This window comes from Lygodium microphyllum, chromosome 2, assembly GCF_053477565.2.
Source record: "Lygodium microphyllum isolate KBCC chromosome 2, Lygodium_microphyllum_v1.1.10, whole genome shotgun sequence".
In the NCBI taxonomy this organism is placed as follows: Eukaryota; Viridiplantae; Streptophyta; class Polypodiopsida; order Schizaeales; family Lygodiaceae; genus Lygodium; species Lygodium microphyllum.
Genome location: NC_141136.1, coordinates 125,368,434 through 125,492,195, shown reverse-complemented (window position 1 = coordinate 125,492,195; position 123,762 = coordinate 125,368,434). Strand labels below are relative to the sequence as shown.

General features: G+C 40.8%; 1 protein-coding gene and 1 pseudogene across 1 annotated transcript; both read left to right on the top strand.

Annotated features, from left to right (window-relative positions):
• The first annotated feature begins 6,222 nt into the window (after positions 1 to 6,222).
• Positions 6,223 to 94,386, top strand: LOC148040284 (uncharacterized; annotated as a pseudogene).
• Positions 94,387 to 110,923: 16,537 nt separating this feature from the next.
• Positions 110,924 to 112,549, top strand: LOC148040283 (uncharacterized). Its single transcript, XM_087666438.1, has 3 exons — positions 110,924 to 110,963; positions 111,235 to 111,300; positions 111,839 to 112,549. The coding sequence occupies exons 1-3, from the start codon at positions 110,961 to 110,963 to the stop codon at positions 112,367 to 112,369; spliced, it is 600 nt and encodes a 199-aa protein (XP_087522564.1). The 5' UTR covers positions 110,924 to 110,960; the 3' UTR covers positions 112,370 to 112,549.
• Positions 112,550 to 123,762: the final 11,213 nt, after the last annotated feature.

Sequence of the window (123,762 nt, the reverse complement as noted above, 5' to 3'; positions counted from 1 at the left end):
AGCTGAAACCCTCTGAACTGAAATATTCCACATATGATAAAGAATTATTAGTTGTTGTACAAGCATTAAGACAGTGGAAACACTACTTAATGGGTTCAGAATTTATGATTAAGACCGATCAGCAAAGTATTAGACATTTACTTAGCTAACCTCAAATATCTGACCGACATATCAAATGGGCATCCTTTATCCAGAGTTTTCATCCTATCATTCAATATCAACCTGGTAAAGAAAATGTAGTGGCTGATGCATTAAGTAGAAGACCTGCCATTCATAATATTTCTGTTATATCATTTGATTCTTTGATTGCTATGAAAGATACTTATCATCAGGATATTACTTTTCATGTTGATTGGAATAAATTAGTTCAAAATAACTTGATTTCTATTGATTCATTATCATATAATGATGGATTTATATTTTATGAAAAGAGATTGTGTGTTACAGTTCCATTCCGCTCTTTTGTTTTGAATGAGATTCATTGTCCTCCATATCAAGGTCATAGAGGTATCATATCTACTTTACGAACATTAACTGAAGATTTTTATTGGCCGCATATGGACACTGATGTATCTAACTTTATTTCTGAATGTTTGATTTGTCAAAGAGTTAAGAGACATCATGGTAAATAGTATGGATTACTTATGCCTTTGTCTATTCCATCTAGACCATGGGAACAAATTTCTATGGACTTTATTACTGGTTTACCTAATACTAAATCTAACCATGATATGATTTGGACAGTAGTAGATAGGTTTAGTAAACAAGCATATTTCATTCCATGTAAGAAAACTTTAACAGCATCACAGGCAGCACAATTGTTTTTGAGAACTGTTTTCACTAACCATGGATTGCCAAAAGTTATTATTTCTGATCATGATTCTAGATTTTGCAACAACTTTTGGACTACTCTATTTGCTAACCTAGGCACAAAGATTGATTTCTCATCTGTATTTCATCCTGAAAGTAATGGACAAACAGAAGCCACTAACAGTACTATATTAGATCTTTTACGTGCTTATACTATTTCAAAACCACAAACATGGGATACACATTTGCATTTATTACAGTTTGCATATAATAATACACCACACACATCTACAAAGAAAGCACCGTTTGAAGTGATTTATGGTTATAGATTATCTACACCTGTTGCATCTTTGTCATATAGAATTCAGAGTGCTGATGATATTGCTAGTATGCATAATACTATTTTTGATGAGGTTAAAGCCATGATTGCCAAAGCCCAGAATTATATACCAAACAAGCGAATAAGAAAAGACAAGCAATGAATTTCAAAGTTGATGACTATGTTTGGTTGAGAATAGAAAAACGTAGACTACAAAGTGTAGATAGACACCCAGTTGTTAAATTAGCCCCTAGATAGCTATCATAGATACTGACTTTCTGACCACTAGAACTGGCCGAAGATATTGGAGACTCTCCTGTATCTATAACCGAGACATAATGCATGGAGGGCTCAAATCTATAGGTGATTGGTGTCGGTCAACTGATGGAACTCTTGGCCATCATGCATAGGGGCATTGTGGGTAGGTTAGAAGTTGTGCCTTTGTTGGGTTTGCTAGTTGAGTCTATTGCTTATCTATATTCATCCTCATCATTTGAGAATGGTAGATCAATGGTTTCCAACACATGCATCCAGTCATGCTTATCCGGCCTCCTTGCCTACCCCGCCTTCAATGAGGATGAACCCTCTTGCCCATGCCAACCATATAGCATTACAATCTTTGAATGGTGTGTGGAGTACTTTATCATCGATAAAGACAATGTGGATAAATGCTTACTGATAGGTGGACAAGCCAATAACAAAGCAAGAAAAGATGTTGATGATGCCACTTGCAAAAATCCAATTACTCCCAATTTTCAACTTTTCAAAAATGGTGTAAGTTTCCATGTTGCTCTTGATAATCTTAACACACGTAAGATAGATTTGCCAATTGATCCTCAAGCAACCCCAAGTCTCATGATCAATCAAAAGTTCACTCCTTATTGAATACCCTTGGAGACTTCCAAAAGAAGAGGATCCTCGACATCGACCACCCTTCTCATACACATTCCTATCCTTTCTAAAGGGGGAAAAGAAGCATAGCATGCAAGTTCAAGAAATGTTCCCAAAACTAGATGAAGAAGAAGCCACAGATGAAGCAACAAGCTTGAATGATAAAGAAGTCAACACTTTGATGCACTACACCGAATTGAAGCATGTCATTGATCTGGGATAGATTCTCGACGACATCATGTAGCTATTTGTAATCTAGTCATGCACTGTTGCTCGCTATGGTAACAAGGAAAAGATTACACAAATAAGTATAGTTGCATATAGCACTCATATGTTTGCACTTGTATTGCACATATATCACTATAATAAAACTCCTTTTCTCCTTATATGTAGACATTCACATGGAAGGGGGATGTTGGAGGACAATGCACTTGCTCGTGTTTGTGGTTGGACACCGAGATCTCAAGGGGCACACATGGACACAACCCTTTGTGGCTTTATTAAACAAATGTGACTATCAACAAAAATCAATGGAAGTGCAGTTATGGCTTTCTCTCTCTCTTGTCATCTTCTTTGCGTATGCACTGATTCCATGTGTGTATGAGAGATAAGAGTTGCACACTAATTTCCATAGTCCACATCTCCAGGTTTTGAATGCAGAGGAGCTCAAATAGTTCAATGCTTGGTTGCACTACTCAGGAGTCGGACCCACCCCGTGCAGCCTTATAATTAAAGAAAGCGTGTGGTGCAAAGGCTGCAGAATGTGGCAGTCCTAAAAGTGGAGGGAGAGCGTTGTCGAAAGAAATTCTTGGAGCCCCCATCATAAGTGCAACTAATTAAATTGCTGCGTGTAAGGAAAATCAAGTGGTATGGATATATTAGTACGTTGATCAGCGATGTGCTTTGTCAAAGGGGAAGACAGTTTGTTGACATGCCACTAGAAAAAAAAAGGAAAAAATCACTAAAGAATGAAGGTACCCAACATCATACAACTTGCATTGCTCAAACATCATATATCCTACCTTCTTTAGCATCTTGCCAAATCTCAAAAACTCGATCCCATTCCACATCTTCTAGCTTTGGTCTTGTAAGTGCAACACACATGAGAGCATCCAATGTTTTGATTGACATTGATGTTCTTCTTGCATCCTTAATCATATTTTGTCATGAGAAACCTCTTTCACATGCCACAGTGCTTGCTGGAATAACAATAGTAGCTTGCCATAGCTTCATCATATTAGGAAAGCTTTCTTACCATTCTTTCATTAATGAAAATGCTCTCCATGCTTCTTTCATTCTCCATGCTTCTTTCATTGTAAACCCTCCACAATTGAAGCGAAGAGTCTCGATAAACATAAACAACTCTCATTCACAAGCTTTTCTATCAACCAAGGGATGTAATGGCTCATCTCCTTCCTCACATGGTTGAAGATGTTGTATCAACTTATTAAGCCATCTCTTAGCATTCTTCTCTCTAATTTCATCATCTTGAGATAGAAGCATGGGCTAAAAAGCTTTACAGCATTAAAGAGTGGAAGATCAGGAAAACGAGCATTTAGACTATCTATCAAACATTACACATAGTCCATTGCTAGTTGCATGCAAGATTTCAAAGTACCATCAATGTGTGGCCTTATCATTGGAGTGTCTTGCTTTGCAACATCATTTTTCTTCCCATTAGATGCATCATCTTTGTCTTTACCTTTAGAAAGTGGCCTATATATCAGGTCATGTCTATGTATATAGCCATCCTTATCAACCATTTCCAAGTATCCTTTTTTAGAACATTCCAAGAACTTAGATAAGTATGTGGTATCTTCTACAAAATCCATGGGTCAAAAAAAGCAATGCTTGAGCTTTGATATAACCACATCAATAGCACTTCCAATGGATGTTAGATCCACCATTTCTTCTTGAAATTTTAGACTCAGGAAATTTAGTTCTTTTAAGATATCGGCCATAATATGAATGCAAAACTGCACAACAAAATGCCTTGCTTTATTGTACCAATCCATCAACTTTTCATTTTTCCAAGCTGTTAAGATGGCAGGCATTAAGACAACAAGTCTTTCCATGACTTGTCCACGTGAAAGCCATCTGACTGCATGAATTTGTAACAGTTGATGTGCATCTAATTGCATAATCTCTAAAAGTGACATTAATTCATTATTTCTTTTAGATGAGTTATTGATCCATGAGTATACTTTGTTTGCTAGCTTCTCTATAAATAGAAGCTCTGGAAATATTTTGCAAGCATCTCCAGCAGCCAAAGCTTCTCGATGTGCAATATAGTGCACTGCTATTACATTTGGCAAGTCTTTTCTAAGCAGCCCAATAACCCCTGTCTCATGTTCTACCATACATGATGCCCCATCAGCTGCCAAGCTAATCATTCTTTGCTTGGATAGACCTCTTGTATCAAGAAACCACATCAAAGCATCATAGATGGTCTTTTCTTTTTCGTCTGTTAGTGTCATAATACCCATAAAACTTGATTGCTTACATCCCACACCTTTGCATGCAAGATAAGTACCATATACTATCAAATGCATCTCAGTTCCTCTATTTGTACTCTCATCCAACATCACTGCAAAATATGGAGATTCTAGCATTGATACAATCTGCATTTCCAACAAATTGACTTGAAATTGCCAAAAGGAACTCAATGCCTGTGTACTAACATGTATAAGAAGAGTATTCTGTAGTCCTTGGAACATTTAGAGACATAGCCAAGTCACAAAGATCTTCAAATGAGGCTATTGAGTTGTCCTTCTTGGCAACATAATACATTAGTTTCATGGTAGTGATGATCCTTGCCTTATTTGCATAATCTATTGATGCAATGTGCACTAGAATTGGCTTTGCCTTCTTTTCCACTACACAAGTGTACTTGGCCATTGCCATCTTATGGCCACTAGACAAAGCATGTATCTTGATCGCATCATGTTGCATAGTAATACATCCATCTCCCATACCCTATGGACCAGATACTTTGTACATTTTGCACCATTCATGTTTCATAACTCATTTTTCGTCATCCCGCAAAACATATTTGAGCCAATGAAACTTTTCTTTCCATTGGGCTTTGAATTTTCTTATTGAACCTTGTTTTTGCTCTCCTTCGGCATTTGAAGCATTACTTGTATTTCCCAAAGAAGGTTCGTCTTCCAAGCTATGCATATTACTTACATTTTGTGTGGAAGACGACCTTTCCAAGCCATGCATATCTAAATCCTCTTGCAAACCGTCATTAAGATCAAAATCAAGAGGACAAGCAGTAGCTTCCTCAAGAGCCAGAGAGGGAGCTACCCAACCAAACATTACTTTCAGAGTCTTTTGCCTCTTCATTGTTTTGGGTGCCATTGAGAATCTATAATAAAACATATACATTATAAAGCATTAATTTGCATGAATTATTATTATAATGCTTAAAAAAATAAGCGATGAAGATTAGATCTCGTACCTTGATCTCAAAAATAAAATATCGTATAGTCAAAGCCCTTTGAGATTATGGATCACCTACTTTCCACAAAGTCACTATTCGCAAAAGCTCACCCTCAATGTCCAATGGAAAGTCCTATAAGATGAAGACCAAATCAAATTTAGATACACTTGTGTTTACAACCTCTCGAGTCTCTATTCATTACAACTTACCACAATCGATATAATGAATAAATGTAATTTGTATTAGGCTCATTAAAAATTAAAACCATCATGGAAGGCTAGGAATGGCCTCTAATCTCTAGGGAGTTAGGAGTCGCTTGGGAAATATGCAGTTGTGGGTAGTGGGCACTGGGCACATCATGCTCTCTCTCTCTCTCTCTCTCTCTCATTCTCTCTCTCTCACACACACACACACACACACTCTCTCTCTCTCTCTCTATTTGGGCACATCACCATTTGGCACAAATAGAGAGAGAGAGAGAGTGGGCACTGGGAACATCATTCTCTCTCTCTCTCTCTCTCTCTCTCTCTCTCTTTGGGCACATCACCATTTGGCCCATAGCTATCCAGTCTCATAGTCTCTGTCTCACTCTGCAGTGGGCACATCGCACTCTCGAGATTAGCACCCGTCAAAGCATTCCACGCATCACTGGTAGGCCCGAATCCTGATTCCTCTACCTCATCGCCAAGTTCCAACACCAGGGAGTCGAGACGATTCTCACCATTGACTAGTTGGTAGTGACCATTTCTAGATCGCAATGTCTCGGCCCTCCAGGCTCCCTTATGCGGCGGCCAACCCCCCAGGCCCCAACCTCAGGCAGCAGGCTTCACGGCTTCGCCTCCTTGGCGTGCTACTGCAACCTGCCCTGCCTCACCCTGCCTCGGGCTCTAGGCTACCCCTTCTCCCCCTCCACAAACCCTGCGCCTGCAGACTGCCAAGCTACTGCAGTAGCGCCGCACTTCTGCAACCTCCCCCTTCTCCCCATCCTCAGATGATGGATCACCGTGGTCTATCACTTCCCCTTCTCCCCCATCCTGGTGAGTTAGGACTTAGAAGTTAGAACTGCTGGCTCCTCTAGCTCCTCTAGCAATGAAGTTCACCCTTCAGGTCCTAGCAACATGCAATACAACACGATGCATCGGTCATCGTGCAAGAGGGGCCATCGTGCCAGGTATCTAGTCAATTTAGGAGAGCAATGTAATAGGCTCATGACTCCATCACATCACATGGTATCAATTTGTCACCATTAATTGAGGTGCACCGTGCAAGAGGTAATCTAGTTTGAACTTGGCAATGTGGCATGATGCATCATGCATCCACTTGCATCGTGTAACAAAAGTGAACTTGGGAATCGGGACTTAGGACGTACCTTATATGAGGTAGACCATACTACATAGTTCCAGTGACCAGCCTCTACACTCCAGAGTCCACAGTCCAGGGGCCAATGGGCTCTCGAGTCTCGAGTCTCAAGTTTCAGTGCTCACTATTCACTGCTCCAAAATTTGAAGTTCGAAGGCTCAATCTGCTGCCTGCAGGTCACCAGGTGTATTGTGTGGCGTGTATCTCAATCGAAAATTTGGAACCCTAAGAATCAGAATGATAGTACTATGTAGGCTTTGGGAAATGGGCAATGGGCACTAGGGCTGAGGCAATGGTTCGAGCAGTGGACAATGGGCAGTGGGCACCCCAAGCTAATTAGTAACTTGTATCAAATTTTACTTGCAATTTTTAACTCTACCCGTCAAAATGATGCCCATATGAAATATATACACTTCAATGGTGACGGGCATATTAAAATAATGAAAGTAAAATACATGCTATGGACCTAAAAACGTGCATGACGCCCTTCAAAGAGTAGGCTTGCTCCCCCTTCCCCCGCACCCTTGATAACTGTAGAGTTTAAATCATCGCGATTGCTTAAGTGAATGACTTCTTTTGTTTTGTACTATTGTTTTGTGTAAAATGAAACTCTAACCACTTTAATATTAGTAGGTAAATAAAGTTCTCATTTTTGACATATATTGGAATGTTTTGCTCGATTTTTGGGTTTGCTTAAAAAATCTCCCTCAAGATTTGGGATTCCTCTCTTTTCTAGTTGTTGTGCCAATAGGTCCCATTTAATTTAGAATTTATTCTTGAATGTGTCATCCATCTTACTATTGTATCTCAAAACAAAATCACCTTCCTTGATACCTTTATTCTTTAATACCCTAGTAGCTTTGTCCTATTTGCCATGTTATGTCATCTCAAAATTCTCTAATGCCAACACTCAATCAAGTTGTAACGTTTGTACATCCAAGAGTCTCTATTGTAGCTTGTATACCCATACATCCAATAGATTTTTCATTATCCTTATGGAGATATCTCAATCTCAATTGACAAAACGACCCTATTTTCCAAACGCGAAATCAAGCACAGATGTCTTCACTACCACCTTATATGCCCATAGAGCATAAGATAGTTCTAGGTTCCACATCCTTCCATTCCTCTTTTTTCTTGAAAAAGATTCTTCTATTAGTTAAGAAAGAATACCCGAAGGCTACAAACCCTACTTGGGAGGGAAATATAAAAAATTAGGGGAAATATGTCCCCCAAAAGAAAGTCAACCAACCTCACTCAAAGCTAAATTAGATCATTTTCGGGGGGGTAAAAGCCATGTAGGTGGCGAGTAGTGTCAATGCACTGTTTCTTTGGCTTGAGAGAAGAAATGTACATTTGCCTTTACTAGCTCCAGTGAGACCTATGAGAATAATGTGTGGATATGCATTAGTTAGTCTTGATCGATGTGTGGTGACATCATGCTTCTAGCATCAAATGTTAGTGATTTGAAACAGTTTCTACATTACATTGAGATTTTCTTTTGTGAGTTTTGGGTCTATTATTTTATGCAATCTAATGTTTACTTTTCTTTGAGCAATTCAAGTGTTGAAGCATCTCCAACATGCCTCCTTTGTGTCAAATCCAAAGGATACATTTGATGACACTAACTATTCTCATTAAATGTAAAAGTAAAGTTGTGAATTGTGTGCAATAAATTTTGGAACCATTGTTTCAAGTGGAGAACCTAAGCTAGAGCACTACAAATAGATTATGAAGAGCCAAGAGGAGGAATTTTTAGAGTCTCTTGAAGGGTGGGAGGAGAGGAATATCAAGGCTTTTTCTATCATGTCCATGAGCCTTTCTTCAAAGGTAGCATCCATTATTCATGATCCTTACTTCAAAGGTAAAAATCCATTGTTCAATTTGGAAATATTGTATGAGGTTTGGGGATTGTTATAGTAGCTTTATGAACGGAGTTCTTCTTCTTCTAACAATTACTCTTCAAACTTAGCTTTACAACCTTTCTTGCACACATGGGGAATTGGCGAAAACCTATCTGATAAAGATGATGGGTCTCTAGCATTACTTGCTAGCTATTAGGGCAAGTGTGAGGATGAGTCAACTTATTACCTTGGTTTTGAGCAAGCTACTAAATGAGTTTAGTGCATTGGCAAAAGAAATTCACGAATCAACATTTCAAAGTGTTGGTGCTTTAATAATTGATGAAGAGTTGTCAATGCAAGTGCAAGGGATATCCACCAATACTTCCCTCATGGTGGAGGAATGCAAGAAGAAGAAGAAGAAGAACCATTGTTGGGTTTGTCATAAGAAGGGGATCTTACTTGAGATTATTCTCACAAAAAAACCCAATATGTCAGAGATTTAGTTGTAGCTATTAAGATAGAGCCTTTGATGCAAGGTAAGGTAGCCCCAAGATGGCTTCCCCCACTTAATAACTTCTTCTTTAGCCTCATGATGATGACATCCTAGTCTACTAGAGGGCAAAGGAGGGACTATGGAAAGTGGTGTTGGGGGGGGGGGGGGGGGGGCGCAAGGGGGAGGCAAATAATGCCTTCCTAGGAAACATTTGACATTCACCTTGAGGATTGATTGTGGTTGGTGCTTCTTGGGTGTACTTTTTTTTCACTTCCTTGCATGAAGACTGTTGCTAGTTTTTTGGAGGTGATTTGTGATTCTAACCCTATTTGTTGGTACCCCACACATTGTGTGCTACATTGACTGTTCACTTGCTCTTGGTTGGTGGTTCAGTCTTGACTCTCGTTTTTTATGAGTGTTCTCAATAGCTCGCTTTGGAGTAACTCTTGTATGATCCTCGTCATTAGTGAGTTACTTTTTAGTTTTTGTCATCAATCTTGTTTATGCTTTAGACTATCTTAATAATAGCTAACTACATATTGTGTGATGTTGTAAATACATATCTTGTGATGTTGTAAATACACACATTCTCTTTCTTTAAGAGAAAAGCTTGCTAATCATGGAAGATAGTGGACCAACTCCCTCTAATAAACCCAACCAATCATGATCAAATACCTTGCTTATATATGTTTGTTTCACCCATTGCGGAAGCTCCTGCTTAAAGGGTATTGTACCCATGGAAAACATGAATATTAATAGGCATATGGGAGAGAGGGAGTAGAGAGAGGAGAAAAAAAGTAGACAGAGAAAAGAGTAGGGCAAAAAGAGGAGGTAGTTGGAGGTATTAGAGAAAGGAGAGAGAAAGTAGACAGACAAGAGAGTAGAGAGAGAAAATAATAGAGGAAAGAGGAAAAATGTAGATGAGAGAGAGAGAGAGGAGTTGGTAAGCTAGAGTGAGTAGAGAAAGAGAGAGGAGAGTAGAGAGTAGGGAGAGAGAGAAACTAGAGAAAAGAGAGAGTAGAGAGAAAGTAGAAAAAGAATAGTATATATATATAGAGAGAGAGAGGTAGAAAAGAAGAGAAAGCGAAAAAAAAGTAGAGAGAACCTAGAGGAAGAGAGAAGAGAGAGAGGGAAGCAGAGAAGAGAGAAGGTGGAGGAATAGAAGATAGTAAAGAGGAGAGAAGATAGGATAGAGTAGAGAATGGGGAGACAAGAGAGAAGAGAGTATATAAGGGAGATAGTGGAGAGAGAGATAGAAGAGAAGAGGGAGAAAGTAGAGAGAGGAGAGAATGAAAGTAGAGTAGAGGAAGGGGAGAGTACATGGTAAAGGAGAGAGTAGATAGGATAATGAAGGGAAAGAGAGAGGGGTAGAGAGGGAGTAGAGTATGCTTCAGAATAGTAGATCAAGGATGATCCTCCTCGTTCCTCCAAGAGAGAGTAGAGAAAAATAAAATGGGCATATTTGCACTTGTCTATCTCACAATTGTACGGATGGGTGTATTGAAGAGGTTTCTTGTTTTGATGAGTTTTTTCAGGAGATGACTTTGTTTGATGTGAATGATGGGGTATTTGGATGTATTGTAGTGAGAGAAGATGTTTTTCAGGTTGGTTGGATGTATTAGTGGATAGAATTGAATTGGCAACATAGAAAGGGTTGAAACCTTATTCCAAAACCCTAGAATTGTCATGTTTTCTTTTTGGGAGGATGGGAAGGGTATGTGGAATGTTGTGGATGATGAGATGTTCTATATTGACAGTGTGGGTTTTTTTGAGAATTTTGGAATTGAAAATTTTGTAGAATTTGAGAATTTTCTAGATGATTTTTGTGTGTTCACTAAGGAGTTGTGTGAGAGTGATGTGCCATTGATTTTTCTGGAATTTGAGTTTGAAGAATTCACAGATGGAATTTTGGATTCGATTTTTGACTCACTCATAAATGTTGCATTGTTTTATGAAAGCAATTGTTGCATATGAATGTTTGTAGTCTAGGGGGAGGGTTAAATATGTCAAGTGTTTTTGGGAAACTAAAGACCCCTAATAAAACTGTAGATAGGTTTGATTTTTATTAGGTTAGTTGTTTGCGTGGTTGTTTCTAATTGTCTAGTTTAAAATTTGTCATTGTCATTTTGTTTGGATTTCTTGAGTGTGGAAACTTCATAGCCTTGAGATTGGAGTATTTTGGATAAGTTGGAGCTAAAGTTTGTTGGAAGCTATCAAACATCTTGGAACATGTATGATTTCTTGTTGATACTTGTGTACATCACGGGGATTATGGATTCACGTGCACTTCCTGTTGCACTTGTTTGATGCATTGCAGTCGGGGGTCATCTCGTGATCTTTTACAATTACCTCCATGCCATGTGTTGGGTTGATGCACGTTTTGCACCATTTCTGAGCACTAGCACAGCATGAGACCTGCTACAACTATATGCAGTAAATTTTAGTTGCACACGCACTTGAGAGAGCACCCTTCATTGCGCATGTATTGTTGCTTGCACACACAAAAATTGGGATTCTGATCGTTGAGTTAGGAACCTCCGATTGAGTGGGAAAGATTGTTGGGTGAGTTTGAGGGTCGTAAAGTATGCTGCTAGTTGTGAGATGGGTTGTTTTTATGTGATTAACATGTTGAGGACCATTATTTTTCTTGGGTGATTGTGAGATTTTGGGAGGATGGAGTGGAGTGTACAATGTTTTCTTTGCTGAGTGTTGAGAGGTGAAGATAAGGATTTATTTAATCAAGGAATTATATTTGCATTTTGCATGATGCATGGACACATGTAGATAGGCTAGGCACTATTTTTCCAATGCATTCATTTTTTTTCGTGTGAAGCATCTCTTGTTTGTTTGCATCGCATAGATACAAATTTGCATCTTTTCTCAAATCATGAATGGTTGAGCATGGCTTACATTTTCAAAGCATGTTTTCTAGGACACATTTCATGAGCAAAATCAAGTACATATGATGAAGATATCAGTCTTTGAAGACTCAAGAGGGGGAGTTAACATGAGCCAGAGTTATTGATCTTGGAGGAGACTTTTTCAATTAAGGTTGGTGCTAGTGACATTGGTTATCATATTCGAAGTTGAATTCATGCGATTTATGGAAAGCTCTTTTAGAAGTGGATGATGATTATAATGCCAAGGAAGAGAAAGAAGAATGTGATGAAGAAGATGCTATGGAAGGAGTAGAGGTTGTTCTTTATTTTTCTGCATTAGGAAACTGAAGTGGAAGATCATGAAGATAATGAAAATACTAAAGGGGAGGTTCAAGATGGAATGCGTTTCAATTTTTCCAGGTAGACTTCACTATTGTGTTGTAGCATTCAGAATTGTGCGAAACAACTTGGAACTATTGAACATTGATTTTCAAGAGTACTACAGCTTAATCTACAATTTTCTGCTTCGCCACAATCTGGTCAAAAATAAAGAAGATGAGGAAAATTTTTCAAGCCATTAGTGAGAATTATTACTCCTTTGACAAGTTTGGATTTGCTCTTTCTAAGGAACATGCATATCACCTCTATGAGTTGTTTATGATGAGAAAAATATTTCAAGACTAAGAAGGAAAGAGCTAGACTATCATATTATGAGCCTGGATTTGCGCATTGCGAGGGTGCTGACATTGAAGCTTTTGTACTTGGAAGAAAAATTGCAAATTATGCATTAAAAGATGAAAGTTATGTTGCGAGTCCTGCTGAAGTTGTGTTTACTTCTGTGGGGGGTGGAAGGTTTTCTCTTTCTTGTATGGAAGGCCATGAAAATGCCAAAGCTTGTACGTTTGGAAGCCACAAGCCAAGCCAATGGGCAATAACAACCACACCCTCGCTGGGGTCATATTTATCATGTGTGGTTCAGCGCAGGAAGTAGGAATGCCTGTGTCGTCGCCTTGTCGGCCTCGCTATCAGCAAGAAGGGTTTGGTTCGAGTAGGAGGCGGCTGGATGATGGCTCATCAACAAAAGCTGGTTTTAGTAATGCAAGCTACTCAACCTACCCGCAGAGGCGTCCCCACCCAGTTCACCATACGGCCGTATGGCTCTGCAAATCAATTGGCAGTGCTTATTAACGTTTAAAAAGCCTAACTCAATGTGAGTTAAGAGATCCAGTACAAGGAGGAGTAAGAGAAGCATTAAGGGCCCTTGCCCTTCCCTTGCAATCCACCAATTCGTATCTTGTGTGAGGAGAGTGGAGGGTCACACATAAGGAAGTGAAGACTTGTTGTGTAATTCCAAGTGTTCATGGATGCAAATAATTTCAAGTTTTGTAACTTCTTTGGAAACAATATTGGATTTTTCAGCGGTTTTTCTTTTGCTTGAATTTTGTGTTCGATGCTCTACCCAAAGTGTTTCTTAGATACTTTTAGAGCTACAAGAGGCATTGTTGGTCGTTTGGGTTCGTGTGTTGGTTGAATCCTATTCGCGAAACTTTGAAAATTTTCGTTGTGTTGAACATTGAAAAAGTCAATTCCCTAACCAGCACTCCTTATCATCTCCTTTTCGGGTTGTGAGACAGGCTTGTCTTCAATCACCGCTCGCTTAACAATGTGTCCTTTTTGAAGAGTTTATTAAATACATGTTTAATAAAATCTAAACATATGTTAAAAAAACTCTTCAAAAAATAACACTTTGAGACATCAAATGTAAGAAAGCAATCAACCATGGAATGAAATCTAACTGAAATTGAAAATTAACTAAGCTACAACAAAGAATTAACAAATCTATTGCACCAAGACATCCTCATCATGTATTAATGGTTGGGGATTCAAGAATACATGACGGCCATGGTTGAGTGCTTCATAGGCTAAGAAGAAGCTAATTCCAAGAAAAATGGTAAAGCCAAGATTATTGAATGATCAAAAGATGTCTTGCCTTTGGCCTCTAGTCCCTTTTTATTCTAACCCTCTTTCCAAACTTAAGGGATGTTCACACATGTACACATAGGCTAGGGCTGAATTTACAAAGGCTGAAATTAATCCAAGGTGCAAATATTAATGTTGTATTTTCCTTCATGACAAACCATCCCGTCCTGAAGATGGTTTTGTCCTCAAAACAAGAAGTAATGGACTAAATCCAAGTCAAGGATGATAGTAATCATGCCCATTCATCTTCCAAGTGATAAGAAAGCACTGTCCATGAAAAGAAGATCTTTTTGCATGCCAAACCGTGAGAAAACTGGCTGCTGTCCAAACAGGGCTGATTCACTAAAACTGCCATAACTTTTGATATATTGGTCCAAATGAGGCGTATGAGGTGTAGAAACGAAGTATACACTCCCAAGCATCACCCCATAACATCAAAATCAAATTTTGATGAAGTCAGGACAGTTTTATTGTCTGCAAAAATTTCATACAGCAAGTTGTCTCTGCACAGTCACTGCATACTGCATCATATATCATCCTGTAATAACCAAGGAAAGTTACTGACATAAGTGGATGGTTGCCAAGAAGACTCTTCAATGGGCAAATTCTTCCACTTAATGAGATATTCAATGAGAGTACGATTTCTGAGAACTTTCTCTCTCTTCCCAATAATACTTTCAGGTTCATATATGATCAGTCTTGTCTCATCCAATGGTGGTAACTCTTCCAATACTTGTACATCGGGCCCAACATACTTCTTCAGCTGTGAAACATGGAATACATCATGTATTCTAGTAGAAGATGGTAGCTGAAGTTTATAAGCAAGCTCTCCAATTTTGTCCAAGATCAAGTATGGCCCATAAAACCTATGAGCAAGCTTATTGTTCCCACCCTTTAATGAAGCATAATGCGTCTTGGGCACTTTGAGAAATACCCAATCTCCAACCTTGAAGTCTAAATGTCTTCTTTTCTCATCTGCATAGACCTTCATTACCTCTTGTGCTTTCCTTATGCTGTCCTTGCATTGCCTCATGAGCAACTCCATTCTTTCCAACTCTTCCTTTGCTTGTGGGTTGATGTCTTCATGGAATAAAACTGATGGAAGTTGGACTTTATACCCATAAAGAGCTTCAAACGGAGACATCCCAATGCTCATGTGGTGCGTGTTATTATAGCAAAATTCAGCAAGGTGGATCCAACGATCCCATGAAGCTTGTGTGTCATGATAATAATGCCTAAGGTACACTTCCACCCAATGATTGACTCTCTCCGTTTGCCCATCAGTCTGAGAGTGATAGGCCGTGCTAGGAGTGAGGAAAGTACCCATAGATGAGAATAGACTTTTCCAGAAGTTGCCCATAAACTTCGAATCACGGTCTGATACTATTCTCATAGGCATACCATGTAGTTTGAACACACCTTCCATAAATTGCTCGGCGACTTGCCTTGCTGAAAATTTGACTTTAGTTGAGATAAAGTGGGCTGATTTGGTCAATCTATCAACTACCACATAGATACTGTTCCATCCATGACTGGTAGTAGGCAATCCCGTTATGAAATCCATGGAAATATCTGTCCATTTGCCCGTAGGTATGGGTAAAGGTTGAAGTAAGCCGGCTGGTAATAGAGTGGAATCCTTATTTTACTGACACTCCAAGCACTGAGATACATACTCTTTAACATCTTTCCATAGACCTTTCCAATAGAAGCTTTGATGAACTCTATCAAACGTCTTGAAAAGGCCAAAGTGATCAGCCATTGGCGATGAATGCATCTCTTGAAGCACCTTTAGCTTGAATTTACTGCTGGGAATCAAGTACACTTTACCCTTAAACCATAAGAGGCCATTATGCACTTTAAAATTAGGAAATTCAGCATCACACTCTTGCTATAATTTCTGTAAAATATGGGTAGCATGCTCATCAAGCACATATTCCTCTTGAATGTCTTCAATCCTATCCTTATAGATGGTAGACACAGTAGATAGACTGCATGCCCACATTCTTGATAACGCATCAGCCACCACATTATCCTTGCTAGCCATGTATGATATTTCAAAATCATATGATTGCAAAGTGGCCAACCATCTCTTTTGCTTGAGAGAAAGATTGGGCTACGAGAGAAAATATCTCAAGACCCTATGATCGCTTTTGACTTTGAAGTGTGTCCCATAGAGGTAGTGGTGCCATTTCTTGATTGCATGTAAGATAGCAAGCATCTCCTGCTCATAAACATGCATCTCTCTCTCTTTGTCATCAAATTTTCTGCTCTCAAATGCAATGACACCATGCTCCTGTACCAAAACTGCCCCCAAACCTCTACCACTGGCATCTGCATAAATGGTAAAAGTCTTGGAGAAGTCAGGGTAAACTAGTATGGGTGTTGAAACAAGCAATTGCTTCAGCTCATTAAAGCTCTTGTCAGCGATCTCATCCCAGAAGAAGGCCTCCTTTTTCAGCCGATCGGTAAGAGGAGCTGCAACATGAGCATAGTTCTTCATAAACCGTCGGTAAAAGGATGACAAACCAAGGAATCCTCTTAATGAAGTGGCATTGGTTGGCGTAGGCCATTCTTTGACGCACTGAACCTTCTTAGGATCCACTTTGATTCCATCTTCTCCCACTATATGACCCAAGTACTCAACTTCCTTTGTCATAAAAGAGCATTTAGTGGCCTTGGCAAACAGTTTGTGTATCCTCAATATGTCAAAGACCTCTTTTACATGCTGCAAATGGTCTTCTTTATTCTTGCTATAGATCAAAATGTCATCAAAGAATACCAAAACTGTTTTAAAGAGCAATGGCTGAAGTATCTTATTCATGAGAGACTGGAATGTGGCTGGAGCATTTGATAACCCAAAAGGCATAACCATAAACTGGTAAAGATCCCTCTCCGTCCTGAAGGCTGTTTTAAATTCATCCCCTTCCTTCATGCGTATTTGATGATATCCCGATCTCAAGTCAATTTTGGAGAACACCTTGGCATCCTTCAATTCATCTAAGAGATCATCTATTCTAGGTATTGGATACCTATTCTTGATAGTGACCTTGTTGAGATCGCGGTAATCAATGCACATTCGAAAGGAGCCATCTTTCTTCTTCACAAGAAGGACTGGAGAAGCAAAAGGTGATTGGCTTGCCTTAATGAGACCCATTTCCAAAAGCTCTTTGACTTGGTGTTCTACCTCTTCTCTTTCCACTTTGGAGAGGCGATATGGTGGTTTGTTGATGGGCTTTGTATTGGGTAGCAAGTCAATGGGATGATCCACTTCTCTTTTGGGAGGAAGAGAGGTAGGTGGCTGAAAAATATAATCATATTCTTTTAGCAATTTACAAAGACATGGGTCCATATTGTTGGTAGGAGAAGAGGGCTGATCCTCTTCAATCTTGGAAAGAAGAATGGTGAACATACATGCCTTTGCATTTATCTCTTTCTTAACCTTCTTGGGGCTGATCATCTCCATTCTTTTCTTTTTAACTCCATGTAGTGTTACTTGTTGTCCACACCATTTAAACTCCATTTCCATGTTGTTGAGATCCATGGTAAATCTGCCCAAAGATTTCAGCCAATTGCAGCCAAGTATTATATCAATGGGATCCATTTCTAATGCAATTAGGCTCACCGATGTAGTGCACAATGGGGAAAGGGTGATAGGTACATTTGGACAGCATTGATTGCTCTTCTCAAAATTTCCATTTGCCACTTGGATTTTGAGTGATGTAGGCATTTCATGCGTATTCAATTTCAGCCCATTGAGTGACTTAGCATTAATGAAGCTATGTGTACTTCCCGTATCAATGAGTATATGAGCGGTCCTTCCCTTGATTTGACCTTTAAGGCGTAGGGTATTATCCCCTCTTGAACCACTCCATGCATCACTTGATATGGCACATAGCGATGGATGTAAATCAGTCCATGAATCATCCAAGTAGTGACCGCCCGGGTCGAAAGGAAACCCATCCATCGGATCATAGAACTCATCATGCGCCTCTTCTTGAGTTGTTGTGACATCAAGCTGAGCCAAGCTTCCTTCAATAGATTCAACATCGGAATCATCCTCGATGATCATGCTAATCTTCATATTTTTGGCCTTGCATTTGGACTTATGATCGAGTGACCATTTCTCTCCACATTTGAAGCATAGTCCTTTAGCATACATATCTTTGAGCTTGTCATTCGATACATGTTTGCCTTGAGTAGGGGCTGAAGTTTTGGCACTTATATCAGTTCTCTTTCCATCAAATCTATTTTCAGCATTAGGTCTGAAATTACTGCTTTGTTTTGACCCAAAAACAGTAGGAAAAGTGGGTATCTTGCTGTAGGTATTGCTGAAAGTATTTGATGGTTTCCCAATATGCTGAAAATTAGTTTTAGCATGCCCATAATGGCCTGATGTCCTTGGGAACTGCGTAGGCTGAAAAGAATGCCTGTTTTTGGCTGAAAACCCTTGTGTTTCTGCCCATAACGTTCAGCCAATTGAATGGCAGCTTGTAGGGATGTAGGATTCATGGCTCCAACTTCGGAAGAAAGAATAGGTTCCAAACCAAATATGTATTTATTCAACTTGGCACTATCGGAGACCCCATGAACATACATCAAAAGGTTCAAAAACTGATTTGAGTACTCTCTAACTGAGAGACCACGCTGCTCAAGTGCATACCAGTTCTTCTCTAACCGCTCTTTTTCAATAGGGGAAACAAAGACTTCAATCATAGCATTTTTCAATGCATCCCAAGACAAGAAGTCATGTCCCATCCTCGCCATATATCTCCACCAAGTGTGAGCATAGCCTTCTAGATGAAGGGCTGCAAATTTTACTTTGGGATTCTCGGGCCTTGGGTAAAGGGAAAAATACATCTCTAACTTGTCAAACCACTCCTCCAACTCCGTGGTTGAAGGATTCTCTCCCTTGAAGTTTGAGATAATTATTTTCTCCTTGTACTCTCTCTCGTATCGAGGAGGTTGTCCATTATGGTGCTGCTGCCCACTATGGTGTTGTGTCCCAAAAGAATTGCCAAAAGATCCTTGCCTAGGATATTCATTATTTCCATGCCCTTGTGCATAAGGAGCTTGCTGTCCATAATGCATACCATGACTTTGTGGCTGGAAATAATGTCCTTGAGGCTGAAAGTATGTGTTGCTCACTTTGGGAGGTTGTCCATGGTACCCTTGAGGTTGTCCATGCATAGGTGAGTTGAAAGGTGGTTGCTGCCCATTATTTTGCTAATTCCAACCATGATTTGACATGGGACTTGGCCTATTGGGCTGCACTTGAGTAGAGAAATTATGTTGTGGTTGTCCATAAGCATTTGGGGCTGAATTAACATGCCCTTGCTCATAGCCACCAACATTTGCTTGAGGGTAAAATTGCTTGTAGAAAGAGTTGCACCCATGGATGCCTTCATCATGCTTTGAGTTTGTTTGCACTCTCTCTTGAGGATCTTGCCCATGTGGCTGAAAGTGACCCTTTTGTTGATGGAATTGTGGCTGAAGTGAAGTGGGCTGAACAAAATCATTAGCTTTAGATGACTCTCCAACTTCAAATTGACCTACCACCTTAGGAGTAGGTGGTTTAGGTGGTTCTTCAGCCATATGAGGATGTGGGACATTAAGACCAGCTGTAGGCAACATTTTCTCACCAAGAAGTGCTACAAGCTTGTCAATACCCAACCTCATACCCTCGAAGCCTGATTTCATATCCTTTATGTCATTTAACAATTGTTGAAAACTGTTTGAATTCATTGAGATATGAGACATCTCTATGGGTTGATTGGTAGGGGAGTGGGTGGAACTTGCATCGACCTCTTCGTTCTCATAATGAATTCGGTAAATGGCATCTTGAGAAGTGTCATGTTCACCCCTTTCCTGTTGATATTCCTTCAATTCTTCATTGATAGTATCCAAAACAGGGTCTCTCTTCTTATTCCTAGCCATGGGTTGATTTCTGTCCTGAATTTCCTGTAGTAGAAAAACTTGATTATCTTCACTTCTAGAGCTCCAAATTACGAGGTCTTTGGCTCTGTTCGAAGCTTGAAGATTCCTCTATCCAACGAGCTATCAAGTGCAAAAAATGGATGAGTACAAAAATTTCTGTAAGGGATTTTCTGTTGCTGTCTGAAAATTCCTGCAGGCAATGAATACCCTGTTCTAGTCAATTAATGGCTTGTACCATCAATACCAAGCATGTACCAACTTCATAACCCTGTAGGAGAGTCTCATATATCTGCCCATATCTGTCCCAAACTTTAATGCTGAACCATAGTGTCTTTACCATAGGATGCATACATTTTACTGTAGCCATATGTCTTCATACATTTGCCATACATTCATGAGTACCATACATTTGCCAATATCTCAAGAACTCACTGTCCATAAACTCATGCTGTAGGCTGATTTCAAGTGCCTTTGAGATTTGTACCTGCACCTAAACTTGAAAATGCGTGGGATCCGAGGACCGAGGGGTTTGCAAAGTTCCCTCTCGAGCCGGGTTGCGCTCCCCTTCAGGGTCCTCGTCGGTAGGGGAGGGTCACCTCTCTTTTGTCCTACCAACTCGCCCGGCATCCACTTTTCCTCGTGGGCATGTACATGGCAAGTGAATTCTAGCTCTAAAAATCAGTATGATATGCATGGAATAGGAAGGAAATACAATTGCCTTTCATTTGCCCTTTCATGGTATGCAAGATTGGAATTGAAAAGGCTGAAATGTAAATGAGAAATGGAGAGGTATTTACCTCAGCAGTGACTCACTGCTTACAAAGCTTTTCTCACTTACCAATTGGGTAATGATTTTCTTATGATCAAGAGGCAAAATAGGCAATCAATTTCATGTCAGGGTTAGGCAATAAAGATTGAGTAATGAAGCTCAAGAAATTACTGATTTCAGTGAATGAAAGTAGATGGGTAATGCTCATTCATTATGGAAGAGTTTGAGACATTTAGAGATGGCCATTTCAGTAAATTGAAGAGGTTTAGTAAAGACAATGGCTGACATAACCTATAAGCTTCATGTAATGCATTAGGCTATGAATGAAAGCTTCATTAATCCTCTTATTTCTCTTCAACAATTGGAAATGAGATCAGCAATTGGATGTAAAGAGAAATTAAGAGTGATTAGAGTACCTCATTTGATTGATTGGAGAAGAGCATTGTTGATGGAATGACCTTCAATCCATGATGCTTGACATAGGTGAGTTGAGCTTGATAATCCTTCTAAAATCAGTCCAAGAGATATTCAATCTTCAAGAATAATCCCTTCCTTGATAAGCTTCAGCTTCATTAATCCCATGAAAGCTCCATGACTCCATGAATGCTCCAAATGAGGGTTGATGAAGACCGATTACCTTCTGTACTTGAAGTAGGTTGCAATAGGTAATAGAGAGGGCTTCAATGTGTCCAAGAGATCCCGAAATTTGAGAGGGAATGCCAAAATTTAATGGCATAAAAGCTTCATGCTGTCCATTGAATACCTAGACCTCCATTGGCTTCAATCTCCTTCAATGTCGGTCCAATGTTGATGGATTCTTGAGGGGAAATGGTTGAGGAAGCTTCAGAGATGCTTTGCCCACAAAAGCCCCATGATTTGCTTCAAAAATTTCAGGAATCTTTGATGCTGTCCCAAACTGTTATGCATAGGGTTTGCAATCTCCATATCCATGCTCCATCAAAGCTTCAAGCTTCAAGATCAATCAATGTTGGTACTAGGATGTATGTGGAAGCCTCAGGGAGTATAATAGAGCAAAAACCCTTTGATCTTGATGAAGAAATTTGAGAAATTTTAGTGCTGTCCAAAACTGTCATAAAGCTCCATACCTAGGGTTTGAGAAAGCTCCCATCTTCAAAAAGAGTGAAAGATCAAGTAGAAGATGATGTATACTCCATAGTTGCACTCCATTTGATCATCCTATGAAGAGTATAATCTCCAAATGCATCACGTTTTGCTGATCAAGAGGGGGGGGCTGTAAAAACAGCGCAAACTGCTGCAATATGTCCTCGTATAGCACGTGATGAAAACGAGATGGATATGAAGCATATTGGTATTCAATAGGTAGCTCGAGACCCATACAAAATTCTTACATAAGCCATTTGAGCACTAGAGGTCATGGGAAGAAGATCTGAGAAGAAATGTCCATGGCAGTTTGTAGGGAAGCTTGAAGGAAAGAGGAAAGAGAAGAAGAAACCCTTCCTTCTCAAAAGTAACCACAGTTAAAGTGTCCTCCAGCCATGTCTAACCCTCTTTTGGTCCATAAGCCTTCAAAATAGGGTAAAATTTGATGGCGACCTGTCAAATTAGCCCTGAACCTCCATTATCCAATGGATATTGCCAAGATCCTCCATCATGCATACCAAGAACCATCTTCTTGACCACTGTTTGTGACAGTTACTTCAGATCTAACCACGGTTCTATGTAATTCATCCCCAGATAACTAGACATAGACTTCCATGATGACAGATCAATCAAGTCTTGATGTAACCAACTCCTCCATGATTAAGACCTCCCCAACAAGATCATAACCATGAAAATTGATGTAACCAAGGATCAAAGACACAGGCTCTGATACCAATGTAAGAAAGCAATCAACCATGGAATGAAATCTAACTGAAATTGAAAATTAACTAAGCTACAACAAAGAATTAACAAATCTATTGCACCAAGACATCCTCACCATGTATTAACGGTTGGGGATTCAAGAATACATGACGGCCATGGCTGAGTGCTTCATAGGCTAAGAAGAAGCTAATTCCAAGAAAAATGGTAAAGCCAAGATTATTGAATGATCAAAAGATGTCTTGCCTTTGGCCTCTAGTCCCTTTTTATTCTAACTCTCTTTCCAAACTTAAGGGCTGTTCACACATGTACACATAGGCTAGGGCTGAATTTACAAAGGCTGGAATTAATCCAAGGTGCAAATATTAATGTTGTATTTTATCATGGGACAACCTCATCATGTATTAATGGTTGGGGATTCAAGAATACATGACGGCCATGGCTGAGTGCTTCATAGGCTAAGAAGAAGCTAATTCCAAGAAAAATGGTAAAGCCAAGATTATTGAATGATCAAAAGATGTCTTGCCTTTGGCCTCTAGTCCCTTTTTATTCTAACCCTCTTTCCAAACTTAAGGGCTGTTCATACATGTACACATAGGCTAGGGCTGAATTTACAAAGGCTGGAATTAATCCAAGGTGCAAATATTAATGTTGTATTTTCCTTCATGACATCAAATGGAATTACTTTGATGGAAGATCGCTACCTATTGTAGGCTCGATCAATCAAATAAAAGTTTAAGAAAAGCCTCTTTACTATGAGTCCTCTCTTAAACATGATAATGATATATGAGTACACTCAAGCCTTGCTTCAATGCTCTCCTCACTATATTCATAGGCGCTAATATTTCTTCAATACTCAACATGTACAATTGTGAGATAGACAAGTGCAAATATGCCCATTTTATTTTTCTCTACTCTCCCCTGGAGGAAGGAGGAGGATCATCCTTGATCTACTATTTTGAAGCATACTCTACTCCCTCTCTACCCCCTCTCTCTTTCCCTTCATTATCCTATCTACTCTCTCCTTTACCCTGTACTCTCCCCTTCCTCTACTCTACTTTCATTCTATCCTCTCTCTACTTTCTCCCTCTTCTCTTCTATCTCTCTCTCCACTATCTCCCTTATCTACTCTCTTCTCTCTTGTCTCCCCACTCTCTACTCTATCCTATCTTCTCTCCTCTTTACTATCTTCTATTCCTCCCCCTTCTCTCTTCTCTCCTTCCCTCTCTCTCTTCTCTCTTCCTCTAGGTTCTCTCTACTTTTTTTTTGCTCTCTTCTTTTCTACCTCTCTCTCTCTCTATATATATATACTATTCTTTTTCTACTTTCTCTCTACTCTCTCTTTTCTTTAGTTTCTCTCCTCCCTACTCTCTACTCTCCTCTCTCTACTACCTTTCTCTTTTTCTCTACTCGCTCTAGCTTACCAACTCCTCTCTCTCTGATCTATATTTTTCCTATTTTCTCTCTCTACTCTCTTGTCTGTCTACTTTCTCTCTCCTTTCTCTAATACCTCCAACTACCTCCTCTTTTTGCCCTACTCTTTTCTCTGTCTACTTTTTTCCTCCTCTCTCTACTCCCTCTCTCCCATATGCCTATTAATATTCATGTTTTCCATGGGTACGATACCCTTTAAGTAGGAGCTTCCGCAATGGGTGAAACAAAGATATATAAGCAAGGTATTTGATCATGATTGGTTGGGTTTATTAGAGGGAGTTGGTCCACTATCTTCGTGATTAGCAAGCTTTTCTCTTAAAGAAAGAGAATGTGTGTATTTACAACATCACAAGATATGTATGTATTTAAGCTTTTCTCTTAAAGAAAGATAATGTGTGTATTTACAACATCACAAGCTTTTCTCTTAAAGAAAGAGAATGCGTGTATTTACAACATCATAAGATATGTATTTACTAATAAGACAATGTGTATTTACAACATCACACAATATGTAGTTAGTTATTATTAAGATAGTCTAAAGCATAAACAAGATCAATGATAGAAACTAAAAAGTAACTCACTAATGACGAGGATCATACAAGAGTTACTCCAAAGCGAGCTATTGAGAACACTCATAACAAATTGGAGTCAAGAGTGAACCACCAACCAAGAGCAAGTGAACAGTTAGTGTAGCACACAATGTGTGGGGTACCAACAAATAGGGTTAGACTCACAAATCACCTCCAAAAAACTAGCAACAATCTTCATGCAAGGAAGTGAAAAAAAACGTACGCCCAAGAAGCACCAACCACAATCAATCCTCAAGGTGAATGTTAAATGTTTCCCCTAGGAAGGCATTATTTGCCTCCCCCTTGCCCCCCCCAACTCCACTTTCCATAGTCCCTCCTTTGCCCTCTAGTAAACTAGGATGTCATCATCATGAGGCTAAAGAAGAAGTTATTAAGTGGGGGAAGCCGCCTTGGGGCTACCTCACCTTGCATCAAAGGCTCTATCTCAATAGCTACAACTAAATCTCCGACATATTGGGTTTTTTTGTGAGAATAATCTCAAGTAAGATCCCCTTCTTATGACAAACCCAACAATGGTTCTTCTTCTTCTTCTTCTTCTTTCCTTCCTTCACCATGAGGGAAGTATTGGTGGATATCCCTTGCACTTGCATTGAAAACTCTTCATCAATTATTAAAGCACCAACACCTTGAAATGTTGATTCATGAATTTCTTTTGCCAATGCACTAAACTCATCTGGTAGCTTGCTCAAAACCAAGGTAATAAGTTGACTCATCCTCACACTTGCCCTAATAGCTAGCCAGTAATCCTAGAGACCCATCATCTTTATCAGATAGGTTTTGGCCAATTCCCCATGTGTGCAAGAAAGGTTGTAAAGCTAAGTTTGAAGAGTAATTCTTAGAAGAAGAAGAACTCCATTCATAAAGCTACTATAACAATCCCCAAACCTCATACAATATTTCCAAATTGAACAATGAATTTTTACCTTTGAAGTAAGGATCATGAATAATGGATGCTACCTTTGAAGAAAGGCTCATGGACATGATAGAAAAAGCCTTGATATTCCTCTCCTCCCACCCTTCAAATGACTCTAAAAATTCCTCCTCTTGGCTCTTCATAATCTATTTGTAGTGCTCTAGCTTAGGTTCTCCACTTGAAACAATGGTTCCAGAATTTATTGCACACAATTCACAACTTTACTTTTACATTTAATGAGAATAGTTTGCATATAAGGAGATTCACATTTGTACATGCATAAATGGCTAAAACTCATTTTTTGAGATTGCTAATTTAGTCTAACGAGAAGGCATAGGTCGATGAGGTTTTGAGGCTTGCGTCGCGGTCTATTATTGTATGTCTATAGAAGTAATGCATAGGATACTGTGAGGTTTTGAGGCTTGCATCAAGGTATATTATCGTATATCTACAAGAGTAATGCATAAGCTAGTGCAATAATTCTTTCTAAGCTATCAATGAGAATATTTAGCGCCATCAACATAATTTTTGGATTTTGACATAAGGGTCCACAATAGACATGTAATACCCATTACTTGAAAGAAAGTAAAATCACTAGACCACATAAAATAATAGTCCAAAACTCACCAAAAAGGAAACTTAATACTCAATGCAATGTGCACACAATGTTAGATCAATAATGTTTAATGTCTAATGTGCCTATAATCTAAGGTGATAGATCTTAGACATCAAGAAAGGTTTTAAATCCCTACTACGCTAGCACTTAATGTTGTAGGCAAATCTTTTGTTGTGTGACATAGTTTAAAAATTAGAATTTTAACCATGGAGCAAGATGCCAACTCCATGTGAGCCACATCCTCACTCACTTTCCTCTTGTCATGCAACTCATTAGCTTCAAATTGAGCCTCAAGAGGACATATTCTTTCTAAGGTGCCTTGCATGGATGTAGATCTTGACCTCTTCCACATGGCACCTATTTTTAATGGACTTAATAACCATCCTAACATTCAGTCAATATTGGCAGTATATGTCTCTCAACAGTTCTTGAGATTTCAGAGACAATATTGAGAATTTGTATTTTAAGAAATTGAGAAGTAATATGGTAAATCTACCTACCCTTCCAAACCAAGACAAATAAAATAATTGAATAGTTGTTTATACAACATCCAGAAGGACCTCCTGCATAGCAAGCTAATCGTGAGAGCATATCAAATAATTCCCATGAATGCTTCCTTTGGGATTTCAATTGTTATTTCAGCTAATCTTTGAGTGCAAATTTGTATGTACCTTAAGCATATGTGAGTGCAGTATTGTATACATGTCAAGCATCAAACATTTGAGAATCATACTCAATGTAGTTATTGTCTTTGGATCCTCTATCTTAAGACCTCAATGCTAGTTTTGATTTTGTGCATAAAAATGGTAGGTTACTATTGCAGAATTTTATAAGCAACCTTGAAGTGGTGCATATATTCTAGTCTACTATGGACTGTGTAAAATGAGCAGCATGTGAGGACACCATTGATTAGTTTAAGATAAGAAGACTAAAAATTGTGCACAATGGGCTTTGTAATAGGTAGGTCTACAAGTGTTTAGCCATATTGTGAGGACAACACATCTTATTTCCATTACACAAGTATAGCTATCACAGAGCCAAATAGGCTGCCACAAGGATAGTTATGCAACCCAAAGAGATCACTTTATTGCTTCCTAAAGGCAAGGGAACCAACTACTTGGACACCTTCAACCCTACCTGCTCCACTCATCATGGAGAGCTATTGAAGCATTACATAAGAAGGTGAGTGAGATGCATGATTATTTAAGCATTAATTGGATTGTTTCTTTTCTTTCTTTCAGCTCTTGCCTTTGACGCTCGGGATTCCCCACCACCTGGTTTGCTCCCTAGGGCTAGTGCCTTGGCTGATTGGTCAATCGTATTTCTCACATACCCATTCCAATCAACCTCATCTAATGAACGAGCTGCTAGGCTCTCCAACATGGGCGCACTGATTCTACGCATAAGCGAATTATACCTTTGGCTAGAGAACAAGGAGTGGATGACTTTTTCATGAAGCCTTACTTTTGGATCCGGAATGTCTTGGATGCTAATGCCATCATTGGTCAGAACAACCTGGTCCTTCTTCATGTTCAACCTAGCATACACATCCCTTTTGGGCCTCCTTTCCACTTTGTGCTCCAACCCTAGTGCCTTCTCCACCAAGTCTTTACTCAATTGGACATGTACTTGCTTGGATCCTTCTCCTCTTTCAATTGTCACAGTGCCACATTCTCTATTGGGATCATAGGTTCTCAAGAACTCTATGCACTTAGTGTGGTCGGTCTCCTGCCCAAATTTCTTGACATATTTAGCAAGATTGCACTATTCCACCACTCTTTTTGGCAGCCTTCTCCTTGGCCATGACTTCTTCAATGTTTGTGGATAGTTCTGAACTTTAGCTAGTTGTAGGCATGGTTATCAAGGGAGATGTGGTACTTTGCCCTTTCTTCTTCCGCGAATGAAAGCCGATGGGCTTGATCTTGCTGTGCTGCCATTTTGAGTTCTTGCCATGATACCATAGTTCACCATTAGTGTCCTTGAGATAATTTCTTGCTGAAAGGTAAGTAGAAATTGATTATGCTTTTATGGAAATAATAAAATGCTTAAGTACAAAAAGAGATTTTTCTTCAAGTTGTCCATTCATTCCAAAAAATTGATGACACTTTTCCTCAATCACAAGTTGATTTTCATCTATTCTTTTCTGCTTTGGATATTGATTGAGGCTTTTTTCCTTGCATGTCTCATTTACCTTACATGTTTGATTCACCTTACCCTCCCCTTGGAATTGAGAAGAATCCTTCCTAGGATTAAGGTTTGAGAGGTCAAGGGCATTCAACACGTGTTCGCGGTGTTTTACTTTCATATGAGCCAATCATAGAAGTTCAGATTGTATTCTAGATTAGCATAGCCATCCATGTTGAAAGGACATGATGTAGGTGAGAACATCCTTGAGGAAGTCGCCAGAGTCTATTTGACTGGCAATGTGTAACTCCTCCTCGGTCAGAATTCAATCTAAATATGAGTGGGTCAGGAGGTGCTCTTCTAGGGGTCGGTTACGAATGGTGGTCAACACCCTATAGGAGGTTGGAGCCACATAAGTAAGGTCATACTCTGAGGTTTTGATGGCACATCATTGCTCAGTGTTAGTCATGATTTGGTAGCCCTTTAGCTCCCATTGAAGTTGAAGAGCATACCATTTCCTCAAGAAAAAGGAGTTGTTGCTAGCAAGCTCCTTCAACTTCTCAATTTCCTCAAGAAAAAGGAGTCGTTGTTAGCAAGCTGCTTCAACTCCTGAATTTCCTGATCGGTGGCAAGGACTGTGCTCTTGTCATAAGACATAATGAAGCATTGTTTTTGTGAGTGTTTTGGGGAAATCTCATTGGCAATTAGTTTCTCGGTTACCTGGGGAGCCTTAATACAAATTCAAACTCCCATGAGCAAGGCAATGTAGTACCTCTGTTGCTAAAGGCTCATCCAAAAGACCTAGGTCTTTTTGATCATAGCTTTTAACAAGTGTGGTAAATGTGGCATCCAACCGTTGAAGGCATGCAACCAAGTCATCCCCCATATTCTCAGCAAAGTCCGCCGCCAAAATGAGAATTGATCTTTGCTCATAAGAGGGTCTAAGGCCTACAAGTGGTTGGGGTTTGACAAAGCTAGATAATTCAAGAGCTGATTGTTGTGTCTTTGATTGCTCCTGAGGGTGTGGTTGGGCTTCTTGTGCAATGGGCTTGGTTGGAGTTGCGGGTGTTGTGCTACTAGATGCTTGTGAGGTCTTAGTGGCACTAGTAGGACTAGGTTGAGGGAGTTTGTTAGTAGTAGGATGTGGTTTTGATCGATGGATTTGTTTATGATCTGTTGGCTAATGCGTTTAAGGCTCTATGGGTTTCATAACCTGAGTCGTTTTTGTGGCATTGGTGCTATTTTTGTCACATGGCTTGGTGTAGTCAAGTTTGAGGGTGGCATTTGAGTAGTACCCTTGACCATCTTGGCTTTAGGTATCCAAATCTAGGTATTACCCTGATAATAGCCTTGTGCTTGCAATAAGGTCATGGGGACCCATCGCAGCGACTATTCATCAATGCCTATACTTCCTTCTGTGCCTCCTAGATTTTGAATACGAGTTCCTAGCCTTGTGAGGTTGTGATTGTCCACTTCTAGGAAGTGGCCCTTAATGTTTACACATCTATTTGAGTTGTGGTTCTTGGCCTTGGCTCTAATTTCTACGATTTGCTGGCATTGAGGTTTGGTGGATTGTGACCAATCACAACCCCCCTCCTTAGGCTTGGTGGTGGGTTTCTCTACTGGTGGCTTTGCAACCTTTCATGGAGCAGCGCTACCCTTGTTGAAAGCCATGATGACTATACATATGTTGCTGATGGGGCTAGATGAATGCGCTATGACTTGTAGTTAGCATTATAAAGTATCTACTTTTTAAACATATGTCCTAATAGCAATTTCATACTTGCATTTGTTGTATTTGGCAACACATAAAAGATCATGGGTAGGCTTTCAGACTCGATAGAGATAGCAACCTTGCACTTTCCCAAAAGTGCATATGATCGGTCCTCATATGGGCTGAGTTTGGCATAAGTGGGATGTAACTGTGGTCTGCCAATTTGAACCCAATGATTTTGAGTCAAGACATTAAAATCAACTCCCTCATCGATCAATGCATCAAATGTATGTGTTCGGTTGGCAGTGATAGTCATGCGCAGGTAAGCTGGAGCTATAGCTTCCTCATCTTCATCTTCAATTTTCGTGATAGATCGAAAGCCTCCTTCATTGGATACGATGGTGTGCTGACTGCTCTTATCCAAGTGGTAGTGAAAGAGGCACAAAATAAAGAAGGAGGAGTCAATGAAATGTTGAATAGGTGACCTCCCCACCATGAACGAGAGCAATCCAGTGAAAGAACAGTAAGTGATGAAGAGGAGGAAAAGGAAACACAATCTAGCTGTGGAAGGGCTAAGAAAGCAAAGAAAAAGACTGCACAAGCAAAGCAAGAAGAAGAAAGGAGTAAAAAGGAGAAAGCAGATCTACAAAAGGCTTGAAAAGAGTTTAAGAAAGACGAGGACGAAAGGAAGAAGAAAGAAAAAGAAGAGTCTAATAGATTGAAAGAAGAGCCAAGAAGATTCGAAGAAGAAAGAAGGAGGAAAGCAGCTAAAAAAGAGGAAGAATTGAGAAGGAAGGAATAAGAGGACATCACACTAGCAACACGCATGTCAATAGAATAGCAGTGTAGATAGGATTAGCTAGGTGCCATAAGCCCACCACAAGATGAAGGCCAAGGCTCAAGTACCCAAGTTCCAAAGATCATGCCACCTCTGATGAAAGAAGGCAAGGGCAAGGGCCTTATTGATCCCATCCCTACTCTCCTAGTGCCTGCCACCACCCCCACAACCACAACCACCCCCAAGGCTCCACGCCTAAAGTTGATGCTCGCAATATTTTGGCATGGGTGCAATTCTTGGTGAATAAGGAAATAGCCCAAGGGATAGGTGAAGGTACCCCTGTAGCAAGAACCAAGAAATCGACTGCAGAGTAGACATCGAGTCAAGAGAGGACAGTAAGAGGCAGAGTGTGGGGACCTCCACGACCTCCATTCCTACAATGATGATGCTACCTGCAAACTGTGATGAGTACGTCCAAGAGATTCTCTTGCACTTAGAGAATGCAAAGGAGGATAATAAGGTAGCAATGGCTGTAAGTCGAAAAGGAGGCCATGGAAACCTTCCAGATAGAAAAGATGCTCCAAGTGGCAAGCTATTAGAAAGAAATAAGCAAGCTAAAAGTTTTGTCTTGCAGGTTAAGATCGCATCATATCAACCTCGGAGGGCACGAGGAGGGATCCGTCCAACACCATCTTCAATTTCAAGGACATATTTGTCCATCCACCATTCTCCAAGAAGGATTCGTCCAACACCATCTTCAATTTCAAAGGACAGATCCACCCACCGTCAGCATCAAGGGAGGGATCCATCGAATACCATCTTCAATTTCAAAGGATAGATCCATTCAACACCATCCTCAACAAGGGCTTATATACAAACTCAAAAAGCCATCTATCCACCATTCTCCAAGATGCACGTTTGAATGTAAAGGCACAACCAAAATCCTTGTAAAAGAGTTCCAGGCTTCCTCCTATGCAAATTGTAAAGGTAGACGGACGATAGAAAGGAACTTAGGAAGATTGGAGGAAAATAGGAAAGAGGGGCTAGGCCATGTACAAAAGGCAATGACCTTTGTATATAAACTCAAAAAGTGAACGAGAAGCTCATTCTTTGATGTGTGGCTAAAGTGGACTCTTCTTCTTTCCTTCTTCTCTCCTTCTTGCTTGCTTGCTTGTGTGTGCTTGAGAGAGGGAGTGTGAGAGTGTGAGGGAGTAAGTGTGTGAGGGTGAGGGATCTTGGAGAAGAAGCTCTCCATCATCTCCTCTCTTCTTCTTCTCTTCTCTATGCATTCAATGACTATTTTAAAAAATATTATTATCTGTGAATTTTTCTTGAATAAAACATAACTATTTTCTATTTAAACTGTAAATAAACTCTATGCATTACACCTTTTTATATATTAAAAATATTTAAAAATTATATTTTAAAAATATCTTATTTTGAACCCATGTGATGCATACATATGTTCATTCATAACTTACCTGAGATTCTTCCAATGATCTAGAACGTTGTGCCTAAATACATGTTAGCACAACTCTCTCATGGGAGATATCACCCTCTTTCCCTCATCATTCGTGATCATAGAACATGTCTTGTCATCTACGAGGTATCCATATTCTATAGGGATATGTCTAAGGTATGGCCTCTCCCACATGTGATCATGCTCCTTGGCATAACCAGGAGACCCTTGTACATATATGGAGTACTTAGAAGGGTAGTATATCTTAGAATAGCACCCATAGGGGTGCCACCTGAGATAGTTGACTGAAACCCTGAGTCATAGGAGTATATGTCTCTACAAATGTGTCAAATCTTGGAGGTGACAAGTGTCCACCGGACCAACAAGATGGAGACACTACATCAATGCCCCCACAATACTTGCGTGAGCAACCCTCTCTGGAATGCGACCATGGGCTCACAGTATCTACAGCTTTACAATATATCCCAGAACCACTCCCTCCATTCGGGGTCAGTCTAGAGTGTCGACCTCGCCTACTAGAGATAGAAGTATTGGAGCGTGCTGAAGTAGACCTCACAGAATGGCCTAACAATGTCCGTGTGACAACTCCTTTTCTACCATATCTCTAAAGTGGGCCATCTGATTCAGAGACATGTGTGAATATCTCATGTAGCTCCTCATTGGTGAGTTCTCAAATCATCCTACTCTTTTGGTAGGTATCCTCAAAGGTAACCTACATAGACAGAAAATGATGTTAGCATAATCAATATAAGGATTTAGGTAAAGCACAACAACATAACTATGAAAAAAAGGATGCCAATTAAAATGCATATACTGAAATACCCTTAAAAGCGAATCATCAATGAATTGAGCAAGTGAATGTAAATACGATTGGACCTATGGCTCCATATCAAGCTCTTAGCATAGCTCGGCATACATTGGAAAGTCTATAGATATGTCACCATAAAAAGAGGATCCTCTATTGAATCTTCAAGGCAAGGAGCGGTGGAGATGGTCTGTCTCTTTGAGAAGTACCTGCTCACAAGCATGCTCATGATGCAAGCTCACCTATTGGTACATATTGTAGATGAAGTGGAAATTGTGGGACCCATCCATACATGATGGATGTTCTTCTTAGAGCACTTCATGAAAACCCTGAAAGGGCTTTGTGCAATAATGAGGTTGGCTAGTGTTAGAGGCATTAATGCATATTTTAGAGTGGCTATCGACGGTGGATTCAAACAACAATATGCTATGGTCTTGCTAAAGGATGATGATAGACTAACTTGAAATGTGGTGGTTGGAAATGGGATAAAAAAAGGATGGATACTGCCATAGAGGAGAAATTGAATTATTTTTATATGTTGCATCATGCATCCATGGAGAAGTGACTCGCGAGGTACGAGCAAGATAGAAAAGAGGGGGAGGGAGCACAATCATGATTTTGACATAGTATATGCTATCGAGACCGGTTCAATATCCCGAGGGCATGAAGGAGATGCCATGGTTTACATCTATGCGGTGGTTGCATGAAGCTTTGATGACAACTTCTCGTGAAATGATAGAGGCCTCTACCAAGGAGTGGGAATTCTCGAGGGAATGTAGTCCCAAGGTGACCGCATGCTTTATTTGTTGTTATATCTAGATTTTATATGCAAAAACTAATCTAACCGTTTTAGTGTGCATGATAAAATCTACAGTGCGACATGGTCGTATGGGTGACATTTTTGTGTTGAGCATATCGGCAAAATGTGCTATAGAATAGATTGTCGTGTCATGGCAAAGTTCAAGTAAGAGAGCCAATGGCGGGCCATGGATCTTAGTGGATTATTTTGAATGGAGTATTTGAAAAACTTGCAAAGTGCTATCTTAGTGGATTATCGTAACTTCTCGATGATCATATTCAATATAGAGTGGTTAAAAGTAGTATTGGAAGTTGTTGGGGCAATCCTTCGGTGAGGCCCATTTAAATTTTTAAAGGTAGATTCCAATAAAAGATGGACAGATTTCCGTGACATGTTTGTCCTACTGTCCTGGGTCATTGTGAACACGTGCATGACCTTTTAAAAAAAAAATCCACGATACAAAAGAGTCGCAAATATTGATTCACTCTTATATGTGATAATGAAGAGGTAATCTTCTATCCAAATCCTTGACAATCTCGATGGTGGTATGTTGGGCCATCAACACCTCTTAGTGTATGAGTGTATGATGAAAGCAATGTCTCCATTGTGGATGAGGAGAGTATGCAAGTGGAGGGGTCGATGTTGCGGAGGGTGAAGGGTGAAGAGGGCTTGGAGCGTGCAAAGGAGACATACATGGGTAACAAAGAGGTCAAGAATTTTTTAAGAATGAAGTGGACTCCTTGTCTCTTTGAGACTTTTGAAAAAGTGCACAAGAGTTTCTATTGGAAAGGCCTATGGAGGGATGTGAAGGAGTATGTCTCTCATTGCTTGGAATGTCAAGAAAATAAAGATTCATCTTTATTACCAGCCGGTCTCCTTCAACCCTTGCTTATCCCACAAGGAAAATGGACCGACATTTCAATGGACTTCATTATGGGCCTCCCTACCACAAGGAACGATTGGAATAGCATTTTTTTTGTGGTGGACAGACTTACGAAATCATCCCATTTTATTCCAATCAATACACAATTTTCACCAAAGCAAGTAGCCGACCAATTCATGGAAGGAGTGTTCAAGCTACATGGTATGCCCTTGAGGATAGTGTCGGATAGAGACACCAGATTCATGGAAAATTTTCGAAAGGGTTTGTTTACTTCCATGGGCACTACTCTTGCCCCAAGTACCGCTTACCACCCTCAAACCGGTGGTCAAATTGAAAGGGTTAACCAATGGGTGGAAGTATACTTAAGACATTATTATCATGACATGCAATCATCTTGGGATAATTGGCTGCACCTTGCTAAATTTTGCTACAATAACACATATCATATGAGAATTGGGATGGATCCTTTTGAAGTACTCTATGGATACAAGGTTCAAATTCCTTCAGCCATGTTTCATGAAGACGTGAATCCACAAGGAAATGATGAGTTATAAAGAATGGAGATGCTTATGAAGCAATGTAAAGAAAACATACAAAAGTCACAAGATGTCATGAAGTCCTATGCTGAAGATAGAAGGAGGCACATGGAGTTTGATATTGGAGATTGGGTCTTCTTGAAGGTGCTCAAGTCTCATTATGCGTCCCTTAAGGGTGGAAATAACAAGTTGGCTCACAAATTTTATGGCCCATATTTGGTGTTGGAAAAGATTGGATATCTTGCATATAAGCTCCAATTGCCTTCAACTACTCGCATACATGATGTTTTCATGTATCACAATTGAAGAAGTATATTGGCCAAGATGTACAAGTTGATGAAGATGGGCTGATTATTTATGAAACTGAGAAGATTATTGGGAAGCGTGAAAAGATTCTTAGGAACCAGACTCTCACTGAATTTCTGATCAAATGGAAGGGGCTACCTATGAAGAGTCCATTTGGCAACCCTCTGCTTATTTGGACGCTTTTCCATGGCTTTTGCAAGATGAATGATGATAGTCTGTGCAAGGACAGCTTGCTATTTTAAAAAAATGCTATTAATTAATTGCCTTAATGACATCAAAAAGTGGTCTTGATGGTATGGAATGATGCCTCAGGTTGTGTATTTCATCTTTACATCTCAAACACTGAATTTGGACACTCCAGTCAAAAGTTATGGCAATTCTATTGATGCAGCCATGTTTGGACAACAAGTAGTCAATTCCCTGTTTCGGGTTCATGGTGATGTTTCTTCACATAAAGTGCTTCCACATGCTTATGGATCTTCATTGAAATAATTTGCTTCATTAACAATTTTCCTATTACCTTATTATCTTCAGTTTTGAGGAAAAAACATCTCTAGGAGGGGTTGATTTATAATGAAGCAAATTATCAACATGAGAGTTGAAGCCTATTCTAAGTATAAACCTTGTAAATAATTGAGCCAAGAGAAAAGAGGGATTTAGGAAATAGTATAAAAAGGCAAGAAGTGCTAATGTAGCATCATTCTTTGGCACTATCACAATTATTTTCCTTCTTGTCTTTCATCTTCTTGTACTTGGTTTGCAACTCATGGCTAAGTTGTGCTATGGTAATAGAAGATGTTTCATGGCATGGCCATGCTTGTATCTCAATTTGGTATATTTATTGTTATGTGTAGCTTAGAATATTTTGATTTCCTGTTCATTTCCATTGTTAGATTAGTCTTTCGTTTCAAGTTACTTTTCTTTGATTAGCCAGATATAAAATTATATGAGTAACTTCTAGATTTTTCAATCCTAGTTCTTGCATGGTTTGTTCTACCATCAAATTTACTACTACTGATCCACCATCTAATTGTGCTTTGTTCAACAAATTCCCATTGATGGTAGTATCTATTACTGGCATTCCTACATCCACAAATAGATTTACTATTTTTACCTCCTTAGTTATTTTCCTTTTAGATACATTTGCACTTAGTTTGGAGACGCTAGTGTTGATCCTTTTCCTTCTATGTTGAAGTAATTTATGATAAAGTTGTCTTTGGTATATAGGTGCTATTTTGTCCAATTGTTGAAGGTTTATTGTTAAGTGTACTTCCTCCAATGCTTCCCAAAGATCATAAGATTTATTCTCCGTTCCCACTTGCTCTTTGCTTTCCCCCTTTGAGGATACTAGTCTTTTAGGGAATGGACCTACCCCACCTAAATTTTAGGATTTGCCAAGGGTTCTTGCATTAATAGATAATTAAAATAATATTGAGGAGAATATGATTCAGTTAGCTCCATATTAGGATCTATATCATTAGGTTTTTCTCTTGCAGCTTCTTTTGTTTGCGGACTCTCTTCCTCTAAACATTGCTCCTTTTGTTACTGTCTTTGAACTCTAGTGACAACACCAATCATAGGGTCATCCTTAAAAGTCACCATACGAGGTAGGAATTTAGACTTGACTCTACACTTTTTCTCTTTTGCTTCTACCTCAACTAGATTTGCAAATGAAGTTGAGGGATCATGAGAAACATGTTTATCATTATCATTAATACTCGATTAGCGGGGCCGATTGGGGAGAGAATTAAGCTTGCAGGTGGAATATAATCTTGCAAGAAAAGGTATAGTTTTATAGGCAAAGGGGAATGAAAGAATGTGTGTGGACACTCTTTAAGGAGGGGAAGAGAAGAAGAATCTTCTCTTTCTCTCTCTCTCTCTAAAGCAAGGGGGAGTGGAAATGAATTAGTATATCCTCCCTTTCTATACTATGGGGGGGAGGGGGGGAGCGCATGACACAGGGCCCCTCCTTTTACCTCCCATGCTAGGTGGTGAATTTGGCCCCCCCGCCATGTAGTCGGCATTCCTGGGGGGAGAAGAGATAGTGGGGGGGAGAGGGGGGGAAGAGAGGTGGCACATGTGTGCCCCTTCCCCCCATCGTTGGTCACGTCGCCAACTTCGTCAGCTTTGCCATCTCATTACTCATTTTGTGCTTTATCTCTAGCACTGCAGTCGTCATCTTAGCCTTCAGCTTCATTGACTGTTACTACAACTCTCCCTCCCTTCACCAACCGGCAGTGTTCAGCTGATAGACAGGCACATTTTTAGCGGCCCATTGAATCTAAGTGTTGCCGCCGGGCACTCCCATGGAATGTTGCAAGGTTTGTCACCTAGGGTTTCTCGAGTCCGTCTTGCAATAGAACGTTTGCAGTCAAATCCACTGGATCAACCTAAAACTTGGGTCCCTAGTGGCCAGGGTCTCCTGACAGCATTCTAGCGTCAGGTCCTGGAAATCCCTCTTTACGCAGGGATACCCAAGATGAAGCAAACCCATGTTGCACTTGGTTCAAAGATAATGGGAAACAAAAGGGATGCATTGCTCAATCTCTCTACCTATAGGGCATAGTCCCATTCTGGTCCCCTAAAACAGTATGACTCGGGTTCTAACTTAACAATAACTAAAGGTCGGTGGGTCATCGGTAAAACCTTGTGAGAAGCCTCCCAGTTCTCTGGGACCACCCTGCCTCATCGGGGGTTTCCGCCCACACGCTTCCCTTGATAGGCGTTCTTTAGTTATTTAATTAGGTCTTATCACATTTATGTGTAACATTGAAAATCAACTTCCTTAATTAAGCCTTTTAGGGAATAGGGTTTTTTTGCATAACTTATAGCACTGGCACAAAGACAGAGCAAACAATCCTTATGGCAAACAAGTTTCTTAACTTATCTTCAAGTTAACCTTTGTCTCCTACCCATACAGGAGAAATTATAAATCCCTTCTGCTCTACAGATGTAACTGGTCCAAATCACATGGCACCACAAATTACATCATTTATCTAGAATAGGATCTTCCAACACCACAGACATTGAGGCCATGGCAGTCTTCAACTCCATTCCAGACGGGCAAGGGGTGTTTAGCTGACCCACAAGCGACCTAGGAGTGAAATACAATTCCCGTGGGTGGCCTTTTCACCACTTGACCTTCGGCCCGTGAATCGAGCACCTTCTTAGGTTGAAGCACAGTGTGACCTTGGAGATAGTCCACCCACGCTAAATATCATCCAGTTAATAATCAACCATAGAAAACGTTTCTTTATCCTCATGACAATTTGTCATTAGAGACCCCTACCATGAATTTACCATCAACCACAAGCACCTGGAATAATCATCCAAATGACAGTTCAACAATTAGTTGAATGCAAAAGCATTTAGGACGTTGTTCAATCAACCAACAAAAACAATGGTATTCTTTTCCAAACATTGTGGAAATAGTTGCAATAACATTTCCATCACATATTTGCTCTCTCCCTTGGAATCAAAGAGCAATACTATGAAAAATTTTAACTTGACTTTATCTTCCTTTCCCCTGAGGTAAAGAATGCGAGACAAATTTGCAACGATGCAAGACTATCTTCCAATGTAAAATAATCCGTGAATTATTGTGCGAGTTGTAATCAACTCATGGTTTGGCAGCACAAGGTAAACTCCTTGTCCATTATTTTATGCGAAACCTTCATAGGATGGATGCAAGACTTTAATGCAAGATCAATTCGTGTACCATCGATGTATATTTCATATAATATTTTCCATGCATGTACCATCTATGTGCATAACCCTCAAGGTAACCTTATATGCTCTTCATGCTATGTATGATTTTGTCACGTAGCACTGGGATGCAATGATTGTATTTGGGTACAAGGGTTGGTGCGAACCTCAATGCGCCATATGCATAAATCTATGCAAGGTTATCTATGGCTGGAAAGAATTATCCTATGATCCCCTATGAGTTCATTAACTATTGAAAAATAAATTCAAGTTACTTGTTAAAAGGAACTCATGCGCATGCCAAAACGATATAACCTATGTCCCAATGAATAGTGGAGATGGCAATTAGTACCTGGATATTCGAATATGAATTATCCATACTCGACATTGTATTCGTATTAGTAGTAATGCCCTGCTGGCTAGTGGCTCCATTGTTGGATGTAGAATTACCGTTGGTGCATGTCTCCCTCTGTTTGGGGGCCATACTTACGGCTTATAAATCTCTCTCTCTCTCTCTCTCTCTCTCACACACACACTCTCTCTCATTGGATAGATAGCGTGTCGAGGTGACTCTCCTCTATTGCGATGGGGAGTTTAACTCGTTGGAAAAGGGGAGAAGAACAACGCGTGTGGTCACCCTCTAAGGAAGGGAGGAGAAGAAGAACCTTCTTGGAAGGTTCTCTCCCTCTCTCTCTCTATCACACACACACACTCTCTCTCTCACCCTCTCTCTCCCTCTTTCTCTCTGTCACACACACACACACACACACACACACACACACACACACACACACACACACACACACACACACACACACTCTCTCTCTCTCTCTCTCTCTCTCTCTCTCTCTCTCTCTCTCTCTCTCTCTCTCTCTCTCTCTCTCTCTCTCTCTCTTAGCATGTTGCTCAGCATCCAGGCCTCTTTTGATTCCAAGGGGGGGGGGGGGGGGAAGGGGCGTTTATAGCGGGAGAGGTGGGTATTATTGGGGGGGGGGGGGGGGGAAGTGGAGTGGTTGTGGCGTTTCCACCACCTGTCTGTTTTGCATGGTGGCGGGGAAGTTTGTAGGCCCGTGGCCTCCCTCCTTGACTACACATTCATCATCGCAATCTTCATCATTGGCCACTTCTTCTTCTTCCTCGTCAATGTCATCATCTTCCTTCCCCCCCTGGCACCTATTCGGTGACGACATGGGGGGGGAAGGGTAATAAAAAATTTTCAATTAAATCTATTAAAAGGGGGGTTCCTATGGCCCGCGGGGATATTACACTTGTTATCATCCCACTTGGGATGATTTTCTTCATAATGCCCTTTACCACTACACTTTGGGCAAAGAGGAGTATAGTCTCAATTCGTGCATGCATTTGGACTATATGTAGCTATATGACCTTCTTTTTGGCATCGATAATAAATTATTGGTTCTCTAGGCCATTGTTGTCCATTGTGCCCCATTGTATTACGAAAGTTTCCATTATTCCTCCTAAAAGGGGATTTCTTCCATGAGTCTAATCACTATTGTAATTGTTTCAAGGTATTAGAGGTCTTCCTTGCATATGCAAACCTTATAGCCTAAATGGTTGGTTAGGTGGTATTATCTCATATGTAGATTGTCCATGCTTGTTGCTACCTCTTAACCTATCTTATGCCAACAATTGGTATCAAGATGTTGAGTCTTTAGGCAAAAGGCACAAAATGGTGGGTGCTTTGGGGTTAGGCTCAAGGCAGTTGGACATTTAGTAGGCCGAATGACCATACCCATAATATTTACCACATCATATGTTTGATCAAGGTGGATTGGTAGTTGAAATATTGGAAGGCTGCTGTGTATTGGTGGCTTGTATCACTATCGAATAAATTTCTTTCAATGGTACTTGAACCACAACCATTATCTCCTCTTTTAATTTTCTTAAAGACTTTGCTATTATGTCTACTACTTTAGCTTTGTCTAGTGTAGACTTAATTTCATGCATAAATGGCATGCATATATGCATCATGTAAGGTGGAATTGAAGTGTATGTATTCAAAGGTACACTTGACAAATTGAAACTTGTAGTTGTGGATGGGTTTAGGGGAACAGTCACATATGACACGTTCTTAGGTAGCCCACTTGAAGTACTTTGATATTCCATTAGGGGTTCCTTGAATAGATCTCTACATCATTGTTCAATGAGTTGCACCTCTTCCCACCATCTAGCATGTGTTTCAACATCTGCCTCAGTGTAGTTGTTCTATGTAGGCTTACATGCTAATGGACTTTTGGATTAGGTCCATCAATAAATTTGTGCTTTTGAGCCATCTCATTGGGATTCATATTGTGAATAATTGTTTTGATATGCTCAATATAATGTTCAACACTTTCAATCGACCCTTGAGATAAATAATCCAATTGAAGAACTAACCTATCTTGGAAACCTTGTCGTCAAAATTTTTCTAAGAATGCTTGTTATAGGGTAGTATAAGTTCGAGATAAGTACCCTTGTATCAAGCTTCTAGATTACCATAGCACCTCGTTGTTTTATCTTTTAACGTTGCTAGAAAAATGTGAAGCTTTTGATCATCAACTATCTCATTTATGACACAAGTTGCTTCAAATTGATATATGTGTGCATTAGGGTTCTCATCCAACGATCCCCCAAATTGGGTAAAATTAGCTAGTCTTATAGGATTGCGAACCATTGCTCCCCTAAATAGTAATCGTTGCCTTAAATCTTGAGTCAAGTCAAACCATGTGGGTTCCTTGGGCTCCTTGAATGGGGATATTAACCCTAGATCAAGTACATCTTGCAATGACTTACTTTGGTGGGAAATTCTAAATAAGGACCCTAATCCTAAATCTGATACTTACTCTATCCAAGATGACCTCTACAAGCTCCTTAAACAATTGTTTGAGACCAAAGTTGGACTCTAAATCCAAATCCATGGATAGGTCATTAGTTCCCACTGTAGCCCTAGTCTCACTCTCTATACTTCACTTTGTCTACTGCTTCTTTTCATAGTGGGACTACTAGTATTTGAGACCACTCGGTCCGATTGATATGAATTTACTTCACTTTCTTTTGATGGTGTTCTATCAATCGGTATATTAGGTCCAAGAGGCTACTTGTTTGAGCTAGATATAGCACCTATTCCAAGGTTCAAAAATGCATTCACCCTTTCCAGTCTCTCTAGCAACCAACCTTCTTGCCTAGCCACTCGTTCCCTTTCTCATTGATCTCGAGCTTTATTGTATTGTTTTTGCCTTTCCTTCAGATTCATCCATAACTAATTTAATATCTACTAATGTCACACTCTACAATTTCTTTTCACTTACGCATTTTCTCCTAGAACTCAAAAGTTAGGATTTTTGTGGTTATATATGCACTCAATAGTTTGATGTCAGAGAGAGAAGTAGGGAGAGAGAAAGAGGAAAGAGAAGACTGCACGAAGAGAGAGAAGAAGAGTGACAAGGAGAGAGAAAGACTAGATTTAGAGAGAGAAAGACAGGAAAGAAGGGAAAGCCATAGAAGCTGTGAGCAAGAAGGGAGAGAAAGATTGTAATTGTATTAATGTGTCAAAAAGATGTGAAAAATTACATCTTCTCTCCTTTTATACCAATGTCAGTGTGACATGGCATAATATCAATATTATTAACACTAATTTGTTATTCCCAGCTTCTTACAATCCATCCCTTTCCAAAAGTTTTTGTCCTAAAAAACAAACCTAGAAACAACTAGAAAGAAGACGGATAGAACAGAGTACTACTCTGTTTTATAGCTTTACAAATGGAAAATGAATGAAAAATGACCACTACATGAGCTGAATTTGAAGAACGAAAGTAAGCCCCAACTATGTACATGATTTGAAATACTTCAGAAGCAAATGGAGCCATAAAGTCTTCAACAAATAATCCCAGAACAAAGTAGACAGCTTGCTGAGTAAACAGTCCTTGCTGGACCAAATCTGCCATAACTTTTGATAGAAGTGTCCAAATGAGATGTACCATGTATCAAAACGAAGCTCTTGAAGAGTACTTTAAGCCCATATAGATAGCTTAATTCTGAAAATTAGGTACGATAAAAACTATTCTAAAACAACGTGCTGTCCTGAACTAGTCTGCATCATCACTAGCTCCATAAGCAATAGGCTTCAGCCCACCAATGTCTCCCTCAAGTATGGATACTCATCCAATATAGAATCAAGTCTCCAAGAAGCCTCTTCAGATGGTAAACCTCTCCATTTGATCAAATATTCCACAATAGAACATGATCGAAGCTTCTTTTCATGCTGACCTATAACAGCCTCTGGGATGTATTGAACAAGACCATCTTCATCAATGGGGGCAGCTCATCAACTATATCCACTGGATCACCATAATAGGGCTTGAGCTGACTAACATGGAAGACGTTATGAATCTTTGTGGAAGAGGGAAGCTCTAGTTTGTATGCCAAATCTCCAATTCGCTTAAGGATCCTGTAAGGGCCATAAAACCTGTGGGCAAGCTTATTACTGGATCCATCTTTTAACGTAGAGTACTTGGATTTGGGCACCTTCAACAAAACCAGCTCTCCTTCTTGAAACTCTAAAGGCCTCCTCTTCTCATCAGCATACATCTTCATTTGATCTTGAGCCTTCCTTAGATTTACCTTGCATTGCTGAAGAAGGGTCTGCATTCTTTCCAACTCCTCCTTCCCATGAGAATTGATCTTTTCATTAAAGATGACTGGGGGTAAGGGCACCTTGTAACCATACAAAGCCTCAAAGGGTGAAACTCCTATGCTCACATGAGTGGAATTGTTGTAAGCAAACTCAACTAGGTGTAACCAAGAATCCCATGAAGTTTGGACATCATAGCAAAAATGACGAAGATAAGTCTCCAACCATTTATTAACTCTCTATGTCTGTCTATCAGTTTGGGGATGATAAGCCATAGATGGAGCCAACTTAGTGCCCATAGATGTAAATACCGTATGCCAAAAGTTACTCATAAACTTTGAGTCCCTATCATGGACAATCACCTGCGGTAATCCATGTAGTCTAAAAATATGCTCCATAAACTGGTTGGCCACTTGAGGAGCAGTAAACTGAATCTTTGTTGGGATAAAATGAGCTGCTTTGGTGAGTCTGTCAACCACCACATAAATACTATTCCACCCCTTCATAGTAGTAGGTAAGCCGGTAATGAAATCCATAGTAATATGAGTCCATTTACCTGTAGGAATAGGCAATGGCTATAACAAACCTCCTAGCTTATGGGTGCTATCCTTATTTTGCTGACAAGGCATGCACTTCATAACGAAGTCCTTGACATCTTTCCACAGTCCTTTCCAATAAAAGCTTTTGCTAATCTTGTCATAAGTCTTGAAAACTCCCAAGTGTCTAGCTAAAGGCGAAGAATGTAACTCCTCCATAATTTTCCGCTTAAAAGAAGAAGTAGAGGGAATAACAATCTTGCCTTTCTACCAAATAAGACCATTTTTAAGCTGGTAATATGAGTTTTCTTCCATAAGACCTTGCTGTAATTTTGAAAGATTTGACTGAATTCCTCATCTAAAAGATAGGCCTCTTGTAGTTCTTCAATCCAGTCATTATGTAATTCTGTCATAGTTGACACTTTGCAGGCACACATACAAGAAAGAGAATCAGCCACTATGTTATCTTTACCCCTTGTATGAGTGATGCCAAAATCATAATTTTGTAATGTAGCTACCCAACGACATTGCTTTGGAGTGAGATTTGACTGAGTAAGGAAATAGTTGAGTACCCGGTGATCACTATGTACTCTGAATCGGCTGCCATATATAAGTAATGGTGCCACTTCTTGATCACTATGTACTCTGAATCGGCTACCATATAAGTAATGGTGCCACTTCTTGATTGCATGCAGGATAGCCAACATCTCTTGGTCGTAAACATTCATGGCCATCTCCTTATCTGTAAGCTTATGGCTCTCAAATGCAATTACTCCATGCTCCTGAAGCAAAACAGCCCCAATGCCACGGCCACTAGCATCACATTGTATAGTAAACTCTTTGGAGAAATCCGGGCATACTAAGATAGGAGCAGAAGTAAGGAGTTCCTTTAACTGGTTGAAGCTGCTATCTGCAAGAGCATCCCAAAAGAAAGCCTCCTTCTTCAACTTGTCAGTCAAAGGAGCTGCAATTGCTGCATAATGCTTTATAAATCAACGATAGAATGAAGATAGACCAAGGAATCCTCTAAGAGAGGTAGTAGTAGTAGGCGTTGGCCAATCTCTTATGCATTGCACCTTCTTGGGATCAGCCTGTATTCCTTTTTCACTGACTATATGTCCCAAGTATTCCGCTTCAGTCTACATGAAAGAGCACTTCTTCTCCTTAGCAAAAAGCCTATGATGTCTCAATACATCAAAAACCCTCCTCATATGTGCCAAGTGATTCTATAAAGTCTTGCTATAGATCAAAATGTCATCAAAGAACACTAAGACAAACTGAAAGAGGAAAGGTTGAAAGATCTTATTCATCAAGCTTTGAAAGGTAGCTGGAGAGTTTGTAAGCCCAAATAGCATCACCAAGAAATGATAGAGCCCACGATTAGTCCTAAAAGCAGTCTTGACTTCATCACCCTCTCGCATGCGAATCTGATGATACCCTGATCTCAAATCAATCTTCATGAAGAATCGAGCCCCCTTAAGCTCATCAAGCAAATCATCAATCCTAGGTATAGGATACCTGTTCTTCACTGTTATCTTATTGAGATCCCTATAGTCAATGCACATTCTGAAAGATCCATCTTTCTTTTTGACTAACAGGACTGGAGATGCATAAGGTGAAGAACTTGGTTCAATGAATCCCATTTCAAGAAGCTCTTTGATTTGCTTGGCTACTTCCTCTCGTTCACACTTTGATAATCTGTAAGGTGGCTTATTGATTGTCTTTGAGTTGGGCTCCAAATCAATGGGGTGATCCACCGCTCTCTTAAGAGGCAATGCAGTAGGTACTTCAAACAAATCTCTATACTCCTCAAGAAGAGCTGTCAAGGCTGAATGGTTTGCTGAATTATTGGGCCGATCCTGTGTTTCTTTGTTCAAATGCAAAACAAATATTTGTGAGCGCTTCTTGTACTCTCTTTTGAGTTGTTGAATGGTGATAAGCTGAAAATCAGATCTACTAGGAATTCCCTGTAAATGGATAAGCTGTCCATTGGAGATAAACTCCATATATAACTGTGAGAAATCCATAGCGATCCTGCCTAATGTCATCAACCAATCACAACCAAGTACAATATCTATGGGCCCCATTTCCAGAGTGATTAGGTTTACTTTGGCTTCAAAATTTTCAGCCAGCTGCTGCAAAGAAACCTGTGGGCAAATCTGTGTGTTGATTTCTTCTTCACCATTAGCCACTTGTACTCTAATGGGCTGTTGTAAGTCTGTGGGAACACAATATAACTTGTCCATGATGGACTTTTTGACAAAACTATGAGTACTACCACTGCCTATCAGGATGAACACTGGCTTTCCACATACGCTTCCCTTCATACGAAGTGTATTAGGGCTCTTAGATCCCGTCCAAGCATCCATAGAGATCGAACAATTAGTGGCAGCAAGCGACTCATCACAAGATCCACCAGGGTCAAACGGAACATTTCCACCTCGATCAAAAGGAAAAGAGTCGACTGGATCATAAAAGTACTCCTGTCCAACTTCCTCCTCAAGGTCTTCATTTTCAGCATTAATTGCCACTGCATTAGCTTCATCTATGTCATCTTCAAAGTCCTCAAAAACCAGCATACTCTGAAGCTTAGGCTTGACATTTTTGTATACACACTTTGAAGCATGGTTACGTGTATACTTTTCTCCACACTTGAAACATAAGCCCTTGTCCTTCCTTTCCTTGTAAAGATCCATGGGAATAGATTTGGGATTGGTATTAGTTGAAATGGACTTAGGCTTGTTGTCCTACTGTTTGAATTCAACTTTTGGACTGTTTGCTGTCCTGAAATTACTTTGAGGCCTAGAAGCATTAAATGGAGGATAAGTTGGTAACTGTAAGCTCCCATTAGGCACATGATTGCTGCCATAAGTGTTACCAACTTGTCCCTGCTTTAAAACAGTCCTTGGCTGTCCATAACTAGGCTGAAATGAAGATTCTTTCCTATACTTTCTTCCATAGCGCTCCGCAAGCTCAATAACCTTGAAAAGTGAAGTAGGATTTTGTGCCATAACATCAGCTGACAAAGATGGCTCCAAACCATACATAAACTTGTGAACCTTAGCCTCATCACTGATGCTTTCCACATACATGGTCAAGTTGAGGAATTGGTTTGTATACTCTCTTACACTTAGGCCCCTTTGTTCCAAACCATACCATCTTCGTGCTAACTTCTCTTTCTCAAGAGGCGAAACAAAGACTTTAGCCCCATAAGTGCCTTGAAAGCTTCCCAATTCTCTACAAGTATATTCTCTTTCTTGATATACCTCCACCAAGTATGGGCAAATCCTTCTAGATGCAAGGAAGCAAAGTGAATCTTCATATCATCAGTTTTAGGGTATATATCAAAGTAGGACTCCATCTTAGAGGTCCATTCCTCTAAGTCTGATGGTGAAGATGTCTGGCCATTAAATTTGGCTAAAATTTTTTTGTCCTTGAACTCCCTTTCATGAAAGGGTTGCTGTCCCAAAATTGGCTGATCAGGATTACCAAGTTCAGAGCCTCCAAATTGAGACGGGAATCTTCCAACAAGTGGCTGAGAATTACTATGTAATCTTCATGTTGGTAGAGTACCCCTGGAATTTTGAGTATGCAGTCCAAAAGCTTGAGTATTGGTCCCATTCAAACTGCCCAAATAGTCATCATGCCTCTGTGAAGCTTCTCCTACTTCATACTGACTATTTGGAATGCCTCTTCTTCCAATAATCCTATTTCCAAGACCATTTTGATTAGATGGCTGAAGTGGGGCTGAAGGGCCACTGTTTGAACAAGCCTTCTCTTTAACTTCTCTTGATACCATTTGCAACTGCATGAATTTAGAGATTTGTGCCATGAGTTGTTCATTGGATTCTACCAACTTATCAATAGAAGCCTTGGTCTGATCAGTAGATAGAACCATTTGCTCCATTCTTGACAAGATGGCCTCATGTCGTTTCCTATGTCTTTACTCATGGGCACACAAAGTATTATTGAGTATACTGACTTCTCCTTGTTGTTGAAGCTCTTCAGGGTTCTCTTGAAGTGTGCTATCCATCATGGAATCCCTGATTTGCTGAGCATAATCCTCCTGGACCTTATTTTTGCCTTTATGTCCTGCCATATTAGTGCAGTCCTGCAGTACCCCCGTCAGAAAAATGGCTATAACTTTGGCTAGGAAACTCCAATTTCAGAACTTTTTTGTGCGAATCGAAGCTAAGAATACCCTCTTTGAGATGAGCTATAGCACGCTATAACAGGTTTAGGACAGAAAATTCTGTAGCTGGATTTCAGAGTCTGAACTGTCCAGTCCTGCACCCTGTCTAGACCTGTAAGTGCCCTGTTTTGACCCTGTAATGCAAGATAGTAACCCCAAATGGCTACCAAACCCTGCAAAAGGGTATATAGGACATGTGGGTACCCTATAGTACCTGCACCTGCACTTCAATAATAAATGGTGTACCTGTAACCACCTGTAAATACCCTGTACGTAACCTGTAAATTCCCTGTTTTACCATGTTTTGGTCCTGTAGGTACTTGAGTCCTTGTAAAATATTCAATCTTCAATCCTCCACTTGCTGTACCTGTGTGAGGAATAAAACGGCATGACAGGCTCCCTACACGGGCTCCGAATCACCGGGAGGTGGGCAGAGTTCCCCCCGAGTCAGTTGGTTGCACCCCTTCGAGATCTTCGATAGAGTGAGGGAGGGTCACCTCTCTTTTGTCCCACTATCTCCCCCGGCATCCACCTTTTTCCTCGGTGGGAATATCAACATGGCAGAGACTAGTTTTCTAAGTAATCAGCATGATATGCATTTCTGAAATATTCATTCAGCCTTTCATGAGATGCAATTGAATGAGATTTTGAAAAATTGGGATAGGAAAAGGGTCTTACCGATGCAATTCAGTGACTCACTGATTGCTAGTACTTACCCTTTTACAATATTTCAACTTGGGCAAAAGAAATTCAGCCAATCAATCGGATTAGAGTAAACAAATTCATCAATCAATGGATTCAATCAATAGGATTCAAGTATTATGCTGAAATTTCAGATTGAAGCCTCTAATTCACTGATTGGAACTAATATGCATAAAGCAAGCATTGCATTCATAAATAGATGGATTCAAGCAAAGGTTGGCTGAGAATTTGATGAATAATGTTCAATTCTTTAATTTCTCAATCAAATGGATTAAGCTCAGTAATTGGATTAATGAGGGAGATTAAGAATTGAAGAAGAGTACCTTTGACATGGCTGAAGATGGCTTGATCAATCTCATATGCTTGATAGAGCCCTCGGTTGTCCAATGTTGGTAAAATAATCCATAAGGCTTGTTCATCTGGTGCTTAAGAACAATCTTGGAGCCTCAAATTCTTGAAATTGAAGCATTAAACCCGTTTCCCCCAAATTTTTGCTCCATAGAAGCTCTTGATCTTCAATATTTAACTATTTCATGCTTAATCCTTGCAATTTGTTGAAGAATCCTTGCTGAGATGATTCCACGGGCTAAAAGGATGAAGAATCTTCAAGAAATTGTTGAAAATTGAAAAGTCGGGTTGAAGCTTTCATGGTTGCCATGGACTGTTCACCTAGGGTTTATGAAGAGGCTAAGGAACCTTGAATGGAGCTGAATCTTCACATTTAATTGATGATTTTACTTGCCAATGATCAGGAAAAGTGCCAAGGGCTGAAGAGAAAGCAACCTGAGCAGGAGGCAGGGCTGGAATCAACCCAAAAATTGCGTCGCAATTTTTGGGGCTGTTTCTGGCTCCATAGCTGAGCCAAACTGGAGCAATCTTGTGCTCAACCTGAAGCTCTTGAAGAGAGGGATCTATTCCATGCAATTTTTGGTCAAGAAGATCAGGGGTTTGAGAGAGATGAACAGATCTTGATGCTGAGCTTCTATGGAACCTGTAGGAAACTCCAGGAAAGGGGAAAGAGAACCCCCTCTTTTCAAAGTAACCACAGTTTGTTCCCAAACTAAGCCCAGTTAACCATCCTTTACCCTAATTACCTTCAATTTTGCATAAAATTTGATGACGTCCTGCCATTTAAGCCATTACCTACCATATCTGACCTTGGATATCTCCAGATGTAGTCTTTTACTAACTGTAGATGTCCTGCAGCACTCCACTAGTCACTGTCTTGTACCATTTTTGTCTGAAATTGATTTTGAAATAGGAAAATGGGACTGAAAATGGAAGAAAAGAATGGATCAAAGACTCAAGCTCTAATACCACTTGTCAAAGAGAGAACTAGGGAGAGAGAAAGAGGAGAGAGAAGACTGCAGGAAGAGGGAGAAGAAGAGTGACAAGGAGAGAGAAAGACTAGATTTAGAGAGAGAAAGACAGGAAAGAAGGGAAAGCCATAGAAGCTGTGAGCAAGAAGGGAGAGAAAGATTGTAATTGTATTAATGTGTCAAAAAGATGTGAAAAATTACATCTTCTCTCCTTTTATACCAATGTCAGTGTGACATGGCATAATATCAATATTATTAACACTAATTTGTTATTCCCAGCTTCTTACAACCACTTGTTAGAGAGAGAACTAGGGAGAGAGAAAGAGGAGAGAGAAGACTGCAGGAAGAGAGAGAAAGAAGAGTGAAGAGGAGAGAGAAAGACTAGATTTAGAGAGAGAAAGCCAGGAAAGAAGGGAAAGCCATAGAAGCTGTGAGCAAGATGGGAGAGAAAGATTGTAATTGTATTAACATGTCAAAAAGATGTGAAAAATTACATCTTCTCTCCTTTTATACCAATGTCAGTGTGACATGGCATAATATCAATATTATTAACACTAATTTGTTATTCCCAGCTTCTTACATTTGATAATAGTCGGCAATTCTGGATCTACGTCTCCATAAGGAAATTTCTCTTCCTGCTCAAGAATTAATCCTAGAATCTTTCCAACCTCTCTCACATCTTTTGTATCGAGAATAACTTTCAAGGCTCTAGATACACAAATCCAAGGCAACACATCGTCCAACACTACACTTCTAAAAGTGCAATAGGCTATCTGATAATACTAGTTAAAGCGGTAGGACACAGTAATTGTATTTATCTCAATTTCATCTACCAACCCAAAATGTTACGCTAAAAGAACAATGATTTGTGTCCAGTTGTTATACCCCCAACTCCAAGAGGATAATTATTCAACATTTATCATTAATTTCATTCCAAAGTATTTTCCCTCCTCAACTAATTTGGTATCTCTTGCGCTATCAAACACTTCCATTTGGATATCCTGAGGCAAATTCAAAAAATAGCTCCTTAAGAAAGAGACTTCATATTCACTCATTAATTTCACAAAATGTGCCTAGGATTCAAATGCCTTAGGTAAAGTCACCACTCATTTGGGTATACTTGGCTCTCGGCAAATGCACCAAAAAATGACTCGTCAAAGCCACTTTCAGTCAAGTTTTCAAGTCAACTCCTAAGAGTTTTTGCACTAGATAGGTGGAATTTAATGCTAGGTTCAATGACTTTAACAAACATTCCAAGTATTTATGACACTCTTTTGTAGTAGTCAAACCAACGTTGTAGAATGTCCAGAACCCAACTGAACCCACTTAATTTTCATTTATGTATCTTTATTCAATAACTCACATCTAAGTCTCTAGACAAGTACTAGAATTCTAGTCCTAGGCTAGCTATGGTTTCTTCTTATAAACTTAGTTTTTAAATTTTTAAAAATAATGAATGAAATAAAAAAATATAAGAAAAATTATAGAGACTTTCTTTAGTATTTTACATATTTAAAAATTTTATATTCAACTAGCATATAATTTGTATTTTTATGAATTTTCAAAGATTTGTTTCTCATTAGTTTGATGCATTTTTCTCATTTTATCATTTTCAAAAATTTTCAATACAAAGTGTAAAATTCATATAAAATAAAAGGAATGCACAACCAAGTTTCAATGTATAGATGAAAAATATTAATAATATTAAATTAAAATTCTTAATTGATAAAGCAATGTCATTCTTACTTAGGAATTTCAACGGGTTTATAATTGTGTCTTTGTAAGTCTGTATCTTCACAGCAGTCCAATAGTGGAATGTCAGTCTACTCAACCTTCTACTCAACAATCACTTTGCTTTTGGCTCCCACCTTGGGTCTTGGACTTTGCTAAAGCAACCTTCCTCTCTTACATGTGTGAATTTAGCTCCAAAGGTTCTTTAAACTAACCTTTTAAGTAAAGATTTAAAAGAAGATCGAGGATATTTCCTTGTTGTTTGTTGCCCCAAGGGTCACCATGATCAGATGGTGTATGTCATCTTACCAACACTTCATTAAGAAGAGACAGCCTTGATTCCAATGAGTAGAATGATGATAATTCAAAGACATTGTGGATACTATGATAATGAGTGCAAGAGAGAGAGAATGGTAATGGTAGAAGAGGATCATTTTGATTTAATGAGCGTGGTGATATTCTCCAAACTACCATGATCATTTATGATTTGGCCAAGAGTTTTTGTTTCTCTCTCTACCACTTGGTTCATGGTGTCCCTCTCTTTCTTCTTAGCACCCCCTCAAATCATTCACCTGATTAAGAAGACAATGATGATGATATATAATGCTAGCAATAATTAGGAACAAGGATGGTCATCATTAAACTCATGCTTGTGGGCACCATGATTATCTTTTCTCTCTTTGTCTTACTCAATCTCCTCTTTAGTTCTACCAAGATGGTACCAACGCCCTCCAAGATTCTCACACCTCCTCATAGCCCACATCTCTCCAACGGCCCCCCTTCATCACATTTTTTCTTCATTTTTTTCAGCCTCTAAAACATCATAGCATATAACCTTAGCTTTTAAAATCCCTCCTCTCTAAGCCTTATTTTTCTCTATCTTATAGAACACACTCTCTCAACCCACACACAAGATCTCATAGACTCCTGAGATATGGTGGAACTTATTTCAGACATAGTTTTCATCCTTTTCTAGATAATCATAATGATTGTCAAGAATACATTATGACCAATTCCTAAATAAACACGACTAAAATTTTCCAAATGCAAAAAGTATTTCTAGCTCTATATGAGTGGTAGATATGCTCTTTTCTTTTCAAAATGACTTTGGTATTTAATAACCTAGGAAAATCTATCACTTTTGACTCTAACTCCACTCTCCTCTCATACGCAAATTCCATTGCACCAACATTTTCCTTTTTCCAAAATATAGAGATAAGTCCCTCAAAGAGAGCAACTACAATCGCATCTGCATAAAATTAATTTGAAAGTTTGGTAGCAATGGGTTAAATGTAAACATTTTGTTAAAATTGGTTGCAATATTGGGCCTAATTTTAGGGGTTTTTAGAAGTCCATTCTCATTATTTTATTCTATAATATCAATGCCCAATATCCTACAGATGTTGTTTTCCCTCTATGGTAGCCCAAAAGGCGTGAAAACCTTTAACACTATCAAATGCAACTTGTTGTTTTTAAATTTAAAATATCAAGTACAATTGGACTTTAATTTTTTTAAATATCTATCTATAGCTAGTATAGTTATAGTGCTAGTTGATTAGTATAGTCGGTTATACACTATTTGACTTAGTAGGCCACTTTTCTTTATGTTGTATTTTATCTATACTTTGTGCACATTGAAAAGTGTTAAAAGAAGAAGAAGAAACCGACAAGAAAATATTTTGGCCTCCACGTCTCTTCTTGTGTTCTTGAGTGAGCTTTCTCTTGTGTGTATGTTGTGTGTTTGGCATAGCAGCTTAAGCAATCCCCCCCACCACGTGATTTGTGACATGGTATCAGAGTTACACTACTAATAGAGTCTCTTTTGGGAGGCTGAAGTGAAGAAGAAGAAGCAAGGATTCAAGAAATTAAGAAACATGTAAGAAGCTCACCCATTCTTCCACTCTTTCTATTGGATTGTGTCTATGAAGGCACCGGAAGATTGGCAGAGTAAAAATCTCAAATTGTTATGAGATTTGGTGTGTGAGTAGACCACAATTTTTTTGACCATTTGAGATCATTTTGGTATGGCCACTAGAAAAATGAAATTTTCCTTTAAGAGCTTCAGTAACTCTATTTTCACCAAGGCTAAGTAATTTGAATTCATGCACCTCTAACATTACCATACTAGCTTGACATAATGCTCTAAGTTGATATGGTGCTAACACACAATGGGAACAATCCTCTTCAAATGCTTATTAAAATAAGCAAACACATCCAAAATCTTTTGCAATAGGTCATGCAAGACCAGCAACTCCTCTTTTGGAAAGCTGCTTCCCACTTTTAGGTGACATTCAATGCCATTTGCATCAATAAATTTCAACTGCTTTTCACTTTCCACCTCTTTGATGAAGGTTCCACGGAATGCTTTTGGATTCGAATCTACCTTTAAGGGTGTGAACTCCTCTTTTGATACTCCATTGGAATCCTCTTTCTCTGCTTGAAGCTGCAACTCTTCAGACCCTTCTAGATACTAAAATGGTATGAGGGTTATCTCTAATCAAGGTTATGGGATACTCACTTCTTGAATAGAGGACTCATCTTCTGAGGAGGCATCCAAGAATGTAATGTGACAAGAACCTTCTAAGGTTCTCTATCATTGTTGGGTTGGTGCTTGTTGGCATGGTTATCATGATTCATCATTTCTTCTGAAAACTAGTGGTGCAAGACGACAATAGCCATTAGTAAAGAAGATTATTGTTTGTTTCTTCCACTTTGTGTACCTCTTTTGTATAAATTCCGAACCATTGATGAGCCCAAAAGGAACCATTGTCATTCCATCCAAGAGTAGGGGCTCTTCATCCATTGAAGACTCAATCATGTCCTTATGGACATCCTCTTTGAGTTTTAGGGATTCTTACTCTTCATTGCTTTCACTTACTTTATCTTTGCTTTCATCATTGCCCTCTTTAGGCTCTATCTCTACCTCTATAGGGGCTATATAAGAGAAGAACATGCTCATTGTCTCAGCTTATGCTTGTGTCTCTAGCTTCAATGTGGCCATGTAACAAGGAGAACTATACATTCATACCTCTATCTCACTATCAAGGTTGATATCAAAAGACGTTCCTAAGACTTTGCATATTTTGAGAAATGGCTTATAGTGCCTACTATTAGGGACCGTGCTTCAGGTTTCTTTAGGAAATTTTGTTTGGCAATGTCTCCTTCTTCTGTTGATGTTCCATCTGCAACTTCATTGGAAGAGTCAAACAAGACTTTTGTAGAGGTGGATTAGTTTTCTTTTTGAGAATTTTATAGCTTCAACACCACTTTATTGGGTCCCATGCCTGGGGTTAGAGTTCCTTTGAACTAAACAATCCTTACTCTTGCTTCAAATAGCCATGGTCTTTCTAGCAATAGAGGGTAAGATGTCCCATATGAGTTTGGTTTCACCTGGACTCTAGAAGTGGAAATTAAGTAAACTAATTCTTTCTTAAACAATGTAATTTTAGAGTATTCTACTTTATAGTAGCAACATAGTAGGACAAGGAATATCAATTTGATTTGAAGCTCTTGAACATCTATGTTTTGGATCATATGTCTTTGACACATTACTGTCCAAAGAGATTCCACCAATACATGAATAAGACATGTCTAATCCCGTGCATGAGAAGCTGCATTCACACATGCAAAAAGGTAGAGATCCACTTGAAAAAGAGGCTAGGTAGGCTAGTCTAGTTGGGAGTCAATTATAGGGAGGTAGTCATGCTTTTGGTGCCCAACTACCTTGCATTTGTATTGGCCTTCCTAGGGGAGAGGATTGTAATCAATACCCTCAACCCCTTCTACACCAGATGAGAAATCTACAAGCAGGCCCTAGCCTCTATAACATGCTCATCATCACCAAATCCATCTACGCTAATGTGCTCATATGTGTTGCTAGATCTAATTCTTATCAATATTTTAGCTTTGATGAGCTACTCTACCTTGTCCAACATGTTTCCCATTAATTACATTTTCTCTAGAATAACTTGTGTCTCTTTTAGTTAAGCTAACAAAAGCAATCAACCTTATTTTCTATAGCTTTCCTTTAACACAAGCATATAGCCTATATGGTATAGGTACCCTCTTCCTTTTGAGCTTTCAAGCATCATTTCCCCTAGTATATTGATTCCCTTGTATACTAGACAATGTCCCAAGTCTCGATGTTGGATCCTCATGGCCCTCGAAATTGAGAGGCAAAGGTGCATTATAGATTTTTGTCTTCAATTATCATTGGGTGGACCAATCAAAACATGAAGTCAATTTAGATTAGCCTATTGACAATGACAAGGCTCATATAGGTAATAATAATTTATCATATGTGTGATTTACCTTACTAAATTTAGCTCCAAAACCACCATTGTTTATTCTTGTATTGGCAAGCATTAGTCTTGAGGACTTCAAGGGGGATCTAGACCTCAAGAGTTGGATATGTTATCAAAGGCATGGGGTGTTAGCTTCTAGAGAGTGTAGTCCTTTGACAAGGGCTCCATTGCAATCGGGATTTAGGAAGGCTTCAAGACAAAGGTGATGCTACTAAAGAACCATTTCTTTTTTCAAATAGGACTGGGAAAGAAAGGCTCCAAATAGGTGGATGCCTGCCCTTCAAAAGGGTGTTACATACAAATGCTCTTTCTAAGGCTGGTTACACACAAGGGAGGATGGACAAGTTTGCAAAAAAAAGAGCAAGTGTCCACTAGCCCGTTGTAGAAATTACACAACATAGTGGGTATAATCTAAGCAAGGAGTAGAGAACACATAGCAAATATGAGAAGAAAAAAAAATTGCTTTAATTTCAAATAAACTAATACAAAGATGGCTCTGTCCACATACGTGCTTCCATTATGAAGCTTTGATAATGATCCAAATAGATGATAATTGAAGAGCTTAAGCGTAGCTAGATGAACTCTGGTTGGGTAAAAGATAGAAGGTTGAAGATGGCTTTAGAAGGGTCTTCCTTTTACAAATCCTGAAGGTAGTATGGTTATCATGTCGAACCATATTATGAACCTTCCCTAGTCAACCAAGAAATATTCTAGAGAATATTCCATTTACCTTCAAGTTGGTGGTGCTGCCCCTAGATCCATGGCAAGGGGGCCAGTGGACCCCCTAAGACCCCCCAGTTTTAGGAGCCACTTTTGTGGCCTCCATACCCCGAAAAATAGGGGCCCCTACTAATAACTCCCACACCTTGCAACTCAATGCATTGTTCTTTGGGTTGCTACCAACATAACTACTCTATCAAACCAAAAGGCTAGATCCACAAAGGTTACCTTTTTGCCATCAAGTCACATTAATTGCATGCCCCCTCAATGTCCACCCAGAAGTAAACTACATCCTCAGTCCAACGCTAACGTTGAGTCTATAAAGAGGAATTCAAAGGAGATCCTTATTAAGATCTTTGGTAGAGATATCTTCTCCATTCTCCTCCATTGAATAGTAGACCAGCTCTACTATCCCATCCTCAATCATCACACACATAGTGATACTAGATATCAATGTGTTTGTGCATGCATAAAAAGCTGGATTTTCAACAATCGCTATGCAACTCTAATTGTCACATCTTAGCATTGTCGGATCTTCATCTTGTATCCCATATGACATAGGATCCTCCTTAACCATATTATTTCACATATAGCAAAGCAAGTTGACTTGTACTCTGCTTTAGTAGAAGACAATACCACAATTGATTGCTTCTTAATGATCCAGGAGAATATTCCTAAACCTAAAGAGAAACAATATCCAGAGACTGATTTTCTAGAATCACTGTCACCTGCCCAATTTGAGTCACAATTTTCCTTAAGAGCACTTCTTGAACTATATGTGATACCATATTCAAGAGTTCCCTTCAAGTATTTGAGCACCCGCATCCTAGCTTTCCAATGATTTTCTTGTGTTTTGTTTGAGAACCTTCTCAAAACACTAACAATAAAATGTATATATGTCCTAGTGTTACATAAGTAGACGAGAGTGTCAACCAATCTCATGTACCTCCCAATATCTACTAATGTTGATGTATCCTCAATGGATAACTTCACATTGACCTCCATAGGTGTAGCTGTCTCCTTACACTTGGTCACACAAAATGCTTTTAAGATCTCCCATGCATACTTCTTTTGAGAGATGAAGATTGTACTAGGCTCTTGCTAGACTTCAAACCCCAAACAATAGTACAACAAGCCCAAGCTTGTCATTTCAAACTCAGATCTTAGAGCCTTTTGAGTGGATCATATCTTCATAGTCACATGTAACTAGAAGATCATCCACATATAGGACAACCACCACTACATAATTTGCACCATCCTTGTAAATATACAAGTTAGCATTTGAGGCACATCTTTCGAAATTCAAGCCTTAAAAAAATTTATATATCCATGTATCATACTCTAGGGGCTTATTTTAGTCCCCATACAATGCATTCTTTAGCTTACAAACTTTTTTCTCAAAATGAGGGGCCTCAAACCTCGATGGCTAATCCATGTACATCTCCTCCTTTAGGTCTTCATTTAAGAACATTGATTTAACATCCATATGGTAAATTGGGCACTTCTTATGAGTGGCCACTACAAGTACTATAAAAATAGTGGTCATTCTAGCAGTTGGAGCAAATGATTCTTGAAAATTAAATCCTTCAACATGTATGAAAATTAATGTGCAACTAATCTGGTTCTTTGTACTTTTCTAAGCTACCATTAGCCTTGTACTATACCTTCTAGACCCACTTGGTGCCAATAATCTTCCCCTTTTCTAGCCGATCCATTAGCTCCCAAGCTACTTGCATAGCTGCTCTCCATGCTAGATCTTCTTCCAAGTCTGCTTGCTCCTTTACTTCTCTCATAATCTTAGTCATGAAGGTCATATTGACTAGGTGAGCAGAAGCATTTATTTGCTCCTCCATTCTCAAAGGCCTCCTTGGTCCATCTACCTTTTCCTCAACTGTGGTAGACATAGGATTACTATTGTCATAGAGCTACATCACCCATTGCAGCAATGGCTTTTTCGATTTTGTGATTGCAGGTTAATGAACTTTTTCCTCATCATCCAAAGATGATGCTTCCTCCTCTTTGTGAGAGTAGGGACAACACTTACGATAGGTTCATAGTGGACTACTTCTTTGATGGATGATAAAGTGGAAGAACTTATATTCTCCTGCTTCATTGTGTGTGGCTGCTTCTTGGACACCACATCAAGGCTTGCTATGATCTTTTTTGCCTCCTGGTCATACAATTTGTAAGCCTTTTACTCATCACTATAATCTAAGAAGATATATTTTATGCTTTTTGGATTTAATTTGTTTCTCTTATCCTTTGAAACATGTACATAATATTCACATCCAAAATTTCAAAAATGTAAGATAGATGGTTTCTTACAAGAACAGGCCTCATGAGGAGTTTTTCTCTTAAGAATCTTTGCGTAACTCTGACTGAGAATGCAAACTATATTATTAAAAAACTCTACCCAAAATTGGTAAGGAAATCCCTTGCCCTTAAGCATTCACCTTGCCAGTTCCACAATGATGTTAATTCTGCATTTAACAATGCCATTTTGTTGAGGTGTGTGGGGTGTCGTCAATTGACACTTAATTCCTTTACTCTTGCAAAAGTCTTCAAAGTCCTTTTAGTTGAACTCATTGACACCATCTATTTTAAACTTCTTCACACTTTGTCCTATTTCATTCTCAACAAGTTTTATCCATTCTTTAAACTTACCAAAATCTTGAGTCTTCATGAAGGAAGTACACCCATATCTTCCTACTATAGTCATCGAACGATCAACGTAAAATAAGAAGATCCTCCCAAGGCTTGTGTAGGTAATTTACTATACAAGTCAGCATATCTATCAACTCTATAGGAGCCTTTGCTCTATTCTTGCTTTCTTGTGAAAATTCCTTTCTATGTTGCTTGCCTATGATACAAGCTTCACATGGTTCCTTCATTTCAGTTACTATAGATAGGTGAGCGACCATACTTTACTTATGCATATCCTTTAACTCTACAAAACCAATGTGACTAAATCTTTCATGCGACAGTTTGCTTATGTCCACACTAGCAGTGGCTATAAGAGCACTTAGCTCATATAAGTTATTCCTTCTTTCTCCTTTTCTAACAACTTTGACAATGTTGTTGATAATTTTTGCACATGTCTTAGTGAACCTCACCTCATGGCTAAGATTTGTAATAAAGGAAATAGTACATGTACCCTTAGTAGGGTATTTTGCATCATTCCTAACTGTCAAAGTGATGGATTCTTATAGAGGCTTCGCAAAACACAATAGACCTTACTTATTGGTCATGTGACTAGAGGTGCCACTATCTAATATCCATCAATCAGTGGTAGATATTTCTTGTGATGAGGAGGACACTTCCTCAATGGTCACCATGAATAACTCCAACACTACTTTAGTTGTATTGGCTATCTCCTTCCCTTTATTCTTCATGGTGCTATTCTTTTCATATCTGCCTTCTTGACATGACAATTTGCAATTGCATGTCTTTTCTTCTTGAAATATAAGCACTTTCTTTGAAACTTTTTCTTATCACCCTTCTTCTTTTTGTCATCATTGTTGGTAGAGGAACCACCTTTTCCTTTTATATTGGTGGAGAATGTAACATCTCCATTGTTGCTACCTTCTTGAGCTTTAAGCCCCAACTCGTTCTCCTTTAGTAGTGTACAAAATTTCTCAAACATCAAAGCTTGGGTCTCACCTAAGTATTTAGGAAAATTATAAATCCATCAAAATTTGGTGGATAAACCAAAAGCTACGTGCAAGCTAGCTCCTCACTAGTCTTTTGTATCCCAACTCTAGCCATATGGTCACACAAATTCTTAATTCCAGTTATGAATACGTTAATTGTATCTCCTTTAGTAAACTTCTTTGCTACTAGTTGATTCTCCAAGTTTTGAATCCTTATTTGATTTCGTGTTTTGCAAGTCTAACTCCTCTGGAATGCCTCTAATGCCTTGGGTGTATATTGAATGAAGAGCAAAACACTATCAGAATAGCCTATAACTAAGGCATACAATGCACCTGCATTCCTTCATTTCCAAGCTCATGGAAGATTTGTATTTGGAGGAATCATAACACTCAGATTTTTTTTGTTGGGGGTGGGTTGTGATTCTAGGTCAGTGTTGAGCGCACTGTCTCCAAAAGCTCATAAGAATCAAGGACAGTTGTAATTTTAAAAATCCACGAAGTGTAGTTTTGTAGCATTTAACTTGCCTTCACTAAGGGTTGATCGATGAACCCTCAGTGTTTGAATTACTGGTATAGCAACAATACCACTTGATGTACCAACACTACTACCTAATGGAGTAGATAATATTTCTCCTTTTCACTATCGAAGCATTTGCCTCTCACATACTCCACTACTTAGATTACCTCGGGCTCTGATACCATATAGAAATTACACAACACAGCAGACAAAATGTGAGCAAGGAGTAGAGCACACATAGTAAATATGAGAATAATAAAAATTGCTTTAGTTTCAAACAGACATATACAAAGATGGCTTTGTCCACCCGTGCCCATCCATTGTGAAGCTTAGATGAAGATCCAGATAGATGGTAGGCAAAGAGCTTAAGGGTAGCAAGAAGAACTCGAACTAGGTGAAAGATAGATTGATGATGGCTTTAGAAGGAGCTTCCTTATATAGCTTGGGAAGGCATTCTTGTTGGCCTCTTGAACCATATTATGAACCTTCCCTAGTCGACTAAGAAAATTCTAAGGAATATTCCCTTTACCATGATAGGGATCCAGGGTACTGCCCTCGAATCCCTATCACATGGGACAATGGCCCCCTTGAGACCCCCAATTAAGGGCCACTTCCATATGGCCCCCACACCCTAAAATAGGGGTCCCTAATAACTTCCACATCTTGCAACTCAATGCATTGTACCTTGAGTTGCTACTAACATAATTACTCTATCTAACCTAAAGGCTAGATCCACAAAGGTCACCCTTTTGCCACTTGGTTACATAGACCTCATCTCACATACAAGTCACAATCCAACCAATGTGTGTGCTCACACATGGCTTTTCCTCATACTAGGGGCCTTACAAACTTAGAGCACCATGGATCATCGGTAGCACCTTATGAGGATGCGGCATTGAGCATATCTAACACCCATGTGTCATGATTTTATAAGCCCCGTATTTAGTGGCTTGCCCAAATTTCTAGGTATGCTCAAAACCTCCACCAACTATCCTCAAGTTATTCTTTAATATTAGTGGGCCAACTGTATTTTGTTGTTCCAAATGAGCATGGTTTGTATGTAACCAAATCTTTGGACAATTTTTAGAGCAAGTAGGGGTTTGTCCTTGAAGTGTAACTGGCCTTCCTTCCCCATGCTCATGACTACAACATATGCCATCATGCCACGAATGTTGAGCATGATGCATGAGCATATTTTTTCTTTTATGTTCCATATACACATTTGAAAAATGACCTTGACTAAAAATAGAAAGATTGTAGATATTTTACACCAAAGAATGCAATTTGAAGCATTTAAAACCAAAGCATTTAAGATTTCTAATCTTGAATTTCTACTTTTAAGTAGAGAGAATACATTTTTGTCTAACCTCTCCAAGATTATAATATAATTTGGTTTGAATTTTTGATAATAGTGGTTTATGCTAAAACAACTACAATTATTATGAGATTTTCACATTTATGCATGTGATGTAAATGACTTTTCATGTTTCTACTTTGCTTTTCATTGTCACCCACCCCATTTTCCAAAAAAGAAATTATGATTTCAAAACCCACACAGAAATATTTAAAATCCCCTCACTTCAAAAAGACCAATATGTTAGATGTAAAACATTACATTTACACACATACACATGATCTTATATAGTCATATTAAAGATCTTTCGAAGACATTACTCCAAGTGCTTCCCCTAATTTGATCATGAACATGGTGGCTAATGCAGTGCTACCTTTTCTATGGAAGTCCTATCTAATAGTATTTTGAGGAGGAGTTTGGATGATGGGCTAATGTCTGCATTGGGTACTTTAGTCTTCCCTGCATCCTTTCCTGTCATTGTACCTCTAGCTAGATCCAAAATCCATTGGATTTGAATCGATTCAATCTCCCTTATTTGTTTTATCCAACCTCTGGTTTCATGTGAATCTTGCCATTGGCCTATGAGATCCTTCTATAGTTTTCTCTTGGCTTCTAGATTAGCCAAGATATCCACACAAAAAACTATGCAGACACTTGCAAGTGTCTACAATGCAAGATTCATCAATATTCATTAAGTGATAGTGTTTTTTTAATTATTTTCATTTTTTTTGTGAATCAAATAATGAGAAAAATATTGATTTCATCCACCAGCCTACTCTAACCAATAATAATAATGCAACAAAACCATGGCTTGGTTTCTCTCCTATCTGGCTTCCTAAGCTATTATGCGTGAGGTTTTTGCATCAAGCTTGTCATAGTTAGAAAGTTGGTCTTGCTCAAGAGATCGGCATATTCAGCTTGTGGTCTATGGTCGAAGATCGATAAAATAGATTCCATCTTTTTCTTGGCAATGGAACCAAGATGTAAGTGCACATTCCCTACATGTAGGATCTAGATGGAAGCATGCATATGTGTCATGTGCTCTCTCTTGTCAAGATATGTCATAGTCTCTCATCCTACAAGATCTCCTACCATCTACTCCTACCCACTCGGCTCACCTCACACAAGATCCACAACCTGCCAAGCAAGAAGAATGAATAAACAAATAGTCAAAGTGACAAAAATCACCAACTATTGTATTCTAAGAGTCCGTTTTGAAGAGCTCCCAAGCTCCGACAATCCCATTGACTATGCATTTGCAAGCTTCACATATTTGGATCCCATGAACTTTGTGCAAGGTTGTAGCTCCTCGCTTGTTCCTCCAAGCCAAGCAAGATGCACACACACACACACACACACACACACACACACACACACACACACACACACACACACACACACACACACACACACACACACACACACACACACACACACACACACACACACACACACACACACACACACACACACACACACACACACACACACACACACACACACACACACACACACACACACACACACACACACACACACACACACACACACACACACACACACACACACACACACACACACACACACACACACACACTCTCTCTCTCTCTCTCTCTCTCTCTCTCTCTCTCTCTCTCTCTCTCTCTCTCTCTCTCTCTCTCTCTCTCTCTCTCTCTCTCTCTCTCTCTCTCTCTGAGACCCTCAAGCTCCTAGTATAGACTCGTTGTCTTTCTGCATCTCAAACTGGGAGAACCCAAGAAGGAGAGATGTAGAGGTTTCCACAACAAATGCATACAATAAAGAAAACTCTAAGATAGAGCCAACACAAAAAAGAAAAAAATAGATAAGATTTTGATTTGTAACCTTAGGAATGGATGATGTTGATGTTTTTCCAGCTTATATATGCCCTTTGGGTTTTAGAAATTGGGAAGGGCCTAAACCTCAAGGGTGCATGTCATGCATAGTTTTACTCAAGCTCGTCTTCAGGGTTCCTCTTTAACCCATCAAACTCAGATTTTCAAAATCTTGACTGACTCTACTAGTCTGCCCTTAATAGTATATTATTTTATAGTTTACATGGGAGTGACTTTGGTGCTCAAGAAAAAATAATTTTACATTTTTCTCTATAAGCGACTTGAGATTACAATGTAAGCACACTTTTGAGTTTTTGTACTACACTTTAGTCTTCTTTGATGTTCTTGTCAATCTTCTACTACCTAAGCTCTTTCAATTTTTAAATTTCTTGGATTTTATTGACAACTGTCTTTGATCCACTTTTCTATTTCTCCAAATTTTCATGATTCTTGGCTATTTTCTATTTTTTTCTACTCCAAACTTGTAATTGGATAACAACAAGCCGCTCTCCATACTAGCAATAGCATGTGAGTTTCCTTTAGACATCATGCCCATATTGTAAGCTCCCACCTCATCCCCCAAGCTTGAAGAAATTGAGGATACAATTGATATTGCAATTGAAACCTCCAAGGAAGCCACCATCAGGGCCAAAAATTGCAAGGCTACCTATACTGGGATGGACGCCACGAGATGCCCCACCCTTGCATTTGAGGTACCAAGGCCCTATGATCAGTGAAACAAAAGCTATCCTATACCTTACCAAAGAGATACATGTCAAGGGTAATGAAGCCCAATAGGTAAATTTAATTGCTCATGTGTATCCCTACTTAGTTAAGTACAATTTTACTAATGATTTTTCTTATGATTGTAGATTGTGCTAGATACTAATGAGTTTGCTAGTAGCAGACAGGGGGGCCAAGGGGTTTTGGAAGAGATGTTTCCCTAGGTCAATAGATAAGGTGCATCCCCCTTGTTACATTGTTGTGTTGTGCACATCAACTTCACCCGAAATTCTTGTGCCTATCTCACGATCCTCAAAGCAAACTTGAAGGTGCTCTGTGTCTCCAACATTACCTCAAATGTAAACAAGATCATTATTGTAAATAAGGAGCTAGTCAAACACATTATTGGTGTGCACTTATGTGGCATGCTTGTGAGATAATTAGTGGCTTTAAGGAGCATGTTTGAGGCTCGAAAAGTAGAGATGGTCACCATAGTGGTGCAAGGGTGACTTGTTGACAAAGAGATGCCACAAATAAGTAGCTAAAACCATTAACAAGTTTCCTCTTTGGAGCAATTAATGTACTTGAAAATCATTACCTTGTATTTAGTATAGCTCCAAAGTGGTACCTAGCTCAGAAGTTGTTCAATGTAAGAAAAATTTACATATTCATGTATTATCCTTTTCACATGATACCAAGTGCGATGGTCCCCACAGGGGGCATCCCTGTGACCCCTTGGAGGCATCTTGCCAGACTGTGACACATCGTGTCTCAACACAGTTTCCCAACTTGACACACATGCCATGCACTCAACATGCACACCTCAATAGGACACGACACTAAAGTTTGTAGAATGGCCCATCTTGAGGGCAAAGCTCATATTCATGAAGGGGGAATTTGTACATGATAGGCCAAAGGCACAGAGTATCACGGTTCACAGGTGAGGGGGGACTAGTGCTATCAACACGCAATCCATGCATGACTTAATGTTGCCAAGTCAGGGAGCTAGGAGGCACTCCCTCATACACACCATTTGAAAGTATTGTGTCCTGATCTTGTTCCTATTCAATTCTTGTAGGCAACTACAATTACGTGACACTATTTGATAGATCATAGTTGTGGATTTTATAATGTCAAACTTTAGTCTATTTTAGCCCATGTCATGCGCTCAAATAGATTTTTTTTTTGTTGAAGTCAATGTTTAGCACTCAAATCACTTTGTAGAGCTTGTGGAGGGCTATTGATGGGATTGGGGGGAGCCAAGAGTAGTAGAGTAGAAGACTATACCACATCACATGAATCACTCATATGGTAACACGCGCCCACACCACCCCACCCCACCCCCACCCCTCCCAACCCCCCCCCTCCTCCCCCCCCCCCCTCCTCCCCCCATCCCCCCCCCCCCCCCCCCCCCCATCCCACAGATAGTGTTATTCAACCATTCCACATGCTATAATAGCTATGATATATGAAATAAAGAAATACTTTTTGATACAAAACATCTTAATGATTATCATGAGGGCTATATGATAGGCATCAAGCACCTACAATCTATATAAGTGAAAGCACATAAATTAAGTTGAAGAATTTCCAAAACAAATGCCAAATCACATGGATAAACAAATAGAAATCCATTTCATTGATATACAAATGTATGACTATGTAAAAGGGATACAATTATGGCTTGATTGTAAAACCTCATATCTACATGGACTCTAGTTTTGTTGCCCTCTAACTCTCCTAGCTGATTTCAAGTCTTTATGCATGAGAGTCACACACTTTGAGTGGATTGCACAAAGATAAGCATTCTTGAATAAGCTTACTAAGTAAGCCTCTCTCTTGCTTGTTGCAAGGCCTTTAGCACTACAATTTGCATCTATTTGTTGTCTCCATAGCTCCATGGAATTCCTTGTACTATTCAAGTAAATGATGCTTTTGTAGAGCATTAGTAGCTCTGTGCTCTTTCGGTACTTCCCAATATCTCTTAAGGCATTTATTGGTAATTCCCCCTTCTCCACCTCTATTTCCCTAGTGCTCATGATGCACAAGGTTGTCTTTGGATCTCTTGGTGAGGTTGTGACCCTTGTGCGATTGCAAGGCTAGGTTGGTGCTATGGTGCAATGAGTAAATGGGATTGTTGCACAAGAGAGGGGCCTTCAATGGTAAGCATCTCTCCCATAAGGCCTTTGCCAATTGCTGTGGTGATGCCTTTCTTCTCCTTTATTTCAATCAGAGTGTGTCTTCTTGCTCAAAGAATTCTACTTCTCATCTCCTTGTTGCTTATCTTCACACTCCTCATCTCCACACTGATCATCTCCACCCTCATCAGATGGCACATATATTTTGTGCTCAATGGAGGTACCCTTGTGCTTAGTTGAGGTATTGAGAGCTAATTTTAAGAGTGAATTTAAAGTGTAAAAGAGCATTCGGAGTTGTAAAAGTAGCAGTTTTGGCAAAAAATATGTCGGTCACACAGATCGAGGAGCTTGAGTTTTTCTAGGTGGATTTCAATGTCGGGAATCCAACATAGGTGTTCATTTGTCGATCGAAGTCTATTTGAAACCCATTTAATGGCCACAAGGTTTGGCAATATAAAGCACCTACTTGATCTAGAAGTAGGAAAGTGAGTATTGGGGGACCAAGTTAATAGTTTTCGATGCGCAGGAAGCCACTCGTCCAATTGGATTGCAAATCCAAGGTTGTTTGCCCCCCCATTTGGCCTGAAACCACTTGTTGGCAGTGCAAACGTGAAAACACTATATTAAGGAATTTGGGAATTTCCATGCATTTTGGGAATCCCCAATACCTTTATTATTTGACCACGTGGTCAAATCTTGTTGGAATCTACCCTAAATTCTATATACGCTACCTTCCAAAACCCCACTTTTAATATGATGTGCCTGCCTATCGGCTGTCCAAGCACATTTTTAGCGGTCCATTGAGATGAATCTAAGGGATGCCGCTCGGCACTCCCATGGAATGTTATAGGGTTTGTCGCCTAGGGTTTCTCAAGTCCACCTACGAGGTTTTTTGCTCCTAGGCTTTCTTAAGTCCGCCTCACAACAAAACGTTCGCAGCCGACTAGAGAAACACTAGGCGATAAACCCGGTAACATTCCATGGGAGTGCCAGTGGTGTTGCTTAGATTCGGACCACTAAAACCGTGCTTGGATGGCCAACGTGCACGTCATAGTTAGTATTAGAGCAAAACTTTGTAATGATACATGATTGATTAATGTATGGTTTGTAGACATATCCCAAAAAGAATAACCTAAGTGGTATGACTTGATTGTCATGCACTTTTTGCACCCACGAATGCTAACATGTAAGAGAAGAAAATCCTTCTCAACTTGATTAAGGCACTTGAGTTTGGTGGGGAAGGGATAAATGTCGCAGCAAAGGCGGAGATATGGATTGATCGATGAATGACTATTTCTCTCAATCATGCAAGGATAGCTAAACTTAAGTTAATTGGTCAGGCTTGGATATGTCAAATACAATAAGTTGTCGTTTCAAAAATACAATATGCTTATGAGTGAGCAACAAATGCGTGTTGGGTCCTAACTGTTAACTGTGAAACGAACAAGGTGGAAAATCTGGAAAAGCTAAAGCAGAAGACAAAGGCCAAGGCAAAGTGAAACGGAAGATGAAGGCGCGCCAAGAAAAATCTAGAAACACAAGAAGCACATAAAAGTCCTAAATAAGGGAAAAAGACGCACAAGGAAAAGCGCAAGTCAATACTTTTGTAAAAGAGCGCAAGCACATCATGATTTAATTTAAGGAACGCCGGGATCTCACCCATAAAATTTGTAAATGTAGATGGGCGGTGGAAAGGAAGCTAGGAAGATAGAAGGACAATGGGAAAAAGGGCCTAGGCCACAGCCGGCCATGTAAAAAAGGGGATGAATGCCCAAAAGGGATTTAGGGTTTTGTATATAAAGTTAAAAAGTGAATGAGAAGCGCTTTCTTGTGTGTGGCCAAAAGTGGCTCTCCTCTTCTTCTTCTTCTGCCTCTTCTTCTTGCTTGCTTGAGCTTGTGCTTGAGAGAGGGAGTGTGAGAGTGTGAGGAAGTGAGTGTGTGAGGGTGAGGGACCGAGGAGGAGAAGATCTCCATCTTCTCCTCTCTTCTTCTTCTTCTCTTCTCTTCTCTTGTCTTCCTTGCATCTATGGAGCTTGAAGCGTGGAGCTTGAGGATGGAGCTTGCTTGAAGCTTGCACTTGGATCGTGGAGCTACTGGAGTGCGCGGGAGAGGAGGTAACTCGATCGGCATGGAGGTAAGCTCACTACACCCGTAGATATGGATGACGTGTCAGCTATGTGAGAGGTAGCCATTAGAGCTTGGCTTGGAACGCTTGAAACAATGAGTGGTCCGTGGGTCTTGGCAGTTGAGCGAAAGATCCCACATTTTGGTTCCATTACCGGGACCAATGGATTCAAGCCTTGAGTGCTTGCGCGCTTCGAATCGAGCATTGAAGTAGGGTTTTCCCCGAATCGGTGCTTGAGGTAGATAGGAAGTAAGTAAGGGAGTTTGAAGAGGTATTCGATCTCCTTAGCAAGTAGGTTTTTGTTGTTTTGGACTTGGGAAAGTATGATGGAGTAGTATAGGTATTTTCCTCATGGATTTTTCTTGCATTTAGGAAGGATAGGAGCAAAACATTGGAGCAAACAATAGGGTTTTTTGTTGTTGTATAATAGGCTGAAACACGAAAAAGAAGGGCTAAAAATAAAAATTTGGGTTAAATGTTAGTAAGGGAGGCAAGATTAAGGTGAGTGCAGGCCTGGACAAGGTGATAAGGGGCCAAGCGTGGCAAGAAAGGTCACATTGTGCATTGCAAGGTTTCAAGAGAGCAGGAGAAAGGAAGAAAGCTTCGTTGAGTGGATTCGCTCGGGAGTTATTTGCCCAGCCCAGGTAATTCCACACCTTCCATTGCATGAGTAGATTGGATCTGGAGCTGCTCGACTAGTAGGACGGCCTCCATCGCTCGGTGCGACGAATTTTTTGAAGTCCAATAAAAAAAACGTGTCGTGTTTGGCCCGTTCGAGTGACCGTGATTCTGGGCTGAGTCCTAGAATCGGCCCTCGGACCGCTCGGCCATTCGGCCCTTGGCCCTGTTGACTCGGCCCACCTGACTCAGCCCTTGGACAACCAGACTCGGACTGGCCGAATTCGACATTCAAACCAGTTACATTCGGCCCTTTCTACTCGGCCCTCAAACGGGCCGAATCGGGCACTCGGCCCCTACAATTCGGACCTGTTGGGTCGAATTTAGATTTTTTTAAATTTTAACCTGAAGATAGTGAAACTGACCGAGAGACCATATAGAGCCGAAACCATATCATAGATCGATCAATGGGCTGAAACTTAGAGTAAGTAGTTTAAAATTTGGCTATAAACGGTTTTTGAAATTACGTATGGCATTTACCGTAATGGCCCTGCCCCCTCCGCACCTCCCCCAAGTAGGTTGGAGAGAAAACGCGCACTGTGACATGTCCTCCAAATTGGACCCTAGTGTAGTAATGGCTCTATGCGAGCATGGATTCTCACTTGCAGAAGAGCAACCAATAGCCCATACCCGAACAGAGACAAATAGAGATCCTAGAACCTCAATGAGCCAATCTAGCCAACAAGGGCAAAAAGGCCACATTGTAAAAACACATGCGTGTTGCATTCGGACTGCATTTAGTCAAAGCGGAAAGCAACAACATTAAGCTACAACATCGAGAATGACTAGATATGATAGTCCCGACGATAGATGCTCCTTGAATAGCACTGCATTGACGATCCAAGACATCAATGGAGAATCCACATCTGGTCGTGCAGTTGGAGACTCAAGGGCATTTGTCAGAAGGCTTAAATTTACAAGCCAAGACCCGGAAGACGAAGACATAGTACCGCCTGCTTATCTTAGGGTCAAACTCACCATGCAAAAAGAGAGCACACTATTGATGATCTGATTGATGAAGGAGCAGATTTTAATATCTTGACCTATGAATCATGGACCCTACTAGGCCAACCAGAGCTCACATCAACTAATGCAACTCTTAGCCCTTATGGGGGACACCCATAAGCACTCATAGGAAAGTGCAAAATCCTTGCGACAATCAAAACTGAAAGCTTGCCTATCCTATTTCATGTTCCTCCCAATAGTGCTAATTACGAGAAGGAAACCCTCCTAGGAAGGCCCTTCAAAAGGGCGACCAAGTGTGAGGCCAACTATGTAGCATAGAGGATACACCTAACACTACCGAGTGTGAGGATAGTCACAACCTTTAGCAAGGGTGACCTCATTGAACCTCGCGGGAAAGGCAAGGAAGGTTCTAACATAACGGTCAAGCTTGCTAACGAGAGCAAGGACTTGTTGGAAGAGTTGATACAAGCATAGGTCAAATAATGAGAACCAGTGAGTGAGGCCATGCCTGAAACAAGAAGGTCAAGAGACAATGCCAAGGACGGGCTTTGGACTTATAAGTATCGTAGAAGACCCCAAAAGAAGCCTAAGCCTTATAGACGAAGGAATCGATGGAGAGCCAATACAACATCGAGATGGATATCCAAAGCGTTGCTATGTGATCAAGGATATTACGCAGGTAATCGATGGATTTGGGTGCCAAAACCCCCTGCTAAACCTCCTCTATTGATGGAAGGCCAGATTGTATCAAGAGAAAAGAAGCATAGGAGGAGATCTAAACGAAAAACCAAGTCTTGAGTCAAAAATAGTGGAGTGACCGAGCCCCTCACGATTGAAATCAAGAAATGAAACGGGACCACTCAAAGGGTAGATCCTCAGCCTAGCGTGCTTGACAAGTAGATATCAAATGTAATCCTTGAGGATATGCAAAAGCCATTAGTGTCCAAAAAGCCTTTGATTTCCCAAGAGGATAACAGGGATCATAGGCACAACATTGCTCATGGCAAGGTTAAATGCTCAACAAAGAAAATAGCAAAATCATCTAACATCCACGAGCAAATCTCCTAGCCAGTGTCAAAGCCACTTAGGAGTCCCAAGTCTCCTACACCCTCTTCCCCTAAACGGACACAGGAAGCACAACAGTCGTCAAGTGCGGCTATTCAATCCCAATCTCTACCTACCTCGAGGGGTTCACTATATATATATTCTCTATATAACGTGTGTTCATGGCCTATTTATAAATATCCTAATCTGTGAATTTTTCCTGAATAAAATACAACCCTTTTCTATTCAATCTGTAAGTAACTCCTTTATATGACACCCTTCTGTATGTAAAAAATGTATAAAAATGGTGTTTAAAAAACCCATTATTTTGAACTCACGTTATATATACTTATATTCATGAGTGATCCCCTCGAGCTACCTACATCTGAGCTTCCAAATGTCCAAGAGGCAGGACATGACACCACCCTTATCTCTCAACCTAAGGATATGCCTGTGCAATCCACTGTGGTGGCTAGCTCGACTGATGCCGATCTACACAAGTGAATGCTCTAAGGGGGCAAAAAAAGACACAACCACTTCCAATCGACCTAAGGACTTGACACCGCAATCCACTAATAGCAGCAAGTCCATTGAACTAGCTACTACTACTTCCAATCAGGGGTCCTTAGGAGTTCACCTATGGAGGAGGTGTCGCAACAACTTCCTTGACAACTCTAGCACTTCCAAAGTGCCCAAACCCTAGGCTGGAGGAGTTAAACAGAAGGGAATTGGCTGAAGAGCTAGACTCTCCAAAAAGAGAGGCAGTTGTACCCTCACAACCTAGCAAGGCTATTTAGTAGGCCACGGTTATGTCCCATGAGGAGACATTAGAGAAAGGGAATGCCGAGGCCCAACCAAGCACATCGATGTGACTGACCTAGTTGAAGGTCTCGAGTCTTCAAGGGATACACCTTGATTGCCTAAGAAAAGAAGAGAAAAGAATGAAAACAACAACGGCAGTTGCAAGTGGCTGTAGACCCCAAGAAGATTGAAACCAAGAGTGTCAAAGAGCTAAGGACTAAAGCATCGAGTCCATCCACCAATGAACCCATTGATGTCTCTCCTAATAGCAGTGAAATCTCATACATATCCGTGTGCTCTGAAAAATCAAGGTAGTCATTACCATCAACGGTTGCTTGCAACACTCAATCCATCGACAAGAGAACTCGCATTGACCAATCAAGAGTGGATACAATGTTGTCACAACAGAGTGACAAATCTATACCAGTCACATCCGAGGAGAACCATGAAAAAATAGCAACAAAACCTCAAGAAAAATGCACAAACCCCGAGAGCATAAGCAATCCTAGCATTGACCAATCTTGCTCATCTAGGCCTGAGCCCCTAACTATGCTAAAGCCTAGGGTGATGCCAGGAGGCATATTTTCAAGGTGGATTCTGTGCTACGGTGGATTCCGTGAGGTTTTACGGTGGATTCCGTAAACTTTGTTGACCGGGGCTCATACACAAAGTGGATTCTTTGTGTGAGAAGTTGATGGGGACGCCTATCCTTTTTGGGCGTTTCATTAATTTAGTGTGTACATGGGTGATTCCATAGCGGGTGATTCTGTAAAATACATATTAAATTAATAAATGTTTATGAGTTTAGAGTGCACACTTGTAATAAATTAAGGTTAAGATTGATTTCTAACCAGTTGATTTATTTATGTAGGTGAAGACTACTAGGTATTCACTTTTGTCGGTTTAATTGTATTATTTTACTAACGATTGTGAATGCTTCAGATAATGTGTAGATATAGCAGCAGTGGCAGAGGAAAGCATTGGAAGATAGAGTGTATTCGAGTTATCACTTATATTTTGATGGGCGCATACCTTAGGTATGGTGCCTATATTTTGTCGCGCCTATTTATTGAGGCGTTGGATATTTATTTATTATTTTGTATGGGCATGGGCGCATGATTATGGTATTTGTATTTGGACATTGTATTGGGTATGCCTGACTCTTTGGACGCCCGCCCATTAGCTTTATTTCTATTTTGTGCTAAAGCAAAATCAAAAGCCAAAAGCGTGCTATTTTGTAATTTGGGCTATTATTTGAGCTTGAAGATGATTAATACATAAAATATATGCTTTGTGGAGCGCTCACACAAGGCATGGGGAGAGATTGCACCCAATTGGTCTTTTGTTCATGTCGTGCATGCTTTTTACCTTGAGTTTTGTGCAAAAAGTAGAGTTCTTTTGTTCTTGGGGACCTTCCGGTATTCAGTACGCGAGCATACAACATCCGATCTATGCACCAGTGGTATCAGAGCGAAGCTGAGATCGAGAGCTTCTAATCACTACCCATCTAGTGCGAAGGCGGAGCTCCTGGAACGATCGAGCTCTACGGTCAGTCTCATCGCGAACGGTTGATATGGGTGGATTCCTGGTGGTCGAGAACCTCTATTTACAGCCTCTGATCACGAAGGACCGGCCTGTAACGGCGGCGGAGGACCACTCCTACATCCTCTTCTCCAAGTCGTCAATACACAGAGATAAGTTTCAAAACTCATAAGCTTAAAAGCTTAATATAAAGCTTATAAAGCTTAAAGAAGCTTAAAAGCTTCAAAATTTTCAATTGACGGCAGCAGGGCGGCCTTTCCGTGATTTTCACAGAGCAAAAACACCCCCCCTAAAACTCGACGTGGTCATCTGTTTAAGCTTCAAGCTTAATTCTATAAGTCAAAGTCACATAAATCTACAAAGTCTACAAGTTCAGATTCTGCAAGTCAAAATTTACTCACTTTGCAAGTCTGGCAAGTAACCTGAAGTCAAAACTGACTTGTGTTCAAAACTCCTATAAGGATTGTTCCTGTGCAGAAGTACCGAACTGCAAAGTTGTTCCCTGGAAGGTTCTGTTCGCATACGCAGACTTGCTGAACTAGTTTCAGCATACGCAAAAGGTCAAAACGCAGATTTTTCAAAGATTTCAAATCTCGCAATTGCCAAAGACGAAGACCGTGAAAGCCACACACAAATGTATAAGCCTTGTATACCCGATCTTGAGCTACGCTTATCCCGCTAATTGGATTTGAGAGTGTAAGGTCTTTTGAAGTTTTGCAGGATGACGGAACAAAATATTGATGATTTGATGGCTGAAGGTGATCTTCCTGAACCTACGATGGAGCAAAAGTTAGATTTAATTATGATGCAGTTTGACGAAGAACGATGAGCCTGACAAGCATTGCAAGTTCAATTGGCCAATTTACAAAGATCGACTATTGATAAAAAGGAACCACAATCTGAAGATCCTATCCGATGTAAAATCGATGTGACTCTCAAAGCTCAATCCATTCGCAAAGAAACAAAGATAAGTAAAAGAAATTTCAAATTTCGTACTTTCAATGGCACTCGAGATGGAAAAACTATTCTTGCATTCATCAGTCAGTTTGATGATTACTTTCATGAGGAAACATACGCCGAAAAAGATAAAATCAAGTGTGTCACTAATCATTTAGTGGATAGAGCATCTCTTTGGTGGACCGTGGTTCGTAAGAGCATAGATTGTCCCACTACCTGAGAGAGTTTCAAGAAGAAGTTTATGCAGAATTTCCTTCCTCCACAATTCCATGAAAAAGCCATAAAGCAATGGGACCTTCTTCAACAAAGAGATCGTGAGCCTATTCCTCAGTACATTGAACGCTTTTGGAATGCCTTACTCCAGTTACGCATGCTTGAAGACGTACCTGAAGCGACTCACAAGCGCAAGTATATGTCTAGATTATTTGGGCATTACTACGCTGAAGTCAATATGTTCAAGCCTGCAACTCTTGAAGATGCAATTTCTTTAGCTCATGACATTGAAGTCAAGCTTCGAGGAAGAGACAAGCATCCACAATAATTTCAAGTAAATGGTAACTATGGATCTAAGCAATTCAATTCAAATTTTAGAAGATTCAATCAAGGTCGATTTCCTTCATCATCTTTCCGTAAGTCTTGGACAAAACCACCTGCTTTGCCATCAAATACCAATCAAAACCCTAAGCCAATTTTACAGTCAAATCCTAATATTCCTAGACTTCCTGCCATTGCAAACAATGTATCTAAAGCTAAACTTATAGTGTGTTACAAATGCCATCAACCTGGACATCTAGCAGCCAATTGCCAATCGAAGAAGCCACTTGTCCATATCAACTATCTTGTAGCAATGGAAGATGAAGAACATGAAGAAATGCCTGATTTTACGGAAGATGAAGACGACATTACTACTCCTTCGGATACTTTACCAGGTATGCCAACTCCACATTCTTTGTTGACAATGAAATGTTTAGTGCATGGAAAAGAAAAGATCATTTTGCATGATGATGGTAGTACACATGATTTTATTTATGCAAAGTTAGTGAAAGAATTGAAATTACAAACTGTTCCTACGCATTATCGCATTAAAGCAGCATTCTTAGGCACAAGGTATAATGGAACACAAGAGGTGCATGATCTAGAAATTCAAATTCGTGAATACACTGAAAGAAGGAATTTTCTAGTTGTACCATTACAATCCAGTGATATTATTTTAGGTATGCCTTGGCGACATCAGCATAATCCTAATATAGATTATTCCACGCATTCAATTAATATTCATTTTCAAGGAAAACATATTACATTGTATGGTATGCATGCATCTAATGCTTTTCCACTGCTTTCTCATACTCAAGCTAAACGTGCATTACGCACAAGTAGTAAATCTTATCTAATTTGGGTGAATGAACTACAAGCTAAAGAAAAACATATGCCTTTTGGATTGACTAATGCACATGCTACATTTAGTAGAATGATGAATCGTATATTTTTGAAATATCAGCATTGTGTTATTGTATTCTTTGATGATATCTTGGTATTTAGTAAAAATGAGAATGAACATTATGAACATCTATCCTTGGTTTTCAAGTTGTTGAAAGATAATCAATTGTATGCTAATCCGAAAAAGAGTGAGTTCTTTCAAAGAAAAATTGAATATTTAGGTCATATTGTGTCATCAGATGGTATTAAAGTTGACCCTAAGAAGATAGAAGCAATATTGAACTGGCCTATACCTAAAAATGTGCATGAGTTACGTTCTTTTCTAGGTATTGCTAGTTTTTATAGAAAATTTGTGCGAAATTTTTCATTACTTACTTTGCCTTTGACTAAACTTTTAAAGAAAGGTATTGTTTATCATTGGTTTGATAATCAACAGAATTCTTTTGATTTATTGAAACATGCATTAACCCATGCTCCTGTATTACAACTACCTGATTTTAATAGACCATTCTTTTTAGTAGTTACTGATGCTAGCGGATCTGGAATAGGAGCCGTACTTATGCAAGTTAATCATCCCATAGCCTATTCTAGTTGTAAACTGAAACCCTCCGAACTTAAATATTCCACATATGATAAAGAATTATTAGCTGTGGTACAAGCTTTAAGACAATGAAAGCATTACTTAATGGGTTCTAAGTTTATGATTAAGACTGATCAACAAAGTATTAGACATTTACTTAGTCAACCTCAAATATCTGACCAACATATCAAATGGGCAGCTTTTATTCAGAGTTTTCATCCCATTATTCAATATCAACCAGGTAAAGAAAATGTAGTGGCCGATGCATTAAGTAGAAGACCAACTATTCATAATATCTCTGTTATATCATTTGATTCTCTAACTCCTATGAAAGATACTTATCATCAGGACATTACTTTTCAATCTGATTGGAATAAATTAGTTGGAAATAATTGGATTTCTATTGATTCACTGTCTCATAATGATGGATTTATGTTTTATGAAAAGAGATTATGTGTTACAGTTCCATTCAGATCTTTTGTTTTGAATGAGATTCACTGTCCTCCATATCAAGGTCATAGAGGTATCATATCTACTTTGCGTACATTGACTGAAGATTTTTATTGGCCACATATGGACACTGATGTACTAACTTTGTTTCTGAATGTTTGATTTGTCAAAGAGTTAAGAGACTTCATGGTAAATAGTATGGATTACTTATGCCTTTATCTATTCCATCAAGACCATGGGAACAGATTTCTATGGATTTTAATACTGGTTTACCTAATACTAAAGCTAACCATGACATGATTTGGATTGTAGTAGACAGGTTTAGTAAACAAGCATATTTCATTCCATGTAAGAAAACTTTAATAACATCTCAGGCAGCACAATTGTTTTTGAAAACTGTTTTTACTAATCATGGATTACCAAAAGTTATTATTTCTGATTGTGATTCTAGATTTTGTAACAACTTTTGGATTACTTTGTTTGCTAACCTAGGAACAAAGATTGATTTCTCATTTGCATTTCATCTTGAAACTAATGGACAAACAGAAGCCACTAACAGTACTATTTTAGATCTTTTACGTGCTTACACTATTTCTAAACCACAAACATGGGACATACATTTACATTTACTATAGTTTGCATATAACAATACACCACACATATCTACAAAGAAAGCACCGTTTGAAGTGATTTATGGTTATAGATTGTCTACACATGTTGCATCTTTATCAAATAGAATTTAGAGTGCTGATGATATTGCTAATGTGCACGCTACTATTTTTGATGAGGTTAAAGACATGATTGCCAAAGCCCAGCAATCATATACCAAACAAGCCAATAAGAAAAGACATGCAATGAATTTCAAAGTTGATGACTATGTTTGGTTGAGAATAGAAAAACGTAGATTACAAAGTGTAGATAAACATCCAGTTGTGAAATTAGCACCTAGATTCCATGGATCATTTAAGATTATTCACAAAATCAATGACAATGCATTTAAGTTAGAATTACCACCTCACTGGAAAATTCACAACACATTTCACATTAGTTTATTACGACCCTTTAGAGGCCAATTACCTGTACACCCTGTTTACGAAAACCCACCTTTGTTAGATGAAGAGACTGAAATACTTGAACCCGAAGCAATCCTAAATACTGATTTCATGACCACTAGAACTGGACGTAGATATTCTAGATATTTAGTCAAGTTTAAAAACCATCCTGTAGAGGAAGCCCAATGGATGCACGCTAGAGACTTAAATGCTTTCCTCACTCTGTTAGCTCCACATTGAGCTAATAGCAATTGAGGACAATTGCTATCCCACCTCGGGGGTATGATGCCAGGAGGTATATTTCACGGTGGATTCCGTGCCACGGTGGATTCCGTGAGGTTTTTACTGTGGATTCCGTAAACTTTGTTGACTGGGGCTCATACACAAAGTGGATTCTTTGTGCGAGAAGTTGATGGGGACGCCTATCCTTTTCGGGCGTTTCATTAATTTAGTGTGTATATGGGTGATTCCATAGCGGGTGATTCCGTAAAATACATATTAAATTAATAAACGTTTATGAGTTTAGAGTGCGCACTCGTAATAAATTAAGGTTAGGATTGATTTCTAACCAGTTGATTTATTTATGTAGTTGAAGACTGCTAGGTATTCACTTTTGTCGGTTTAATTGTATAATTTTACTAACGATTGTGAATGCTTCAGTTGATGTGTAGAGATAGCAGCAGTGGCGGAGGAAAGCATTGGAGGATAGCGTGTATTTGAGTTATCACTTATATTTTGATGGGCGCATACCTTAGGCATGGTGCCCATATTTTGTCGCTCCTATTTATTGAGGCATTGGATATTTATTTATTATTTTGTATGCACATGTGCGCATGATTATGATATTTGTATTTGGACATTGTATTGGGTATGCCTGACTCTTTGGGTGCCCGCCCATTGGCTTTATTTCTATTTTGTGCCAAAGCAAACTTAAAAGCCAAAAGCATGCTATTTTGTAATTTGGGCTATTATTTGAGCTTGAAGATGATTAATACATAAAATACATGCTTTGTGGAGCGCTCACACAAGGCATGGGGGGAGATTGCACCCAATTGGTCTTTTGTTCATGTTGTGCATGCTTTTTACCTTGAGTTTTGTGCAAAAAGTAGAGTTCTTTTGTTCTTGGGGACCTTCCGGCATTCACTACGCGAGCATACAGCATGAGATAGCAACCGAGCAAACTCCTAGAACCTTGCATGAGATAGTAACCGAGCAAGCCCTCATTGAGCATAGAAGTGTCACTGAATGCTTAATTGAGTTGGATACTAAACTCAAAGTATTCGCACGTGTCTACATCCTGGCGGACATGGGTGCATTCCCTAAGGAGTAGCTTGAAAAATACTTGCCATTTCCCCTATCCTGGGAAGAACATTTTGACGAGCACTATGACAGGCTCCTGCATGAATGCATGTGACTCATCTCTGATGAGGAAGCCAACAAACTATGCTTAACTGTAACATTCAATGATGTGCTCTGCCAACCAAATCCCTTAGAGATAGAACAACTAAAGCGACAATTAGAGGGTCGAAGTCAACTTGAAAAACGTTGGCACGTTGCAATGGCCGAACTAGGAGCCTAGATTATGACAGTCTCAGAGGAGCGATTGGGCAAATAGCGGGGTCTCAAAGAGACCCAACCTATGTGGCACCAACTTCCTTTCAAGTGCTATTTGCCATTCGGGGTATGAACTTAGCTGGAACTAGCCAAGAGAACTCTCTAACTAATAAGGTTCTCACTGAGGACGAGTTACATGTTGCCAGTAGACTCGGACAAGGTGCCATGCTACTTGATATTGCAAAATATCTATCATTATTGAGTAAGTTGCCACGAGTACTGGATGTGTGTGCCACACTCTAGTATAATCTGGAGTTCTACAATTGGCTTTTATCCTCGTGAAGTGACATGGATTCACAAATATGTATATAAATAAAGGATGAATTTTGTGACCCTGTATAGACAATATCAACACACACAAGCAATGATAGTCAAGCACAGGGAGAAGAGTTGGGTTTTACAGGCTAAGCTCCTTAGGTCCTCCTCTCACCACACATTTAGAAGTCGTGTGACCATTCCCGCCTCCAGGTGGAGGGCATGCAACCCTCATTACCACCATAGGAAGCCCTGAGCAACATCTCTGATGGTGTAGACGGGGTACTGTCCCTTTATACACATTTTCCCCTTTCCGATCTATCCTTCCGAGGATGAGCCTTGCTCCACTCCCTGACAACTAGTCCATGCAACTTAGCATAAGCCAAGATCTGCTAATTGCTGGACGCAAAACAAACATCATCATGGAGGCCACCCCTCTACAACAAATGCTGCATGCCTCACCTCACCCCTCCTCGTCATATGCGCTTGATAACCCACTGTATAATCCCTTCCATGCGAATAGTTTTATCTTGTCTCAAGGCCTAATCCTTGGTTCGCATTTCATAGGTTCCCCCACGGTAGTCGATATGGAGCACCCGGTGCAGCTGGCTTGCAAGGATGCTATCTGCTGTCGGAGGGAGCATGCATCACAAGCTCCTCCATTGGAACGCTACGTACCTACCCTTAAAAGGTATGCAAAGAAACGAGGCCCCAAGTGACACCGCCTTGGACGTAGGCCAAAAAACCCCCAGGCCAGGGGAATAGAAGCTCAAGGGAGCACACAGGGCATGGCAACACCAGTTGTGCGGGCCCCCACCAGACACTCGAGCACCAGGTGCTCGAAAGAGGAGAGGGCAGCTCGAGACAAGCAAGATTTTGATGCATTTTTCAAAAGCATTCTGGAAGCAGTTGCGGCCACGGACTACACCATTCATATCCCAACCGACATTTTCCCCGCCTAGCCTCACAGGAGGCCCTCACCAGCACAACCTCAATCGCACGACCACCCAGACTCGCCCTGCCTCGTACAAATAGAGTAGCCCCATGTTGTATAAAAGGCTTATCAAATGTTACCCGTCCATAAATTTTTATCTTTAAGTGGTTAAGTGCTGACATGTTCCCCAATTGTACAAACTTTTTATTTCTGTGTTTAATATATTTCACATATTTAGCAAAAGAAAAAGCTAATCAAGCGCAGGTGATAAGTATCTAAGTCAACACCATGGAATTCAAATAAGTGATATCTCCTTGCGTTGCAATGGTTTATTATAGTTGCGACATATGCCATGCATGTACTCTCATGAAGTGACAAGTGGATGCCGGATGATGCACGTCTTTGTGCGAAAGTGTTCAATGCCCAAGTCACCGCCGCAAGACCACTGACCCCACAAAGAGCCGCGACAAAGCCACGTTGCCGAAAGCAAAAATCACCCTTGCCGACCACCCACTTCGCATGGCCGAAAGCATAGTCATGGGCTATGCTCTCTTTCTGGATCAAGCTCTACATTTGGCTCACGACAGTTGTTACCTCAATTGTACGAACATCATGTGTCGCAAAGAGGTTTGCAAAATCTCAAGTGTATCTCCCCATCTCAACAACTGCTTCTCTAACAACGAGGCTAGGACACAATCATCACTATAATATCCATTTCCTGAGCCTTCGAAGCTTGACATTTCCCAACCTATTGAAAGGCTAATAGCCTCAACATATTGCAATGGTTGTACTCAAGCAAGTTCAAAAAAAAAAAAAGGAGAAAAGAGAAGAGAAAGAAAGAAAGAAAAAAGCACAATAAAAAGAAATAAAAAAGAAAATGAAAAAGGAAAAAAGAAAAGAAAAGAATGAAAAGATATGAAGCACCCACAATCACAGCACAATACCTAGGGGTCCTCAAATTAGGTACGTCCAGTGACCTTGATCGGCTGGCTCCGTCCCTAGTCCCCTAGCCCTTTAGCATCACCCACAATTGTTCAGGGCACATCAAGGGCATGACATACCTAGGGAGCTTGTCTCGCATATAGTTAGACTTGTCACCCTGACCCATTCACACGATTCCCTCTTGCACTCTGCCTTAATACCATTGCAATCAATTGTGGTAAGCACCGCACGAATGGCCATGAAAAGTACACCATCCTCATCAAGCAAGTCCAATAGCTCCTAGCTACCAAAAGTGCGGTGTCCCTGTGTTCAATTATGCTATGTCGTGTAGTCACAATGCAAAGGATGTCTCATACACCTTCATGTGTACTTCTTCTCAACATGGACAACTTTGCTTCATCCACAAATTGTTATGAGAAACCAGCCCGTGGTCTTCTAACTACGTAATATCTAAGTATGCACACGCACTCACATAATATCTGCACCAAAATATACACACAGTTTGGGTCCTCAAGTGCAGGATAATACTCTCAGCTTGCTTAGAGTTCGACCTGTCTCCCAAACTAATTGAACTATGTCTTGTGCACGATAGAGAAGACTAGCACTACCCTTAGGGAGAGACCACCTATGAGAGGTTTTCAATTGGAGGTATTGAAGACTCCAATGAAAGTGTCGTTTGCTCTTCATCGACACCCAACTCTAAATTCGTATCCTTTATCATCCTGCAAGCTTGCCAAGAATCATCATGTGCAGAATCCCCAAGAAACTAGCACTTGTGCTGGCCATCAGTGCAATCCCCAACAAAGAACAACCCTACCACCAACTCCAACAACCCTACCACCAGCCACCTAAGCCACCAATGTGCCCCCAATGACCTTCCTCCATTCTACCAGCAACACTCCTCCACGGCAACCACCAATGTTCCTTCCACCCACGTCTTCAGTGCATGCCAAAGCTTGCTACCTACGACGGTGAGTGCCATGGGACTGGCACTCATCTAGGAGGGGGGTAATGTTAACCGGTAGAAGAACAAGGTGGAAAATTTAGAAAAGCTAAAGCAGAAGACAAAGGCCAAGGCAAAGTGAAACGGAAGAGGAGGGCGCGCCAAGAAAAATCTAGAAACACAAGAAGTGCAGAAAAGTCCTAAATAAGGGGAAAAGGCGTACAAGGAAAAGCGCAAGTCAATACTTTTGTAAAAGAGCGCAAGCGCATCATGATTAAATTTAAGGAGCACTGGGCTCTCACCCGTGAAATTTGTAAATGTAGACAGGTGGTGGAAAGGAAGCTAGGAAGATAGAAGGACAATGGGAAAAAGGACCTAGGCCACGGCTGGCCATGTAAAAAAGGGGATGGCCGCCCAAAAGGGATTTAGGGTTTTTTATATAAAGTTGAAAAGTGAATGAGAAGCTCATTCTTGTGTGTGGCCAAAAGTGGCTCTCCTCCTCTTCTTCTTCTTCCTCTTCTTCTTGCTTGCTTGAGCTTGTGCTTGTTGAGAGAGGGAGTGTGAGAGTGTGAGGGAGTGAGTGTGTGAGGGTGAGGGACCGAGGAGGAGAAGCTCTCCATCTTCTCCTCTCTTCTTCTTTTTCTCTTCTCTTCTCTTGTCTTGCTCGCGGCTATGGAGCTTGGAGCGTGGAGCTTGAGGATGGAGCTTGCACTTGGATCGTGGAGCTACTGGAGTGCGCAGGAGAGGAGGTAACTCGATCGGCATGGAGGTAAGCTCACTACACCCATAGATATGGATGGCGCATCAGCTATGTGAGAGGTAGCCATTAGTGCTCGGCTTGGAACGCTTGAAACAATAAGCGGTCCGTGGGTCTTGGCTGTTGAGCGAAAGCTCCCACACTAACCCAAGGCCTTAAACCCCATTAATGCTTGTCATCCCCAGTTCTTTCGAGATGAGGACATCTCGAGTTCTCTAAGGGGGAGAGGATGTAATATCCCTTCCCACCCACGGCCCATAAGAATCCCCCCCTTTTCTTTTAAGCTAATAGAAATTTTTTGAAATCTTCCCCTCCCCCTCTCTATCGTCACCAAACAGGTGGCAGGGGAAAGAAAGAAGGAGGATGACGGCAATGATAGCATCAAGGGAGGGAAGGAGGCGATGACATGGAGGAGAAGGATATGTCGAAGAGGGAGAATGCAAAGATGACAACGAAGGAGAGGAAGAAGCAGATGACAATGAAGTAGGGGAAATTGACGAGGGGGAAGGCCATGTGGCTTGCCACCCTCCTAGGACACCATGCCTAGTTCACGGCTAAGTTGGGCTCCCCGCCACCATGCACTACCACCACCACTCCAATTTGCCCCCCCAATAATACCCTTCTTCCCCCCTATAACAACAATAAATGAGAGGACGCTATTTTCTTCCTTCCTCCTTAGGTGAAGATACTCACCTTATTCTTTTCCCCCCCTTGCCGTCGAGAGAAAGAAAGGGACAGAGAGGGTGATAGAGAGTGAGAGAGTGAGAGTGAGAGAGAGAGGGAGAGAGAAAGGGTGAGAGAGAGAGAGAGGGAGAGAGAGAGGGAAAGAGGGAGAAAGGACTTGATGCATGGCACACTAAAGAAGGAGGAACAAAAGGCCTTGACGCCTTGGCTCGCTAAAGGGAGAGAGAGAGGGTGATAGAGAGGGAAAGAGAGAGAGAGAGAGAGAGAGAGAGAGAGAGAGAGAGAGAGAGAGAGAGAGAGAGAGAGAGAGGTCTCTGGAGCTATTAAAGGTGGTAGCTTAAGGAGTTTGATTATCAAAGCATTTAAAGTCGAAGCACGGGGAGAAGGACAAGCATGGATACCAAGAGAAGCACTTTAGACCCAAAGCATCCAATTACAAGTGTAACGTCTGTTCCACCCACATCGCAAGTTTTCCAGGTGCTATCCAACTCATTAAGTAGGTGATCACATTAATAAGTTGGTTGGACCATGATTATCACTAGACTTAGGTTGGATTGGGATTCAAAGTTGGCAATATTATTCATGGAACCAATTGATAACCCTATAACCTACGTATTAATCCCCTAAGGTAATTACATTCCTTGGGAGAAAAAGGCTATGGACTATATCGTTCCTTGTAAAGCATTCAAATGAAAATTTTTTGGTTTTCTTCAAAAATTTTGAGATATACTTTCTTGCTAGTTAAAAGTAGATTATTTGCCTTATCTCTTGAGTGAAATGGGAGAACTCCTTGAGGGGGAGATTTTTCTTGTTCTAAGGCTTATTAGACATACAAGGGTTTACTTAGGACTAAAACTAAGATGCCTTAAGGTCCGTCGAATAACTATGACTTTCACCAATCCAATTCAAGGTTTGGTTATCAACCAATGTAAGTGACCTATAGAACTTACGTCTTGTACGGTGTTTAAAACCTTAACAAATGCCCTAGCCAAAGGAAGGGACTGTTAAGAAATTTTTTACATAGAATCGCTCTTTGATCCCAAGAAGGAGAGCAAATATGTGATGGAAATGTTATCGCGTCTATTCTTGCATTGTTTGGAAAAATACATTTGGATTTGTTGGTTGATTAAATAACACCCTAAATACGTTTACATTCAACTATTTGTTGCATTGTGGTTTGGATGATTATTCCAAGTACTTGTGATTGATGGTAAATTCATGGCAGGGGTCTGTGATGACAAGTTGCCATGGGGATAAAAGAATGTTTTCTTGGAAGATGATATTAGGTTGATTGCCTTGATTGTGCTTGATTCTTAACTAGATTAATTAAGGAAAGGATATTTTGCACGGGTGGATCATCTCCAAGGTCATGCCGTGCTTCAACCCCAGAAGGGCATTACTCGATTCACGGGCCGAAGGTCGAGTGGTGAAAAGACCAACCACAAAAATTGTGTCTCACTCCTAGGCCACTTGTGGGTCAGGTGGAGCTCTGGACACCCCTTGCTAGTCCGGAACAGAGTTGAAGACTATCGTGAGCCCAACGTCTGTGGTGTTGGAAGCTCCTATTCTAGATAAAGGATGGAAATTTGTAGTGCCATGTGAGTTGGACCAGTTACTTCTGCAGGGAAGAAGGGAAATATAATTTATAATGTATGGGCAAGAGACAAAGATTAACTTGAAGATAAGTTAAGGAACTTGTTTGTTAAAAGGACTGCTTGAACTGTTTTCGTGTCTGTGTTGTAAATTACATGAACGAACTCTATTCTCTAAAAGGTTTAATAAAGGAAGCTGACTTCAAATGTCACACATAAATGTGATAGGACCTAATTAGATAACTAAAGAACGCCTATTGAGGGAAGCAAGTGGGCAGAACCCTCAATGGGTCTGTCCTATGTTAGGGTGGTCCCAGAGAACTAGGAGTCTTTTGATGGACCATCCTACCCTCTTTACCATTGAGGATATAAAGGCAAGAGTTTAGAACTTTGGCTACTAGGAGGGAAAGAGGTCTCCAAGGTATCAAACAAAAAATACTCAAATGGTCAGAAGAGGAAACACATGGTTGGATTTATGAGACATTCAATCTTGCACTTCAACACGGCATACCTCATGATTAAAACACTAATTGGATCAAGCCCTTACATAAAGGAGGAAATGTAAATGATGTAAGCAATTATCAAATGATTTTGATTGGATCTATAATGGCTAAGCTATTTGGGAGCATAATGGAGACATAATGTATTCCTATTAGCACATTGTCTAGAAGATGCACAAAATTCAATGGTTGTTCTTGAAGCCTTTTGCTTGCATAATGGGCAGCCAATACTCAAAAAATAAAGATCATGCTTGTGAAACTCTCAATAAGGAGAAGCCGTGCATTTTTTATTAGGGTGAGCCACTTGAGGTTGTGGAAATCTTCAAATACCTTGGTCTTGAGGTTCTCGCCAATCACAAATGTAATAAATGTGTTTTGCATCGTCTTAAGGCAAGGAAGAGGGCTTATTATGCATTTGAGAATGTGTGCCATCAAGGAGATATCAAAGTGTTGGATACTCAAGAAACAAATTTTAGTCATGTCTTTCCTCCTCTATGGAGTTAGAGTGTGGGGTGGTATCATTTCTACATCTACTTGGAAAGAGTTTGAGGCCGTTCAAAAGTGTTTCTTTACAAACTTTTTCCAAGTGAATATCCAAAGACCTTTTTTACTATTACTTCTTGTGTCTAGCTCACTTCCTATTGAGATTATGGGTATGGAGAGAGTTGTGGAGTCCATACAAAAGCTTGGATAATGCCCCCAACATCGACTTCCTAAGATTGCATGGGAGGTAAGTCGTAGAGTTCAAAAGATCCACAAAAGCAAGATCTTGAGCTTAGGATGGATGGAAGACATAACAGAGGGCTTTGAGAAGTGGAATGCAAGATACCTTCTTCATGACGCCTCATTGGATCCTAGGGTGAATGAAGCTTTTCTCCAATGACAACGTGTCATCAAATCAAAGGCAAACTAGAAATCACGCTTCAAACACTATGCTACCCACATTGCCCCCAACCATAAGGCAATATTTTTCCTGAGAGAACTCCCAACAACACATCCTAGAGCTTATATTCCCATCTCTTCTATTTGCACATTAGCCGCAATTCGACTTAGCTCTCACTCGCTTCAATGTGAGAGAGGTCAATAGGGAGGAGGAGAGGAACCCCTTTGTTTATGCATCTCATGCACCATGGGGATACGCAAGTCTGAGCATCATTCTTTACTTGAGTGCCCTACCCTTTTTGACTACATACGAGCACAGTTCTCCCACCTCTTCACCCAAGAACACACTATCCATACCTTGTCTCAATCTCCCTCTTTATCTCTCTTCATTTGTTTGTTTCTCTCTCTACCTCTTTCCCTCTCTAAGTCTCTCTCTTTCGGTTTCTACATATTTCCTCTAGACCTCTCTTTTGGTCTCTCTAACTCTCCCTCTTCCTCTCCCTAACTCTCTTTCTCTATCTCTCTCTCTCTCTCCTTATTATTGTCTCTCTCTCTCTCTCTTATCCCACATCATCTCACTCTCACCTCTCTCTAATCCCTCTCTACCTCCCACCTTACCCTGTGCACCTCCTCTCATATATAAGCTATACCCAGGACTAAATTTCACTCACCGAAATTCAAATTTAAAGATCTCTCTCTCTCTCTCTCTCTCTCTCTCTCTCTCCTCTTTGGTGCGAAACAGAGGTGACGGACGCCCCATGTCCCCATGCGCGAAGCGACAACCCTCTATGCAGCCGTATGCGTGCGCCTTCTCTCCCCTCTGCTGGATTCGCACGCCCCTCCTTCATCCTCGTCATGCTCATCATCTTCTCGTTGTGGTGACACACACACACACACACTCACTCACTCACTCACTCACTCATAGACATTCACCTCTATTCCCCTTCACATACACACCCTCTACAGACACACACACACACACACACCCCTACTCCTTTGGGTTGGGTAGTAAGAAGATCGGTGGGGAATTGTTGTAATAGAAACTTTACTTGTGGAGGTGCATCGCTCTGTCTTACGCGTGTACTAGCTGATGGACAAGCTTCTTATAATGTGTTCTTCGCTTGCTATAGCTTTTACATAAAAAGACAAGAAGTCCTAGTCACACGTCAACTTGCAATTATTAAACCAATGCCTTCCCGTACACGTAGAACTTTGGTAGCACTCATCGATGAATCTAAATATAAATTCTTTTTTTTTTTTTGGTTCCGACACACCACCCAAGGACCCACAAAGTTCTCGCTAATCTAAGGACAAATTCATGCTCTCTTTCTTAATCTCTCAAGCGATGATAATTTTTTTAAATTTCTTATATCAAAAGTAATATACCCAAAGAAGGTTACAATTTAAACCACTCTTCTAATAGATAAAGATTATGAATCGACAAATTGAAGGTAGCATAAAAATGGATGCTTGATATAATTATATACGGGAAAAGGTTTGCATAACAAGAAAAAGAAAAATACAATTTGTGGATATTTTAATCACAAATGAATCATATTTTCTTTAGTAGAATAAAATTTTGTAAAGCTAAAATGCTTCAAGAAGAGCTATACTTATTGGACCATGATAACATGATCAGGAAGGAATAAAAGAATAGTCTAAAGGCAAAGGGGATGTTTTGGTATTGTGTCTCTTTCCAAGTCTATCTAAGCTTATGATTAATAAGAAGCTTCCCACCTACATATGAAGGAAAATCAAATAGGGTGTATACTCCTAATCAGAGAGGTGTTATGTGGGCGTGTCTAATGAGGAAAGAGAGATTAAGTGCATGCAAGAAAACAAGGCAAGAGTATGATTGAAGTGGTTGTTGTGGTATCTTTGATTTTTTTTTTTGGCTAAGCCTATCCAATACTTTTTATTATCTCATTTTGAAGAGAGTTCTTGGGTACTCTATTAAAATATCAAAATACAAAGTTGATCCTAAGAAAGCTATAAGGATATGACCCATCCCCACCTTACACTTAAATTTTAATTCAAGCTCTTCTCATTGTTATTTATTCACTTTTATTGTTGATGTAATTAGCCCCTAGGTCGACAGGTAGCCGTTTGGCTTTTTTTTTGGACTTATAAATTATTCTCCAACCAAAGGAGGTGTTGTTAAAAATTCTGTGCAAAATTTTATGGCGAAGATTGAAGTAGTCATTTACATCGCTCTTGCAAGGCTACTCAAACTTCACAATCGCATCCTATGCTTCTAGACAGAGTCTTTTTAGTTATTGCTACAAACTACAATGTGTAGAAGAAGAGGTAGTTTTTGGTTAAGAACCTCTCTTGTTAGCTTAGGTAATCCAAGTATAGTTGAGAGAATTATAAGTTTAGGTCTAGATAGTGTTTTGGTAGAGTATAACTAGAGGGGAGTGGATCACCCACGGGTTGGATAGTAAGAAAGGACAGTCCAAATTCTAGATTTTAGTTTCTATTCATAGTTAATTCCTATAATCTTAAGGCAAGCTCTATAAAGAGCTAATGTCAAGGCTGATAGGTATCATGACTTTATCTAGGTTTATGACTAAATAGACTGTGGGTAAAAGTTTGAGGGTTGGCTTGCATCCTAGATATACCTCTAGGTGCTAAGTCCAATGAAAGAGTTTGTTTAGGATATGATGAGGAGGTCTAATGCTTGAAGCCAACACTCTATGTGGGCAAGAATTATAGTCAACTAGGAGCTTATTCTTTTAGGCTGCCAACTCAAGGGATTAGTTTCTACAAAGATAGTGGGTTTGGGTACTCCTTGCTCTGCTTGTTTTTTAGAATATTTGCAGTTAGCTTCTCTTGTGGATAGATTGAGATGAGGACTTCTTACTTGTAGCGTCCTGGGAGCATGGATAAGCTCTCGGCTACTAATCATGGTCATGCTCAGACTGCGTGAGGAGGTAGTAGGTTTATAAAAGATTTGTAGGAAAGATCTCCATTATCAATTTCATTGCTCGAGTCTAGGGAATAGTCAGATTTGAAGAGCTAAGAGTTAGAGAAGATATATGATTCTAAGATAAGGTCTTTGTCTAAATTCATACTTGAGAGTATAACCAACTCAACTATTTTTCAAAAACAATTTTGAGAAGTTAAAGTTAGTTAGATGCACAAGCTTAACCAATGAACTACAGAAGTGTAGGTGAGTTTATCATGGGCAAATTGGCATTACCATCAAGATTCTCTATAGACCAACACCTGCTTTACCCTGGTGGTTGGTTAATACTTAGATTATTGGCCGTCATTAGAGAATCTTAGGTTATGGATCCTCTCAAGGAAACATGAGGATGTGGCTACCATAGTCTTTTTGCAAAGATTAGTGATTACATCGCTAACACAAACTCTATTTGTATCCCCTAGTGGACTTATACCATACCACTAGCATCACTGGGTTTATTTCCATTGTAGACATTTTCTCTTGCATAGATTACTTTGGAGGATTCTAACTGATATGTTGCATTATTCCCTATTTTAATTGTAAGTATAAATAACTTCTTGAGGAAGAGGTTAAGTACTATATCTTAGGCCCATGCTTTGGGGATCAAATCACTTGAGGTATGAATGTCAATCAAGAAAGGTTGGCAGATTAACCAAATCAAAGATAGTACACTTGAGTCTTAGACTAAAGTTAAGCTTAGGAGATAGTTCTAGAGGGTGCAATGCTAGTAAACTTGAATCCTTATTTTGAGATGTAGGCTCTTGGATCCTTATTTTTGAGATGTAGACTAGTTAATGGATTTCATATTCTATTGGGTAAACTTATTCTCTAGGACCTTACTTGACTTAGCAACCTTAACTTAAGAATAGAAATGGCTATTATCTCCTTAGAACTTTAAAAATCTAATGTATTACATTATGAAAATATTTACCGCTAAAAGTGCATAATCAATGCTAGAGCTTTGATCATATTTGTAGAATAACATTCTAGATCTAGCAATAAGATTTATTCTCAAGAATATGGGAAGGAGAGTTTCTACAAATTCTATATCTAAATTACTTCTGAAAATACATACAGAACATCTCTAGTCAGCTAATTCTTATCGAGAGATGATGATTTGAGAAAAAGTGAAGAAGCTTGGAATATTTAATAAACAAATGAATCCTTCAACCTTTGGTACAACTTCTTGGAACTTAGCTTGAGGTTACCAAATGGTTGTCCAAAGATGGTTATCCCTTCCAGCTAACATCCCTTAGCTAAAACTATAGACCATATCCAATCCCTTAACTCAAAGATAGGAAACGAATAAGTCACCTCATGAAGAAGCTACCTCATGAAGAAAAGACACACAAAGGAAATAAGACCATCCAACAAATAGGAACACGTGACCTATGAGGCCCCAACTCACGATTGTGAGTATATGTTTGTTGGAATTGTAATGGATATCCATGGAATGCGAGACTTGGCATTGATGAGCTAGCCAATGATTCGGATGTAATCCTTCTTGTTGAAACATGGGAGCATGATGCCCAACGGATTCTTGGATTAAACAAATACAATTTGCATTCTTTGATGTGGGCAAAGAAACCATGGCAACAAAGAAAACAAGGAGGTGTCACATGTTTGATTAAAAAAGGATTAGAAGATAATGTTTCTATTATCAAAGATGACAAGTATAAATGTTACATATGGTTGAAAATAATAACACCAAATGGCACACCTAATTTTGTGGGCGGGTTGCTACAATCCTCACCGAGACTCTAAGTTCTATGCATGCTTGGATAGAGATCATCAACCTTTTGTCGATCTAGAGGAAGACATTTCTTAATTCAAGGATAAAGGTGAGGTTATTTTCTTTGGTGAGACATGAATGCACGTACAAGAACTTTGCAACATAATATACAATAATTTGACATATCTCATGTCTCAAGCAGGCTAGACGATGTACACATGTATAGGAAAAATTCTAGTGATGAAAAAGTGCTAGATCAATACTTCTTAACATGTGTGATAGTTTTGGAATGAGCATTGCAAATAAAGCGTCTCTATGGAATGGCACATATGGCTTTACATGTAGGAAACACAATGGAGATACTATGGTTGACTATATGTTATTTTTGAAAGCTATCGTGGATTTCATACAAATTTTTACACTTGGTCAATGGAATCCGACATCAAATCATAGAACTTTATGTATTGATCTCAAATGTGGGGAGAGACCCAAATATATAAATTCCAACCATAGTGTGGGACACTCATCTTTGTGTATAGACTTCAAACGAGAACCCATGTATGCCAATATGGTTGAACACTGCTATGAACAACCAAGCTCCAACATGATGCAACATTAGAATGCAAGTGGGGAGTCTTCAAGCAAGTGATTTGCTCTTGTGCAGAGGAATGCTTTGCCATGAAGCACATGCCTTGAAAAGATGTCAAATATAGCTCAAAAAAGAAATGGTTTGATAAGGAATGTAAAGAAGCCTGAAAAAAGGCATTTACATGCATACAAAGCACTTCTTCAAAAAAAGAGAAGAAGATGGAAAGCCAAGAAAAAGTTTTTTCAAGTTCAAGAGAAAGCACATGCATTGCAAGAAGCTATATGAGCAACCAAATGTGGGAAAGATGCCATGCCATGGTTCTCTTTCACGTATTCCTTCCTTCTTTACCACCAAGGATGTATGCAAAGGGCTTGAAAAATTGGCCACTCATCACACAAGGAAGGATATTTTCAAGGTATAAAGCCTGAAATGCTTAAATGGACAAGGGAGGAAACACATTGTTGGATATGTGATATGTTTAACTTGCACTTTAGCATGGCATACCTCATGATTGGAATACAAATTGGATCAAACCCTTATATAAAGTAGGAGATGTGAACAATGTAAACAACTATCGGGGACTATAATGGTTCATTCTCTTATGGCAAAGCCGATTTGGATGTGTCAAAGAATTTCCTTACAAACTTTCTCTAAGTCGAGACACAAACACCATACATTCTCTAACTACTTGAATCTAGATCACTTCCCATTGAGGAGGTCATGGTGGGTATGGAGAGGGTTGTAGAGTAAATGTTTAAGATGCAAAAAAAACCTTCACATCAATTTGCTAGAATTGCATTGAAGGGGAGCTACGGAACTCTACCTCGAGACCTACGGACCGCTTATTGATCAAGTGTTTCAAGCCGAGCGGCCATGGCTACCTCTCACATAGCAGACGTGCAATGCCTACCTTACGGGTGTAGTGAGCTTACCTTAATGCTCGATTAAGCTCCCTCGTCTCTCTTGCACTCCGGTAGCTCCACGATTCAAGTGCAAGCTTCAAGCAAGCTCCATCCTCAAGCTCCATCACCGCGAGCAAGAGAAGAGAAGAGAAGAGAAGAGAAGAAGAGAGGAGAAGATGGAGAGCTTCTCCTCCTCGGTCCCTCACCCTCACACACTCACTCCCTCACACTCTCACACTCCCTCTCTCAAGCACAAGCTCAAGCAAGAAAGAACAAGAAGAAGAAGAAGAAGAGGAGAGCCACTTTTGGCCACACACAAGAATGAGCTTCTCATTCACTTTTCAACTTTATATACAAAACCCTAAATCCCTTTTGGGTGGTCATCCCCTTATCCCCTTTTTTGCATGGCCGGCCGTGGCCTAAGCCCTTTTTCCCATTGTCCTCCTATCTTCCTAGCTTCCTTCCTACCGACCATCTACCTTTACAAATTGCACGTGTGAGAGCCCGGCACTCCTTAAATTATATCATGATGAGCTTGCGCTCTTTTACAAAAGTATTGGCTTGCGCTTTTCCTTGTACGTCTTTCTTCTTTATTTGGGACTTTTCTGCGCTTCTTGTGTTTCTAGATTTTCCTCGTGCACCTTTGTCTTCCGTTTCACTTTTCCTTGGCCTTTTTCTTCTGCTTTAGCTTTTCCAAAATTTCCTTCTTGTTCGTCTGACGGTTAACATTACCCCCCCCCCCCCCCCCCCCCCCCAGATGAGTGTCAGTCCCATGGTACTCATTGTCGTAGGTAGCAGGCTTGGGCATGCACTGAAGACGTGGGTGGAAGGGACATCGATGGTGGTTGCCATGGAGGAGTGTTGGTGGTGGTGTGGAGGAAGGTCGTTGGGGGCACGTTGGTGGCCTAGGTGACTGGTGGTAGGATTGTTGGAGTTGGTGGTAGGGCTGTTCTTTGTTGGGGATTGCACTGATGGCCAGCACAAGTGTTGGTTTGTTGGGGATTCTGTACATGACGATTCTTGGTGGGCTTGCAGGATGATAAAGGATAAGAATTCAGAGTTAGGTGTCGATGAAGATCAAACGACACTTTCATTGGAGTCTTCAATACCTGCAATTGAAAACCTCTCATAGGTGGTCTCTCCCTAGGGGTAGTGCTAGTCTTCTTTATCGTGCACAAGACGTAGTTCAATTAGTTTGGGAGACAAGTTGAACTCTAAGCAAGCTGAGAGTATTGTCCTGCACTTGAGGACCTAAACTATGTATATATTTTGGTGCAGATATTATGTGAGTGCTTGTGCATACTTAGATATTACGTAGTTAGAAGACCGTGGGTTGGTTTCTTGTAACAATGTGTGGATGAAACAAATTTGTCCATGTTGAGAAGAAGTACACGTGAAGGTGTATGAGACATCATTTGCATTATGACTGCACGACGTAGCATAATTGAATACACGGATACCGCACTTTCGGTAGAGCTGGGAGCTAGTGCACTTGCTTGATGAGGACGGTGTACTTTTCATGGCCATTCATGTGGTGCTTACCACAATTGAATGTAATGGTATTAAGATAGAGTGCAAGAGGGAATCGTGCGAATGGGTTAGGGTGATAGGTCTAACCATAGGCGAGACAAGCTTCCTAGGTATGTCCTGCCCTTGATGTGCCCTGAACAATTGTGGGTGATGCTAAAGGGCTAGGGAACTAGGGACGGAGCTAGCCGACCAAGGTCACGTACCTAATTTGAGGACCCCTAGGTGTTGTGCTGTGATCGTGGGGGGGTGCTTCGTATCTTTTCGTTTTTCTTTTCTTTTCTTTTCTTTTCTTTTCTTTTTTTGCTTTTCCATTTTCTTTTTCTTGTGCTTTTTTCTTTCTTTCTTTTTTTGGACTTGATTGAGTACAACCATTGCAATATGTTGAGGCTATCAGCCTTTCAATGGGTTGGGGAATGTCAAGCTTCAAAGGCTCAGGAAATGGATATTACAGTGATGATTGTGCCCTAGCCTCGTTGTTAGAGAAGCAGTCATTGAGATGGGGAGATACACTTGAGATATTGCAACCCTCTTTGGAATGTGCGATGTTGGTACAATTGGGGTATCAGCTGTTGTGAGTGCCCGGCGTAGAGTGTAACCCAGAAAGAGGAAGTGGTTAAGATCATGCTTTGGGCCATGCGATGTGGGCACTCGAACGGGTGATTTTTGCTTTCGGCAGTGTGGCTTTGTCGCGGCTCTTTGTGGGGTTGGTGGTCTTGCGGTGACTTGGGCATTGAACATTTTCGCACAAAGACATGTGTCATCCTGCATCCACTTGTCACTTCATGAGAGTACATGCACGACATATGCCGCAACTATAATAAACCAGTGCAACACAAGGAGACATCACTTGTCTGAATTCCATGGTGTTGACTTAGATACTTATCACATGCGCTTGATTATCTTTTTCTTTTGCTAAAGATGTGAAACATAGTAAACGCAGATATGAAAAGTTTGTACAATTGGGGAACATGTCAGTACGTAACCCTTTTAGAGACAAAAAGTCATGGCCAGGTAGCATTTGATAAGTCTTTTACATAACATGGGGCTACTCTAGGTGGGGCAAGTCCGAGTGGTTAGGCGACTGAGGCTTTGCTAGTGAGGGGCTCCTGTGAGGTTGGGCAGGAAAGATGTCACCCGGGACCTGAATGGTATAGTCCTTGGCCGCAACTATTTTCAAAATACTTTTGAACAATGCATCAAATTCTTGCTTGTCTCAAGCTGCCCTCTCCTCTTTCAAGCACCTAGTGCTCGAGCGTCTATTGGGGGTCCGCACTACTAGTGTTGCCATGCCTTGTGTGCTCCCTTGAGCTTCTATTCCCCTGGCCTGGGGATTTTTCGGCCTATGTCCAGGGCAGTGTCGCTTGGGGTCTTGTTTCTTTGCATATCTTTTGAGGCTAGGTACGTAGCGTTCCGGTGGAGGAGCTTGTGCTGCATGCTCCCTTCGACGGCGGATAGCATCTTTGCAAGCCAGCTACACTGGGTGCTCCATGTCTACTACCATAGGGGGACTTGCAAAATGCGAACCAAGGATTAGGCCTTGAGACAGGACAAAACTATTTGCATGGAAGGGATTATACAATGGGTTATCAAGCGCATATGATGAGGAGGGGAGAGGTGAGGCATGCAGTGTTTGTAGTAGAGGGATGGCCCCTATGATGATGTTCATTTGGCCTCCAGCCATTAGCAGATCTTGGCTTATGCTAATTTGCGTGGACTGGTTGTCATGGAGTGGGGCAGGGCTCATCCTCGGAAGGATAGACCAGAAAGGGGGAAAGGTGTATAGAAAGGGACGGTACCCTATCTACACCCTCAGAGATGTTGGTCAGAGCTTCCTATGGTGGTGATGAGGGTTGCATGCCCTCCACCTGGAGGTAGGAATGGTTACACAACTTCTAAATGTGTGGTGAGAGGAGGACCTAAGGAGCTTAGCCTGCTGAACGCAACTCTTCTCCCTGCGCTTGACTATCATTGCTTGTGTGTATTGACATTGTCTATACAGGGTCACAAAATTCATTGTTTATTTATGTACATATTTATGAATCCATGTCACTTCTCGAGGATAAAAGCCAATTGTAGAACTCCAGATTGTACTAGAGTGTGGCACATGCATCTAGTACTCATGGCAGCTTACTCAATACTGATAGATATTTTGCAACATCGAGTAGCATGGAACCTTGTCCAAGTCTACTGGCAACATGTAACTCCTCCTCAGTGAGAACCTTATCAGACACAGAGTTCTCTTGGCTAGTTTCAACTAAGTCCATACCCCGAATGGTAGTCAGCACTCGAAAGGAAGTTGGTGCCACATAAGTTGGGTCTCTTTGAGACCACCATTTGGCCAATTGCTCCTCTGAGATTGTCATGATCTAGGCTCCTAGTTCGGCCATTACAACGCAGTTTTCAAACCAACGTTGTTCAAATTGACTTCAACCCTCTGATTGTCTCTTTAGTTGCTCTATCTCTAAGAGATTTGGTTGGCAAAGCACATCATTGAATGTTACAGTTAAGTGTAGTTCGTCGGCTTCCTCGTTAGAGATGAGTCGCATGCGTTCATAGAGGAGCCTGTTATAATGCTCGTCAAGATGTTCTTGCTCTTCCCAGGATAAGGGAAATGGCAAGTATTCTTCAAGCTGCTCTTTAGGGAATGTGCCTATGTCTACCAAGACATAGAAACGTGCAAACACTTTGAGCTTAACATCCAACTCGGTTAAGCATTCTGCGACACTTCTATGTTCAACGAGGGCTTGCTCGGTTGCTATCTCATGCAAGGTTCTAGGAGTTTGCCTAGGCCTTAGCATAGCTGGGGGCTCAGGCCTAGACAAGCAAGATTGGTCAACGCTAGGATTTCTTATGCTCTTGGGGTTTCCATGTTTCTCTTGAGGCTTTGTTATTGTGTCATGGTTCTCCTTGGATGTGACTGGGATAGATTTGTCACCCTATTGTGACAGCATTGTATTCACTCTTGATTGGTCAATGCGAGTTCTATTGTCAGTGGATTGAGTGTTGCAAGCAGTGATGGTAACAACTGCTTTGATTTTTCAGAGCACACGGATGTGTCTCAGATTTCACCGCTATTAGGAGAGGCATCGATGGGGTCATTGGTGGATGGGCTCGATGCTTTATTCCTCAGCTCTCCAGCACTCTTGGTGTCAATGTTCTTGGGGTCCACAACCACCTATAACTACTGTTGTTTTTGCTGTTTTCTCCTCTTTTTCTTGGTCAATGATGATGGTGCATCTCTCAATGACTCAGGACCCTGGACTAGGTCAACCGTTGATGTGCTTGGTTGGGCCTCAGCATTCTCTTTCTCTAGTGTGTCATTATGGGACATAGCTGTGGCTTGCTGAATAGCCTCGCCAGGTTGTGAGGGTACAACTACCTCCCTTTTTGGAGAGTCTAGCTCTTCCCTTCTATTTAACTCCTCCAACTTAGACTTTAGGCACTTTGGAAGTGTTGGAGTTGTCAATGAAGTTGGTTGCGACACCTCCTCCATAGGTGAACTACTAAGGACACTTTCCGCAAGGGGCATTGTCACGGCCAAGGGCTGTGACTGCTATAATCCCTGATTGGAAGTAGTAGCAGCTAGTTTAGTGGACTTGCTACTATTGGTGGATTGCGGTGTCAAGTCCTTAGGTTGATTGGAAGTGGTCGTGTCTTTTGTTGCCCTTAGAGAATTCACTTGCGTAGATCGAGTATCAGTTGAGCTAGCTACGGTGGATTGCACAGGCATATCCTTAGGTTGAGAGCTAAGGGTGGTGTCGTGTCCTGCCTCTTGGACATTTGGAAGCTCTGATGTAGGTAGAGATTGGGATTGAGTAGCTGTACTTGACGACTGTTGTGCTTCCTATGTCTGTTTAGGGGAAGAGGGTGTAGGAGACTTGGGACTCCTTAGTGGCTTTGACACTAGCTGGGAGATTTGCTCGTGGCTGTTAGATGATTTTGCTATTTGCTTTGTTGAGCATTTAACGTTGCCATGAGCAATGTTGTGCCTATGATGCCTGCTATCCTCTTGGGGAATCAAAGGCTCCTTGGGCACTAGCGGCTTTTGCGTATCTTCAACGATTACATATGATATCTGCTTGTCAAGCATGCTAGGCTGAGGATCTACCCTCGGACTAGTCCTGCTTGGTTTCTTGATTTCGACCATGAGGGGCTCGGTCACTCTACTGTTGTTGACTCAAGACTTGGTTTTTCGTTCAGATCTCCTCCTACGCTTCTTTTCTCTTGATACGATCTGGCCTTCAGTCGATAAGGGAGGTTTAGCAAGGGGTTTTGGCACCCAAATCCATTGGTTACCTGCATAATACCCTTGAGCACGTAGCAATGTTTTGGATATCCATCGTGGCATTGTGCTGACCCTCCATCGATGCCTTCGTCTATAAGGCTTGGGCTTCTTCTGGGGTCTTCTACGATATTTGTAAGTCCAAAGCCTGTCCTTGGCATTGCCTCTTGACCTGTTTGTTTCAAGCATGGCGTCACTCACTAGTTCTCATTGTTTGACCTGTGCTTGTATCAACTCTTCCAACAAGTCCTTGCTCTCGTTAGCAGGCTTGACTGTTATGTCAGCACCCTCCTTGCCTTTCCCTCGAGGTTCGATGAGGTCACCCTTGCTAAAGGTTGTGACTATCCTCACACCCGGTAGTGTCAGGTGTATCCTCTATGCTACATAGTCGGCCTCACACTTGGTTGCCCTTTTGAAGGGTCTTCCTAGGAGGGTTTCCTTCCCATAATTATCACTATTTGGAGAAACATGAAATAGGATAGGCAAGCTTTCAGTTTCAATTGTCACAAGGATTTTGCATTTCCCTATGAGTGCTTGTGGGTGTCTCCCATAAGGGCTAAGAGTTGCATTAGTCGGTGTGAGCTCTGGTTGGCCTAGTAGGGTCCATGATTCATAGGTTAAGATATTAAAATCTGTGCCTTCATCAATCAGAGCATCGATAGTATGTTCTCTTTTCACAGTGAGTTTGACCGTAAGAATAACAGGTGGTACTATATCTTCGTCTTCTGGGTCTTGGCTTGTAAATTTAAGCCTTCTGAAAAATGCCATTGAGTCTCCAACTGCACGACTAGATGTGGATTCTCCCACTGATGTCTTGGATCATCAGTCCAATGCTATTCAAGGAGCATCTATCGTCAGGGCTGTCATATCTAGTCATTATCGTTGTTGTAGCTTGATGTTGTTGCTTTCCGCTTTGACTAGATGCAATCCGAATGCAACACGTATGTGTTTTTGCAGTGTGGCCTTTTTGCCCTTGTTGGCTAGATTGGCCCATTGATGTTCTAGGGTCTCTGTTTCTCTGTTCAGGTATGGGATTTTGGTTGCTCTTTTGCAAGTGGGAATCCATGCTCGTGTAGAGCCATTACTACACTAGGGTCCAATTTGGAGGACTTGTCACGATGCACATTTTCTCTCCCCGGCCCGCAGGGCCATTACGGTAAACACCATGCGCAATTTGGAGGACCGTTTATAGCCAAATTTTGAACTACTTGCTCTAAGTTTCAGCCCAGTGATGGATCTGTGATGTGCCTTTAGCTCTACGTAGCCTTTGGGGTCAATTTCGGGGTTTAGATGCGTCAAAATTTGAGTTTTAGATACCTATCCGATTTTGACAGTTTTCTGTCCGATTCTCAGATGTCCGATCTTTAGGAGTCCGATTATCAAAATCGGACATCCAATTTTGGATTGGTCCGATCGGCCCAATGATTCGATTTTGGTCATGTCCTATTTTTGGGATTGGATGTCCAATTTCGATAGGCGTCCGATTCTAAGCCGTCCAATTCCTTGTGTCCGATTTCCAGCGTCCGAGTGTCCGATTTCCAAAATCGGACCGTCCGATCAGGCAGGCAAAGGTGGTTCGATTTTGGGACTCAGACCCATACAACGTGGTCCGACTGCACAGACGACGGCCCGCGGGTTGCGCGCGATAACTCAACCTAGCGCCTACTCCACGGAATCATCCAGCGTCTTCCAGATAGGTACAAAACACTACAAGGAAATGCCAAACTTACCTGGAATCACTGTGGCACTCAAATCAATCGGCACTTCAGAGGTCTCCCCGCTGCTCTCTCTCTCTCTCTCTCTCTCTCGCTCTCTCCTTGGCTCTCAAGCTCACTGTTGTCTTTCCTGGTTCCTTGGGCCTCTTATTACCCCATCCCAGCCTGCTTTAACCTAAGAAATTAATCCCTCATACTCTTCTAGCTAAAAATCTGAATTTGTGCCCCTATTTCCCTATTTCAGCTTGGTATGCAGTAACAGAAAACCCTACTGTTTGCTCCAATGTTTTGCTCCTATCCTTCCTAAATGCAAGAAAAAATTATAAGAAAAATACCTATACTACTCCATCATGCTTTCCCAAGTCCAAAACAACAAAAACCTACTTGCTAAGGAGATCGAATACCTCTTCAAACTCCCTCACTTCCTCCTATCTACCTCAAGCACTGGTTCGGGGAAAACCCTACTTCAATGCTCGATTCGAAGTGCACGAGTGCTCAAGGCTTGAATCCGTCGGTCTCGACAACGAAACCAAAAGAAAGGGGAGCTACGGAACTCTACCCCAAGACCTACGGACCGCTTATTGATCAAGCGTTTCAAGCCGAGCGGCCATGGCTACCTCTTACATAGTCGACGCACAATGCCTATCTTACGGGTGTAGTGAGCTTACCTTGATGCTTGATCGAGTTCTCTCCTCTCTCTTGCACTCTAGTAGCTCCACGATTCAAGTGCAAGCTTCAAGCAAGCTCCATCCTCAAGCTCCACGCTCCAAGTTCCATCACTGCGAGCAAGAGAAGAGAAGAGAAGAGAAGAGAAGAGAAGAGAAGAGAAGAGAAGAAGAGAGGAGAAGATGGAGAGCTTCTCCTCCCTGGTCCCTCACCCTCACACTCTCACACTCCCTCTCTCAAGCACAATCTCAAGCAAGCAAGAAGAAGAAGAAGAAGAAGAAGAAGAGGAGAGCCACTTTTGGCCACACACAAGAATGAGCTTCTCATTCACTTTTTAACTTTATATATAAAACCCTAAATCCCTTTTGGGCGGTCATCCTCTTATCCCCTTTTTTACATGGCTGACCGTGGCCTAGGCCCTTTTTCCCATTGTCCACCTATCTTCCTAGCTTTCTTCCTACCACCCAACTATCTTTACAAATTTCACGGGTGAGAGCCCGACGCTCCTTAAATTAAATCACGATGCGCTTGCGCTCTTTTACAAAAGTATTAACTTGCGCTTTTCCTTGTGCATCTTTCTCCCTTATTTGGGACTTTTTTGTGCTTCTTGTGTTTCTAGATTTTCCTTGTGCGCCTATGTCTTCTGTTTCACTTTTCCTTGGCCTTTTTCTTCTACTTTAGCTTTTCCAAAATTTTCACCTTGTTCGTCTAACAGTTAACATGCATGGGAAGCAAGTAAAAGCATACAAAAGATATACAAAAGCAAATTATTGAGCTCCGAATGGATGCAAGACATCAAGAAGTGGTTTGGAAGATGGGATGCATTACACTTGCTTCATGATGCCTCAATCGACTTCACACTGAATGAGGATTTTTTACTGCTGGGGTAAAAGGCCCTTGGGCCTATCCATGTACAATGACCGCCCATATTCTTTATTCATATATATATATATGAAAGTGCAATAAGGCTGTCATAACATTGTTGACAGCATCTACATTGTGTGTGATCTTCTCTCCCACGTCTCCTGCATCCCTTTCAACTGGTATCAGAGCCACTCCTTTGCGAGCTCTTCCCGGCATCTACACGAGGTATGAGAGCTTGCTTCTCATTCAGTTCTCAGCCATTCTTTGACATGAACAACATGGTTTCATGAAGAGGCAGTAATAGCTTCCATCATTGAAGCTTGTTCTCTTCATCTCTTGCTTGGACTTGTCCTAGGCTTGTGTAGGCCTATTGTAGGCCTTCATTGTGCTCTTGCTTATTCCCTACCCACCCTGATTTGGCCCCTCAAGTACAGCAGCATGCTCACGTTTTATTTGCACATGTTTGCAAAAATGGCTTAAAAATCACTCTTTTTGTTATATCTTGGGCATTTGAAACCCGATTTAGGCAAGGGTTTTGACACACTCTGGATGCGATGGTGATGTTGGATTTGCCATATTATGATGACAGAATATTTTGCAATTGATTTCAGGTCTAAGAGAGCATGTATTTGTATGCCTATGGCTTATGTGATGCTTCTACTGATGTCTATTGACACTGGATCACCTGTGGATGTTATGCCTCTTATGTGAGACACATTTGAAGCTGATTTAGCTCAGCCATTGAGTATTTTGAATAGTCCCAAATCTGTCCAAAATAGGGCAGCCACTTGTTACTTCAATTTTATGCTTACATGTCTTGGCATTTGATGCCCAATTATGCTCGGTTGGTGCTTATACATACGGGAATGTATGCCTATGGTTTGCCTATGGATTTGAGATTGGATTGAGCACTGATTTTCTCAGTTTACAGAGGTTATATGCTGCTGGAAACTTTAGGGCTGAAGCTATTTAATGATTTGCCTGGTTATGCCTATTGCGTATGGGGTGCTCTCGGCTACTCGATATGATGTCATGATGTATTTGGACTATGCCAGATGTCTCGTTTATGCTTCGGAATGCTTTGGAGCTAAGATTAGAGCTCGATTTGGGTTTGACTGTCACTTCTTTACAGTTGGCATTTCATCTATGACATGATTTATGCCTAGGCTACTACGGGTTATGATGTCTTGGTGAATGCTTTATGCTTTGGTTGTGGATGGCAGTTGTTTGTGAGCTCGTCTCGACATTCATTTGTGTATTCCCTTGAGTAGTTGGACATTGACTTGGCTTTTTCCATTATGATCTTGGATGCTGTATGGGATTTGATGATCTGATTATGGATCTTGGCTATTACTTAGATGCACTTACAGGTATTGAGCAGTGAACGGCTCCCTTATTTTTGCAGTTGTCTATTGAGTTGTGATTGCTCGTTTGTATTTGATATGCGGGATACTTACTGATTAGTGGACTTGGATAGTGCTTGAGATTTGGGCTGCTATTGCCCGTGTATGTCAGGGAGCAGTTGATCTTTATGCACATGGCCTGCTGCTATGTATTTTACCGAGCCCCTTACTATCTGGATGCTTTTACATAGATATTTTGACTTTTATTGGAGCTTGATTCTTGCAGGTTTATTTGCCACCTGCCATTCTTGGCTGGACATGTATGTTAGTACATGGTATGAGACACTGCAAAGTTATGTATACTCCTATGTTTCGGGGATGCTTATGCATTTATGGCTCCAATGCATGCTTATGTTTTTATGGCTGCGAGCTACAGTGGTTGGATATGTCATGCTTTTGTCTGCTAGGCTTGCCCGTGTGGGAGCTTTTGCATCTGTGGTTGATGCCTTTGTGTTCTCCCCTTCTGGTTTGGATAAGTCCCCTTTGCAGTATGCTATGACGACTTCCATCTCTTCTACTCATGTAGACAATCCTCTTGATGATCCTGTTCTCTCTGATGAGAGTTCCCCTGATTCTTTGAGCTCCTTGGATGTATTGGACATCCCTACTCATGCTATTACAGAGCAGTTTTCCTCTTCTACACGTTTTACAGGTTTTGTTTGCTTTCATTGTGGAAAGACAGGGCATGCGAAGCGTAAATGCTTCAAGTGGATTATAGAGTAGAAAAGATTGTGCCACACTAGACATGAGAGCAGAGTTAGTGATACAGTAGGTGAGACCACTGTTGATAGTGGTATGGTGCATGTAGTTACCCATGATGATGTAGCTGAGCCTAGACTCCTGGCATCGTGTTACTTGTAGATTACTTGCTTAGTGATACGACCTATACCTTTGATTGGATTTTAGACAGTATGGCATCTTGTCATGTTACTCCGTATAGAGCTTGGTTCTCTTCTTGAGGTTGACGAATGTATTTCTTTGGGCCTTGAGTAGGATTGTCATGTTATTGGTACAGGGGATATATACTTGGCTTTGCCAAATGGGTCTTCTCTTATGCTCCGTGATGTCTTGCATATACCTACGCTCAGTGAGAGCCTGATCTCTGTCAGTCAGTTGCATGGTGCAAGATATTATGTCTCTCTTGGGGATACTTCATGGAAAATCCATCGTGGTTGCTTGGTATTGGCTAGAGGTGCTAGATATGGCAGTGATTATGTAGTGCATGTCTCTCATGTGGGAGATTCTATGGTTGCAGTTACGCAGATACCACATGCATTGTTATGGTATTGTTGCCTAGGCCATGTACGACACACTGAGATGGATGCTTTATGTGGTATGGGCTTATTGCCTACTCTTCCCCATGCTAGTTGCCCTCATTGTACTCATGGTCTGTGTAGAGCCTCTTTGGCTTATGGCAATCGTGTGAGGATGCTCCTCTAGTTCTAGTCCATGTTGTAGTATATGGACCTATGCCTTCCCAGTCACTTGGTGGAGCATCGTATTTTGTGACCTTCATGGATCATGCTACCCACCGTGTTTGGGCTTACCCTTTGGTACGGATTGAGGGTGCTATTACTATGCTTGACATGTTTATGGATTCTGCTGGTTGCATGCCTAGGTGCTTGCAGATGGATTATGAGAGCCATGCTATCTCTCCTAGCTTACAGATCTCTTGTCAGTAGTATGGCATTGATTTCTTATGCCCTTGGTATTATGGGATTGCTCATGGCATGTACATGACTTTACAAGCAAAGGTTGCTTCTATGCTTACCACAGCTAGGTTGTCTTATGGCTTTTGGGTTGAGGCCCTTATGACAGCAGTCTACTTGGTTAACATGATGCCGTGCTTGACTTTGGACGGTATTACACCACATGAGGCATGGAGTGGTATGACACCCTCCTATGATCACTTGAGGATATTTGGCTGCCAGGCCACTATCAGTATGCCACATGAGCCTATGTCACACAAATGTCTTCTCCTTGATTATGGAGATGGTGACTTTACAGCTTATAGGTTTTGGGAGTTGGATGCCCATCAGGTTCTACGTAGCCGTCATGCAGTCTTTTATGAGACGTAGACACCTCTCAGGCCTCTTGATGCGTGTTCCAGTGCGCTTTATGGTTGATTCTACAACCGTATGTCAGTCTTCCGCTTCGTTGAGGCTGCATATTGTCTTGAGACCCCGCTTGACTTGTGTCCGGGATGCTGGCCCTCTTTTAGTGATTGACTCTAGAGAGTTTGGATGCTCGTCTTGTATGCACCATGCTGATGCTATGCGCTACTCTGATGATGATGATGTAGAGCCTTTCACTCATGAGTTGTGCTAGATTGCTCCATTGTATGGAGTTGCAGGATCACTTGCCTCCTGGATGTCTTGGACTCGGAGATTCCCAACACTAATTGCACAGCTCGCTTTCTGATTGGGCATTGGGTGAGATGTCATGATTCCTCACCATGTCTCTTTTCTTTTGTTTTGTTTTTTCACTCCCTAGCCCATTGGCCTTTTAGTGGGAGGTTGTTGGGGTAATAGTGACCGCCCATATTCTTTATTCATATATATATATATGAAAGTACAATAAGGCTGTCATAACATTGTTGACAACACCTTCATTGTGTGTGCTCTTCTCTCCCGCATCTCCTGGATCCCTTTCATTTACAATGCTAATGTAACATAGCTTGGGAGAAATCTAGAGGCTCACACTTCATAGATTACACCACACATGTTGCCCCTGACTACAAAACCTTTTTCTTCTCCTTTGAACAAGAGAATTGTACACACCCTTATATGCTTGAGCCCATCCCCTTGTCTGCAATTCACACTATTACCTGGGGGTAGCGATGAAGAGTCTTATCGACTTTGCACTTTATGCCCTTAGCAAGTTTGTGAGTCTTAGTGTCACACTCTACTTGAGTGCTTAGCATTTGATCACATTAGAGCTTGCTTTCCCCACATTTTTACCCATGATCTATCCCTACACACATTTCTCTTCCAAGCACGATGTGGACTCTCAATTGCGACACTCATTTCTATAATTCTTGAGTATCAAGAGTCACTAATGAGCTCCACACAAACTACATGATAGGTTTCTTTTGGTCCGATAGGTCATATTTGACCTCCGAGGGGGACGATAATGAAATCTCTCTCTCTCTCTCTCTCTCTCTATCCAATCAACCTCTATGGTCCTATCTCTTTTTGTGGTCTTTGCACTCTATCTTTTCTATGATGTTAAGGTTTTTGCAAATTTTGTCGAATGCTAGTTTGGTTTAAGACTTTTGAGTCATTGTGTTGTGCCTAATTTTTTGAGAAAGAGAGAAATCTACTATTCAAGAGAAATAGACATTCATGGAATAGTGTGGCATGAGAGAGAGAAAGAGGGAGGGAGAGAGAGAGAGCTATGTCTAAACCCATTGCCATTCCACTATATTAGCCCACATGAAAGAGAGACAGAGAGAGGTGTACTTGTGACCAATGTCAAAAAAACCCACCCTTTAGTGTTAAGAAACCGATAAAACTTTCCAAAAACTAAACAAGCTTGAAGTTAGCCTTGAAAAAAATGGTCTGATTTTTACCAATTTAGTTATAATAACCAGTTAGGAGACTAGATTTCTTTAGGAAATTTTGGATAAGGAAAATGCTTTTCTTTTCTTTACTGTTTTGGAAAAATGTTTCTTTTTTAGCCTACTTGTGATGGTCCTGTGTTGTAATAAATAAAGGAAGAGAAGGATAAATACCTCACATTGCAAAGAGGTTCTAACATTTGAATTAATACATTATTAAATATGAAGTTGTGCCCATTGCCAAGCGTTCCTCCATAGGCCTTGATGGCACATGCATGTGTGTGTGTGTGTGTGTGTGTGAGCTTAACCTCCTTAGTTGAAGGGGGTGCAACCATGAGAGAGAGAGAGAGAGAGAGAGAGAGAGAGAGAGAGAGAGAGAGAGAGAGAGAGAGAGAGAGAGAGAGAGAGAGAGAGAGAGAGAGAGAGAGAGAGAGAGAGAGAGAGAGAGAGAGAGAGAGAGAGAGAGAGAGAGAGAGAGAGAAGAAGAAGAAGAAGAAGAAGAAGAAGAAGAAGAAGAAGAAGAAGAAGAAGAGAGAGAGAGAGAGAGAGAGAGAGAGAGAGAGAGAGAGAGAGAGAGAGAGAGAGAGAGAGAGAGAGAGAGAGAGAGAGAGAGAGAGAGAGAGAGAGAGAGAGAGAGAGAGAGAGAGAGAGAGAGAGAGAGAGAGAGGCATGCACATTATAGCCATTTCTAATGTTTTAAAAAATTATCACCATGCAACCATTTGTTGCTAGCATGTTTGATCATGTGTCATTCCCCTCTGTCTTACAAAGTGCCACAATGAGACTTCCATGGGCAGCCCTTCTCTTTTTATATGTATAAGAAGGGGGCTAATTTTTCAATAGAAAAGGGAGAAATTATTATGCATCCCTCTCTCTCTCTCTCTCTCTCTCTCTCTCTCTCTCTCAAGAATCAATACAAGCAACACCGCAACAATAACATTTTTTAGGTTAATAGAAATGCAATCCTTTTCATTCACAAATGCTTTTCCATGTCCTCAAGGCTTCAAAATCTCTCTATCCCACCTCATTGAGCTTATACATCATCATGACTGCTCATATTTGCAAGAGCTTGGCTTGGCTTCTACTTGAGCCATGTGGAAAATTCCATTGAATGTGCTTTTTGAATTTTAGTTGCAAGTATGTAATGCACTTTTCTCCCCCATGCTTTCTTCATTACAACCTCAAGTGTATGTAGGATGATAAAGGAGACGTTTTCAAGGGTACAGCTTACAAGCAAAGAATTACTAATTTTGAATCCTTTTGTAAGGTAGCCTTCTTGCCCCTTGAGAATGAGAGAATGTACGATAAAAGATCAGGTGGGTGTGTTGTGATTATGTGTGTGTAACTAGGTAAATAAGAGGGAGGATGGCACAAAGCCTCAAATAGATTGAGAGAGAATATTAATAAAGTTTAGTATGCATGCTAGAATATTAATAAAGTTTCTATTAATATGGGATGTATATTAATAAAGTTTAGTATGTCTATGCTAGACAAGAACACATATACATATAGTGTGTTGTGGCTTGTGTGTGAATTTCCAACAACCATCCTATAGCCCATTACTAAATTTTGGTTTATAGCGGTATGGTCCATTTGGAGAAACATGGAGTAGGTGTAAAAGGGCTTTAAAGAAAATAGGGGAACACATAAAGAAAATTATTATGCTTCAACCGAATCAACCTTTTAATAATGACATCCCCAACTCTTTAGTCACATGCTTTTATGACGAAGAGAGATAAGGGCCCGTGTAGCTATGTTTATAAAACTAGGGAGAAATGTCCAACTCCAACCATACAAAATTGTATTTCTAAAAAAGAAATTGACCACGCTAGTAGATTAGATTATACACAAACTCATTTGGGTTTGTGTGATACTTGTTTTATGTATAAAAAATACTCTATTGATAATTTTGTTTTCATTTTTTAAAATATGTAATTACGACCTATCTTAACAAGCAGTAACATTTATACATGTCTCTCTCTCTCTCTCTCTCTCTCTCTCTCTATAGAGCTTAGTCAGGTACACCTCACTCTTAGTTCTTTCTCGATTTTAAGACACAATTTCCTAAGTACTGAGTAGTATACTGAACATTGGGAAATGAAGGATTCCGATTGCTAAAAAAAATGCATTAAAAAAAAACAAACACAAATAATTGGCAATTGGGCGAAGGGCGCCTCGGTCAAGCGGAACCTCCACCGACCAAGTCAATGAAGGTTTATTATTGTTAAAAGGGCACGTAGGTTTTCAGACAGAGAGTCTGATATCTATAAAAGCTAACGATGCTGCAAAATGAAGGCCAGGTCTCCTCAGCGGCCAGCCCCCCTTCTTTCCTAACAAGAAACCCCCCCCCCCCCCCCCCCCCCCCCCCCTCTCTCTCTCTCTCTCTCTCTCGCAATCAATGGTGCGTTTATGCAAATTTTGAAGCCCAGCCCCTCAAGAGTGACCTCCACAGACAGATCGCTAGCAGCGATGAGTGTGTGTGTGTGTGTGTGCACAGGAATATGGTTGGTAGAGAGAGAGAGAGCGGGGGGGGGGGTGCAACTGTCAACACACAAAAGAGAGAGAGAGAGAGAGAGAGAGAGTGTGTGTGTGTGTGGTTACTGCTGCCAACTTTTGTTTCAAATCCAGTTCTCTCTTGTGCTCACTGCTTCAAATGTGTGGTGTGCTTGCAGGCCGCTTATGATCCGGAACCTACTCCCGCTCCCAACGCCGATGTACTACTAGAAGAGCAGAATACGGTACTCCTCCTCGCACATAACATAACATGCATGTCTGCCACGCACATTTGATCCCACCGCTTGCACAATGCACATGGAATGGAAGGCTTGGACCAGTGCTCTGTCGACAAAAACCTTTTTCCCAGCCCTTAAAAATAAAAAAAAGGCTTTGAAAAATAGAACCTCTGTCGTGTTAAATTTAGTGACTTTACCGGTAATATACACTAAAACTCATGAATTTCAGCCCTTAAATGTAAGGGCATAGTCGATATTCAGCCGGTTTTTCAGAAATCCAGCCGGTTAAATTACATGTAAATGCTGGTTTTGTCTAGCAAACTCGCATAATTGCTTGTCCATAGTCCAAAAAGCTTCCTGGGCATTTTCCCATGACGTGGGAGTACTTAGCTCGGTATGCTTCGCCTCACCTGCACAAGCTCATGATGTTATCCTGTTTGTCAATGTGGGAATCATGATGGGGAAGTGTCTAAAACTTCTTAAATCCCTTCTTTGCTAAATTTTCAATGAACTTTATTGAATACAGCCCGTCGTGTGCATGCAGGCCTCTGACTCTCAGGACGTGGTACAAATTTTTGCGGCGATTGACTGGAATCCAACAGCTTATGATTTTCCGAGAGCCTCAGAGCTGCTAAGGAACTGTGTGAAGGAGGCTTGCATTCAGAAGCTAGGCATGAAGGCACATTTGGCGACGTCTCCATTAGATTTCATAATGGAAGACGGGGTTCCGGAGAATTTTCACATTATCAACGACAATCCACGCGGGTGTGTGGATGTGAAGGTTCAGGTGAAGGAGGTGGATCGTGCGACGGGGAGAACTCTGAACCAGTGGCTAATTCATATTGATGCAGATCAAGAGAATCCGGGGAAGCAGAAGCCACACTTTGGGTACGACGTGAGCGGCAGCACAGCCACGTCCAAGTTTACTGGCCATGTGTGGCTTCCACACGACCCACCCAATCACCGTGATGACGGTAAGCCCGGACGAGACGATGTCAAGTCTACCTTCGAGAGGCGCAAGGGCGGAAACCTTTGGTTCGAGATCACCAAAATTATGAAAATGTTTAGGTTTTAGAGGTAATCAGCCAACTATGCAGCGATTAAGCCATAATAACACATGTTCGCTGCCGTCGGATTATCAATGGCTGGATCACAATATAATCATGTATAACTTTCGCTAGTAATCACTATGGCATGTTTTTCTCACCTTTTATGTATAGTTTTGGCCTTAATAATGTTCAATGGATTATATATGTTGTCAAATGTTGTTTTATATTTAGCTACTATAGACTACCATGAGTTTGGAATCTTCTACTTCACCTCACTAGTGCACGAAGGCTTATCTCTTGCATGAGAGTGGGCTACACACCCACCAAATCTATCGACCCTTAACTTTACGCTCAATAGCTACTTTATCCCAAAGAAATGCCTGTTCACTCTTGATCAAAGGCAAGCATTCCTCAATCCCTTCCCTATTAAGTACTCAATCAAAATGCTTTGGATTTGCATGTATAAGCTCTACACACACACACACACACACACACACACACACACACACACACAGAGTAATATTTCCGCGCACTGCGTACCGTAAATATTAACTTTCCGCACGCCGTGTAAACCCTGTGCAAGGTTATCCCCTACATCGTATTATTGGGAGCATAATCCATACCGTGCACGCTCAAAAATGAGGCCTCCACATTGTAAATAAGAGGCCGAGGTTGAAGAATGTAAAAGCCGCAAGGGAACACCCTTTTTGAAGGGGCAATTTGGAGATTTTTAGGCAAATTTTTTTAAATTATTATCCCTTCCCCCAGCCGATGCATGGCTGGAGGAGAGGGAGTGTGGGGAGGAATGGCCAAGGAGGTGTGAGTCGGATTGCATGAGGAGGGGTCCTCCACGTGTGTGGAGGCCCTCTTTTCCCCCCATGCCTATATAAACACCCCCCTAGCTAGAGGGGGGGAGGCTTGAGGAGAGAGGGCCGTGCAGAGAGAGGGAAAGCGTGGGAGGTGGAGGTCGCCGTGCTGGTCGAGGTGGAGGTCGCCGCCGTGCTGCAGTCGCCAGTCCGCCATAGCCGCTGCCACGGCCGCCTTGCTGACGCTGTCCGCCGCCGCCTGGATCACGACCCCTTTTCCCCCCCCGACGTGCTGCAGAAGCTTGGAAGCTTCTTAGAAGAAGCTTCTAAGGGGGGGCTTCCTTAACCCCCCTTCCCACTACATCCCCCAAAGGATCTATTCATACCCCGGGACTTTGAAGAGGAGAAGGTGAAGCCCATAAAGACCTCCCACAAGACCCTTCGAAAAAGGCTTTTCGCAAAAAGACTTCAAAGCCCACAAGCCATCCGTGAATCAATTCCGTGCCAAAAGAACTTATAAAGCCCTCTTCCGCAAGCACCATTTATCCAAATCCCGTAAAGGAATCTCCTGCGTACAAGGGAAAAAGGCTAAGGTCTGGAAGCTGCATTCCGAGGCAAGTCAATTCATTGACCGCAAAGGCAACCCAGAAGCGAAACCACGCCTACGATGGCCCCTAAAAGGACTCAAGGTGCGACTGCGGGAGGTTCATCTCCGAGCATACAAGTGGATATCTCCCCGAGTCCACAAGTCCAGGTTCTTTTGAGTTTATTTTCACATAAGAAATGATTAGGCGCGCTTAATCATAAGGGAGATTGCATTTTACGCTTATTTTTAATGCATGTGATAGCGTTAAAAAAATACATTCGATAAATTATCTCTTTAGACATTAGACAAGGTTGTTGCATGTCAAGAAATGGAAACGGTTACGAGTCCAGAGTTGTCTGCCTTAGAAGACTAGCTGCATGTTGCTATTTTGGTACATTGCCAAAGTAGTGAGTCTAAACACATATTCCTAGGGCAAAAGAAATGAAATTGATGAGTGCAATTGATTTCTAGACATGGTAGGAATAAGCGTGTGCCACATATTAGGCAACATCTTCCTTGTAATGATCCACGAGGAAAAGTTAGCTTCCATAAAATAGTATCCGAAAAGAAATAGAGGAATACGAAAATGATCTTATGGACTTGCAAGTGGCATGTAAAATGGAATAAGTTAACGCTAGCTTTAGTTTTGTATGAGCTTCATTGACTACATTGTAGCTAGGAGAATGTTGCGTATTGCATAGTCATCATGCAAAATGTCATTCATTAGGAGCCGCATTTAGGAGTCAAAGCATAAGATTCTAAGTATAGACAATAAGGTTGTAGGCATGACTATTTAATGTAAGTCCTAGTAGGACCTAGGAAAGTTAGTGTCCAGGTTATCAGGCATTTTCTTTACCTTACCAAGGAAGGATAGGGTTATTGTGAACCATGTGATGCGTAGAAGCAGTGAATCGCATGTTTACACGTATTGGTGTAATTGTAACTATTAATCTCCACTAGATCTAGATTATTACCTTTAGGAAAGGTTCATCCGTGACGCAAGACAAGTATATTGAGTTGACTAAGTCACCTAAACCACAAGGATTCTTATGGACATGGTTGGGTCAACATGATAGGTATCTCAAGTGCTAACTAGGGTTTAGTGCAATAAGAATTCGACCTAGATTTACACTGGTTGCCAAGTCAAAACCCGCAAACCCAAAGATCTTACACACATTCACGAGATGTCGAATCAATTGGATGCTCATGCATAAAATGATCTAAGGTTTTATCCTAAGGATCATTCGTTCAAATGATGAAACTCCGACTGGGTTGGAAATTCCTAGGACCGCGGCCCAATATAATGGGTTGGGTAAGAAGACACCCTAAACCCTGCTACTCGACTGGAGGTAATTCCGTGACCAGAAAACGCCATTCAATGGGTGAAATAATCCCGTGGAATAGATGCAACACAGGTGCAAAAGGTTGCAAAATCGTATAGACTTGAGATTTGTCTACAAGAGAGTTTTGTCATTTCTCGAAATGAGGTTGGCAAGTTATTGAAAGAATTTAACTTACAAGAGGATGAGTAATCATCCTGTTACTTCACCTTTCCTGGGAAATAGTTGCTAAGGAAAAGGAAAGTTAGGTATTTGCCTGGAAGCAATTGACCAATCAATAGATTGAAGCGACATGGTCGCTGGAATCTACCATAACAAAACCTAAAGTATTGGTAGGGTATGACCCTAACCCAAGAATGATAGGAATCTTGCCAAGTTGCAATTGATTCCGGATCGAATGCGGGTTGCATTCGGAGAAAAGGAGTCACTCCTTAACAGTTTGCCAGCTAAACGACCACTGGAAATTGATTGTGCTTGTAACAGTTTAGAAAGCACTGTTTGTATTGTTTGCTCAATGAACTAAAGGATGAAAATATATCTAAATACTTCAGGTTGAAGGCCTGAAGGGAGAGGCAGCTTCAGTTACCCCCGACTGCCTGCCTGACCCTAACCAAGGGGGTTGTTAACCGCGCCGGGAACGTGGACCGAACCCGCCGTGAGAGGTCTTTCCGTTGAGCTCTGCTTGGAGCAGGAGGACGCTTGGGTGCCAGGGGGGGCTCTGGCCGTAAATCCCTCGCCTTCCGGGCCCTGCACAAGAGGCTAACGTGACTCGGGATTGGATCTCGAGGCCCGCATACTAGTCTACGGGCGGAAGCTTGGAATAGTGATCCCTGGTGGATTACTGGATAGCCTTCGGGCGGATTATGAATACGCCTACGGGCGGGAACTCCTTGTATTCAAAGATAAAAGGATAAAATGATAATAAAGAAGTTGTTTGGCATTGTTTTCTTTATGTCCTGTGATAAGATTACGTGAAGGAACCAGTGCATAAGAGGGTTAATCAAAGAAGCTGTTTGTATATGTCAACTAATGTGGTAGGTAATTACATAACTAAAACAAACCGAGGAAAGTGCGGAGGATGGACCCTGGGTCCGTCCTATGGATGGGTGGTCCCGGTTAGCCGGGAACTTTTCTCAAAGTCTTCGACGAACAGAGGATAATCGTCATCTCCGAAACAAGTAACGAGAACGATGACTTAGAATTAACTATTACCCGATTCACGCTGTTTTAGGGGAACAGAATGGGACTATGCCTTATGGCAGAGAGGTCGAGCCTTGCATCCCTCTCGTTTCCCATTCTCCTTGAACCAAGTGCAGCATGAATCCACTTCAGACCAGGCGTTTCTGCGTAAAGTAGTTCGATCAGGTCTGACGCTAGTCGCTGTTAGTAAATGACCAAACAATTCCGGTCGATCCTAAGTGGGAAACGGCCAGGACACTTCCGTTACGTGGCAGACGCGGAAAGTCCTAGATTGCAAAACCCGTAACATTCCATGGGAGTGCCGGGTGGAGTTTTCTAGACAACCTTTCCGATGGACTGCTAAGACGTGTCCTAGAGGATTCTAGTGGACACGTTACAGTTGGTATCAGAGCCGACCAACAATGGAATTGTTTTCATAAAGATTTCATTGAAAAATAAAGTAAAGAAATTGTTCCTGTCCAAACATTTTCTCATCTTCAATACTGTCTTGCAGAATTACGAGGCGTGGAACAAGTTTTTGGTGTTCCGGATCATGTTCATGACTGCAATGCATTCTCCGCATTATAGGCAGAGAATTGAAATGATGAACATCTTGGAGCAGATTTATAATCCATCACCTCTATATATAGAGCGAAGATGGACTGGGTCTTCAGGAATCTACTACATAGCTGCCCACCGGTTCGCTTATCTACAGACCAACCTGAAGAGGATCAAGTGGTTGGAAGATTTAAAAGTCGTCAAGCTGTTCATTTTTGTGGAAGCTCACGTAAATTCGACTTTTCGAGGTCGGAGAGTTGAATTGAACTCATATGTATATGAGGAAGTAACCCGTGTAATTCCAGCTGATAGGATTAAGGTATTGGGCCGCCATGGGAAGTATGGATTCCAGCGGAAAGGATATCCTGAACTTCCGATGAATTATCGATTCCTAAAGATTCATGACCCAAAACCCTACTATTACACAGTTCCTGTAGACAAATCCAATACAATGTTGTTCTCCCCAAACTAAATGTAATGATTGGATTATCATCACTCGAGATGTTGTATGAGGCTACGCCATATAAATATAAATAAGGACTTCTTTTTACCACTATCCGATTGTGCATCAGGGTTGTTGTAAAAAGTTAAGTAGCTTCATGATTTACGAGTTAGCTGAACTAAAGATAAGCTAATGTCAATTATCATATAATAATGTTAAGAAAACTTTTACTCAGGCACAACCCCAGGTACAGGTTCCAAATTCACCCCCTACATCAAGTACGACTGTGATCCAGGAGAAGAAGTTCCTCCTCAAACAGATAAAGCCACCCGAGTTTGACGGGAGAGGCAGATTCGTCCAGTCGGACGCTGAGATTTGGATTGAATCTATGGAGGACTACTTCGAAGCAGCTGGCACTGCACCTACCAATCAGGCCATGCTCGCCAAATTAAAACTCACCGGTGAAGCCAGACTATGGTGGAAACAATGGTGCAGGGATCAAGGGATTTCAGAGGGGTCCGTTACCTGGGAGAAGTTAAAGCAAGCCGTGCAAGGGAGATATTTGCCGCCTGCATATCGTACACAGAAAATGAATGAGTTCTATGAGCTAAAACAGTTAGGACTCACCCTTGACGTATACTACTCTAAGTTTGTCTCACTCTTAAAGTATGCGCCACAAATGGACACGACACAGCAGGTGTCCAAATTTTGCGCAGGCTTAAATCCACCTGTAAATACTCGTCTCGAATCTATGCGTCCATCAGATCTTCAGGATGCACTCATTCGAGCGGCACCTATAATTCAGGAAGTGCAAGCTAAACCAAGGGGTATTAAGAATTGGTCTTATAGTGATCCGAACAGAGGAGCATTCAGACCCCAGGTTAAGAGAGTTCAAGGCCACAATCAGGGACAAAGGAAGAAAGCAAGGACAAATAACGTCAACAACTTTGTTCCTACTCACAGTAATAGCCGAAACCTCCGATGTTTCCACTGCAACGAACTCGGTCACTTCAGAAGGGAATGTCCCAAGCTTAGCGAGGGACACCGTCAAAGTGCTGGCCGCAGTCAAGGAGCCGCCACCCGTGGTAGAGGAAGAGCTGCCTGCATTACCAATAGGCAAAGATGTGAAGCAGAAGAAGGGGAAGATCCGACTATGGAAGCGGATTTCGAAAGAGCGACGGTCCATGCCGCTCTACATAAGAAGGGGCCAAATCGCCAGTTCTCGATAATTCAAACACCGTCGGACTATCGAGGTAAAGGTTTCAAAACCTTGATTGACTGTGGCAGTACACATTCCTTTATCTCACCAGCGTGTGCTAAGAGATTAGGAATAGCCACAGTAGAAGCACCTACCCTACTTGTGGAATTGGCAAACGGTCGTGAGGTAACTTGTGCTAGGCAAACTGCTAAGGAGGAGTTCTATCTGGGAGGAAAGAAAACCTCAGTCAAATTCAGAGTCATGAACCTAGGTATCCATGAGTGCCTACTCGGGATGGATTGGCTTAAGCCTAATGACGCTCACATCCACTGTGGAAAGGGTCAAGTTTCTTTCCGAAACTTTGAAAGAGAGTTTGTTACGACTCAAGGTGAAGCGGGAGTGCCAAGGATCCAGTTAGCCAAAGTATCGCGGATCATAAAAGGGGTTAGGAAAGGGCTACCTGTTTACTTGATCAAACTCAACAAGTTAGATCAAAAGCAAGAGTCTCATGAGGGACCCTCTTGGCTAAAAGAATACGCTGACGTATTCCCTGAGGAATTAACTGAACTTCCACCTCCAAGAGAAGTCGATCATGAAATAAGGCTAATACCTGGAGCTGCGCCAATTGCAAAGAGACCTTATAGAATGTCTATTCCGGAAGCTATTGAGTTGAAGGAACAACTCAAGCAGCTGTTAGATCAGGGCTACATCCGGCCTAGCAACTCACCATGGGGAGCTCCAGTTCTATTCCAGAAGAAGAAAGATGGGACACTTCGACTATGTATTGATTACCGTGGGCTGAATCAATCAACAGTCAAGAACAAGTATCCTATTCCTAGAATAGATGAGCTTCTCGATCGCCTTCAAGGTGCAAAGATCTTCTCCAAAATTGATCTCAGGTCAGGATACTATCAAATCAGGATCAAGGATGAGGATATTCCAAAAACAGCCTTCAATACAAGATATGGGCACTTTGAATTCTTGGTTATGTCATTCGGGCTTACAAATGCACCTGCCACCTTCAATAGATTAATGCAGGATATTTTTAGACCATATCTTGATGATTTCGTGCTTGTCTTCTTCGATGACATTTTATTCTATTCTAAACAGGAAGAAGATCATGAACCTCAACTACGGATTGTTTTGGAGACAATGAGGTCTCATAAGCTGTATGCAAAAATGAAGAAGTGTGCATTCTTCAAACGTCAGATTGAATATCTAGGATTCATAGTATCATCAGAAGGAATATCAGTAGATCCAGCCAAAGTCAGAGATGTGCTTGAATGGCCAATACCAGTATCCGTCAAAGAGATACGTAGTTTTCTTGGCTTGACAGGATGGTATAGGATCTTTATCAAAAACTATGCTTTGATTGCAGCACCTCTTACCGACTTACTAAAGAAGCAGACTTCTATTACATGGTCAACTCCCGAGCAAAATAGCTTCGACCAATTGAAGCAATGTTTGGTATCGGCACCTATTCTGAAACTTCCCGACCTCAATAAGGAGTTCGAGGTAGTAACTGATGCCAGCATTCTTGCCTTGGGGTGTGTTCTTATGCAGGAAGGTCATCCAGTAGCATATTCTTCAAGGAAATTGAAGAGTCACGAAAAGAATTATGCCACTCATGATCTGGAGTTATTAGCTGTCATCCATGCTCTAAAGCTTTGGAGACACTACCTGTTGGGTAACAAGTTTACTCTAGTAACAGATCATAAGAGTCTCAAATGGATTTTTACCCAGAACGAGCTCAACATGAGGCAACGTCGATGGATCGAAGTATTGGAGGAGTATGATTTTGAAATCAAGTATCGACCAGGGAAAGAGAATGTAGTTGCCGATGCACTCAGTCGCAAGGCATTCCTAAATTCCCTAATCTTGCAGAATCCATCAACGGCCAGATCTCTGGCTACAAAGGTATCTATGCCAAGCAACCCTATACTCGAACTAGCTAGAGAGGAAGCATGCCATGACTTAGCCTACCAAGCAATGATAAAAGAAATATCTACCAAGGATCAGAATCTAAAGTTACAGGCCAAGTATCATGAATTTTCTATTGACAATGGACTTGTTTATTACAGAACAAGGTTATGTATACCAACAAGTCAGTCACTTAAGCAAAAGATATTATGGGAAGCTCATGATTCCCCTTTCGCAGGACATCCTGGCTATGCAAAAACTCTTAATGCAGTTAGGAAGAGCTATCATTGGGAGAGGCTCAAAGGTGACGTCCTCAAATATGTCACCGAATGTTTGTCTTGCCAACGTATCAAGGCTGAACATGTCATGATGCCAGGAAAATTGCAACCACTTGACATTCCCCAAATGAAATGGGAGTTCATCAGTATGGATTTTGTGGTGGGCTTACCCCAAGTCCAAGGAGGATACAACTCCATTATGGTTGTAGTTGACATGCTTACTAAGGTTGCACACCTGATTCCAGTCAAGACAAACTATAAAGGCTCTGACATTGCAAGGGTGTTTATCAAAGAGATATTCAAGCTACATGGGTTACCTAGAAGGATCGTTAGCGATCGAGACTCTCTTTTCACTTCACACTTCTGGAGAGCTATCTTTGAAGCTATTGGAACTCAGCTCTGTTTTAGCACTGCCTACCATCCCCAAACAGATGGACAAACAGAGCGAGTAAATCAAATCATTGAGGATATGCTTAGGGCTTACTGCTGTCGAGAGCCGAAGAGATGGATTCAGTACTTGCCGTTAGTAGAATTTGCTTACAATGCTTCTTACCAGCAGGGCATTCAAATGACCCCTTTTCAGGCATTGTATGGTCATGATTGTCGAAGTTCCCTAAATTTTTCTGATCCTACCCTAAGGGTGGAAGCTTCAAGACAAATGTTAGAGGACATGGATGACCAAATAAGGTCAATAAGGCAAGATATACAAACAGCCAAAGATAGACAAAAGGCATATGCGGATTTGAAACGCCAAGAGAGGGTCTTCGGAGAAGGAGACATGGTCTTCATTCGTGTACGGCCGAAAAAGAGTTCTTTATCTCTAGGTGAATGCAAGAAGCTAAGTCCAAGGTATTGTGGTCCGTATAGAATCCTCAAATGCCTAGGACCCAATGCTTATAAATTGCAACTTCCTGATAACCTAAAGGTTCACAATGTGTTCCATATTAGTCTCTTAAAAAAATATGTACCCAACCCAAATCATGTACTTGATGACCAACAAATTGTAATGCCTAGTCAAGGAGTCCTTGAACTAAGACCGGAAAAGATTTTAGATGTCAGGGAGAGACAATTGAGATCTAGAACCTTGAAAGAATGCCTCGTCCAGTGGAAAGATTATCCCGAAGAGGATGCTACCTGGATGGATGAAAGCTCTCTCAATCTTCAATATCCCCAGTTTATCTCGAGATGAGGACATCTCGATTCTTCTAAGGGGGAGAGAATGTAATATTTCCGCGCACTGCGTACCGTAAATATTAACTTTCCGCACGCCGTGTAAACCCTGTGCAAGGTTATCCCCTACATCGTATTATTGGGAGCATAATCCATACCGTGCACGCTCAAAAATGAGGCCTCCACATTGTAAATAAGAGGCCGAGGTTGAAGAACGTAAAAGCCGCGAGGGAACACCCTTTTTGAAGGGGCAATTTGGAGATTTTTAGGCAAATTTTTTTTAATTATTATCCCTTCCCCCAGCCGATGCATGGCTGGAGGAGAGGGAGCGTGGGGAGGAATGGCCAAGGAGGTGTGAGTCAGATTGCATGAGGAGGGGTCCTCCACGTGTGTGGAGGCCCTCTTTTCCCCCCATGCCTATATAAACACCCCCCTAGCTAGAGGGGGGGAGGCTTGAGGAGAGAGGGCCGTGCAGAGAGAGGGAAAGCGTGGGAGGTGGAGGTCGCCGTGTTGGTCGAGGTGGAGGTCGCCGCCGTGCTGCAGTCGCCAGTCCGCCATAGCCGCCGCCACGGCCGCCTTGCTGACGCTGTCCGCCGCCGCCTGGATCACGACCCCTTTTCCCCCCCCGACGTGCTGCAGAAGCTTGGAAGCTTCTTCTTAGAAGAAGCTTCTAAGGGGGGGCTTCCTTAACCCCCCTTCCCACTACATCCCCCAAAGGATCTATTCATACCCCGGGACTTTGAAGAGGAGAAGGTGAAGCCCATAAAGACCTCCCACAAGACCCTTCGAAAAAGGCTTTTCGCAAAAAGACTTCAAAGCCCACAAGCCATCCGTGAATCAATTCCGTGCCAAAAGAACTTATAAAGCCCTCTTCCGCAAGCACCATTTATCCAAATCCCGTAAAGGAATCTCCTGCGTACAAGGGAAAAAGGCTAAGGTCTGGAAGCTGCATTCCGAGGCAAGTCAATTCATTGACCGCAAAGGCAACCCAGAAGCGAAACCACGCCTACGATGGCCCCTAAAAGGACTCAAGGTGCGACTGCGGGAGGTTCATCTCCGAGCATACAAGTGGATATCTCCCCGAGCCCACAAGTCCAGGTTCTTTCGAGTTTATTTTCACATAAGAAATGATTAGGCGCGCTTAATCATAAGGGAGATTGCATTTTACGCTTATTTTTAATGCATGTGATAGCGTTAAAAAAATACATTCGATAAATTATCTGTTTAGACATTAGACAAGGTTGTTGCATGTCAAGAAATGGAAACGGTTACGAGTCCAGAGTTGTCTGCCTTAGAAGACTAGCTGCATGTTGCTATTTTGGTACATTGTCAAAGTAGTGAGTCTAAACACATATTCCTAGGGCAAAAGAAATGAAATTGATGAGTGCAATTGATTTCTAGACATGGTAGGAATAAGCGTGTGCCACATATTAGGCAACATCTTCCTTGTAATGATCCACGAGGAAAAGTTAGCTTCCATAAAATAGTATCCGAAAAGAAATAGAGGAATACGAAAATGATCTTATGGACTTGCAAGTGGCATGTAAAATGGAATAAGTTAACGCTAGCTTTAGTTTTGTATGAGCTTCATTGACTACATTGTAGCTAGGAGAATGTTGCGTATTGCATAGTCATCATGCAAAATGTCATTCATTAGGAGCCGCATTTAGGAGTCAAAGCATAAGATTCTAAGTATAGACAATAAGGTTGTAGGCATGACTATTTAATGTAAGTCCTAGTAGGACCTAGGAAAGTTAGTGTCCAGGTTATCAGGCATTTTCTTTACCTTACCAAGGAAGGATAGGGTTATTGTGAACCATGTGATGCGTAGAAGCAGTGAATCGCATGTTTACACGTATTGGTGTAATTGTAACTATTAATCTCCACTAGATCTAGATTATTACCTTTAGGAAAGGTTCATCCGTGACGCAAGACAAGTATA

Coding starts and splice junctions, on each gene's coding strand:
- LOC148040283 (XM_087666438.1), top strand. Junction 111,301..111,838: donor TACTAGAAGAGCAGAATACG/GTACTCCTCCTC, acceptor GTGTGCATGCAG/GCCTCTGACTCTCAGGACGT.